Below are 140,843 nucleotides of genomic sequence, written 5' to 3' on the forward strand. Positions count from 1 at the left end.
TTCCCGGAATTTTTGTTATTTCCATTGTCTAAATTGACCGGACTAAAACGAAGAAAAGTGCGGCTTCAGTCAGGTAGAGTATTTCTTACCATTATCTTGCTTTCAATCATAAATTTGAGAGTTGAAACATGCATTTCATTTTTTTTTTTTTGTGGGGGGAGGGGTATTTGAAATGAATTGAGCCGCACTTTTCTTCGTTTGTGATGTCATTTTCTAGCAATATTTGGATACTACAAGAATACTTAAATTGTCCTTTCTGATCCAGAAAAGTTTTTTTGTTCTTTTGAGTGTATTATGAAAATTGCTTAGTATTTTTCTTAAAAAATTCTGTTATTTTAAAGTTTTTCGTTTTCAAACAAAATTTTTTACTTAGCGTTATGTTGTACCTTCAGATTAAACAAATCATTTAGTGAAATTCCAAAGAGCCTAAGTGGTCTAGTTGCTGAGATTTTTGCAAGAGAATGGTTCAAGAATGTGTGGTGTCTCTTTACTTAGCCCCGATATCGATCATTGGCAGCCCCCCCCCCCCCCCCCGAAACCCAAAATTGTTTGTAACGTAAAACAGAAGGTTTTTTTTATTTACTAATATCAGAAAAGGAAAATAACAAGGTTGTTTTGTTCTCATTTTTGTAGCTATTAACAAAACTATTCTTACTATTCTTATTTTTGTAACTATTAAATTTCAAATTTTCAATTTCAAGAAATACAGAAAAAGCTATTCTTGTTCTGAAAGCATACTTGTAATTTAGACACTTATTAGGACTTCCTGCTCTCTTTCCCAATTCAATTCAGGGCCGTACAGGGCCAAGGCCCCTTGTCAGTTTGGTAGACATCCCCCCCCCCCCCGAAACTCATATAATACTTCCACTACTATGCCGATTTCGAGCCGGGGACTCCTCAAGGGCCGGGTCCGTAGTTTTCAATTAGGCTAGTATCTGATTACCAAGGTGTGCCAAATTCAGCTCCTTGGTATATCCAACCTAAAAAATGCAAAAATCATGATTCCGCGTTTTTTGTAGCATATTTTTCAAGATAAATTTTTATGACTCCATTTGTTTCATTTCTTACCATTTATTTAACATCGAATTCAGTATTTTGAAAGTGTTTTTGTTATTTGCTTGTTTTTATCTTACTTCTACTGCATATTGTTGATATCTTAAGCATGAGAAAAAAATATATCACATACTCTACTCTATTTTATTTTTTGCTCTACTTGTTATAGGCAGTTGAAAAATTGTTAGTTTTGAGAAATATTTCGTTTTATTTATTTTTAACTTAAAACAGGCGTGTCTTGCAAAATTATAATTATTTTGTAAGACTGTGCAATCAAAAGGACTTCTGGAAAGTGCCGTTATATATATATATATATATATATATATATATATATATATATATATATATATATATATATATATATATATATATATATATATATATATATATATATATATATGTGTGTGTGTGTGTTTATTTTCAATAATTTTTGCTTGCTTATTCGAAACTTTTTACTGTGTGCAGGGCGGGGGGGGGGGGGGGGGCGAGCCTTCTCATAGTTTCGGAAAATTTTAGTCTTCAGAAAGTTTTACTTGAGTCCACTATCACCCCTGGTTCCCTTTTGAATATCTGCAAGGGGGGGGGGGGCTGTAGTAGTTCTGCCGCCCTAGGCGATATGAAGAAGTGCCCCCCCCCCCTCATTGAATAATAACAATAATAAAAAATAATAATATACTAGTAAAAATATTTAAAAAATAGTAAAATGCTTAGAATTAAAGTCAGTTTCTAGTTAAATTCCAAACTGGGTTATGCATATCCAAGCACTGATTGCACTGATACTACAATTTAAATTGCCTTTTTCACCATTAAAGTAGTGCATCTTTTGGCACTGAAACAGATATTGATATTTTCCAAAAACTTTTAAATCACGCAACTTGCCGCCTTTAAAATTAAGTTAAATTTCTAGTTAAATTCCAAACTGGGTTTTGCATATCCAAGCACTGATTGCATTGATACACACAATTAAAATTGCCTTTTTTACCATTAAAGTAGTGCATCTTTTGGCACTGAAACAGATATTGATATTTTCCAAAAACTTTTAAATCACGCAATTTGCCGCCTCTAAAATTAAGTTAAATTTCTAGTTTAATTCCAAACTAGGCGTTTACTTCTATCTATCCGGAAAGTCTTCCACTATTGGAATTGAAGCTGTCACGTGACGCATGACGTCATCTTTCCGAAGCTTCTTACTGTGATGTTTCCGGAATCTTGCAACTTCATTATTCGCCTCGGGTATAGTGCCTCGGGATCGGGTTAAAAATTACCGGCAGCAAAATATGTTTCTGGAATTCAGTTCCGATGCCGGATAGATTATTATTATTTTTTTTTCCCATTTGCTATCGCGACGAGAGCCACATTTTTTATTTAAATAAATTATAAATTGTTCGGTACTTCCTTTCTGCAACTTTTTGCATTAATTGTTTTATGAGTGTACATTTGGAGGGTTGATATTGCAAAGTTGATCAGATAATAAATTTGAAAATTCTTGAAAAGTTTCTAACCGAAAATTTTTTGGTGAAAAAAGTCTTTTGATATAATTTTCCGAAAGAAAAAAAAAACATGAAACAAATTACAGTGAAACCTCCCTTAACGGACACCTCTAATTAACGGACATTTTTGCAAGTTCCAGTTCCTCAATATAGGCCATTCCATGTAATTCACTCTGAATAACGGACACTCCGAATAACGGACAGTTATTTTACAAAAAAAATTCCGTTGCAATCGTAGCACTTCCGGTTTTTTTTCTTTTCACAGAATATATTAGTAACTGCTTGCTTTACAAAGCTTTTCATCCTCCACAACTGATATTCCACCCCCCCCCCCTACCCCCGTCATTTCCTTATCACTGTTTCTTGGAATTAAAAGGGTGGTAATGGGCAGAGGCAGCGATTGGGGCTTAAAAGTTGGGGGCAGAAAAAAAAGTAAAAAGCATAGTACTTTTTGCGGGCAGCAAAAAATGAAAAAGAAAATAAAAGTCATAATTTTGTAACGGCTAGTTTTAAGAGTATTGAAGCAGATAAGTGAAAACTGATGTCAGTCTAACAATTAATGTACGTTTTTCTTAAGATTTTAATGAATTTTGTACACAATAACTATTCAAAAGTTAAGATAAAAAAGAGGAAACTGGGCGCTTTTTCTAACTGGGGCTCTCGGAAGATGCAATTGAGCAGATCGGCGCCGGTAGTAGTCGGCTTTATGGTGCCGTGGTTTCGTTGGGTTGTTTAATTTTTAGAAATGAAAAAGATTTGCCCATATTCAAGGTCATATTGCCAACTGTCAATCATGCAATAGTGATACTCGAGATAAAATAAATAAATTAACAATAAAAAGTGTGGGGAGGGGGGGGGGTAATCCGCCGAATCGCTGCCGTTGGTAATGCAAAAAAGGGATGTCAAACTGTTTTAATTGATTAATTAATTAAATGCTTTTTAAGACAAGTGTGTGCTGCCAGTATACCTTTATAAGGAAAAAACAGATTATGCTTGACGTAAAATGTAGTAAACCTTTCACAATTGTTTCGATTGTGTTCTACAAAGGGAACAACAGCCCATTTTGAAAAAGGTAAATTAAGTAGTTCCTCCTAATAGCGGACACCTCCCAATAACGGACAAAACTTCTAGTCCCTTGACTGTCCGCTATTCGGTTGTTTCACTGTATTTGCTTTACAGTGTTGTACGCTGTATTACCAACCCCCAATTAAGTTTTCAACCTCTTTTAAGTTGTATCAATGTATGTGAGCGACTCATCTCCATGATAATTCAGTCAAAAAAAAAAAAAAAAAGAAAGAAAGAAAGAAATAAGCTAAACAATTTTAAAACAGAGGGAAACAACAATGTTTTTTTTTTTATCTTGAAATGTATTTTGACTTTTATAAAGCATTAACGAAGTTATTTTTAAAAAACTCGCATAAAAGTTAAATATTAATGCTTCCATTTTCTAATTAAAGTATATTAAATCAGTTTTATTTGTGTGAAATCGAGAACAATGTGAACACATTACATACAAACAAAATTGGTAGTAAAGAGCTCTAAATACTCGGAACTCGATAACCAGGCCGAATCTAGAAAATACGGCCACCATAGAACGCAAAATTCCCCGCCAAAAAACTTGTGGCATATGCATTCTCGATAACCCGGCGTTTTCCTAAACTTGGACTTTTTTCGGTTCATACTAGGCCGAGTTTTCGGGACTTTGCTGTACTAAAATTGAATAAATAAGAATTGAAGGCATGTGTGTTTCGATATTACGAGTAACTACATTTTCTTGTAAACACATTACATTTTAATGAAAATTTAGATTTTGTAAAATCTGAAAACTGAAAACTACTTCACATTATCATGAACAGATTTTCATTAAATCAGAAATTTTTAAGCAAATAAATAAATAAATCACACTTAATCAATACCATGTAAACCATTGTCCACCTGTCTGTGCGTGTGTCTGTATTTCCTTAGGACTATCAATATCTACCTGGCCAATACTGGTTACAATACGGGGAGGGGAGGGATTGCCGGACATCCAGGGGAAGCCATTCCACCCTAATACGCTAAACATAGTAGGAACAAATCTTAAAATTGATAAAAATAGAATTACAGCCATCAATTGTCCGCCGCAGGCGAGAAACGGTATTGGCGAGCGAAGCGAGTAGGGGACAGTGCTCCCAAATTGAATTTAAGTTTTAAGGAACATTACAGTTTAAATTTGAAGTGCCAATTCGTTTGTGGGGCTTCTGTATGTCATCAAATAATCCATGCTGATTTTTTGTAATTTCATACGAAGTGGCGCTTGAAATGTTTTATGCTTTAAAGTTAAGGTTATGAAGCCCTTACCAAAAACATATTAAACCTTCAGCTTGTATTTAAAAAAATACAATTTATTACAATAATAGAGAGCTGAAATAGTTTGTAATTGTTTTTCGAAAGTTTCAGTCTTATTTTTCAGTCAGCTTTTTCTTAGTTGTATAATTAGTTATACCCCCTCCCCTTCCTCCCCCCCCCCCCCGAAAGAAGAGCTTCAGTCAAGTCATAATGTTTACAGAATATTTTTTATTTGAAACTACAGCGTGAAATCCTGAGTTTTGAGTGTTATATTTTCTAAAATAATTTGATACAGGGGTGTCACTTGGGGGGGGGGGGCGAGGGTCACGGCGCAGGCAGCGGAATCGAATTTTTTAGGGGGGTTGTTTTAAGGGTTTTTTTTTTTCTTTTTTGGGACAGGCGGCAGATTTGGAAGGTTCATCGTGTGTTTTTTTTTTTTTGGTGGTGGGGGGGGGGGGTGAGGTGCATTTGCTGTAGGAGGTATAGGCACCTCCGCTAAAACCTAATAAAATATTTCAATTTCAAAATTTATTTCCCACTAAAATTGCTGCCCATGACTGAATGGTACGAATGTATGCAATTTTATGTTTTAAAGCTTTAGTTATGATTTCTGCTAATATTATTTGGCAGCATCCCAAATGCAAAATAACTGAGCAGCAGACACATTGTCTACTGAATCAACTCCATATCGAAGTTGAACGTATCTTTTTGTTTGTTTGTTTTTTTGCCCCTCATCAAACCGATAAGGTCTAGATATCATTCGGGGGGGGGGGGGGGAGAGTGGAGGAATTCAGTGTTTTTGCAGAAATTCATTGCTAAAGATAGAAATAATAATATGAACAATAAAATTCTACATTGGAATTTTTTAACAGAAAAATAAAGGAGTAGAATGTAAATATTGTTCCTTATAGTACAGTAAAATTAGGCCAAAAAATGGCCAAACCCAAACATCCAAAAAAAAAGGGAAACCTGTTGCAAATTACTTCTTACCCTTCCAGCAAGAAGGGGTAAAAAGTCCCAGCACTTTGCGCGTCGGGTTTTGGGGGGAAGGGGGGGGCGAAATAATCCTCTATTTAAATAAAAATAATTTCTATTACTTAAAAAAATACTCAAAAGTCGCAGAAATCACACTCTGTAATAGTAAAATAATAAACTCTCCCGGAAAAAAATTCTAATTTACAGGGGGTGCACAGGCGGGGGGAGGATGGGGGGGCTCATGGATCAGCTTTGCGTCATTGAAATTTTTAAGGCAGTTTTTTCAAGGGGTATTTCTTTCTTTTTTGAGGGTTTTTATTCTGGATGGATACTCCGTCACACTTAAGGGGTGCGCCATCGCTTTTTTTTGGGGGGGGGACCCTGAATTTAAATTCTAAAATGAACTGTTTCAGTGAAGTTCACGAAAAATTTCCCTGATTCAAACTTTTCCGAAGTACAAAATGCCACACAATGATATGGTAATGTCAGAATGATAATTCTAAAAGATCTAAGCGAGCTCAGTAACCAAATTATTTGTGATTGGAGTTATTAAACTGTTTAGAGCGCTGGAAAACAAAATTCCTGTGCAGCTTAAAAAAAGTCTAAATTGACCAAAGTTTCCCTACTTCTTGATTAACTTACTTCAACTTTTCTACAATCTTTTGCCATCACCGTAAGGGGGGACAAACCAAAATGGCCAATAGTGAGACGGGCAATGTTGCAATTCTGCACCTTCTAAGTCGGTGGGGGTTCTCATTGACAAACACCGAACTACCTCTCTTTTACGCAGCTGGTTATGTGAATTATGCTAAATATGCAGACATATACTTGCAACACTATCTCAAACTTTTGAGTACATTATGCGATAAAAAAAAATTGATCACATCAAACATCAGCTAAAACATCAGCTATCCAACGATCTAACGTAGTGACAAATTCAGGTGGTCTAGAACCTGTAGTGATTCAACGATAGAACAAGTCTTGATGAGAGCAATGAGCAATACAACAATAGAATGCTAAATATTTACACCTTTTTGTCTCTCATTTTGGAAATCACAATCCGTTTCAAAAGCCCGCAGAAGTTTCTTCCCTCTCAAGTTGGTAGTGGTATTGCTCGCTGATGATAAGGTGAGTTGCGATGAGACCTTTAACGTACGGGTACAAAGGATATTGAAGGCAAACAATTTTGTGGCATTTCTTTGCAAAGGAGGTAAACAGTTATGTCTTTAGCTTCTGTTGCGAGAGTAGTTACTATCTGTAAAGATGTGTAAGCCCAAACCATCTTTTACACCGAATGATATGAACAGTAAAGACGGAATAACAAATTGTTAAAAACTTCTGGTACGAGTTATGCGCTGATCCTCCATCAGTATTCGATGAATCTGGTTTCAGAAGGAAAGAAATCTTGTATCGTTAAAGTGCTATTATCTGAAGCAAAAGGTTCATCCACCATCACAGAACGAACAGCTGGTGTCATGTATGAGGCAGTGAGAAGCAAAGGGATGTAAGTGGACATTTTCAAGTTTTGAATAAAACTCGTTTAAAGATAACATCCTAGGTAGGCTTTTACTGATTTTCTTTTCTAAATCATGCTGTATAGAAGCAACTACCAGGTCTACTACAGTGGTGGACAAAATTATAGACTCAATTTTTTTTCATTTTGTTTCCATTACAACATGACTCAGTTTAAATTATTTTCATTGAAGTAATGATGAATTGTTGAAGAAATAGTTCTAAAATCAGTACATCTTATCAATTAAATCAAAAAAATTCATAAAGTTAGAAAATTTGCAAATTTAATATTTTATCATTACGTGAAACCTGGACAAAAATATAAACTCAAAGTTAAAAAATCCAGGATTACGAGAAAGTTTCGTTCGAAAATGTTAATTTAACGCCATAGAATGAATAAATGTTGCCATCAGTGATTGCTAAAAGTTTTGTTTTTGGAAATTTATGAGAAACATATAAATGCACCGCTGGAAAAAATTATAAACTCATTTTTTTTTTCGTTTTTTCAATCATAATTTAACTCAGTTAAAAAATTTTTGTTCCAGTAAAGATAAATAACCCTCTCAGCATGGTAAAGCAGGATTGGCATTTCTTAATGGAAGATAGAACGCTGAAGATTAGTACTGGAAGATCATCTCTTACCTTTTGCTCATCTTATTCCTGGAGGAAACTGGTTATTTTAGCCAGATAACGCGAGTGTACAAGCAGCGAAAAGTACAAAAGAATGGTTCAAGGGCTGGGGTATCAAAGTTATCAAATGGCCAGCTCGTAGTCCAGACCTTAATCCGATTGAAAATCTTTGGGGGACCAGGGTTCACAAAGTTTATCATGATCGACACCGGTACCAAACCACAGAGGAATTAAAAAGGGAAATACTTTCAGCATGGAACCATATGCCACTGCAGCTGTTAGAAACTCTTGTGAAATCTACATGCCCAGCCGCATATTCGAGCCAATTCAGAAAACTGGGGGCCCAACTCGTTTTTAAAAGTTTGTAGTTTACACTAATGGCTAGATTTAATGCAGTGTTAATTTTTAAAACATTTCAAATTTTGTTTTTGTTTTTTTTCAATTTATCCATGTTAATAGCAAAATTACATTTTCCTAAATCTATGCTTTTGTTTTACTGAAGTAATTGCAAATATAACTTAATTAAACTCAAAAAAAAAATAAAAAAATGTCAGCTTATAATTGTGTTTATGCAGTATTGTAAGTTTGTAATTTTGAAATTCAGCATTGGTTTATTTTTGGTTGTTAAATGATTAAGTATTTGAATAAAATTCTACAAAACTTCAGAGTTTCTTATTTTTGAGTTGATACTTTTGTCCAGGTTTCATGTATTATAAAGATATTAAAGTTGAGATTTTTTTAATTAAATTATTCATTTTATAAAGTTTATGAGTGACACTGAATTTAGGACTATTTAGTCAGTTATTTATTTCTACTGGAACAAAAAGTTTTTTAACTGAGTTAAATTATGATTGAAAAAATGAAAAAAAAAAAATGAGTTTATAATTTTGTCCAGCGGTGCATTTATATGTTTCTCATAAATTTCCAAAAACAAAACTTTTAGCAATCACTGATGGCAACATTTATTCATTCTATGGCGTTAAATCAACATTTTCGAACGAAACTTTCTCGTAATCCTGTATTTTTTACCTCTGAGTTTATACTTTTGTCCAGGTTTCACGTAATGATAAAATATTAAATTTGCAAATTTTCTAACTTTATGAATTTTTTAATTTAATTGATAAGATGTACTAATTTTAGAACTATTTCTTCAACTATTCATCTTTACTTCATTGAAAATAATTTAAACTGAGTTATGTTGTAATTGAAACAAAAGAAAAAAAAATTGAGTCTATAATTTTGTCCACCACTGTAGTACCATCTCTTGCCTCAAGATAGAGGAGAGGTTCACCAACCATTTGTACTGGTTATCTCCAAATTTTTAATTTTGCCACTTACATCCCTTTGCTTCTCACTGTCTCATATGTAATAAATGGAAGATACCTGCTTGGTCATATTTTTGGTAATGATCTGTAAACTTCAAGGAAATATTCCAGCAATGCAGTGTATAGGTAACTTGTAAGTATGAGAAAGCTTGTGTCATTTTTGATGGGTGCAAAGAAAGCAACACAGAAATATAATCTGCGTCCTGTTACAACAGCCAAGCCTTCTGCTCTAGAAGACTTTCTGCGTCTCAAATCTTGTGCTTGCTCTGAAGGGTTCATTGGATATAGTGAATGTTTGGAAAGTCTGAAAATGGACTGAAGTGCTCAATTATATGCTCAAATTGTGTTAGACATAGCTGCAACAATAACGATTTTGCTGAGGATCTAGATTCCAAAAAACATCTTGACTTTTTGTTACAAGATTAGGAGAAATCATTTGAAAGCAAAAAACAGGTCAGCGTAATTTTTCTGGTTATTTAATCGAATGTGCACCATCAGAGAGGGTGGGGGGGGGGAGGATAATATTTTAGTATATAATTTTGTTTTTGGAGATGAGCTATGTTCTTATGGGGTGGACAGTCCTGATTTAATGCATTTTAGATTTTCATGGAATAATACTTCTACTTGAAATAAAAGGGGGGGGGGGATTTATTTTATTTGACGGAGGGGGGGGGGGTGCTGTAGCTTTGAGGTGCACCATCGATCTTGGAGGATGGACGCACTCGATTTCTAACTTTAACTTAGCATAAAATAATGTTTCCATACAGGGGCGGCATTTCAGCATTTCATTTGGGGGGTCGAGTTTCTTAAATATGTATTACCACATTGCGGTCCCAAACACACATTAGCTAACGGGAAGTGGTCATAAAATTGGTTTAATATGAATAAAAATTAGTGTTTTATTCACATTAAACCTTTTATTGTGTTAGAAAAATGTGTTCAGAAACAATTAAAATTTTGATTCGCTTTCTAATAAGTTATCATACAAAAGATCTCGATACTTAAGTTTTTATACCTTTTGGAAAAGTTTTATTGTATGAATTTTGGAATTCGAAAGTGCAGGGAATTGTGTTACTAATGTATCAGTGCCCAGTGTCGTGCTGTTTTGCCTGTAGAGCTAAATAGAAAAGATGGTGAAAATGCTCATGCCCTTTAGCATGTATGACTTCGTTTGAATTTTTTGCCCATTGTGCTTCAAAAATAATTTTCTACTCTCCTGAGATATAAAAAAATCTTTCTCTACTAATCAAGGGCACCCATATAGGGGGGCAAGTGGGGGCTCACCTCCCCCCTTAGAAATTAGAACTTTCTTGCTTTGCCTTTACTTTTTTCATTTTAAAAATGTAACGACATTTCTTCTCCAGTCATTAATGAATAAGTTATTAAAAATTACAAATTTTAATGATTCTAATCTGTCCTGAAATCGGTCTCCATGGGGAAAATATTCAGCTAAACCATTGGGAAAGTATTTGAGCCCCCCCCCCTATTAATTTTGCATATGGGCGCCCTTGCTACTAGCTGAGCTTATTGGAATAGTTAAAAAATAATTGAAGTAACAAAGTTATGTATGAAAACACTTTTTATATCTTGCTCTTCAAAATCACCCAGGCAACTTCAAAAATTGTGAGGTGCTTAATTTTTCATCATTGAATAATCTAGTCTCATCTGCCTCCAGCTCTGTTATTCACTATTCCAGACTGATGAGTCCATAGCAAGGACGAAACTGCAGTCTCTGGATGTGAGAACCGGCCTTGTCGGTATATTGCTTGTAATTTGCCTTGCCTCATGCTAAAAATTTTACTCATAATTGAAATATTTTATTTTTCTTTTTAAATCCAATCCAAATAATATAGAACCAACCATACAGAAAAATAATTACCATCAAATCTTGTGTTAATTTCATTCGAAACTGAATCTATTACTTCATACAAAATATTAAAAAAATAATGTTTGACTTCACATTATCATGCAGATTTTTGTCACTTTTTTTTTTTTTTTTTTTTGTTTTTCATTTATTTATTTATTTATTTATTTTTATTTTTTTTTTTTTAAATTGGCCCGGAGAAAGAATTTTTTTGAAAAGTTTCATGCTTGATTGAAATATACATCTATGTAAATTTTCAGTTTCAATTGTAGATTGAACTGTGGCTTGAATAGTCCGAAAATTAAGGGTAGTGGGCTGAAGATATTTTGATAGAGTAAAGCATTTTTCAAAAACTTTCCTGAATACAAATTGAATAAAAATTCAAACGAAGTCATACATGCATGCTAAATAATGACATGGAGCTTTTCCACCAATGAAAGAATCGTTTTAAAATAATTCTTCTAGTCGTCAAATCACTGCTTTGAAGTTATCGAGAAATGTTTTTGAGGTTTTAAATCTTGAAGACCATCTTGTGTCACTTCGATATTGCATTATTATAGAGCCCCATAAAAGGTATTTGTTAATATGGTTTTTTTTAATTCAATAATCACATACATTTTTAAGAAGTTTCTATGAAAGCATATAATGCATTGAGCAGCTGAAACGTGTTTCTAGCAGACGAAAAGATGAACACTCATTAAATATACACTTAAAAAATGAGTGTAAGAGTGAATCTAAAATATCAAGGAATTTTCTTGTGAAAACATTTGCAGCCACACCACTTTGCACGAGCCTCTCATATTGGACATACCATCATTATACTCGGCACACAAGTATGAAATGAATTTTTATGAGGAAATGTCTTCTTTTCTTAAAATTAACCATGGTTCTCTATCATGGTATATTTTAAGTCATCAGCCAAGTAACAAAAAACACTTTTTCTAGTTTGGGAATGTGTTGAGAGTTTCATTAAATAGTTACTGAGAATCCGCGAGATTTTTTTTTAATGAACATTGATTTCTAACTTACATAAATTGAATTCACCCATTTTCTATCATTTTATTCAACAAATTTGGGGGTGCGACCGCCCCCTCTTGAACCCCCTATTTGCCGCTCCTGTTTCCATATGAAATGTATGGAGGGGGGTTCGGGGGTACTGCTTCGTTTTACGGGGATAGGGGGGCTCTGTAGCATTGGTGGGTTATGTCATCCCTCTTGGGGGTCAAACACCTTTAATTTCATGCTTTTAAATTTAGTATAACATAATATTCTCACTTTAAATTTACTCTAAAAATTCTGGAAAAATACCCAAAACAACAATTTTTAGATGCCCCCCATTCAAAAACCCGACGCACAATGGGGTGGGACTTTTTACCTGTTCTTATTGGGAGGGTAATAAACAATTTGCACCAGGTTTAGCTTTTTTTTTTGGATGTTTGGGTCCGACCTCTATTTTTACTGTACTATTAGTGTTCAAATATTTTAAAGCTAGTAAAATGACAAACCAAATCACAAAATGATTGGAATGTCCTCTGTTCTTTTGATGTGATTTCCGAAGTGTTTTTTTTTTTTTTTTTTTCATTTCTTTAGCCGTCTTTCATCAGTCAGATGGCATTTCAAAGAAAATAAGTCAAAATGAATCGTTATTGAAACATTTGAGACAAACGAGGTGCACACCCTCATGCTACAATATTTTGTACCAAATTTCATGAAAATCGGCCGAACGGTCTAGCGCTATGCGCGTCAGCGATCCAGACATCCAGACAGAGAGACTGAGCTTTATTACACAGGGCAACAGTGATTTTGGTGCTGTGGTTTTTCAAACTGATTTCGTATGAATTTGGTACCCTGAGTTCAAATATGATATCAGTTTTTTCCTAGAAGTTCAAATCTATAAGGTATAACATTTAAATATACATAAAACAGGTTAAAGTTACATCTATAGATTAAATAAAACACAAAACAGGGATTTTTTATTCCTATTGTATTGTACAAATAATTAGAGATTATTAGCAAACAGTCCAATTAGGCTCTTGGACATGGGTCCCTAATTTTTAAGAGCCTCAAAATGACTAAAATTGTAGTAGTCTTAATTAAGAAACTTTACCTTATTTTTTTTCATTTTCCTAAGTTTTCTCCTCTTTTTATTTACCTTTTTTTACGTGTACTTGTGGGATACTTTGCCTCCCAAGAAATATTTTGAACGAGTGATAAAAAACCTCAATACATGGTGGTTCCCCGTTAATGTTTATGTTTGTAAGGTTAGACTTCAGAGGAACCCACAAAAAATGTATATTTCGGGTCACCCGCTATATTAATCAGGCCCTGAAAAATACTGCATACAAAGATCCAGCTCATCACACATCGCAAGAAGCGAATATATGCAAGACAGATGGACCTTAACTTAATGACGCATTCTTACTAAACTTGTCAAACTTTTATTGCATCTGGTGAACTTTAAATTAAGTTACTAGACTGCAGACTGACAATATTGTAAGTATGCCAGAAGCAATCCTTGTTTAAGAAGCTTACACTTGATTTAGAAGTGCGCAAAATGGAGCAAAAACTGCACATTTCAGGTAAAACAGCAGCATTTTTCTACAAAAGTAGAGTTGCTAGAGAAAAACTAATTTCATATTTCGATTCAGAGCCCCAAGCATATCTAAAATCAGTTCTCAAACTCTGGGCACCAAAGAAAAAAATTTTTTTTGTTGGCCTGTGTTATCAATAAAGATTAGTTAATTTCTGTTTCTTCTAACACATAAACCCAAAAACTACTCTTTAAAGCACTTTTTACGTTTAAAAATTTATTGTAAACAACCGCCTGCGGCGCACAGTGGGGCAAGTGTACGGAGAGCTTGGACATTTCAGTAAAACCAATTTCTACTTAAAAATGTGATAATATTTTGTTACTTAAAATGTAAAGATAATCAAATACTAAGTCATTAGTGCAAAATAAAATATTTAATCAACATTTAAAAACAATTTTTAAAGAAATATGTAACAGTATTTTAGCCAATTTCCATTCCATCATCTTCAAGCAAATTCTTCACTTGTTGTGACATTTCGGGGTGCAAACTGCAAATCTTTGGAGAAAAATTTGAGATAAGAGGATCAGAATTGATTAATAAATTATTAAAAACGTCTCCATTGTAATCTATTCTGGACGTTTTAATTGAATGCAATTCCCTATACGATCGAAAATACTTATGGTTTGTCTCTTGAGCGTCTTCGGAGAGTTGACCGATAGGTACTATAGCATATTTAGCTATTTCGGGTCCATGTATAAGTAATTTATGCACTGTAACGGGCATAAAATACCAACCATATAAATTCACATACATCTGAGCTGTCTCTTTCATATATATTTCAAATTTTTAAAATTTAATCGTGAATCCAGATGAAATAACTTGCAAAATCGTTGAAAATCGTTTTATCATGTCTAGATTCATTCCGGTTATGGAAGCTGATAATTCTGCATTCGCAAAGAACTTTCGTGACGTATTTCCGTCGTTGGATGTTCCATGGCTTTGTTTTACATAATCTACCATCAACTCCAGCTTAGATTTAAAGTCGTTTTGTATTCTTGCCTTTCTTTGTTGTAACAATTCTTTGTGGACAGGTGACTTCGACCTCCACTCCTTGAAGTCAAGCCTATAAGCAATGTGTATGAGGCATTCAAAACAACGTATCCAACAATGCAGAGGTGATAAACCAAAACGAAAATGGTCTTCTTTAATTTCTTTTTTGTTCACCACACTTAAATTATTCATTTCTTTAAATAGCGCGTCGCAAATATAACAACGCATCGAGGAAGTAGTTTCCGTTAAGTGGTTGCAAATTTTGCCATCCACCATAGTTAAATGCAAGTCATCGGAAGCGTCACTGATTACTTTCGGATATTGGATAGCTGAACTCGGGGATTCTGACGATGATACTTCAGAATAAAAGATGAAATTTTTAAATTTCATCTTTTATTCTTGATGATTCCTTCAGAATTTATTTTGGATAAATCTGGTGAAGTATTAAATGGATATTTAAATTAAAAAGTGTTTACTTTTGTTTTTTAGACAACTTGCTGGACTAAAATCAAAAGTAAATAGCTTTTAATGCTCTAAAAAGTAAGTAGCTTGCTGTAAGTTCTCCTAATATAGAATGTAATAAAAGAAATTAGATGTTTATTAAGGACAAACGTTTGCTTTTTGAAGAAAAACACTTTTCTTGATGTACATGTATAATATTTTGATCTTTTCAAAATATGCCTGCTCCTTGTTTTCATTTTTACTCATTTTGTGATGGGTTTGGTATTGTGTACATACAATTTATGAGAAGTATTTTTGGGAGATTATTGTGTCTTTTTCGTCTGCTGTCACTTATAACTCAAAATAGTACAAATTTTTGTAGTCCCCGAAATAAGCAAACGAAACCATGCTTCCAAGCATCTCATATGATTTTGTCCCACAGTCGACAAATGACACAATGAAACTGATTCCTCGAAGTACTTAATTGAAATAATTTGCAATAAAAAGTAAACAAACTGAAAACTGTAAACATGTTTACTTGATTGAAGTGAAAAAACCAACGTAAATAATACGTTTCGTGCAACGTTCATTTCGTATTCGTTTCGTCGTCCTCGTAGTAAAATATTTACTTTTCTTTAATTTTCAATATCTTTTGAATAGGCAGGTTTAGGCAAAAACCGAAACCGGATTATGAAAGCTGAAACTCTCTACAATGCTTGGGATATAACAGTTTTGTTTGCGTTTGTTAGCGATTTTCGTAATTCAAAAATACATTCAAAATACTTTGAAAATTATCTCCAAAATTTTCTTATTTTCTAAGAAACGTTTTTGGGTGTTTTTCTTATTTATTAGGAGTGCATAAAGCCCAACACATCACACTATTAAATTTGAACAGTTCTTAAACAATTTATCTATTGTTTACTAAATTGTCTTCTAACGAAGTAACTAGTTAATTCTTCGAATTCAAGGTATTATCTTCGGGCAATAATGTTAAAAACTAGTAAGATTAGTGGGAATATGTTCTTAGTTTATCAATACAACAGTAAAAATTCAAAACTAAATGGTTTAATTTTCTGCCCAATGTCCAAAATTAACATTAGGCTGCCCCACTGTGCGGCGACCAGCTGCTCCGCCTTTTTACGCCATTCGCCTTTTTGCACCAGAGTCGCCGCCTTCGGCGGCTGCTTAGACAATTTAGCGACGGTATTAATCAATGTTTTTCTCTTTTTTCTCAATATTATCATTCGCCTTTTTACACCGATGTTGCCGCCTTCGGCGGCTGCTTAAACAATTTTCGTGGCGGTATCAATCAATCTATATCTATGTATATCATTAGTAGTTTGAATAAAATATTTTCTAGATCTATCTCCAGTTCCGTCGTTTGGAATATTTTTAAAGGAGGGGGAGACACAAACGACGTACTCTTCATGCAAATTTTGTCGAAAAATAAACAAAAAGCACTTCCACTTTTATGTGAAAGCATTGTTTTTTCAAAGTCATGGTGTGTGGGGGGGGGGGGGGGGGCACTGACACCCCGTTGAAATTCCTTAAATGACGGACATGCCTCTTTCTTGCTGTCCATCTGCTATATCGAACTCGATATTTGTCTATTTATCAATCTATACGATCTGAGCATATCTACCTCCTGACAGTACAATCTTTTTTTATTTATATAAGTATTAATTCGAAAACAAAAACATTTTTTGTCCACTCAACCTCTATCTATCTCTGTATCTACCTAACCTAACCGCCAATTCGTAACAGAAACGAAGATCATGCAAAAAATCGCGGGCTTTATTTATTTAATCAAAATAGCCCTCAAAAATAAAGGCTCTATGTTCCCCGTATTGTTCAAAAAGTAGTGCTTGCAAAAAAAAAAAAGGTGAAGAGAAGGCAAACGATTTCATTTGGATCACGTGATGAGGTAAGCTCGGAACTCAGCCGGCAAGCGAACAGCTCGCGTTGTGTTCTGCCATTAAAAAAATTGTAAAAAAAAAATCTATTGCGCATTTTTCAAAACTTTTTTCTTCTGAAGGGGGCGGAATGTTTTTACTATTACCAACTAAAATTTTAGAATTGAGGGTTCAATACTTGTCGCAGGATGGGTTTCGAAAAAAACTAAACCCAGAAAAAAATGTAAAATAAAGGTTTTTTCAAAAGTTTATAAAAAATACAAAAATTGCTCTTTTTTCAAAATTTTTTCATTCATCATATTTAAAATTAAATTTCCTACACAATAGTACAAAAAATATCCGTCTGGCACGATTGGTTTGGGATCTGTGAAGTCAAAAGGACTAAAAAGTGCTAAAAATAACATAAAACATTAAATAACTTTTTTTCTAATTAAAATATCAAAAATCGAAGCCCGAGGTGCACATTTTCAGCAAAAATTGCACCTGTGTACCAAATTTCATCTTTCTAGGCCTTACCGTTTTCCCAGGATGCGCGCCACAAACACACACACACACACACAAACATCTTGTTTTATTATAGGTATGTAAGAAGATAGATTATCTTCGTTTCTCTTCTATTCTAAGCAATGATTTTTATTTTAGTCCAAGAGCCCATGATAGCCAGACATACATCATAGTATAAAGGCCCAAAATTTTCCTGCGTAAGCGCACTGGAGCAGGTATGAAGGGTTCGCTAGTAGTTAAGCTGACTCGCGCTGGCTTTGGTGGGCAAGAGGTAGCAAAGGCGCGAAAAAATGGTGAACAAAAACATCATAGTATAACGCGTGATTTTTTAATATTTTATTAGGGGTACTATTACGAGTTAAACCTTACAAAGCCAGACACTTAGCGTGCTGGCTTTGCGCAGCCAGACACTTCAAAGCAGGGAAAAAATGGTGCACAAAAACATCATAGTATAAAGCGTGATTTTTTTATATTTTGTAAGGGGTGCTACTAGGAGTTACGCCTTACAATGCCAGACACTTCGCACGCTGACCTTGCGCAGCCAGACACTTCAAAGTTGGGAAAAATCGTGTCCAAAAACATCATAGTATAAAGCGTGATTTTTTTATATTTTGTAAGGGGTGCTACTAGGAGTTACGCCTTACAATGCCAGACACTTCGCACGCTGGCCTTGCGCAGCCAGACACTTCAAAGTTGGGAAAAATCGTGTCCAAAAACATCATAGTATAAAGCGTGATTTTTTTATATTTTGTAAGGGGTGCTACTAGGAGTTATGCATTACAATGCCAGACACTTTGCACGCTGGCCTTGCGCAGCCAGACACTTCAAAGTTAGGAGAAATCGTGTCCAAAAACATCATAGTATAAAGCGTGATTTTTTTATATTTTGTAAGGGGTGCTAATAGGAGTTATGCCTTACAATGCCAGACACTTCGCACGCTGGCCTTGCGCAGCCAGACACTTCAAAGTTGGGAAAAATCGTGTCCAAAAACATCATAATATAAAGCGTGATTTTTTTTATATTTTGTAAGGGATGCTACTGGGAGTTACGCCTTACAATGCCAGACACTTCGCACGCTGGCCTTGCGCAGCCAGACACTTAAAATAAATGGTGTCTAAAAACATCATAATATAAAGCGTGATTTTTTTATATTTTCTAAGGGGTGCTACTGGGAGTTACGCCTTACAATGCCAGACACTTCGCACGCTGGCCTTGCGCAGCCAGACACTTAAAATAAATGGTGTCTAAAAACATCATAATATAAAGCGTGATTTAAAGCGTCATAATATAAAGCGCTGCGCAAGGCCAGCGTGCGAAGTGTCTGGCATTGTAAGGCATAACTCCTAGTAGCACCCCTTACAAAATATAAAAATATCACGCTTTATACTATGATGTTTTTGGACACGATTTTTCCCAACTTTGAAGTGTCTGGCTGCGCAAGGCCAGCGTGCGAAGTGTCTGGCATTGTAAGGCATAACTCCTAGTAGCACCCCTTACAAAATATAAAAATATCACGCTTTATACTATGATGTTTTTGGACACGATTTTTCCCAACTTTGAAGTGTCTGGCTGCGCAAGGCCAGCGTGCGAAGTGTCTGGCATTGTAAGGCATAACTCCTAGTAGCACCCCTTACAAAATATTAAAAAATCACGCTTTATACTATGATGTTTTTGGACGCGATTTTTCCCAACTTTGAAGTGTCTGGCTGCGCAAGGCCAGCGTGCGAAGTGTCTGGCATTGTAAGGCATAACTCCTAGTAGCACCCCTTACAAAATATAAAAAAATCACGCTTTATACTATGATGTTTTTGTGCACCATTTTTTCTCTGCTTTGAAGTGTCTGGCTGCGCAAAGCCAGCGCGCTAAGTGTCTGGCTTTGTAAGGTTTAACTCGTAATTGTACCCTAATAAAATATTAAAAAATCACGCGTTATACTATGATGTTTTTGTTCACCATTTTTTCGCGCCTTTGCTACCTCTTGCCCGCCAAAGCCAGCGCGAGTCAGCTTAATTAATAGCGAACCCTTCATACCTGCTCCAGTGCGCTTACGCAGTAAAATTTTGGACCTTTATACTATGACGTATGTCTGGCACTCATGGGCTCTTACTCTATTTCTTTCTGTTGCCATTTTACATTTCTGTTAATTCACAACTCCAGAACTAGAATACGCTACCTTGAGGTGACTAATAATACTAAGGAAAAACATTCCATTCCACGTGTTTTCTTTGGGGTAAACTACAGGCTTCAGACAGTTTATAGTGTAATGTTATTTCGGAAGAATAGAAAAGAAAGCTTAACACAAACACGATGGAAAAATACTGTCAAAGCAAATACTGTCTAAGCGTCAAAGCAAGTTATATGTTACGGCATGCGTTTGTTTTCCCTTTTTCATCCGCCATTAGACAGTAGCTGCAGGGCCCCCAACAGTTTATTGGAGTCGTGAATTGTAATAGCTTTATCAAATCTGCAATGTTTGAAGTTAACATAGTGCAAGTAATAATATTGAATAGTACATCTATTTATGATGAGTCAGAATTTCAAATAACAGCTTTTTAATTTTTTCGTTTTCGTCGTTCTACACGAAATAATTTATTGAACCCCAGTTTCGTTTTCAATATTTACCACCGTATATTTTAAGTAAAAGTGTCGAAGTTATCAAAATAGTACAAAAATCAAAATTTTAGTAATAAGTTGTTAAGTAAATCAATAAGCACACATATCTTCACGACAACAGAAAATCAATATTCGCTGCACTGACAGATTTTGTGTTCCATAAATATTTATTGAAAATACATTTTATTAAATACGTAAGTAAGTTATTTCAATTATAAGACAAATTAAAGGAACTATAAATTTAAAACTATAATATCGTATGAAATTCACCGCTAACATTTTATACAACTGTTCGGCTAACACCAAATAGATGTATGATTTTGGCATTGATTATCAAAGTATACTCCACAAGATATATTTAAAAAACTTATTTTTTGCTGCTAGCTCCTATGTAACTAATTTTAATATTTTATTATGTTGCTGCAGCACTTTCGATTTGGAAAAAATAACGAATAGATGGAAGTAAACGCCTGCATATCCATCCAAGCACAGGTTACATAATTTATTTATTTATTTTTCGCAGCATTGAAGTAGTGAATCTTATAACACTGAAACAAATATTCATACTTTTTTTAAAAAAATGTTTCAACTTCGACATTTGCCGCCCCTAACATTTGCCACCGCCTTGGTCGCTTACCCCAGGAGCCGGGCCTGGGATTCCGGTGTCCCGGTTGAACATTTCAGACATCTGCAAGCCTATTTAGATGTATTTTTCATTCGCCTGAACTTTTTTAAGAAAGTCTTTTTAAGTTTTAATGATGTAACAAAAATCCTCACAAGCTGATTCGATATTAATTTTACAACTCTACGTTTCGAATGACAGAGTAATTTTCAAAATAACCCTTTACAAGAAATTACTTTTAGGCTTTTTTGGTCATCTAATCAAATTTATCTTTTTCCGGGACACCAGAATTTTGCCTGAAAACCGGGACGTCTGGCAAGCCTAAGAAAATGGCAAAGCTCAATTAAATTGAACAAAGAAAATGTTTTTCCAAACAAAGACAATGCGAACGCCATTTTAACTTCATTTGAAATTTAACTCGATCATAACATAACTTAGTAAGTTTTTAACTGTAAATATGAGTCATTTCAAAACTCTTACCGTTTATAAAGCTTCAGTTCTTTTGGCTAATTTCAATCTCGAGAATCAAAATCAATTAAAACGTTTTTTAAGAAACAGTTTTGGAAATATAACCTAGAAACTTATACAGGACGACGTCATTACCCAACATATTGTCGAAGGACGAATAATCCTCGACAGAGAGATGTTTAGCTTTAGGGTTGCTCTACTGTACGTATTTTGCGTAAGCAGTCAACAGATGCGCAGATGTTTGGCGGTTTTATATTGCAAATATACTTGGCTTCATTCTGAGCTTTATTTCTAATGAAAAATCACATAAAACTGAAAAGAAGTGCACGAGCAGGGGAGCTCCACAGGGGCGGACTGGGTCCCTCAAGAGGGCATCAACCTTGGGGGAAAAAAGGTGCAAAAAAAGAAAAAAAAATGCCAAAAAAAATGACGAGGAAGCAATATTCTCAACAAAAACAAAGTTACACACGCCAAAATTTGACGATCATCCCAATTCCCGATTTATCTCAAAAGCAAAGCAATGAAAGAAAATTAAAAATTATTTTAAAAGCCTTACTTAAAATAATTATGAACATTTATTTGCTAACAAACACAAGATGGCAACAGTTAGAAAGTTTGAATCATCGTGGTTTTTTCTGATCATTTTCCAACAGTTAAAAATCACCCAAAATACGCAGACGACAGTTTATAACGATTAATCTTTCTTATTGTTCAATTATAAAGCTATTTTTTAAAAAATCAGCCCCCCCCCCCCCCCCCCGAAGCGATTGGCGCCAAAATTGAAGCAACGCTTGTTTACATAATGGATTCACATTTATTCCAAATTTCATAAAGAACAGGGGTTTCCAACCTGTGGAGGGGGTCGCGACATCATACCTTTATTAAAAAATATATCATTGCATAATTGAAAAACTTAAATATATAGGTGGAAAATAGCATCATTTAAGAGTAGCATCAACTCTTAAACGCAATAGCGAATCCAGGAAAAGGGTTATGGGGTTCCAGCAACACCCTCCCCCTCTCATGCTAGAGTACCTAAAATCCTAACGTCCTCTAAGTTTATCTTAATCTTTGGTTTATGGACTTCCATCTCTAAAAATTTCCGCGAAAGAATCCCAAATTCATACTCTCTAACATCGTTCAAATCGTCTAAAATTTTGTTTTTGGAACTTCAATTTCGAATAATTTCTGTGGGAGATTCTCTACACCTCAACCCTCCAGAAATATGTCTTGTAGTTGTATTTTTAAGACTTAGTTTTGGAAATATTCCGGGGGAAAAGCCCCGTACCTCATCCCTCTCCCATAACTTCATCACTAATAGCCAAGAAATGGGTTTTTAGGTTTTTAATTTTAAAAACAATTTTAGGGGAATGTCTGCTGTCCCCCTTCATATAATTAAAGATTTAAAAAAAATGTTTTTAGAGTTTAAATTTTAAAAATATTCCGGGTGAGAATCTCCGAATATTTACCCTTGTCATCAAAGATAACCTACTATTTTGTATTTTAGACTTAAATTTCGAAAAACGACATTGGGAGTACCAGACATCCTCTCTCAACTCACATCATTAAAACTAGTCTATTTTTTTTCGCGGGGGGGGGGTGCCTCAATTCCAAAAAAAAAGAAAATCCGTAGAGGGGGAGGCTCCAAACCAAAATCTTTTCCTTAACGTTTGGGGTGAAGTGGCCTATAATTGCGTTTTTTGAACCTCAAATTAAAAAAAATTCCAGATAGAGGTCGCCCGAACTCCTCCTCTTCCCTTAATTTCAACAGAGGTAATATACAATTGAGTTTATTTAGGACATTTCATTTTCCTTTTCGAAAAATTAGAGTGTATTCCCGATCCATCTCCCCTCCCCATCGTTAAAAATTGTCTAAAACTTCAATTTTAGGACTTCATCTTCGTGAAATTTCAAAAACTGTCTCCGAATTTGAACCATTAACAGTCCCTGAAGATCTCCTCCTCCGATCATTAGCAGGGATCGTGTAAACTGCAATTTTAGAACTAGAATTTCGAACAATTTCCGGGGGAGGCTCATCGCGAATGTTATTACACTTACGACTCTAGAGGTGCGACATCGATAGCAAAACATCGATGTTGGAAATTAAAACATCGATGGTATTGATACATCGATTAAAAAACATCGATGTTTTAAAACATATATCTTTTTAATAATGTATAACATACATTTTTGATTATACTAAAATTATTAAGAAGTACAAAAGAATACGTACCCGACGAATATATTGAAAATATTGAACCTCAAATCATGAATATAATTTAATAAGAAAAATTTCGCAACATCTTGGTATTATAGTAGGTCAAAAATTGATAATAAGACAAGCACCACTTAATACAACATTGTAAAAACGATTCAGAAACGTTTCTGGAAAATATTGGGCAGCTGATGTGCCCGATTTCTGCCAGTAACATATCTTGCAAAATCCAGGAATATTTTCCGCTAAAATGCAGTAACCTTCCTGAAGTTATCCTGGAAGTCTACTGAACAATTCAGTAATCTTTCCGTTAAAAGCCAGTGGTGTGTCTGGAAAATTAGAGTAAACTTAGGAGTGTATAACATAATAGCACGGAATCTTCCTGATTTATCAAAGAAGTTCCAAGAGCATTATTGCAAACATGGCCAAAATTAAGCCAGAATTGCAAGTAAATGACGAGAATTTTACCCGCCTGCAATTCTTGCAAAGCAAAATTGTTCACACTTATTCGCTCCCTTTGGGAGCTTAATTAGCATGGACGGGCCGTAATTGAACTGAAGCCGATGCACTTTATAAATACGTTTAGTTAATCTTTAAACTGGGAGCTGAAAATATAGACCAAGAGCTGAGCCCCCAAAACACGATTTATCTCTTTTATGGCTTGTGACCGGTTAAAATAGTAAAAAATGCAATAAAAAAACTTTGGCTCTAATGCCCCCCACTAATTTTGGGTCACACGGCTGCGTGGGTGGATGAAAGGTCAAAAAAAAAAAAAAAAAGAAAATTGTTAAAGTGATGAGTTAAATGGCTAAAAATTATATAATAACATTAAATTAATAAGAAAAAACACGTAGCAAATTTCTCCCCCAGCTATGTTGGGGCAAACGTGGTGCCCCCCAGGGGAAAAGTATCGATTATTAAACTAAAAAAAAATGATCACTTTCGTGGGGGGGGAATTTTACAGGGTATTAGTTTCATTATTTTGATTGCCAAAAAAGAATCCCCCCCCCCCAGTAACTATGGGTCAATTTGTCAAAAAAAATTTTTTTTGTTCCTCTTTATTTGGTCCAAGTCGAGTATTATTCGAACTTACGCATGACTGTTTAAGTTGCAAAAAAACCCCAGTTTGAACGTTTATTCGTTAAAAAAAACTCGCAGCAATTCCCCCCCCCCCCCCACACACACACCTATGGAGGGGGTTGCTACGCGGTGCGCGGTTTTACAACGTGGTGCCCCCCCCAGGGGTGGATTATCGATTGATTAAATTAAAAATAAATGATCACTTTCGTGGAGGGAATTTTACAGAGCATACATTTAATTGTTTTAATTTCAAAAAGAAAAAAAAAAAAATCTCTCCCCCTCCCCCTCCAGTAACTATGGATCAATTTGTCAATTTTTTGAGCAATTACGATTGCTTATTGTTCTCACTTGACCGTCCTTGATGTTCCGGTTCCTTTTTCAGCTTGGACCAGGGCTGCAGCACCACCGTCCACCGGCGGCGGCGCGGCTGGTCGTGAGCACTGTCCTCCGGAATCCACTTTTGCTGAGCGGTGGCGTCCATGTCCCACACACACGAACGCCTACACACACACACACACACACGAACGCCTACACACACACACACGAACGCCTACACACACACACACGAACGCCTACACACACACACACGAACGCCTACACACACACACACGAACGCCTACACACACACGCGAACGCCTACACACACACACACACGAACGCCTATACGCACACACACGAACGCCTACACACACACGAACGCCTACAGAAACACACACACACGAACACCTACACGCACACGCACGTACACAACACTCACTCACACACATGCATACATACACTTACGCACCCACGTACCCACACACATGCGCCTACACAAACACACACTCCGGGCTTCTTTTTTTCTTTCCTTTTTATTAACTCTCCTTGCATTTTTTAAAAATTGACTACCAATTGGTTCGGTTACGTGTGTAAGAAGATACTAATGAGAAAATAACTGCCATTATGGCAATCAGCTAGCTTGGGTGCTTACCGAACTTTCTGTAGCCGTCCCCTAGTTTGCTTGCTTTTTAACTTAACTAATAGCAACTGTCAGCGAACGGTTTTGTTGCCTAACATTTTCAAGTAATCACTTTCATATAAAAATAGAAATATATATTGTTTTGTTCGATCTCAGTTATAAAGTAGTAAAGGAAACGAAACAAATTAGTAAGTCAAAGCCCGTAGCTAAGGTTGAAACTTTTAAGAGTGATCGGCAAATTCAAAGAAGTTCTGGAGCGAAAGCACGAATCCAAAAGATCTGATGAAATAATTTAATGTTTTTTTCTTTATTAAGACTATTTCTATAAGCTTGGTTCTCACTAAAAAGTATGGAACAAAATAAGTGTAAATGATTTCTTGATTGCAACACTCAATAATTGCAGCTAATCTTAAAATCTTAATATTAAGGTTAATTCTAAAGCAGACAATAAAATTTAAATTAAAAATTTAGCGAAGAAGAAATATAGGTATAGTAAAAGCTATTCGTACAAATTTGTATACCGCCGCATTTTGTGTAAAATAAGCTCCTGATGTATACAAGCCCTATTTTCGTTGAAATTTTATTGATAAAATATAATTTAAAATATATTTACGAAAATTTTTAAAATGAAAATATTTATATTTTTTATAAACTCTGAAATTAACTTTGGGTGTCATCTACCAGATGGGTGCCACCCGGGGCAAACCACCCCCTTTCAAGAACTTGGATTTAGAAAAAAAAGCTTTTTTTTCTCTCAAGTTACAGCTTTTAAAAATTGAAAGAACACGATTTGGTTAATATCTATTTGTTAGACATTAAAGGGGGGGGGGGGGGGGCAAATTACAGGCAATCCTTTTCATTTTTTTTAAAAGGGATTTTTATGTCATCTTACTTTTTAACTCGTAACTATTGGAAAATTTGATTTTTAAATTGAATTTCTAACGTTGTATGCGTCTTGGGTTTCATAAAAAGGAATTAATATTTCAATCTCTGTTTAGAGGTTTTCCCCCTTCTCCTGAAGGGAGAGAGGGAGTCGAAAAAATACAATTAAAAAAAATTTAAAAAGTTCGGAGTCGGAGTCGGAGTTGGAGTCGGACGTTTCAAAATCCAGGAGTCGGAGTCGGGGTCGGAGTCGGCCATTTTCCTTCCGACTCCGCAGCCCTGCTACACACGCATGCTCATACACACTCCCCTACGCGCGCACGCCTTTACACACGTACACACGCCTACGTGCACACATGTAAGCCTACACAGACAACTATACACACGTAACCGCCCAGGAGGAGGGACATGCTTGGGGGGGGGGAGCCATTTCCAGAAACAATAACTCTAATCAGTAGGGTCTTGTCGCAACTCGTGATTGCGAAAAACATAATTTGAATTCGAAGTTTCGGAATTCAAATTAGAGTTAATTGGGGGAAGTGGGTCACAGATTTTTTTTTTTTTTTTTTGTTCCTCTTTATTTGGTCCGAGTCGAGTGCTATTTGAACTTTAGCCTGACCGCTCAAATTGCAAAAAACAAAGCTTGGATGTTTATTCGTTAAAAAAAACTCGTAGCAAATTCCACCCATCTATTTGTGGGGGGGGGGGGATTGCTACGCGGTGCGCGGTTTTACAATGTGGTGCCCCCGCCCCCAGGATTGAATTATCGATCGATTAAATAAAAAACAAATAACTGTCGTGAGGGAATTTCAGAGTATACATTTAATTGTTTTAATTGCAAAAAAAAAATAATAATAATCTCCCCCTACCCCAGTAATTATGAGTTTATTTCACAAACAAAAGTGATTTAATGTTAAAATTGCAATAACGATAATTTTTACTTGTAAATTTTAATGCGTTAATCCGATGCGTTAAAAGAATTTTTAAAATAATAATTTGGTAATTCATATAGATTTATTTACCTTCATCATATTGGTTGTGATAGTGTCTATCTAGTTTGATAAAAATGTTCCTACAATCTCGATGATCTGCTTCTGTTAAGAACTCGGAAAAATCTAAATCACGGAATCTCAGTTTTCAGTGTTTTCGAATCTTTGAAACTTTTATTCCTTCAAATAAAGTTTCTGTCAAGACATTCAATCTTTTATCTAATGGCTGGCTACACTTAAAATTACCCTTTAAAACACTCATAATATAAAAACATCAAAATTTATTTTTGAAAAAAGGATTTTTTTACGTTTTCAGTTAAGGATGCGGTACAGCGTACTCCGAAAAGAAAAACCAACAGCTATAACGACTTCACTGTGTTGGCTACAGTTGAACACTGATGTACGGACGATGAATTGCTTCCTTTCATTTTGAAAAATATTTCAAAATTTCTAATTTAAATTTTAAAAAAAATTTTGGGGGAGGGAATTTTTTTTTTTTTTTTGCTACAATCAAATGTAAACTCTGAGAAAATCCCCCCTCTCTACGAAAGTAATCTTTTTTTTTATTTAATCAATCGATACTTCACTCCTGGGGGCAACAAGTTCGCCCCATAGCTGGAGGGGGATTTTCTACCTGTTTTTTTTTTTTTTTTTTTTTACCGAATAAATAATTGCAATTTTCTTTTGCAATTTAAGAGGTCATGGGAAAGTTCGAATAATACTCGACTCGGACCAAATAAGGAGAAACAAAAAATTTCTTTTGACAAATTGACCCATAGTTACTGGGGGGGGGGAGAGATTTTTTGGCAATCAAAATAATGAAACAAATACCCTGTAAAGTTCCCCATCCCCAATCCCACGAAAACGATCTTTTTTTTTTTTTTTAATTTTAACAATCGATATTCACTTCTGGGGGGGGAGGACTCCCACATTCGCCCCAACATAGCTGGAGGGGGGATTTGCTACGTGGTTTTTTTTATATTAATTTAATGTTATTATATAATTTTCAGCCATTTCACTTATGTTAATATTTTTCTTTTATTTTGACCTTTCATCCACCCACGCAGCGTGTGACCCAAAAATAGTGGGCGGGGGGGGGGGGGGGATTAGAGTCAAAATTTTTAATTACATTATTTTATTATTTTAATCGGCCACCCGCCATAAAACAGATAAACCGTGTTTTGGGGGCTCAGCTCTTGGTCTACAGGGACGACGGTTTCGAACTGAAAAATTCATTTTGTGTTGAATAGTCCATTTATTGAGGAAGGCTATAGGCTATATAACATTGCGCTTTGACTAATAGCAGTGGAGCAGCAATAAGAAATGTAATGAAAACGGGAAAATTTATATAATTGTATAAAATGTTTGGAACGCCGAATACACGTACATTTTTGAGGTAGACCGTGCAACGCCGGGCAATGCAGCTAGTAGACTCATAATTGCTGGGGAGGGGAGATTTTGTTTTGCAATTAAAACAATTAAATGTATACTCTGTAAAATTCCTTCCACGAAAGTGATCATTTTTTATTTAATCAATCGATAATTCACCCCTGGGGGGGGGGAGCGGGCACCACGTTGTAAAACCACGCACCGCGTAGCAGCCCCTTCCATAGGTGTGTGTGTGGGGGGGGGGGATTGCTACGAGTTTTTTTTAACGAACAAACGTTCAAACTTTGGGGTTTTTTTTGCAACTTTTAAACATTCGAATAATACTCGACTTGGACCAAATAAAGAGGAACAAAAAAAATTTTTTTTGACAAATTGACCCATAGTTACTGGGGGGGGGGATTTTTTTTTGGCAATCAAAATAATGAAACTAATACCCTGTAAAATTCCCCCCCCCCCACGAAAGTAATAATTTTTTTTAGTTTAATAATCGATACTTTATCCCTGGGGGACACCACGTTCGCCCCAACATAGCTGGGGGATAAATTTGCTACGTGTTTTTCCTTATTAATTTAATGTTATTATATAATTTTTAGCCATTTAACTCATCACTTTAATATTTTCCTTTTTTTTTTTGACCTTTCATCCACCCACGCAGCCGTGTGACCCAAAATTAGTCCGGGGCATTAGAGCCAAAGTTTTTTCATTGCATTTTTTACTATTTTAACCGGCCACAAGCCATAAAAGAGAGAAATCGCGTTTTGGGGGGTAAGCTCTTGGTCTATATGTTTCACAACAGTGAAAAGTCTGCATTCGTGGGAAATGTAGCAATTCAGGAAACTTTTTGACAAGGATACTTGATTTTTCCAGGAAGTGGATAAAAACCATTTAAATCAAAACGTAACACGAAAATACCCAGTAACGTTTTGGAATTTTTTTACAGTGAAACTAGTTATTGTAATAAGGAAATATTTTTAAACTGATTGAAACTAAAAGTAAATTTACATCAAAAAAGAATCTAAGAAAAAAATGTATCATAGCACTTACCGTCAGTTGAATGATGAGAAAAAGTTGTGCTAGTATTTTATTGGTGTTTACAGTTTGGAGAAAAAGAAGCTTCTTTACTTTGCCCCCCAGAAGCGAATTTCTCCTTTCGCAGACTATCCCACCAGTCAGAGAAACATCTCTTTCCGATGGAACAGAAGTTGCCATCACTATCAAATACTTTAAAGCAACTTTTACCAGCTCTGAACTTTTAAAGTTATAATTTTCACCCTAATAACGTACAGGATTTTCCTTTAGTTTAAGAACTGTAGCCTTAAAATCACTGCAAGTTCTGGCACTAGGCTACCAGTGTTAGGTTTTTCCAATAGATTTGACCTCTTCCTCACTCTCTAGTTAATCTTCCACTACCTTGTAGTAATCTTCCCAAAAATCATACTCTACACAGAAAAATTGATCTTATAAAATGGGTACAAAAAATGTTTTTTTTTTTTTTTTTAACTCTATAAGTAAATTTATTTACTTAGCAAGAAAATTGGAGCAAATTTTATGATGATTTTCAATTAAAATGCAAAACATCAACATCGAAACCAAAACATCGATGGTCCAAAAACATCGAAAGTAAAATATCGATGTTTAAAACATCGATGTTTTAACAAAAATATCGATGTTTCCAAAACATCGACATCAACGTTGCACCCCTAATGTATAGAATAATGCTCACATGAGTGTGTTTTTATGTTAAAGATCTAAAGAAAGAAAGAGGTCAAAAAACCTTGCATTAAAAAATATTTATTTTAAAAGTTATTAAGGTTACAGCTATTTACAAAAACATCTTAAGTCAAATCATGGCCTCCCCAGATGGTGCTTACGCTTCTAAGCACAAGATCGAGGAAGGTCATGGTCACATTATTTGTTTTATTAAAACTGTTTAACAAAAAATAACATGAGTTAAACTGAATCCTTCAAGAAATCTATTAAGCAGATCTTTGTTGCAAGCTTCGTATGAGATCAAAGTCTGAGCTTCAAAAAAATGCAGAAGCATACATCTTGGATGGAAAAATATCGTATCACTGAGTCAGCAGATAATTGATGACAAGTAGAGGACAGCAGTACCACTATCACGTCTTCCTTCTAGACTTAATCAATAGAGCAATAAAAGCTAAAGTCCTGAAGAACAGGAACAACGCGACAATGACAGCAATGTCTCGTAGAAAATGATCCTGCAATGAAAAACAAGTAATGAATGATAGTAAAACCTCCATTCTGAAAGAATTAAGCAACTAAAATTGTTTCAAAAGTGAAAATTTATAATTAAGAAAGTTGTTCAAACACTGATTTAAAAAAATATTTTTTATGAACTCTTTTTTTTTTCTTCTCAAAGGAACGCAATTATTGCTCTACTAACAAATGCTACAAAAGTGAAGAATTCACAACAATTAAACAGAGTTAAATTATTTTGAACAGCATATTACATATGCATCATGTTCCATAAGGATCTCTAACTGTTGACTTATCTTGATATTGAACGATTTAAGCTTATAACAAAAAGGTACATATCGTTGAATTTTCTAGTAGGGAATAGTGAAATAGTTAAGATAACTTCAGTTTAAAAACAGATCGTTTTTAAAAGGGAACGTACATGAAGAAAGAACAATGTATTTTAGAATAAAAAGTTGTACTGAAACACTTTTTTTTTTAATTTTTAGCAGTAAATTTATGCCTTTAAAAAAAGTGGAAAATTTTTCCCATTTATTTTTTATGGGATGAAAAGACAGAAAATATTTTTCTGATGAAATATTTTCAACATGTTGTTGAAAAGTTGTTGTTGTCTTTAGTTGTACTGTTTTGCCAGTACAACTAAATAGAAAATGTTTTTTTTTTTTTTTTTTTTTTTTTTTGCCCATTGTGTTTCGAAAATAATTCTCTAACCTCCTGAGACAAAAAAAAAAATCTTTCTCTACTAGCTAAGCTGATTGGAATAGTTTAAAAATGATTGAAGTAGCAAAGTTATGTATAAAAACACTTTTTATATCTTGCTCTTCAAAATCACCCAGGCAACTTCAAAAATTGTGAGGGGCTTAAATTTTCATCATTGAATAATCCGCCCTCTCCAACCCTCCCTCACTTTTGGCCCCCGAATATTTGGTTCACCAGCCGCGAATGATCGGAACCAAACTATAATGGGCGTTTAAAGCCTTTAGATAATCTTTGTTGCAAAAACTATTTAATCGCAAACAACACTGTAAAAAAAACTGCAGTACTGCAAGAAATGTCTAAGAAACTGGGGTTCCATAAAGGTTTCTAGTAATTACACAGCTTTTTTAAAAGTAAAGTTAATAAATTTACCTAAGAAGAAACTATCGTAATTAGAAACCTTTATTGAAGCCCCATTTCCAAGAGATTTTCTAGTAGTAGGGCAGACCGGGGATAGTAGTGACATTTTTGTGATTTTTGATATTACCGTAAGATTTTAAATGATGTGAAACATTTGATGCATCATATCATTAGAGTAAACCATGAGTAATATATTTATAAAACAACTAGCTGTACCCGACGCGCGTTGCTACGCCAACAAAAAAATACATCATTATACTGATTTTCATGACAATCGGTTGAACGGGGCAGAAGTTGCTACTCTGCAGTGCCTCCTGGTGGCGAGTGGCTTCAATGAGCATATTATGCACCTTTTCCGTGGAAAAATACATATATATATATATATAGCAATTTTCATAATAATCGGTCCAGGTATCAAGTGAAGCCGTGATTATACTCAAATTTTGTACTCACGCAGTTTGCAAGATCAATCAATCACTTAAAATATCAAATAGAAAAAGTTTTAAATCCCCCCGTTGCATGAAAAGCCTTAAAACAATAAAGAAAGAATTTATTTGTTCAAACTCAAGAAAAATGGCAACAGCTAACTTCTTATAAATGAGATCTTTCACGCGAATTAATTTCTGCAGCCGATAATTTTATTCGTATTTATCCAATGGATTGTGACTTAAATTGGAATAAAAAAGGAACTATCGATCGGATTTTTTTCGAACTGGTCTATAAACATTCCCAGTACCAAAAATAACAAACGGTGAAAGTTTCAGCCAAATCTGCCGGGTAGTTTTTGAGTTCATGGATGACATACAGACAAACATTCATTTTTATATATATAGATTATCAACATTTTAGACGTTTTTCACGACATAAAATGGAATTTGCGTAGCCCCTAAATTTGTTTCAACTTGCCTTGTAGCGAGGCTAGTAGTGACATGCGTGAGGCACATTGTGACACCCAAAGAATGCGTACAAATACGTTGTAACATGCACAAATTATGTAATAAATGCAATTAAATGGGATATTTTAAGTTAAAAAGGAAATAATATATTATTCATTTACAATGTTTTGAACACAAAAAAGAACACCTGCATGTTTTCAATAACACTTTAAACGAAATGAAAATAAAATAGTTAAATTATTAACGCTTGTGAACTCTTTTTAGAGACACATTAAAAAAACTATCTTAATAAGGCAAGATAAAACGTAGATCAACACTAATTTTTGGTCATATTAATATTTGACGAGGTAAAATGTGTAGGTCCATATCCTACAGGCCTACCTATTTTTATAATCACTCATTATCAGGGCTGCGGAGTCGGAAGGAAAATGGCCGACTCCGACCCCGACTCCGACTCCTGGATTTTGAAACGCCCGACTCCAACTCCAACTCCGACTCCGGATGTTTTTGATTTTTTTAATTGTATTTTTTCAACTCCCTCTCTCCCTTCAGGGGAAGGGGGAAAACCTCTAAACAGAGATTGAAATATTGATTCCTTTTCATGAAAATTTCGCATTTTGTTTTTTATTGTAAACCCAAGACGCATACAACGTTAGAAATTCAATTTAAAAATCAAATTTTCCAACAGTTACGAGTTAAGAAGTGAGATGACTTAAAAATCCTTTTTAAAAAATTTGAAAAGGATTATCTGCAATTTGCCCCCCTTTAATGTTTAACAAATAGATATTGATCAAATCGTGTGCTTTCAATTTTTGAAAGCTGTAACTTGAGAGAAAAAAAAGCTTTTTTTTTCTTCTCAAATCCAAGTTCTTTAGAGGGGGGTGGTTTTCCCTGGGTGACACCCATCAGGTAGCTGACACCCAAAGTTAATTTCAGAGTTTATAAATACTTTAATTCTGAAAATTTTCGCGAATATATTTTAAATTATATTTCATCAATCAAATTTCAACGAAAATAGGGCACATATACATCAGGAGCTAATTTTACACAAAATGCGGCCGGTATACAAATTTGTACGAATAGCTTTTACTATACCTATATTTCTTCTTCGCTAAATTTTTAATTTAAATTTTATTGTCTGCTTTAGAATTAACCTTAATATTAAGATTTTAAGATTAGCTGCAATTATTGAGTGTTGCAATCAAGAAATCATTTACACTTATTTTGTTCCATACTTTTTAGTGAGAACCAAGCTTATAGAAATAGTCTTAATAAAGAAAAAAACATTAGATTATTTTTCATCGGATCTTTCGGATTCGTGCTTTCGCGCCAGAACGTTTTGAATTTGTCGATCACCCTTAAACGTTTTAACCTTAGCTACGGGCCTCGACTTATTAATTTGTTACGTTTCTTTCGCTATTTTATAACTAAGATCGAACAAAACACTATATTTCTATTTTTATTTGAAAGTGATTACTTGAAAATGTTAGGCAACAAAACCGTTTGCTGACAGTCGCTATTAGTTAAGTTAAAAAGCAAGCAAACTAGAGGACGGCTACAGTAAGTTAGGTAAGCATTCAGGCTACCTGATTGCCATAATGGCAGTTATTTTCTCATTAGTATCTTTTTATACATGTAATTGAACCAATTGGTAGTCAGTTTTTAAAAAATGCAAGGAGAGTCAGTGAAAAGGAAAGAAAAAAAGAAACCCGGAGTCGGAGTCGGCAAGTTTTCTAACAACTCCGACTCCGACTCCTTTACCCCAAAATCAGTCCGACTCCGACTCCGACTCCACAGCCCTGCTCATTATCATCGCTTGTTTCAACATCCGATGTGCTGTTAATGCATATAAAATAAGGGTTTTTTTGGGGGGGGGGGATATTTGGCACGAGACCAGTGTTTAAGTGTCATGCATTGTACCCAGTCTTCTACTGGTCTAGAAACTTTGTATAGCTCCAACCTAAACAATTTTTATCATCTTTAGAGCTATCCGTAACTTTTTCTTCAACTTTTTTTTAATAACGTTGGTGTAATTTTTTGTGCACTTTTTTTTTTATTTCCGTACAGTTTAAATTTTGTTTTTTCTTCTTCAATTTGTTTCTTGCGTTCTCTTGCTTTTTGTTTTGCTCAAATATTCTGTTTAGAAGGGATTGCTGGAATAACAGGTTTTAAAACATTTTTGATCGGAGTGCTTGCAGCTTTAGGTGGTCGTCTTTTTTTTTTTTTTTTTTCTCTATAAAACGTACCGCTGCACAGTGGAGTATTTGACTGAAAATCTTGGCCAAAACTAGTTCGAAATTTTCACTCTCAAAGGCGACACCCTTCTGTGTGTTTGTGAGCTGTATGGCGAAACTATCCCACTTATAGACACGAAACTTGATATACAGGTTGTCTGAAAGGTCTGATGTTACAATTTGAAACTCGATTTTTTAAATTTGAATTAGAAAATAAAATATTTAATATTTTATCCACGGTTTCGACTTTTGCATGTTTAAGAACCGTAAAAACGATCCTAGTAAACGTAGTATAAAAAAAAAATAAAAAAAAAAACAATGCATCAGTAGATAGGAAAAATAATTTTCTTCGAGAATATGGTTTGTTTGAAGTTCTAACTTAATTAACCAAATTTCTAGGAGTTTACAAAAGGGAGGTCACTTTTTCGACTTTTTTCAATTATTTAGTCAATGTAAACTAAAATTCCTGCATCCAATATTATAATAATGTTATGGTTCTGAAACTTCTTAAGGAAATAATATAAACACCTTACCTTCATTTACAGCGAAAACTGTGAAGTTATGTTGTTTCACTGATTTATAATGAATTTTTTTTCAATGAGTTGAAATGAAAATTTTCAATAATTTTCACTCAATCCGAAATGGATGCTACAGTTGGCACCTTGCCAATAATGCTTAGACAAGTGATAAGTAAACATGTTTGATGCGAATGGCTGTTTACCTTTGAAGATATGTAATTAAGTGCACTGTTCGAGGGAAAAAAAGCGGTTAAAAAATCCTAGTATTCTGTGTACAAAACACTAATTTTACACCAAAAAAAAAATCAATTTTATTCTTTTCGTTTGTTTGCAATCATTAAAACCCTGAGTTAATCATGCACAAAAAAAATTAAAGACAAGGGTTTCGGGGTTACAAAGAACCTTTTTTTCTATTGTAAAAATATAACCAAAATATTGTAATAACCAAATTTATTGCTAAAAGTGCGGGTTTTGATAACAGCTTCATATTTATTATTTCCACTATTTCCACATTTTAGCTACTCTCTATTCTATGATGGATAACGAACTAGGGCAAGTACGCTGTCACAACGTGCCTCCTTAACTTTGTCACAGCCTCGTGTTACACCATTTTGAACTTTACTGAATAGTTTCCGAATTAGTATCATAATCAACAAATAAAATGCATAGAATAACAACTGGAAACATAGATATTTAAATAATGTTTGGAAAGTTTTCACACCTCAGTGTTCTTAGTGGCAATGACAGTTCCAACGCAGGTCACAAAATTTATTTTTGCTGCAGAAAACACAATAAATATTTTTATCTAGAAAACAATCCAACGCTAGACTTTCAAATTTACACAAGACACTGAGACCATCAACCTGCTCACTCACGTGACGCGACAGGTGTTGAAACCTATTGGCTCAGTCAGGAGGCTCGATGGCACAAGTTGCCCCCCGGCACAACTAACCCCGGTCTACCCTACTGTAGTTTTTCTCACAGGGTAAGGGTACAAATTGAAATAAAGTAACGCAAAATCCTTCTTTCAAGAATCAAAAACAAAGCACAACTTTTTTTTTCTTTCTTTCTAATGGGCCTGCGTTAAACGATGGAGCCTTTTGCACACCTAGTGCGTTCCCAGATTTGGTATGCAGTCTTTCATGTATCCCATTAAGTCGCAGGTGTCAATGTCGATGTGAAACTGCACTAGGGATTTAATTTTTCCGAGGGTATTCAAAGTCAAACAAATATCCATGGGATTTTTTTTACAGGGAGGAGGGGGGGGGGGGTAGAAGAAAGGACACCTGTTGACTAGGGCCCGAGTATGAAAGGGGCCCGAGATTTTTCAAATGAGAGGTGAAATATATGTAGGGACGTAGAGGACGACAACATGGAGGAAGGCCTGTAAAATCATTTGTGAAGGGACCCAAAATTTCTGTACGATTTTCTACAGATCGAAAGTCCACCGATTGACCACTGAGGCACGGGTCAGTACGCAACATAAAGCAAAGAATACCGCGAGAAAATTCCGCTGCTTAAAGTGCGAAAAACCAGTTTGTTTCCAATGCAATTTATAAAGTATATCTGCACACAGGCGTGCCCATTAGGGGGGATTTTGGCGCAAGTTGCGCCATCAAAATTTTTGGCGGGGAATTAAAAAAATTTTTTAAATTTATTTATTTAAATTCATTTATTGATTTATTTTTTAATTGAATTACTTATTTTACTTTATTTTATTCGTTCGTATTTTATTTCATTTATTTAATAGTTGCTGTGTGTGTGCATGTTATTGTAGTAGTGCAGAACTTTCTAATAAAATAATAATAATTAAAAATAAATAAATAAATAAATTTAAAAATAAATAAATAAATTTGAAAATAAATAAATAAAAATTTAAAAATAAATAACAAAAATAGAAAAATTTTAAAAATAAATTAATAAAAATATTTTTAAAAATAAATTAAATAAAAATGAAAGTTAAAATAAAAATAATAAAAAAGAGAAAGAGGGTTGAGAAGAAAAAAAAATTCTTTGGGGGGGGGGATTTGCGCCATTGAACATAGGGGGATGGGCAGCCCTGTCTGCACAGGACTTTCATGTGAAAGAATATAACCTTCTGCTACAAAATAACTTCTAATTATGGCAAAGTTTTTCCCTTTTAGGTTTTTTTTAGACCTCTCAAAGCTTTTGGGAAGGATCTTCAGGTTTTCATTGGATATTTTGATGTTTTATGAAATGTAAGCTATGAAACAGATAGAAAAGATGTACTCACTTTTTTAAAATTTAAAGTATCAAGCACAGTATCGCCATCTCGTATGCAAGGAGCCATAGGATTATCTGAACATGCTAAAAAAAATAATGCACGTAATGAAAATAGCTTACTCAAAATCAGTTATGTGAAAAAAAAATCACATTTGAACGACCTAGGGTCAGGTGGGGTAAAATGGGTATAAAATAGCCTACTTTTGGATTTTCACTCAAGTATTTTTGTCAAAATATTTCGTTTCTAATTTTTTTTTTTTTGTTTTATATATACATTACACATGTTGAGACTAAAATTAAATGATTTTCACACATAATTTGATACAAATTTATTTTTGAGAGGAGGGTTTATGACTATATGTTTTGTATACCCATTTTACCCCACGCAGGTGAAAATGGGTAGCCTATGGGGTAAAATGGGTATTAAAGTCTAAGAAGTGATAAAAAAGCATACTATTTGTTCAATGAAGTGTGATAGTAAAGGCATAAGAGTCAGTTATCAAAATTTAACTATTTAATTTAAAAAAAATAGTGCAAAGAGTAAATTTGACAAAATATCAATAGGGTTTCTTTGAACACATGATATCCATACTTGTCTTTCTTTTAAAAAAGTAATGGCCTATTGTTACTTTGTGGCGCATTAAAATTTTTTATTTAATAAATCATGCAGGTAGTTGTCAAATCTGAAGCACTTGTTAAAATTGCTGACAATATTGCAGTTTTCAAATCTTTATAAGGTGAGGAAATTGTGCTTTGTGACGCATACTTTTCGGATTGAAACGAGGATGTGTTCCGAGAAATTAAAGGTACATTAGAGTACATCAGAGAAATTGATAGAATCTGATTGCAATCAAATAAAAATGTGACGAGCAGCAGGCTGGGCCAGCATATTCTGAGGAAATTGTTATTTTATGCGCAAGTGCACACAAACACTAGAATAAGTTTACCTGTGGCTTATTTTTATTTATTATGATGGAGTAAAGTTTATTTTATAAAATCATGGCACTGTGCATATGTTTCAATCATTTTGAATCAACCGCAAATGAATTAATATTCATTTAAAGGAAAATATGCTGTACCTTTTAAAACAACTTGCTGGAATGATAAGCCTAACCATATATACCCATTTTACCCCATTTTCAAAATATGAGATTGAAAATAGAAAAATTATTTTTTTTCTTCCCTGTAAGTTGAAGCAGCAATAAAAATGTCTAACTAAAGATATTATGACACAGTAATAAAAATTCCTCAAAAATCAGGAGCTGGAGATAGAAGTTTAAGCAGACAACATGCGGCTTGAATTTATCGACTTCAATTTAAAGTGTTGCCACTCACTAAAAAATAATCTATTGAAAAAATATATTTTGTGATATAGAATTCAGAACAGCTAAGTATAATAACCAACTCAAAAAAATGCAAATTTAATTTAAAAAAACTGACTTTTTAAACCATATATTTTGACTACCCATTTTACCCCACTACCCATTTTACCCCACCTGACCCTATTAATCGAAACATCCCAATAGTTTCTGGAAAGCAACAGCTTGTAACTCATTCACTGTGAAAGCTGAAACAAATAATATATTTTGCTGTTTTGTTTATGTGTATATGCAGGGGCACCTCGATGAGCGGTTACGGGAGGTCACTGCGACCTTCAAAAATTTCTTTACTTGGTCTGACGATTTAGAAAATTTGGAAACATAATTGGAATATTGCAATTTTTAAATGCAATGCTGAGCTGAATGTCCCTTTTCATTAAATGTACTTTTCTGTGCATATTTATATTTTATCCATAGAGAAGAGATAAAATAGAGGGAATGAAGACTGTGAAGCCAATACCCAAAGTCACGTGATAGATTTTAAAACAAAGCGTTGGAAGAAATCAGGTTTCTTTCGCTTGTTTCACGTAAAATGTGCCGACCATTCGTCGTTGTTTAGTCGCGTGACTTAGGATGTCCCTTTCACCTTTCACTTTTCTGTAAACTTGTAATTACTTCTAAAAATTCGCTGAAATGGGTTGTAGTGTACACACAAAATGCTTTTGAAAACGTCGACAGAGGCGCACTTTGTTGCTGAAATCTTGAAATACAATTACTGGGCATATTACATGGCGGGCGTGATACCCCGACTAACTCTATAAAAACCGTTTAACTCCTTGTCGGTATTATTATTTTCAGGAAAACAAACATAAAAGTGCTTTTTTTAAAATTCAAGAACATTATATAAATAAAGGTTAATGTACAATATATATAAATTTGTTTTTGAATTTAGGATTTTTTTTTTCTTTTGCTTGAACTTTCTACGCTTGATGCCGAAAATATCATAGGCACGAGAAATAGGAGACGAAAGTACACTCCGGGATTTTGACGGGAGCAAGCGGAAAACGGTTAAAATGAATTGCTTACCTCTTTCCATAAAAGTTTTCCTCTTTCTTTTTGAATCAAAAATATACGTTTTCTAAATTTTTAATAACTCATCATTTTTATTGCACAGCATCACAAAAATTCTATTTTTTTTTTTTTAAATTCATAACAACTTATATTTCAATGTAAAGAGATTTCTACAGCTTCGAATTGGCATTCAAGAGTAGCTTACAAACAGTTACTGCCGAATTAGCGAATGATAAAATCTTATTTTGTTAAATAGAAATTGAAAGCTTAGAGTATAACCTAGCGAGAGGAGTGTAGCATTGGGTTTTCTACAGTTTCATGACTTTACTCCTTCCTTATACCGGTAGTTTTATTTTATTTTTTTGGACAGTAATGGTCGTCCCGTTGGTGGGACTGTGCTCTTTCTACTGAACAAGACCATTATTTATTATTTTTCATGGTAGCAGGGTCTCGCCAAGAGACCCCGTTACCGTAACCCAACCTCATTCATATTTACCTTATGCAAGAGTTTTAAACGCCTCATCCACACTCTTGCACGAGACGCCGAGACAGTGCGAGACCGAGAAAGTGGAGGAAGCTCTTTGCTTGCCTCGTCTCGCCTCGTGGCGTCTCCCTTTTCTGGCCGTAAACTCAACACGAGTCAAAGGATTACGAGAGCTACTGCCGCGCCATGATGGCGCCGCCATCTGCCCGCGCGTGGAATTCGTTTTGTTTTCGTTTTTAGCAAGCATAGCTCATTTCTTCGCTTTAGCTGCTCGTTATGGCTGGTAATATATTTATAATTGTATGCACAAGTTGCTTATTATTTTCGGCTTTTTATTTAATTTTATAATTAGCTGTGAAATGCTAGTGTTATAAGTTTTATTTTAGTACATTTATATGAAATACTCAAGGTTGCAAAACTCCAAAAATATCAAGAATTCTTAATCAAGCTTTATAGTTATTTGTAAAACTTAATTCTCAGGTTTTAGCTTAATTTTCCCTGTACTTTTAATAATTCACCTGTACTTAAAACTGCGTATTATAATGAGTTAATTCAGTTCAACTGCTTGAAAAAAAATGTTTTTATCAGTACTTATTAAATTCACAAGATTTTTAGCTGATTTACATGTTGCTATGTACTATTTCGTTGCAAAATTTCTCGTTTTCCTTGGTTTCCCCTCCCTGGAAGCATTGAGTCTTACCTGATAACAGTCACCATTATGTTCTGTTGTTGCTTCAAAAACTTTTTTTGCAGCTGTGAGTGGTGTGAAATATTTTTTCGTTTATTTTTGCGCTAGGACCACCAAAATAACTAATTTAAGAGCGATTTTGTTTTGCGCACTGGTTTCAGGGAACAGTTTTAGTGTTCGTTTTCATGTTTTTTCCCTTCAAACATCGATTTTGGTTAATTTTGTGAAATGAGAAAGCTGCCTGACCTCTCACCACGCAATAAAACATTGATTATGTCTATGTCCGACCAAAATACCTTTTCAGTGAGAAATTGCAAAAAAAAAAAAAAAAAAAAAAAAAAAACTATTTCCCGAAAAAAAACTGTCATTAGAATCAATGTTTCTTTCAAAGAAAACATACCAGATGTCCCAAAGCGGTTGGGGACATGTGGCATTAACACAAAAGGTCTCCAAAGATGGAAATGAAACTAATTTGGATGGTCAAGGCCAACAGAAGAGCAACTAGTAAAGACCTTGCTAACAGTCTGAAGCATATGATGTGGAGGTGGACCACCACTGGCCCAGCGAAGACTCATAGCCAATGGGATACCTTCTCAAAAGCTGTGCAGGAAGGCCAAAATCTCCCCAGTTATGGCAAAGAAAAGGAATCACTGGGCCAAATATGTTCAAAAAATGTTTTATAGACTACTAAATCCTTTTCTTTGTCATAACTGGGATGATTTTGGCCTTCCTGCGTGGCTTTCGGGGAGGCATCCCATTTGCGATGAGTCCCCCTCCACAACATAATGCTTCAGACCGTTAGCAAGGTCTTTAATAGTTGCTCTTCTGTTGGCCTTGACCATCCAAATAAGTTTTCTTTCCCTTTTTGGAGACCTTTTGCGTTTTATGACACTTTTCCCCAGCCTCTTTTGGACATCTAGTACGTTTTTTCGACAGAAACATTGATCCTGCTGACAGTTTTTTGGGAAAATAGTAAGTTTTTTCGCAATTTTCTCTCTGTGAAAAGGTATTTTTGTCTAACATACACTTAACTAATGCTTTCTTTCGTGGTGAGAGATCAGGCAGCTTTTCCATTTCACAAAATTCGCCAAAATCGATGTTTGAAGGAAAAAACATGAAAACGAACACTAAAATTGTTCATTGAAACCAGTGTGCAAAACAAAATCACTCATAAACTTGTTATTTTGGTGGTCCTAGTGCAAAAATACACGAAAAAATACTTCACACCATTCACAGCTGCAGAAAACGTTTTTGAAGCAACAACGGCTGTTATCAAATAAGACTCGATGCTGCCAGGGAAGGGAAATTCAATGAAAACGGAAAATTGTGCTGCGAAATAATGTATGTAGAACTTCGACTATTCTCGAAAACATAATTAGGCTTTTGGAAAGGATTTTGAGGCTATTTTTAAACTGGATTATTCCATTTTCCTGTTTTTCGCTTCTTGAGTCTAATAAATTTCGCACCTCTGTAATATGCAATGAGAAACTTGTCTTCGTTGGAGCTTTAACTTGATACATAGGTCTTATTTCCTCCACCATCGAATGTTTAGTTTGCTCTAACTCAATATCGCCAAATCGAGAAAAATAATGCCGAGGGAACATACTCCTCTGTTTAGTTGAGGTACAATTTTTGAAATGGTAAACTACCTGTATGACAAATGATATCCTATACTAAAACGTACTTGATCGAGATTTAGAACATGTATTCCCACTTCATTCGCACTTACTTATATTAGTGATTGACGACCACTGGTTGATACACAAAACTTCATTTCCATAATAGAACCACGAGAGATACTTTATCACCAAAAAGTAGGATGGAACGGACCTAGAAAAGTAGCATTCAATGAAACAAAACTAAAAAAATAATAAATTCAACCTTAACCAGTATGTTGTGACTATCACGAAACTTTCTTCTACATCTTCTTTATAAATTCTTGGATTCAAACTTATTGTTGCAAATTTTGTAACTAGTAAACATTTTTCTGTTTTTTGCTTAATGTGCTGTAATCGGGCTAAATTTGGCGTTTACTCCATTAATGTTTGCTAAAAATTACCATAGTTCTAGAAACTTTACCTGTATGCTGACTTTGCTTGCTATGCACCATTTAACATTATGGTATGGGATTGGCTAGAAATTTCAGAGATATCGCCAAGTTGGCATTATTTTTGGCGTCAAGCTTGGTGAATTTTCCGGTGTTGAAATAAAGGGCAAGGTATATGAACAGGGTGTTTATGAAATCTTGCACTAATGCAGTTCATTGCAAAAAAAAAAAAAGTTTAAAGATTTAAGCATAAAGTAGTTCCTTTTTTTTCATTTTGATTCTCTTTTATCACGTTTTTCTCCTTTCGTACAGTAATAGCTAAAGGCATTCAAGTTGCGCTAACCCGAAAACTTAAAATAACATCTCGAAACGAAAAAAAAAAAAAAACTCACAGGAGTGCCACGCAGTGGTTTTAAAGAGTCCTCTCCCCCCCCCCCCTCCCTCTGGTTTTAACACATAATGCTGATTCAAATATGATAGGCTGCATCCACTTAAGAACTGTTCTCACTAAACTCTTCACCCCCATAAGGTAACGGACTGCGCTGGTACTTGACCTTAAGCTGAAAATTGTCTAAATCTTCTCAGAGCTACAAAAGTTCCACACATAAAAGTGTTACAGTGCTGAGAAAAAATTGACTTCAGAATCAAAATGAAAAGCAAAAGAGTTCTGTTTAAATCTGAAGTATAGTTTTTGTAGTGAACTTTCTTTATAAGAGTAATACTTCAAAAACACCCTGTAGAACATGGTAAAAAGAACTCCTTACGCATTATTCAGAAAGAACCCTCCAAACAGAAGCAAGGGAGTCATAAGCGGCGTGCTGATGCTCATGGCGACATTCACCGAGTCCGTCAGGCATGAAATCATATACCCTGCAAATAGGAAATTCCATTATTTTCTGCGTCTCTAAAGCACATTTTGATCTATATTCATAATTGTGATTAATTAACTCTTAGTGTACTTCGTAAAGGCTCCTTGTAAACTTTCCATAGAATTGTCAATGGACATGACTACAAAAAACACAAACAAGCAATCTTGTTCAGTAACCATACAGATCAGACCTAACAACTTTTCCATCCTATAACGACTCGAAACAAAAAAATTTGGTTTCTTCGCACCATCCTAAACGTCATGTGCTGTGGAGGAATATATTAACCCGCTACCAGAGCCTAATTAAAGTATCGCGGTTGCCCTAGGCCAAACAGTTTTTCCGGAGGCCTCTGCAGCCAAACGATACAATTTTGGTCAGTGTCTAAATAATTTTTAGCCATTTGAGGGCCCCTAAAAAAGTGGGGTCCCTAGACCACAGGCTAGTTAGCTTATTCAGTAATCAGGCCCTGCCCGTTACAGGGGAGGTACAGTCTCACACACAGACCACTCAAAAGTTCATCCCATCACCCCTATTTTATTTTCTGTCTGTTTGAATGGTTTTTCCTAATAGCTTTTTGTTTTGTAACCTTTAACACCACCTTGCTTATCATTATCTTTTGGCGAATGCATTTGGTTTGAAATTCATGGCATTCTTTACATGCGGTCTGTGAGACTGCACCTCCCCTTCAATATTACAATTTTTGGCAGTAGTAGACGTATTACTTTTAACATTAGAACCGCGGAAATAGGTTCATTTACATATCCGGCGTTATGCGGAAGAGATGCGAAATGTTCTACTTAAGGATGAGAGTTGTTTGAAACGTTCATAAAAGATACGCAATGATGTTTTAGGAATAATGAGGGCTGAGTTATTCCTTAAAATACCACTCAAAATACTAATAGTTAAAGGACTAATAGTCAAAGTTTTCTCGTAAAGTTATATAATCAATTTCCTGGTATTAAAATGTTCTGTATATATAACACAATTAAAATAAAATCATTAATTGATAATAGATACATTTTTATTACGAGTAGTAAATTATTTACTAATGCAGCATATAATATCTCTCGAAAAATCCTAAGACTCTAGTTAAATGTCCTCGGAAAAGGTATATTTCAACTCAAAATTCAAAATTCAAAAAAAAAAAAAAAAAAATCCCGTGCTAATTAAAGTGCAAAGAACATTTAAGGGAAATTACAGAAATGTGTCTTAATTACACAAATGTTAAAAAATATTAAAGTAGAGCGGTCTCTGAGACCTTATGTCCCCTGTTATGTCCTACTTTTTCAACTCCCCTGTTATGGGTAATGGTGATTTTTTGACTAATCCTCGGCAAGAACTTCGCAATCGGATCTAACTTGGCCGACCTGATCCTGATCTTCTAGAAATGTTATTCACGTTGTGAAGATCTTTGTCCAGGATTTTTCTTGCATTCTCATAAGAAAATCGTTGATCCGCTGAATGTTTACGTGATAAACAGTTTGGACATTCCTGGGCTCTCACGAGTGCCACATTTTCCAGCGTTGAAACGATCTGAAGTCAGTTAAACTTTTTTTGTCCTTCTGTGCGGTGCCTGTGGCTCTAAGTTTGAGCCCAAAGATAATTTTTTTTCTCTCTGGAACAGGATCGTATCTGCCAAATTGGAGGCGACCATGAAATTTTTGTTGAGTAATAATTGAGAAACCGCCAGTTAGAATATCCCAGCTAAAAATAATCTTCAGAAAATCTGCAGAAATAAATTTTTTTTTGAAGTATTTTTCAAGATTTCTGCAGATTTTTAGAAGACAAGCAAAATCTGCATTTTTTCTTCAAAATAATCTGCAGAAAATCCACACAAAAAAGTTTTCTTTTTAGTTTTCTCTCAATATTCTGCAGATTTTTTGAAGGTAAAAAAATCTGCAAATTTTCTTCAATTATATCTACAGAAAATCTATACAAAAAATTCTCTTACAGTTTTCTCTAAATAGTTCGTACGTTTGTAGATATTTTATGGTCATCAAAAAGAAATCTGTATTTCAATTTAAATTATTTTTCAAAGTTTTATTACAGCATAAAAGTTTTTCACACTTTAAATTTTTTTTATATTTTTTCAGTTTTTAGAAAATTAAACACATTTTTTTGTGTTTCTAATTAAAATCAGTAATAAATAACTTAAACTTTTCCCCCAAGAACTTTGATTTATATTTTGTTAACTTAAATTAAAATTCAAAAGCATTTTAACACGTTTGAAACATTTACCAAATAAAAAATGTCTGTTTATTGTATTATACAAATAATATGACATGAAAATCAATTTTAATATAAGTGCATGATTCAAATCAAATAAAAGTGAAATTACAATACATCATTTTTTTTGTTTACTTATTTATTTGATTATTTATTTATTTTTTTGAAAACAAAACGATATTGAATAACGCAAGTTATTACATGGTTTGAAAGGACTTTCAAAAATGTCAATTTCAAGAAGAATACGGATTAGAACAGAGTCAAATTTGTCTCACTTGGAGAAAAATCAGGAAATTGAAAATAAATAAGAACAAATATGACTTGAAATAATGTTCTCGAACGGCGCGCCGTTCGAGTACAAACGCACCGAACGCCAAGCCTTTTACCGTCCACGGAGGCCTCGGTGCGTCCCGCAATATTCGGGTGCCACAAGGCTACGAGAGTAGATGACCCCTCGACCAGGTGTCTCGTATTGTTTTTTTGCTCCGTCACGGAAACAAATAATTAGGGAAATTTCAAGTTTCATCATTGGAAACCCATGAAAAAATCTTGGATTCATGCCTCGGTTCACAAAAAGGTAAGACATTTTAAAATTCAACAATTATTATTTGATTAAATTAACTTTTATTTAATAAGTGTATTAGTATATTAGAGTTAGTTTGAAACGCTATGCCTAATCGGAGGTTTTTAATTTTTGAAATTTTTATTTTTTCACCGATTGACTTAAAATTTCGAGCGAACATTTACGTTGTCAATATCTATTAATAAAAAAAATTGTGTTACGATGTCTCAGTAATAACCAGCCTAATTAACTTAATTACTTTCCACCACGTGGTCGATTTGGAGGAATTTTTCGAAATTTTTAATTTTTACAAATAGTTCTATTTATTATTTCGTCTTGAAACTTAATACTAATTTTACAATCATAGCGATGTATTTTTGTGACAAATGTGGTTTAATTATTTCAATTTGCATAAGCTCCAATTTAATAAAATTTAAATTTTCATTTTGGAGGAGTAGTTCAAGTTTTAATTATATGTTTATTAAACAAACATGAAACACCACTCTGTAGTGAATTTACTCATTTTTATTAAAGAAATGTCGAAACTTAAAATTAAAAATGTTTTCGGATTTTTATTGCATTAATTTCATTTGTTATTAATTGTTATCTACTATTTTTAATTTACTGGGTACATTTTTTGCAGTTTATCTACAGATTTTCTGCAGAATATTTAAGTATGTTTGAAACATGCTTTCTTCACAAAATCTGCAGAAAATTTGAGCATATTTGGAACACGCTTTCTGCAAAAAATCTACAGATAAAATCTGCAGATTTTCTATAGAAAGCATGTTCCAAATATGCTTAAATTTTCTGCAGATATTTTTTAAAGATTTTCTGCAGATTTTTTTTAGCTGGGATGCTTCCCTACAACCACAACCCATGACGATGCTTACCCACCATGTCATTGCTACTACTGCAAATGGCATATTTACTGCTATCTGTCGATACCACTTCCATCACCGTATTCCCACCACAACAAACACAATGCCTTTTCCAAATACGGAGGTTAATGTGCCGAACCCAGTATTAGCTTTACAAGCTGTTACAGTTGATTCAATATAAAGTCGTTTAAAATAATTTCTACTTATTCTTCGAAAAAAAAAATCTAAGTTCATAACTGATTTATTTGACATTTCTAAAAAATTGAGGTACTGTGAAGTCATCAACATCTTCCAAAGCTGTCAACATTAGGCTAAAAAAAGCAGTTATTTTTATTAAAAATTAACTGAATACTAATTGTGCATTGGCAAATAAATATAAATACGCAAAGCGTCCCCCACCCCTCCCAAGCAATTGTAAAAAGGAATGAAGGGATGAAATAATTTAATGTGTTCCTATTGAAATCGTCTTTGAATTCTAATGACTTTTATGATTGTTTAAATTTTCAATTTTACTAAACCTAACACTTACCGAATGAAGCAGCTGTGTTTGCTATCAGAACAGTAACTGCTACACATGTTAAAAATGCTTTGTAATCCGAATTCAAACCTGGAAATGAATTGAAATACATTACTTTGAAAAGCAAAAATTGCAATTTAACGTTGTTTTTGTTTTCTGGTAAAGCACTTATTAATTTTAACGTTACTTTTAGAAACAGAAATTAGGGAAAAGTGGCCCAAAGCGGGTAGGCCTTCGTATGCCCCCCCCCCCCCCCATGGTGTAAGCGGCGATGCATACGTCTGTCGTGTTTACATGAACGCCCCCGAGTTTTAATCAGTGCCAGCGAAGCAGCAGGCATGCCGCAACCAGGATTAAAATTTAAAAAATGATACATTCCTAAAAAAAAAAGAATGAAGTTTTGTAACTTGTGATTAGTCAAAGACCAACCTATTTTTTTGATTCTCAATAATATTACGTTATTCTGAAACCATCCACCTATTAACTACGATAATGATTTCGTTTGTTTCTTTTTTAAATTTAAAGTTATAATTATTGAAATAAAAAACGTGCTTTCGGGCAAAGCGGGTATAGGATTTCCTCATATATTATTTATAACTTCTTGACTCGTGTGCTGACTTAGATTTCCTATTTCAATAGGATAAGTATAACTTTAAAAAGTTATTTTTGAGGCTGGCAATTAATTAGTCTATTCATTTAATCAGTTACTTCTTTATAATTTATAAATAAATGTGCTGACTTTAAACTGGATAAGTACAACTGTTTTATATTTTTTTTTATAATGGCAGGTAGCTAGTCAACTATTTTAATCATTCATAACTTCATATTTGATTGGCAAATGTTCCAAATCACAGTTAGTTAAGCTTATCCCCTTTGGGCTCGCTGGTAAGGCAAAGCGGGTTTTGCAAATGTTTGTGATGGTTAATAATAAATAAATATTGGTATTTGAAATAATACAAAAATCTTTTTTTATTTTGAAGTTCAAAAACCCTGCAAGGACATAAAACCGAAATTGTTGCGAGTAAAGTTCAAAAACTACAATTTTCGAGCGTTCTTCGAAAACCTACCCGCTTTGGGCCACCCTTCCCTATATCTGAATTAAAGAAAATTTTAGGATCCTTAAGAAAGTCAATTTTTATGAAGCTACATGAAAAAAATTTAAATTTTGATGTTCATTTTAAAAAGTTCTGGTTATTTTTGCTTCCCGTTTCTTTGGAATGTGCATAACGTGTTTTCTAAATATTCAGTCTCCTTCTCTACTGCATTCAATTTCGAGTCTTCAAATTAAGGAAACAAGATGTAAGACTGCTATAAAAATAAAAAAAAATTGTTACTCTTTTTTTTAAATAGAGAAAGCATTTACAGAACTGTCTTTGAGTTGGTTCGATCATTTTACATGTAGGGCTAACAATGTGTGGAAAATATTCGTTCAAATGGAAAAAAAAGTGTTAAATCCTTTACCTTTAATGAGGCCGCTTACAAAATTTTTAAAGTATTTTTTTCTGAAAGAGCATGCTTAAAAACATAGGATCTGACCATTTTTAAAAAAATATTTTTGGGCAGTTCTCAAAAGGTGGGAACAAAAAAGTTAACTTTGAGCAATTTCAAAAATTTTCAAATTTGACATCAATTTTGCTTTCATTCTATAGTATGCATACCTAGAACACAATATATGAACATGAAAAGACAGCAGGTATTTGTAAAAATTGTTAATTAACAAATTAAATCAGCAGTCTGTAGGTATCAGATTTTGGACATTGTTGTTTGTAGGTAACGGATTTTGGACATCATCATAATGTAAGTTTCAACATTTTTGACAATTGTTGATCTGATTTTTAATATTTCCAATGAAAATTTTATTTACTACTTTTTGAATTTTGCAATTTAATAATAAAGAGGATATTAATGACGTACTTGAATAGCTATACATACTGCTCTTCACATATAATAAAGTTTTGGAATGATTTTGAAGAAGTTGATGGAAAGTAAAAAAATGCTTCAAATTAAAAATAATACAAATATAAAAAGTGACATCATCAGTTTTAAAAATAAATATTTTTTCTAATGTCATAAGAATTAAAACGATGTCTAAAAAAAATTATTGAAAAAAGAAATTCGTATTTCTATTTGGAGATCGTTAAATTATGTTTCCAAAATAAAGAGAAAAAAAATTCTAAAATAGTAAAAGCGGGGGGGGGGGGGGGGGGAATGCTAGCGCAGGTGATAACGTCGCCAAAACTGGTGCAGCTGACGATAAACTACTTTTGTCAAACTGGAATTCCCCTCTGGTAACCTTTAGCTTATCGTATAATGTGTTGTCGCCAACGGAGGTTTGCTTGGCGATTTTAGCGCAAAATGGCTTCCGTTGCGATCATAACCAGCCATGTTTCCACTGTAATTTATGTATTGCTCAATGTGTAACGTATTAATTATGCAAAATACCGATGGATTAAAGAAGATAACATTATAATAACCTTTTTTATTGAGGTTAGAAGACAGTGGATCATCTAAAAATTATGAATAAACTGACAGAATTATCGGCATCAAGATCGTAACACCCATTTGGACAACTCGCATGTATGTTTAAAAAAAAATTACTTTTCTTCTAAGATACTGCATAAAAGCTTACGAAAACACTTTTAAACGATTAAAAATTGATTCTGAGGATCGATAAATACCTTTAAAACGAAAACATCATATACTTAGTTCTCAAAAAATAGCATTGTAAAGATCGTAACTTTTGGACATGCATCAAATTTCAAATTTACTTTTTTCTAAAATCATTTACAAAGTAAATAATCTGTCTTTATTCAGTAAATTACCGCCCATTAGCCAGGGCTAAAGCAGAAATACGTGAAATACACCGCCAGCTCAGTCATTTCCAGCCGAGGACTGCAGTTTCGTGCTTATTAGCACTCATCAGCCCGGCATAGGAAAGTGACTGAGCTGGAGATGGAAAACCTCTTAAGGAAGCCAAGAGTGCGAAACAAACTGGTAGCTAATATAGAATTAGCAGACCAGACGAGTGACCGAAGCAATGGTTCGGTTCAACTCGAAGATTGAACGCGAGGCAGGTATATTCAGTAAATTACCGCCCATTAGCCAGGGCTAAAGCAGAAATACGTGAAATACACCGCCAGCTCAGTCATTTCCAGCCGAGGACTGCAGTTTCGTGCTTATTAGCACTCATCAGCCCGGCATAGGAAAGTGACTGAGCTGGAGATGGAAAACCTCTTAAGGAAGCCAAGAGTGCGAAACAAACTGGTAGCTAATATAGAATTAGCAGACCAGACGAGTGACCGAAGCAATGGTTCGGTTCAACTCGAAGATTGAACGCGAGGCAGGTATATTCAGTAAATTACCGCCCATTAGCCAGGGCTAAAGCAGAAATACGTGAAATACACCGCCAGCTCAGTCATTTCCAGCCGAGGACTGCAGTTTCGTGCTTATTAGCACTCATCAGCCCGGCATAGGAAAGTGACTGAGCTGGAGATGGAAAACCTCTTAAGGAAGCCAAGAGTGCGAAACAAACTGGTAGCTAATATAGAATTAGCAGACCAGACGAGTGACCGAAGCAATGGTTCGGTTCAACTCGAAGATTGAACGCGAGGCAGGTATATTCAGTAAATTACCGCCCATTAGCCAGGGCTAAAGCAGAAATACGTGAAATACACCGCCAGCTCAGTCATTTCCAGCCGAGGACTGCAGTTTCGTGCTTATTAGCACTCATCAGCCCGGCATAGGAAAGTGACTGAGCTGGAGATGGAAAACCTCTTAAGGAAGCCAAGAGTGCGAAACAAAAACTGGTAGCTAATATAGAATTAGCAGACCAGACGAGTGACCGAAGCAATGGTTCGGTTCAACTCGAAGATTGAACGCGAGGCAGGTATATTCAGTAAATTACCGCCCATTAGCCAGGGCTAAAGCAGAAATACGTGAAATACACCGCCAGCTCAGTCATTTCCAGCCGAGGACTGCAGTTTCGTGCTTATTAGCACTCATCAGCCCGGCATAGGAAAGTGACTGAGCTGGAGATGGAAAACCTCTTAAGGAAGCCAAGAGTGCGAAACAAACTGGTAGCTAATATAGAATTAGCAGACCAGACGAGTGACCGAAGCAATGGTTCGGTTCAACTCGAAGATTGAACGCGAGGCAGGTATATTCAGTAAATTACCGCCCATTAGCCAGGGCTAAAGCAGAAATACGTGAAATACACCGCCAGCTCAGTCATTTCCAGCCGAGGACTGCAGTTTCGTGCTTATTAGCACTCATCAGCCCGGCATAGGAAAGTGACTGAGCTGGAGATGGAAAACCTCTTAAGGAAGCCAAGAGTGCGAAACAAACTGGTAGCTAATATAGAATTAGCAGACCAGACGAGTGACCGAAGCAATGGTTCGGTTCAACTCGAAGATTGAACGCGAGGCAGGTATATTCAGTAAATTACCGCCCATTAGCCAGGGCTAAAGCAGAAATACGTGAAATACACCGCCAGCTCAGTCATTTCCAGCCGAGGACTGCAGTTTCGTGCTTATTAGCACTCATCAGCCCGGCATAGGAAAGTGACTGAGCTGGAGATGGAAAACCTCTTAAGGAAGCCAAGAGTGCGAAACAAACTGGTAGCTAATATAGAATTAGCAGACCAGACGAGTGACCGAAGCAATGGTTCGGTTCAACTCGAAGATTGAACGCGAGGCAGGTATATTCAGTAAATTACCGCCCATTAGCCAGGGCTAAAGCAGAAATACGTGAAATACACCGCCAGCTCAGTCATTTCCAGCCGAGGACTGCAGTTTCGTGCTTATTAGCACTCATCAGCCCGGCATAGGAAAGTGACTGAGCTGGAGATGGAAAACCTCTTAAGGAAGCCAAGAGTGCGAAACAAACTGGTAGCTAATATAGAATTAGCAGACCAGACGAGTGACCGAAGCAATGGTTCGGTTCAACTCGAAGATTGAACGCGAGGCAGGTATATTCAGTAAATTACCGCCCATTAGCCAGGGCTAAAGCAGAAATACGTGAAATACACCGCCAGCTCAGTCATTTCCAGCCGAGGACTGCAGTTTCGTGCTTATTAGCACTCATCAGCCCGGCATAGGAAAGTGACTGAGCTGGAGATGGAAAACCTCTTAAGGAAGCCAAGAGTGCGAAACAAAAACTGGTAGCTAATATAGAATTAGCAGACCAGACGAGTGACCGAAGCAATGGTTCGGTTCAACTCGAAGATTGAACGCGAGGCAGGTATATTCAGTAAATTACCGCCCATTAGCCAGGGCTAAAGCAGAAATACGTGAAATACACCGCCAGCTCAGTCATTTCCAGCCGAGGACTGCAGTTTCGTGCTTATTAGCACTCATCAGCCCGGCATAGGAAAGTGACTGAGCTGGAGATGGAAAACCTCTTAAGGAAGCCAAGAGTGCGAAACAAACTGGTAGCTAATATAGAATTAGCAGACCAGACGAGTGACCGAAGCAATGGTTCGGTTCAACTCGAAGATTGAACGCGAGGCAGGTATATTCAGTAAATTACCGCCCATTAGCCAGGGCTAAAGCAGAAATACGTGAAATACACCGCCAGCTCAGTCATTTCCAGCCGAGGACTGCAGTTTCGTGCTTATTAGCACTCATCAGCCCGGCATAGGAAAGTGACTGAGCTGGAGATGGAAAACCTCTTAAGGAAGCCAAGAGTGCGAAACAAACTGGTAGCTAATATAGAATTAGCAGACCAGACGAGTGACCGAAGCAATGGTTCGGTTCAACTCGAAGATTGAACGCGAGGCAGGTATATTCAGTAAATTACCGCCCATTAGCCAGGGCTAAAGCAGAAATACGTGAAATACACCGCCAGCTCAGTCATTTCCAGCCGAGGACTGCAGTTTCGTGCTTATTAGCACTCATCAGCCCGGCATAGGAAAGTGACTGAGCTGGAGATGGAAAACCTCTTAAGGAAGCCAAGAGTGCGAAACAAAAACTGGTAGCTAATATAGAATTAGCAGAGCAGACGAGTGACCGAAGCAATGGTTCGGTTCAACTCGAAGATTGAACGCGAGGCAGGTATATTCAGTAAATTACCGCCCATTAGCCAGGGCTAAAGCAGAAATACGTGAAATACACCGCCAGCTCAGTCATTTCCAGCCGAGGACTGCAGTTTCGTGCTTATTAGCACTCATCAGCCCGGCATAGGAAAGTGACTGAGCTGGAGATGGAAAACCTCTTAAGGAAGCCAAGAGTGCGAAACAAACTGGTAGCTAATATAGAATTAGCAGACCAGACGAGTGACCGAAGCAATGGTTCGGTTCAACTCGAAGATTGAACGCGAGGCAGGTATATTCAGTAAATTACCGCCCATTAGCCAGGGCTAAAGCAGAAATACGTGAAATACACCGCCAGCTCAGTCATTTCCAGCCGAGGATTGCAGTTTCGTGCTTATTAGCACTCATCAGCCCGGCATAGGAAAGTGACTGAGCTGGAGATGGAAAACCTCTTAAGGAAGCCAAGAGTGCGAAACAAACTGGTAGCTAATATAGAATTAGCAGACCAGACGAGTGACCGAAGCAATGGTTCGGTTCAACTCGAAGATTGAACGCGAGGCAGGTATATTCAGTAAATTACCGCCCATTAGCCAGAGCTAAAGCAGAAATACGTAATACACCGCCAGCTCAGTCATTTCCAGCCGAGGACTGCAGTTTCGTGCTTATTAGCACTCATCAACCCGGCATAGGAAAGTGACTGAGCTGGAGATGGAAAACCTCTTAAGGAAGCCAAGAGTGCGAAACAAACTGGTAGCTAATATAGAATTAGCAGACCAGACGAGTGACCGAAGCAATGGTTCGGTTCAACTCGAAGATTGAACGCGAGGCAGGTATATTCAGTAAATTACCGCCCATTAGCCACGGCTAAAGCAGAAATACGTGAAATACACCGCCAGCTCAGTCATTTCCAGCCGAGGACTGCAGTTTCGTGCTTATTAGCACTCATCAGCCCGGCATAGGAAAGTGACTGAGCTGGAGGTGGAAAACCTCTTAAGGAAGCCAAGAGTGCGAAACAAAAACTGGTAGCTAATATAGAATTAGCAGACCAGACGAGTGACCGAAGCAATGGTTCGGTTCAACTCGAAGATTGAACGCGAGGCAGGTATATTCAGTAAATTACCGCCCATTAGCCAGGGCTAAAGCAGAAATACGTGAAATACACCGCCAGCTCAGTCATTTCCAGCCGAGGACTGCAGTTTCGTGCTTATTAGCACTCATCAGCCCGGCATAGGAAAGTGACTGAGCTGGAGATGGAAAACCTCTTAAGGAAGCCAAGAGTGCGAAACAAACTGGTAGCTAATATAGAATTAGCAGACCAGACGAGTGACCGAAGCAATGGTTCGGTTCAACTCGAAGATTGAACGCGAGGCAGGTATATTCAGTAAATTACCGCCCATTAGCCAGGGCTAAAGCAGAAATACGTGAAATACACCGCCAGCTCAGTCATTTCCAGCCGAGGATTGCAGTTTCGTGCTTATTAGCACTCATCAGCCCGGCATAGGAAAGTGACTGAGCTGGAGATGGAAAACCTCTTAAGGAAGCCAAGAGTGCGAAACAAACTGGTAGCTAATATAGAATTAGCAGACCAGACGAGTGACCAAAGCAATGGTTCGGTTCAACTCGAAGATTGAGCGCGAGGCAGGTATATTCAGTAAATTACCGCCCATTAGCCAGGGCTAAAGCAGAAAAACGTGAAATACACCGCCAGCTCAGTCATTTCCAGCCGAGGACTGCAGTTTCGTGCTTATTAGCACTCATCAGCCCGGCATAGGAAAGTGACTGAGCTGGAGATGGAAAACCTCTTAAGGAAGCCAAGAGTGCGAAACAAAAACTGGTAGCTAATATAGAATTAGCAGACCAGACGAGTGACCGAAGCAATGGTTCGGTTCAACTCGAAGATTGAACGCGAGGCAGGTATATTCAGTAAATTACCGCCCATTAGCCAGGGCTAAAGCAGAAATACGTGAAATACACCGCCAGCTCAGTCATTTCCAGCCGAGGACTGCAGTTTCGTGCTTATTAGCACTCATCAGCCCGGCATAGGAAAGTGACTGAGCTGGAGATGGAAAACCTCTTAAGGAAGCCAAGAGTGCGAAACAAACTGGTAGCTAATATAGAATTAGCAGACCAGACGAGTGACCGAAGCAATGGTTCGGTTCAACTCGAAGATTGAGCGCGAGGCAGGTATATTCAGTAAATTACCGCCCATTAGCCAGGGCTAAAGCAGAAAAACGTGAAATACACCGCCAGCTCAGTCATTTCCAGCCGAGGACTGCAGTTTCGTGCTTATTAGCACTCATCAGCCCGGCATAGGAAAGTGACTGAGCTGGAGATGGAAAACCTCTTAAGGAAGCCAAGAGTGCGAAACAAAAACTGGTAGCTAATATAGAATTAGCAGACCAGACGAGTGACCGAAGCAATGGTTCGGTTCAACTCGAAGATTGAACGCGAGGCAGGTATATTCAGTAAATTACCGCCCATTAGCCAGAGCTAAAGCAGAAATACGTAATACACCGCCAGCTCAGTCATTTCCAGCCGAGGACTGCAGTTTCGTGCTTATTAGCACTCATCAGCCCGGCATAGGAAAGTGACTGAGCTGGAGATGGAAAACCTCTTAAGGAAGCCAAGAGAGCGAAACAAACTGGTAGCTAATATAGAATTAGCAGACCAGACGAGTGACCGAAGCAATGGTTCGGTTCAACTCGAAGATTGAACGCGAGGCAGGTATATTCAGTAAATTACCGCCCATTAGCCAGGGTTAAAGCACAAATACGTGAAATACACCGCCAGCTCAGTCATTTCCAGCCGAGGACTGCAGTTTCGTGCTTATTAGCACTCATCAGCCCGGCATAGGAAAGTGACTGAGCTGGAGATGGAAAACCTCTTAAGGAAGCCAAGAGTGCGAAACAAACTGGTAGCTAATATAGAATTAGCAGACCAGACGAGTGACCGAAGCAATGGTTCGGTTCAAGTCGAAGATTGAAAGCGAGGCAGGTATATTCAGTAAATTACCGCCCATTAGCCAGGGCTAAAGCAGAAATACGTGAAATACACCGCCAGCGCAGTCATTTCCAGCCGAGGACTGCAGTTTCGTGCTTATTAGCACTCATCAGCCCGGCATAGGAAAGTGACTGAGCTGGAGATGGAAAACCTCTTAAGGAAGCCAAGAGTGCGAAACAAACTGGTAGCTAATATAGAATTAGCAGACCAGACGAGTGACCGAAGCAATGGTTCGGTTCAACTCGAAGATTGAACGCGAGGCAGGTATATTCAGTAAATTACCGCCCATTAGCCAGGGCTAAAGCACAAATACGTGAAATACACCGCCAGCTCAGTCATTTCCAGCCGAGGACTGCAGTTTCGCGCTTATTAGCACTCATCAGCCCGGCATAGGAAAGTGACTGAGCTGGAGATGGAAAACCTCTTAAGGAAGCCAAGAGTGCGAAACAAACTGGTAGCTAATATAGGCTACCCTGGCTACCCTGGCTAGCCGGGCTGATGAGTGCTAATAAGCACGAAACTGCAGTCCTCGGCTGGAAATGACTGAGCTGGCGGTGTATTTCACGTATTTCTGCTTTAGCCCTGGCTAATGGGCGGTAATTTACTGAATATACCTGCCTCGTGTTCAATCTTCGAGTTGAACCGAACCATTGCTTCGGTCACTCGTCTGGTCTGCTAATTCTATATTAGCTACCAGTTTGTTTCGCACTCTTGGCTTCCTTAAGAGGTTTTCCATCTCCAGCTCAGTCACTTTCCTATGCCGGGCTGATGAGTGCTAATAAGCACGAAACTGCAGTCCTCGGCTGGAAATGACTGAGCTGGCGGTGTATTTCACGTATTTCTGCTTTAGCCCTGGCTAATGGGCGGTAATTTACTGAATATACCTGCCTCGCGTTCAATCTTCGAGTTGAACCGAACCATTGCTTCGGTCACTCGTCTGGTCTGCTAATTCTATATTAGCTACCAGTTTGTTTCGCATTCTTGGCTTCCTTAAGAGGTTTTCCATCTCCAGCTCAGTCACTTTCCTATGCCGGGCTGATGAGTGCTAATAAGCACGAAACTGCAGTCCTCGGCTGGAAATGACTGAGCTGGCGGTGTATTTCACGTAAATCTGTCTTTACTTTTGTTATTTGTGTAAAATATTAACAAAAAATTGTTCAGTGTAAGATTCATGCCTTTAATTTTTTTTGAAACTTATGGAAATAATTTTAAAAAAAAATTTTTTTAATGGTACATTTGCTCAGTTAACGTTTTGGTATGTCCAAAATTGTGCCTTTTAGCAAAGAAAATATTTTTTTAAGGGCATTTGAAGAGCATTTTTTCAAAAATTTATGGCAATTCTTGTCTCTATACAGTATTATAATTTAACTCAAAAATTTTTGAGTTAATTAAAATGAAAGTTATTTGGTGTTGAAGTTTCAAAGTTGAGGTCTGTGTTTGTTCCCACCTTTTGAGAACTGCCCTTTTAAGTTTAATATTTTTAAAAAATTACTTAAATCGTTGCGCTTTCATTGTTTACACTTCTGTCGTGTGACATCACAAATGAAAAAATGCCATTCAATATTGCCATTCACAGAACAAAATATTTAATTCGCATCTTTACTCACGTGTATTGGCAAAGATATGGTTGATAGCAAGCGTAGAGCGCAATTTTAGTTTGCTGCTTGATTATCATAACGTGGAAACATAGTAGAAAGATGCGCGAAATTGCATCATTTGTGACGTCATAAAGACCACGCCTTGTTTAAAAAATCGAACATTTTAAAAAATTAATTAAAAAAAACTGTTGGGAAAATGAAAGTATTTTCTGGGTTCAAGTTTTTTTTTTTTTTTTTTTTTGCTCATTGCTGAAGGAAACCTCCCCATTGTACATTGAAACAGTATGGTAACACTGTATCTGATCTGAGGTTTTGATGCTATACGCAACGATCTTTCATATGAATGCAAAAAAAATCATTATATAGTCGAACTCGCTTATAACGAAAGCAAAGGGACCACGATATATGCTCGTTATAACCGAGTGATCGTAAAAAGCGAGTGTGAGAAAAAATCAAAAAAATTCATCATAGTTCCTTTTCTTCGTCTTCATTTTAATCACTTTCAGTACCAAATAAGTTGGTTACTAATCTTTGAACTGTCTGAATGTCTCTTCTTTATATCATTGCTCTTGAGGAATACGTAGACAAACATATATGAGGCAGTGAGAAGCAAAGTGATGTAAGTGGACTTTTTATAATTTCGAGTAAAATGCGTTTAAAGTTCAGATCTTAGGTAGGCTTTCATTGAAAAATTTCTCTAAATTATACTGTATAGCAGCACCAGTAGTGTAACTATGGGGTCTAGCGCCCCTGGCGAACTGAAGAAATTGCGCCCCCTACATGGAAAGTCACCGAAAGTCACTGTGACCTCCAAAAAAAATCTTTTTAGAACATTTTGATTAGTTGATTCGACAAATAGGAGGCAGCATTGTATTTTTTTTTTCTTATTTTCTTTTTTAGAATTCCTTTCAGTGAAGCCCAATGTTCCTTCTCAGTAGATGTTATGTATGTGTCTCTTGCTCTTTTTAGTTGCGATTTTTTTTTGAAGCATTTTTCAAATTTTATAATAAAAAAAAAGAAAAATCTTTTTTTTTTTTTTTAATCAGTTGAAATGCCACCCTTCTGGCTGCTGTGCCCCTGGCGAGAGCCACTCCTGCCAACTCCTAGTTACGCTACTGAGCAGCACCCACGAGAGCTACAAGTACTCTTTCCCTAAAAGGTTCTCCTACCATTTGTACTGTTTATCTCAAAATTCTTAATTTTGGCACTTAAATCCCTTTGCTTCTCACAGTCTCATATATACTATAATTTTTTAATTTTTAATTTTTTCTTTACTCCACAAATTAAAAAAGGTCTGTCATCGCTTGTTCTCAAGATTGATGAATTATCACTATCTTTGGTCGATTTTGGAATGTTTACGAAAAATTTACCAAAAAAAAGAATAAGCTGAGCTGGAAAACAAAAGAAATTTTACGAATCACAAAAAATATTGCTCGTTTTAAACGGGGTTTTCTCGTAAAAAGCGAGTTACGCTCCCACAGACTTAGCATTGCATCAAGCACTATTTCTAATTTCTTCGCTAAATTCATGATTCAAAATTTCAATTTATACCTCTTTGGATTTCTTTAAAATTCCAATAATCCAGTCATTGTTATTAAGGCGTAAACAGCCCGTTTCATGGAATGCATGGGGAGTCTCCCTCCATAGGGGGCCAAAAAAGCCCTATGTGAATTCCTGGGCATCAAAAGATCTCTGTGCCAAATTAGGCAAAGATTCGACAAAAACTGGATTTGCCTAAGGAAAACCCCTGTTATGGACTCATCAGTCTGGCATAGTCAATTATCAAGTTGGAGAGAGATGTTCTCTCATTGAATATGAGATTACCTTCAAACTGATAGACAAAGTTAATTTACCAAACCGACTAGCTTGGTTAATTAACTTTATCTAATCTTTGGTTTGATTAGTTCAGCGGATAGGCCGCATAACTTCATATACAGAAAATTTTTTTGGAGGGGAGAAGGCAATCTGTGTATTTATGTCCAATTTGGTATTGTTCGTATTTTCAAGTTGAACAGAGTCCAAACATACAGTCAAAAAAATGTTGCAGTAAAAAAAATTAAAAATCTTACCAATAAGCCAGTACAAAATGCTCACAAACATAGCTGTCATCAATATGATGAATGGAGCCTAAAAAAAAGTTTCATTAGTTTCATACTATATTTTGTTTTTGTTCTAAAGTGTACATAATTCCTTTATAAAGCTCTTTTAGGAGCTTTTTCAGGAGTACCTGGAATCTAAGGGGCATTATGTCTATTTTTTAACATCAGGATCTAGCAACTTGTTATGCTACAATCAGCACTAAGTCCAATTAGCAAGATAAAAAATTTAAAACAGCACTTGCATATAATACATATCTAAATGCATATACCGACAAACCGGTTACGACATCCAGAGATCGCAGTTTCGTCCTTGTTATGAAATCATCAAACTGAAATAGTCAATAACCCGAACTGGAAGCAAATATTCTTTCTTTGAAGCTAAAATTACCTTCAAACTGGTAGCTAAAATTAGTTTAACACACCAGCGAGAGTCTGCAAGCAATGGTGCAGCTTAGCTCGTAAAATGAAGGGATAAGCTTTGAGTAACACGCTGTAAGTTACCACCCTTAAGGCTGCTCTTCAGTGGGGAAGAAAAACGATCTCGCTTGAAAATGGGCTTTTTCTTTAAACGAAAGCAATGTTCATCAGTGAAGTGATTGACACTTCAACAACCAATAGAACGAGCGGTGGCCGATGAAAGTGTGGATCATGTGACCTGTCACATTTTGCAGGGGGACAGACCGGACGCTCCCCTGCTGTGCAGAGTAGTCGAAGGAGGTAATAGCTGACGGCGAAATGAAACCGCAGCTTTTTACAGACCCTTCCAAGGAAATTCTAGTTCTTTCCCTCTTGAGTCTTGACTACATAGGTAAAAGAAAAATTACTCAGTGTAAAAGGCGCGGCATTTTGCAATCCCGCTTGTGATATTAATTTATTTGCATTCGCACTAAAATTAATTTTTGAAACGAAGATTTTTTTCCCCATTAATACGGTTCCTGATCTCATCTAGGAAAAATTAACGAATGAATGAATATTTGCAATAAATAAATTTATAAATTCGTTTTATTTTTAGAAAAATGTTCGTTATTGAAAATTGATAATATCAAAAAAGGAAGGAAAAAAAAAGATAGCCTACATGACCACACTGAATTTTAACGAAATGAACTCCAAATTCTAACAAAAAAATATTCTTTAAAAATGGATGATCCTACTTAATAAATCTGAAAAATCGAGTGCCGAATAAAATTGGGGACTAACTAGTTATCGGTTGGCGAAATTCTTTCACTTCCTCTGCCTGTTTGCCACTCTCCCCAACCCCATCCGAGTTAGCAGAAAACATTCTTAAAAATGAAACTAGATCCTCTTTGCATAGTTAATACTTGATTGTACAATAAACATTAATGCCACTAATTACTTACATTAACCTTTATTTGAACTGATAATATTTATATTTTAGTGCTAAATTAAATACTACTTTGTTGGTTAGTTACCTGTTTTACAAATGTAGTGGCGACTAGAAAAAAATGTGGCTACTATAAATGCCTTTTCTCACCACTGGTGACCAGAAAATTCCCCTAATCTTTATCTTTGAATCCTTTTCTTTTTGAAAAAATATTTATTTATTTATCTAAGTACTATATGCAGATGAGAAGGCTACGATAGCATTTCTCAAGGGGTTGTTATGGTGAAAGTTCTTTCAAATTGAGCATAACAACGGCAAAGTCGCGGACGGCTACGGATAAGGATTTCCTGAATTTGAAAAATTAAAGATTTTTCTCTGATCTTTGTATGCAAGGGTGCTCACCCTGCTCCAAGCTCAAAGGCAAAAATCACTCCTTCCCCCACTCTCAATGTTTGTAAACTATCTTGCGTTGAAATTTTGCAATAAAACTAAACCTAGCACTTTTAGAGTCTCAGATTCCCAGTTACTAAATTCGGCAAAATACATGAGGTATTACATGCATTATATGACCAAAAGTATTGGGACACTTTCAAAAATTCACAATTTTACGGATTTCTCAAAAAATAAAAGACCAATTGCTCTCTGCTCTGTAATTTTTTTCTCAGGAAAAGTATACTCCAGACGTCAAATCCAATAACAATTAAGTCTGATATTCATTTAGGGGACCAGCAACAAATAATCTGTTCTTATCGTGAATCACTCTATAACGATGGCAGGAAAGTGTTGCCAGTTTGCTAACAATTCCTTACCATTCGTCGCCTATCCTAGAATTATAGAAATTCGGCTCATTAGATTGCTGATAACTTTTTAAAATTTAAAGAAATTGCGGTGGAATTTTTTTCATGGATTGTAGGATGTATCTGAGCTTTGAATTATGAACGTTATAAATTGCTATCTTTCGTGTCTGCGCAGTGAAAAATTAATAGCTTTAACTGTTCATATTTCAACAAATTTTCAATATTTTAACTTCAAATTTTATTATTATGTTTCTCTAAAATGCTGTCAAATATTTTAAAAGTTTAGTAACGTTTGACGAAATACTCTGCGTAATATAAGGCGAAAACCTTCAAAAAAATTTTGCATTTTTGAAAGAAATGCTTATATTTCCATGGGTATAAGAGATACTTTCACAAAAATATAAAAATAAGTTTTTGATAGATTTTTAACTCATTTCTGAAAATTATAGCTTATTCCCAGCAATTTGCAATGAAAAATTATACAAAAAACTTTTTTACTCAATTTGTTGTCGGTCCCCTAAATGAATAGCAGACTTAATTTTTATTGGAAAATGACAACTAGAGTATACATTTTATGCAAAACAAATTATAGAGCAATTGGTCTATTATTTCTCGAGAAATCCCTAAACATGTGAATTTTTGAAAGTGTCCCGATGCTTTTGGTCATATAGTGTATATAGTGCTTCTACTTCAACACATTGAGTTTTTATTAAAATTTTCTAATGAGTCTTGTTGGTGTCTGATCCTCGTTAGTTGTCATAATAAATATTAAGGGTTGTCCTTTTTCTCAGAAGGCACGAAAATATTACCTACATGTATATCTGCCTGAAAAAAAAAAAAAAAAAAATCTCGAAATACTTAGATGAAAAAAATCTCAACGCCTCGCTCTGCCAGATTTTAAAGTTTTTATCGCTCTGCCTCGTTTTCATGCATCTTGCATTTAATGAATCAATAATAAAAAATAAAAAAAAGGGCAAGAAACAGATTTGCAGGAAATACATAAAGTTGAAACAAAAATGAAAATGAACAGCTTACATTTAGGAAAGCAATTATAGGTACAAGTAAGGGTTCACAATTAAAAAAAAAAACAAACAAGACAAACTTTTTCTTTTAAGTTCTGTGTTACGCACTTCTGTGCCGAAAAATTATCGTATCCTGTCTTCAGTCACAGAATAAAATGAATGTTCTAATCCAATGATTATCAAGTAATTTTCATTCGTATAGAACAAAAATCTTTTTTGAGATCCCACATTTTCTATTCTATTGACTCCTAGTAATATGTAAATACAGCGAGAGAAAGGATTTAGCTTCTTGTTTAGGAGAGGGAACCATTTCTATATTTAATTAACATGATCTTTATCGTAAGCATACTATTTACTCAGAAATACTCCCTATTTTCCCAAGCACTCTGTTTGGGGGCTATGCCTTTTAATTTTCTCGAAAATAAAAATTTTCAAAATGCACTTTTAGACGATCTCTGGTAGTATTTGGAAGTAAGTAAGAGGTCCTGTGATCTTCCACCAGCAAATTTTTGAACTTGAAACGCCAAAAACACAATTTCAGGTTCTTCAATTCTGTTAGGAAACGGGGAGTTCGGAAGCTTTCCCCGGAATTTTTCGAAATAGTGTAAAAACGCAGTCTTAGTGTGATGTTGGGGGGGAGGCAAAATTTTTAAAGTGTTATAAACATGATTGTAGGCCATCTTCATTAACGTTGGGGACATGCAGGTTTTTGAAATCCAAAAATGCAATTTTAGACGACTTTTTTTTTTTTTTTTTTTTTTATGGTCAAAGAAGGACTTTTCACAAACTCCCTTCCCGAAATTTTTTGAAATTAAAGCCATAAAAACGAAATTTAAGACGATCTTTAATGATGTTTTTTTAAGGGGGGGTGCTTATGTGACCTGAAAACCTTTATGCCTGTAATTAATTTTTCTACATTGTATTAAAATGTTGATCTAGCTTCTGAGAATGAAAATAGAAAACAGTGAAAATTTGTAACCCCCATTCTATATTGTTCACATTTTAGTTAGCTTTGTCGGCAACATAAGGCTGAAAACGTCATTAAAACTAATACATACAATGCTTAGTAATTCTACCACGGTGTGTTTTTTACATTAACTGAATCATATTAAATTGCTAATATATTTTTCATGATTTTCTATGTATTTAATGAGTATGTTGGTGTACGGAATGTTTTCCGCTATTGAATTTTCCACCTCCCTAACCTTCTAAAGAAATTTGACGGGTCTGGCTCTTAAAGACACAAATAATTTTCAAAAATGTTTGTTGAGCTGTGGAAAGCACTTTATGTGTGTACCATTTGTAGTAACATAAAACACATGTAAAACGATGCAAAATACCCAGTATCTGGAATACGATTTAATCTATATATAAAAATATTTTTCTACTGGAAGGGAAAAATGTCAACTTTTCGCATTCGACAGCATTGTAACAATGTTCATTATATTGTAAATAAACAATTTGACTCAGAAATATTCCTTTCAAATCTATTTCTTTTCAAACCACAAATTTGAAAAAAAGCAGATGTTGCGAATTTAACAGCTAATAGCACGCATCTACATGGATTCACTTTCAAAAGCACTTGATTCTTCACGAAAGCCTTAGGAAAAGAGGAAAGAAGAAAGGACGTCCAGCGGAGGTCATTGAGGGGAACTAATGAGAGGGTAATAAATCTTACACCCCATTAGCTTTTACCCCTCAAAAGGGGAGGTAACTATTCTAGGGCGGGGCAAATGCAAAAAGTGAACGTATTTTGAAATTTTTTTCAATAGTTAGAACATGATATTTGTTTAAAAAATGGTCGCATTATTTCAAACAAGATCTCAAAAGAGAGCTGGAAATATTTTGCGTGTCAGGGCGTTCTTAAAATTTCGATAGCACGAGTTGCAGATGTTTTACAGAGCGAAATGTCCAACAGTACCTCATTTTCGAAGAAATTCATTTTTTCTCGAATTTTAAAAAATCGGAGAATGGACACATCAAAAAAGTAAAAACTAAAAGAAACAGACATGGTCTTGAAAAATACTCAGAAAAAAAAACGGATCCGAAAACTTTACAGGAATTTGTAAAACAAGCTCCAACTTTCCCCCGTAGGTTAACATTAGATCCGAATCTTTCAGACTCTCAGTGAAGAGCACCCTTAAGCCCTATGGCAGAACTGTATGCATGTAACGAATGCCCGGTTATGATATCCAGAGACTTCAGTTTTGTCCTTGAAGCTATTGTCTTTATTCTACGAATTTAGCTGCACCATTGCTTGAGGACGATTTTTTTTTTAATTTTAATACGCCATCTCTTTGTACATATTCAACAATGTTAACTTTAACAAATTATGGGATGACGTATGTGAAAATTTGCAAACATCCGCATGGGAAACATTCAATTTTGATATAATACAGAAAAAAAATATTTTGTTCGAAAAATATATATATATATATATATATATATATATATATATATATATATATATAATTCTGTAAATATATATATATATATATATATTTACAGAAAAAAAAAGATCAATAAAAAATAAAACGAAAACATAACAAAAGAAAAAAGATTAAAAATATCAATTTCTGTCTCTTTTGATTGCTTTCAAAATGATTAATGCCAAAATAAACTAGTATGTTGTGGCCATCACGAAACTTTCTTCTATATTTTTCCTTTTTCTGATCCCTCCTCATGCTTGACGAGGAAGCAATATTCCTAACAAAAACAAAATTACACATGCAAAAACTTGACGACCATCCCAATGTCTGAATTTTTGTAATAACAAAACAAAGAGCAAAAATTGAAAGTTACTTTAAAAGCCTTACTTCAATTATTTACAAATATTTTATTTATTAACAAACATAAGATGGAAACAGTTAAAAATTTTAAATCATTGAGATAATATTTCCGATCATTTCCATACAATTAAAATCACGAGAAATACGCAGACGACAATCTATTACGATTTATCTTTCTTATTGTTGCATTAATAAAACTAATTTTATTCAAAAAAAAAAAAAAAAAAAATCAACACCTCTTGGAGCGATTGGAGTCAAAATTGAACCAAAGCCTGTTTACGTATGGATTCACATATATTCCAAATTTCAACCAGAACGTAGCATTACTTCTTGAGATAGGGCACTCACAATGGAAAAAAGGAACGAGCGATTGCGCTACCCCCCTTTTAGCTGTTGACACCAAAATAAAATCAGCTCTTATATCCACTAAGGGCTACTTGTCAAAAAAATTTTGTTTGATTCCGTTCGTTATTTCTTGAGATACAGCACTCACAATTGACGATAAAAAACGTTCTATAACTCAACCCCCGTTTGAGCTATTGACACCAAAATTGAATCAGCACCTGCTCCTGTTAGGGGCAACATATGGACCAAATTTTGTTTGATTCCGCCAGTTACTTCCTGAGGAATAGCAAGCACGCGTAGCTCAAAAAACGTCCCATTGCTCCACCCCCCTTGGAGGAATTCGCGCCAAAAACTAATGGGCACAAGTTCACATAGGGGCACATATGTGTACCAAATTTCGGTCAATTTCATGCGGTAGTTTTTGCTGTAGAGCGGCCACAAAAAACTGGTCACACACAGACGTGACACACACACATACACACATACATACACACACACATACATACACACACACATACATACACACACACAGACAGACAGACATTTTCCAAAAATAGTCGAAATGGACTCAGCACACCTCAAAACGTTCGAATCCGTCAAAATTCGAAATTCGAAAATTTGCACGAATCCAATACTTTCTTCTATATATTAGATATAGAAGAAAGTAAAAATGATAGTAATAATAATAATAACAATAATAAAAAATAATTTTTAAAAAGTGCAGTTAATAGTACTGAAATTTAAAAACTTATTCAAAAAGAAAATGTTCGTGGTCAATTAAAAAAGAAATAGGTTTGGTAATTTTCTTTTTTGCTGCAGGAAACAAGTTATAGTTTTTACTTTCTTCTATATCTAATACATAGAAGAAAGTATTGGATTCGTGCAAATTTTCGAATTTCGAATTTTGACGGATTCGAACGTTTTGAGGTGTGCTGAGTCCATTTCGACTATTTTTGGAAAATGTCTGTCTGTCTGTGTGTGTGTATGTATGTGTGTGTGTATGTATGTGTGTATGTGTGTGTGTCACGTCTGTGTGTGACCAGTTTTTTGTGGCCGCTCTACAACAAAAACTACTGCATGAAATCGAACGAAATTTGGTACACATATGTGCCCCTATGTGAACTTGTGCCCATTGGTTTTTGGCGCGAATTCCTCCAAGGGGGGTGGAGCAATGGGACGTTTTTTGAGTTACGCGTGCTTGCTATTCCTCAGGAAGTAACTGGCGGAATCAGACAAAATTTGGTCCATATGTTGCCATTAACAGGAACAGGTGCTGATTCAATTTTGGTGTCAATATCTCAAACAGGGGTTGAGCTATAGAACGTTTTTTTGTCGTCAATTGTGACTGCTGTATCTCAAGAAATAATGAACAGAATGAAAGAAAAATTTATCGGCAAGTAGTCCTTAGTGGGTATAAGAGCTGATTTTATTTTGGTGTCAACAGCTAAAAAGGGGGTAGCGCAATCGCCCGTTCTTTTTTTCCATTGTGAGTGCCCTATCTCAAGAAGTAATGCTACGTTCTGGTTGAAATTTGGAATATATGTGAATCCATATGTAAACAGGCTTTGGTTCAATTTTGACGCCAATCGCTCCAAGAGGTGTTGATTTTTTTTTTGGATAAAAATAGCTTTATTAATGCAACAATAAGAAAGATAAATCGTAATAGATTGTCGTCTGCGTATTTCTCGTGATTTTAATTGAATGGAAATGATCGGAAATATTATCTCAATGATTTAAAATTTTTAACTGTTGCCATCTTATGTTTGTTAACAAATAAAATATTTGTAATTAATTCAAGCAAGGCTTTTAAAATAACTTTCAATTTTCGCTCTTTGCTTTGCTTTTGCAATAATTCAGACATTGGGATGGTAGTCAAGTTTTTGCATGTGTAATTTTGTTTTTGTTGGGAATATTGCTTCCTCGTCAAGCATGGGGAGGGATCAGAAAAAAAAAGAAAAATATAGAAGAAAGTTTCGTGATGGCCACAACATACTAGTTTAAGTCTTGAGTCCAATTGCCTGAAGAACGAAGATGGAATGAGGAAGTGTGAATACAATGTTGAATGTCATTCTGAGGATTTCAGGTTGTTTTGCATCTGCAGAGATCAGTATTTATAATATGGAATCTTTTTAAGAAAGAAGGGAAAGGGCCATGGCTAGGAAAGAAAAATACTTCATGTCTATTCAAATTCAAAGGAGTAAATTTAACTTTATAACGGATTTTGTAGATTTCTCTTCCTGTTAAAGTTTTGATCCCAACGTACTTGTCAAGCAGTCAGTAGATCTTGTAAAAATTTCTGTTTTGCCAAACGTCTTGGATGTGGTAAATATTGTTGTTTTGTTGGTATTAAGAATCCATTTGCTGTTTGATTTGCCAGAAAATCTGCTCTGTTGTTTCTAGCAGATTTTGAATGACCTTTAATCAAAGAAGTTTTTGTAGAACCGTGATTTATTAGTTGGATTTCAGCTATTAATGAGTTTGATGGGTTTACAGGGTGCCCACAAATAACTGACGGTTTAAAAAAAATGTATTACTGTAATACAAGTTTTTCTATAATGATAAAATAAATGTTAAATAAAAGTAACATCATTGTTGATCAATGTTTAAGCAATTGTTTCTATTATCGCTCCTTTAACTGTAATCACAGATCACAATCTTTTTGGAAAGGCCTTCGTGCGACATGCACTTCAGAGAACGGAATTTCATTCCCTATCTTTAGTAGTGAATTTTTAAATTTAATTGTGGACATAGGTTTTAGGTTTTTCAATTGATTCCCCATATATCTCCATATGCAATAGTCCAGTGGATTGAGATCAGGACTGGATGCAGGCCATTCTTCTGTGGAAATAAAGGATGGACATGGACAATTCTGTTTGCACCATTGTTGAACAATCTTTGCTTTGTGGGCGGGTGCCGAATCTTGCTGAAATGTGAATGAATCCTTTTTAAATGATTTTTGGGCTTCTTTAATCATGTGAGATTTTAATACTTTTTGTAAATAATAATATTTGTCAATTTTCACACCATTTTCAATAAAAAGAAGGGGCAGTTTTCCTCTCTTGCTTATAGCACCCCAAATCATTACTGAAAATGGTTTCTGGAACCTCTGAACAATTTTAGTTGAACTGATATTCTGTATTGGTGTTGCATAAATCCTGTTATTTTGCCTATTATGAGATGCTTGTTGCAAAAATAACTTCTCATCCGAAAAAATTCCCATTAGAAGCGTGTCTTTTCAGCAGATAATTACATTTTCTGAGTCTTTCAACTTTATTTTTCTCTGTTAATCCATGGACTGTTATTTTCTTGTAAGCTTTTAATTTTAAATCCTGTTTTATGATGATTCCAGCCATATTTTTTGATAAATTTAGGTATCGTGAAATTTTTCGGGCAGATTGTGCAGGATTTCTTCGAATTCTTTCGCGGATATATTTTATTAATTTTTTTGATCGAGCACTGCGTTTTCTTCCACCACTATGCCTTACTTCTACACTACCTGTTTCTTTAAACCGTTTTAAAGTTCTTTCAATTATTCTCTTTGACACATTTAAATACTTCAATTTTTAAAAAAAATCACAATTCCACTTACCTTTTAAATGCAATTTGAGAATCAAACGTCGTTTAGCATCCATCTTGATAATGCAAAGAATAAAACGGATTTTAATTCAAAAAATTGTCTGCGCTATTGCTCATAGAATTAATTAAACTAAAACTATTAAGTGTTGCCAAAACTAAAGAACATCTTGAATGCAAATTACGCACAAATGAATTTTGCCGTCAGTTATTTGTGGGAACTCTGTAGATTGCTAACTGACTTAATGACTGATTGGCTATCACTGTATATAATTGACTATTTCAGACTGATGAGTTCATAACAAGGATGAAACTGCAGTCTCTGTATTTCATAACTGGCTGTCGGTATATGACTATAGTTCTGCCTTAGCTCTCGCTTAAGGTTGGTTACTAGCAGCTTATTACGTAATACATATTGTTAGACTTTTTATTCATGTATGATTTTATTTACGTTTGAGAGATTTTTAGAACAAGCTCTCTTACCTCTGCAATGGTCTTGCATAAAAAGTAAACATCGGCTCTGTACATTCCATTCCAATGTTCTCGCAAGAAAATGGGTTTTTCTAAGCAAAATGTCTGCAAATAAGATTTTTACTAATTAATTAATGTCAAAATGAGAGGAACTACGGCACTATAACTAAAGTTGGCACCCTTGATGTACTCGGTTCTTGACGAGCATTTGATTTGTTTGAGTTTAATGATCATATGAAACAAATGTTAATAATTTTGTTCTTTGCTCAAACGTCATCACGAAAACAGCCAAGAAAAAATTTGAAATATTTATGTTTGTGCAGGGTAATTAAGCATAAAGTCAGAGTTATATCAAAACGGTACACAGCATTACTACAAAATTTGACAAATTTTACTGCAATATTAATCAAATTAAAAGAGCACTGGGTGATTTTCAAAACGATTAACAGTTTGGTGACCGGACTTTTTCCGTTAAATTTTATGTTGATAAAAATTTTTTTTTTGACATTGCATAATCCCGTAGTGAGGTATTGTTTAACATTAACTTCATTACATTAAGTGCCTATTTTCATGGTTGTAAATTAATAAGCCTTTTTTTACTACTTTAGTTAGTTAGTAATGGAAATTTCCTTGTCCTGATTAGAAAGTTCGCATAAACTTTCTTTTTTGTACGTTTTCAATCAGCCTTTTTATTTTTTGTGCATTGAAGAAAGAAGTATCATTTGTGACTTAGACACAGCTGAAATTGATTTTACTGGACTGCCAATCTATCATTTTAAAATTTCAATGCAGTTTGTGTCCTTAAGTGCAACGCATGAGTGTTACCGCGGGGAATTAAATATTTTTTTTATGTGCAAAATATTTCTTTATCGTAGTTAGCAACAGTGTTAGGGGAGCCATATTTGTTTCTTCTTAGAATGTGTAAATCTAAAAGTAGATATATTTATTCCTTATATGTTGTAGATTGAAATGCACAATTCAGTATGGAGAGTATTTTATTCATCTCTCACGGGTGTTACCCATTTATTTTGTAATATTTTTTTAAGTATAGAAATATACAATTAGGCAGCGATGTATTTTTTGTTAAGGAACCGAAAGACCTAACTAAATTTTCAAACACACCGATAGAATTAATTCCAGCGACGAATTCTTCTATGTTACCAGCGATATAATGAGCCGAATTCGAATATATCTTGGATAGGCGACGACTCGTTAGGAGACGTTCGTAAGTTTGCAACATTTGCTTGCAATCGCTTAGTGTCATTCTTGATAAAACAGATAATTTGCGAACGATCCCTCACGATTTGTAGTATGCCCAAGAGCTATTCAAGTTCAACGTATTAGAACGCTGATAACTTTTGAATTTTTAAGATATTGAACTAAAATTTTAATATAAGTTGGAATTGCTATCTTTTGCGCATGAACAGAGAAAAATTAATTGCTTTAAACGTTCATATTTCATTAAATTTTCAACTTTTAAATTTTAGTTTTATACTTCTCTTGTATGCACTGTAAAAAAATTCCAAAACGTTACTGGTTATTTCCTTGGAACGTTTCGGGATTTCAGAGGTTTTCACCTATTTCCCCGCAAAATCAAGTATCTTCGCAAAAAAGTTTCCTGAATTGCTAAAAGATGCACGAATGCAGACTGGTGCGAAAAATGTTTTTTTGCTACCAGTTTAAAAGTTGACTGAGAGTGTTTATTAAGTGTAACGGCTTTAGCTTAATTACTGCCCGTCTGGATTGACTAAGCTCCTAATGGAAGCAAATAAGTCACTAGATAGATGCAGGCGTTACGAGGTAGGCAAGGAATATGTTTGTTTCTTGCTTGCAATTAATCGCTTAGCTTTGGCCATGTTTGCGCTAATGCTTCTGGAGTTTTCCTGGTAAACCAGAAAGGTTTTAATCAAATGCATTAAACCTATTCAATTGTTCTAAAAGGTTCACGACTGGCTTTAACAGGGGAGATTTCCCAGGTTTCAGGAAGGTTACTGACTTTTATCGGGAAAACGTTCCTGGTTCTTGTAAGATATGTTACTGGTTGAAATTGGGCACATCAGCTGCCTATTATTTTCCAGGAACGTTTCTGAATCGTTTTTACAGTGTGCTGTGAAGTTTTCTGAAAGTTTAGCAACTTTTGATTCAAAACTTTGCGTGTTTTGAGCCAAAAAGCTTTAATTAAAATTCGTAGTTATGAAAGAAATGCTTATATTTTCATGAATATCATTGATATTTTCTCAAAAGTACTTAAAATAAATGTACATAGTAAGGTGACGATGATTAAAAAACATTTTTGTTTTCCAAAATTTGTTGCTGGTCCACTAAATGCATTCGTGATATAGCTTTCAATGGAAAATGTCAGTTAGAACATACCTTTTATGTGACAAAAGTTACAAAGCAATTGGTTATTTATTTCTCGAGAAATCCTTTCAAAATGGGAATTTTTGAAAGTGCCCCAATACTTTTGGTCATATATATATATATATATATATATATATATATATATATATATATATATATATATATATATATATATATATATATATATATATAAAATTCACATTTGTTAAAAATTGAAGAATTAACATTGACACAAAGTTAATGTTTGTGAAAATGAAATTGGTGCGCGTTGTTTAGGAACAACTCTAATTCTTAAGATATGGTACTCACATAGCTATATATTTTAGAGGAATTGCAGCCAAAACCCTACGAGTACAATAAAAAATTTAACGAGTTCATATCCCATGAGTGTTACTGTGACAATCCTGTTCGTCACACCCGCCTCCAAACGCGGTTCGACCTCCACGTGAAACGCACCTCCAGTCACCAGCCTCGCATTTTCGCTCCTACGGTTGCACGCCGCCAATAACTGCAACCACTCAGTTAACTGAATCACATCATGCTGTTTTTTTTTTCCCATGTGGCGGCAGTTTGGATCAGATCGAATGAAAATGTAGTTCGAAAAAAAAGTTGTTCGTGTGGCGACTCCCGGACTTGATTGGTGTTCGGGGGTTTCGCTGGATGTTTTTTTTTTTTTTTTTTTTTTTTTTTTGAGCTGAGGCTGATGCCTACTAGAACACCAGATTTTTGTTTGTGAGACGATCGTGAATCGGCATCCAACTTAATCCGTTGAAACCTCCTGTCTAATACATTGAAGATGACGACATCTAAGTAAATAATATATAATGAAATCGTGTGCGGGGCGATTTCAAAATTTTCTATAAAAAATCGAGTGCTTCGCCATCTCCGAACTTTTGCAAATTGGTATTTAAAAAAAAGATGGCAAACATGCCATCATTCTTCACGTATTACATCGGACAGGTCGTATAATCCAATTTTTTGACTCTACAACTTTTTTTGCAATTTCACTGATCAACAAATTGTAATATGTAATTTTTTTGACTCCATTGATCATTGTTTTATAAAATATGAGTTTATTTGAATAGTAATTGTCTTAAACAATGTTTTACTCTTGTGTACCATACATGTGCTGATCAGCATCTTTTAATATCACATTTTCAAAATGGCCATTTCTTAATCTTTAACATTTTAAACTATACGATCATGATTTGCAATGTACTCTTATATACTCTCAATGAATAAACTAGCTGTAATGTTTTTTTTAAATTATTATCTGGCATTATTTAAGAAATGTGGATAAATCCTTTATCATTAGTATTCTTTAGCATTGCTACAATTCTATATCATTGGCAAATTCCATATAATTGGTACAATTCTTTATCATTAGTATTCCATATCAGTTACTATAGCTAAAATGCAGCATTTCTATTAATAAACGTTTTCTTTAATCTTTAAAAATTGGTTTCAATATTGAAATTTTTTAGCTATTCATGGTAATTGCAATGGAAACATTTGTATGTTTTATCGCGAATTTTGCCCATTATTTAGGAAACAAAGGACACTCATGAGAAAAATAGTTATACAAATACTTAAAATTTCTTAAATTAATAGATATTTATACCATTTTCACTTATTGCTGAGTATTAAGGATAGTATTAACAATATTTGTTCGATTATTTATTTTCAGAAAGGAAATTACAGAATGTTTTATTAAATTAACACTCATGAGAAAAACGGTGACTTGCCAAGACGTTTTGTGGAATTTCTAAAATCTAAGTAAATTAACTCACAAATAATCATCTGGTTAGAAAGCTGTAAATTGTAAGTAACTTATTCCCGGGAAAGTTTTAATGTTTATAACAACAAAATATTTCAAATTGTGTCAAACCTAATGTGTCAATATATTCAGGGGCGTAAAGGGACACCTGTTGACCCGAGCCCGAAGGAGGCCCAATATTTTTAAAACTAGGCATGAAATATAGGGGTAAACAATATGGAGGAGGTCCGGAAAAGTCATTTGTGACGGGCCCCAAAATTTCTGTGCACACCCCTGAATGTATTTGAAAATTAACCCACTGAAACATGCTTGGAAGTGTTTGTGATTAACTATCGTTGATGTTATCATTTAGAGAAGAGTTTGTTTTCGGGGTTTCAAAAGACCAGAAAAAGGAAAAGATGAAAAAAAAAGCACGTGATAAATTTTGCTCTGTTTCTACAATTTCCAGCAAAATCAGAAAACTGTAATGTTTTCATATCCTCCCCCCTCCCCCCAATAATAAAACTTAACATTTTCAAAATAACAGAGAAACTGAATTTTTACAATGTGAATACAGCATAATTTTTTTGTTGTTCTGAATGTCTAAGCAATGAATGCTTTTTTTTTTGTTTACTCAGGAGTTTCTAATATAAATAGCTTAGATTTTTTCCTCACCAAGTTAAAACAATTACAGTGCTGGCCAAATCATTAGACTAAAGAGTTTTTTTTTTTTTTTTTGCTTTTTGTACACTATTTGTACTAAAATACTATTTATTTTACTGTTAAAGTACAGTACATACTGTACACTGATTTTACGTTATTTTAGCATAATTTAATGTTGGCAGGTGGCAGCACTATCTGCTTTGTTTATGTTCTTTATTTATCTACCTACCAGGAACATAACCTCAATCAGCTTAAACAGTTCCCTAGTTCTTTTTAGTAGTGCGTTCTGTTATATTTAAAATTAGTTTTACGTAATTAGTAAATATGTGTATGTGAGTATATATAATAGTGAGCATAAACAATTCTTTACCTCCTTTTTTAAAAAGTTAAGAAATGGTGTAAACCTTGTGAAAAGTATGCCAAAAAGACTTAAAATGCTCATCAAGAACAAGGGAATGCATACTAAATATTAGATAATTATTTCAATGTTCGTTAATGCGTCTATAGGTATGTAATAAATGAAGAGTTTGCTTTAAAAACAGCCTTAGTCTAATAATTTGGCCAGCACTGTAAGTCCCTACGCATTCCACAATAGACAATGCAAATACTTTCTTTTCTATCTCAGGGAAACACAGACATTTTTATTGTCACATTCCAAGTATTAGCACTAAAATGTGAAACACAAAAATTTAAAAATGCAATTTCACACACTTGCTTCAGGGAAGCAAAAAATCCAATCGTCGTTGGGAAAAGTCTGTACTAAAGGTATTCGTGTGAAGCTACACTCGCTCGAGAAGGGATGGTATGTCACTTGATTTCAGATTTTCAGTAAAATACGTAGGAGCCTCCGTGGCTCTATGGTAGAAGCGTCGCATCATATGTCGGAGGTTGCGGGTTCGATTCCCGCCGGTGCCATGGGTGTTATTTCCTTTACATGTGCTGTAAATCTTTCTTGCGCTGTCGTATCTGTTAGAAGTCCAACTTTTCGAGGCAATCGCACCAATCTCTCCGTAGTAGTTTATTACAGACACGCCAACAACAACAAAAGTAGAATACGTAACGTCTTGATGATAAGAAAGCTTTATAAGTGGTTTCATCGTTGAGGTGAAGCCTAAATAGTTAACATAATTTGTATTGTGCTCTTCAGCATTGTTGGAGCTCGGTTGAAGATTTGAGAGCATTGAATTCGTAAGAAATGAAGAGGGTAGTAACCGAAACTAGCAAATTAAGTCTCCCACAATACGCACCTTATCGGCTACTTTGGAACTAACTTTCAGCTGAAATTTATTATTTATTGCAAACAAACAACGATGCTTCACGAAAAGAAAAATGTGAATGCAATCCAGGTGTTTCTTGTTTTCATCCAGTTTTGAAGTCATCCAAGGACGATCACCAACAATCCTAAAGTGCACCACGACCAAATGCGTTGGCCTGATTTGGATTGTATTTCAAAACTAAAAGATAATTTATAAATATTCCGTACCCATATGAAATTTCCACCCCCCTATGAAATGGTTTAATCTTCGACAAAACATAAAAGATGCATTTGCAAATTTTTTAAACGATAATTTTAAAATTTCATTTACATCTTTTTCTATCCATAATGCCAATGTTATTTTCGACACAAAATTTGGTAGCAAGTAAGTTGACTTACGTTGATTACAGAAAACAGGTTATGAAAGGTGATGTTAGTCAGAGCAAGGAAAAGAGCACCGTTTAAGTTCATGATACCATTCTGGTCATACGCCTGGTTTAAATAGATCAGCCCCAGCAGCAATGAAACCACCTGCATTTAAAAAAAAAAAAATGAGTTTGCAGTACAATTTCAGAAAAACATTTTTTTCAGTGTATTGTAAGGAAAACTAATTAATCAGACATAATAATTAATGAATAAAATACAGGATGAGATGGATCAGACATCAAAACATAATCTTTGAAACTATTGAACATATTATACATATATTACAATACGAGTAATTGATACATGAATTCGAAAATAAATACACTTTTTCCCCCCTCAGTAAAGCTTTATTGCACAAATGTGCAACGTGTTAGCAAACCGTGCAAAATATTCAATTACAAGGAATGTTCAAATGAAAAGGTATCAAACGGTACTGTGGGTCTAAATGAAGACCGATTCAAAGCATGTACCATAGGCCTAATCACAACTATAACACTGATGAACTAGAAGAAGGATGAAATTAGATAAAAGAAGGATTCTTTGTTCCCAGCATTTCTGTGGCTGTCACGAATCCCAGTCCTTTTCGGTGTCCTCAAGTTCGTCGTCCGAGTTGAACCGGTTCTCTTTCAGATGCTTTTTCAATGGACGAAACACATGGAAACCGCAGGGCAGCATGTCCAGGCTGTAAGGCTGTTGGATAAAGTTGCTCCAACTTGACCAAGGAGACGTGTGGCCACGCGTTATCATGGAACAAAACCACGCCCTTCGGAAAAAGCCCTGGCACTTTGTTCTTGGTGAATCTGCGTAGGTTTTGGAGTGCAAATTTTTCAAACGAGAATTTTAAATTTCCTTTATATCTTCTTCTATCCATAACGTGAACGTTATTTTCAAAACAAAATTTGGTAGCAAGTAATTTGACTTACGTTGATTACAGAAAACAAGTTATAGAGTATATATCAAGTTATATATTATATACAAGTAAACAATTGTCAGAGTTAATGTTTCTCCTGCTATCTGAACGCCATCCTGCCCTCACATGCACTGCCGCATTAATTGGGCGGTGCTCTTTGTAAAATACTCTGGATCTCTCCTGCGCATGCGAGCGTGCTCCACGCTGGAACTTCAATCGCACCCCAGTTGTCTCGCTAGCGAACAGATTCTCTTATAGAGGCAAACGCAAAATGTATTAGCAGTTGCATTGTTGTGACGTTTGACACCTTTTCATTTGAACACCCCTTTAACAAATGCTCAATGTTGGAGCTTTTTGTTACACGACAACATCTAACCAGTAATCCTGTTGTTTCCACATATTTAGGAGTATCATCATACTGAGAATGGTTCGTTTAATGCGGCAAAAATATGTTCTTGAAGTTTCTGCAGTATTCTTGGCTTCCTGAGTTGACAAACAGAATTTTTGACATAATTCCACGAAAAAAAAACTTATGGCGGGTAGAGAGAACTGGATTACAGATTAGACGTTTGTCGTGTACCCATTTAGAAGAAGTCACTTAAAGAAACTTTGTATATGTCTTTGTGCATTTCTGTATCACTTCTTGTTATATGTGCAATACTTTCAAAAATAGGATTTTTTGAATTTGTGCCCATCATTTTTAATCACCTTGCATTTTGCGTAACAATCCTTCCGATGCTTGCAGTACAATAAACAAATGAACATATTTAACTTTGGCTATTACTTACGAGGGTCTGCACGAATCGGACTTTGGCGAGCATAGGTTCTCGAATCATACTGATCCAACATCTCCAAAGTAGCGCGTAGAACTGACTGCACCACGACGCTTTGTACCTAAATGCATTAAAACGCATGAAAAACTTGGCGAAAAATAATCACTTTTTGTGAAAAGACGTCGTTATGGTAATATTCTCGCCAAAAAAAGTTTTATTTTCCACGCAAAGTATGAAATTTGAAATAAAATATTGATCAAAAATCCATAACATTGCTGTGGGACATTTTTCACCATCAAAGACATAATAGTGTTGATAGACAACACTTAAGTAATAACATAGTTCTGTGAGAAAGTAGTGTCCAAAGTTACATACACCCTTGGTAAAATTAATGAAATCAAGCCATTTTTTTTAAACAAAATTACCTTTATTTTTTATTATAAAATCAAAGTCACCACTTAGTATGCTTCCCCCCCCCCCTTTTTGTCGAGCATCATTTTCACTCTACTGGGCATATAGTCAACTAGAGTTTTGCACTTTTCTTTGAATTCTTGGTCTCTAAACCATGTTTTTAGCAAAGCACAAATTATTTTTTCTTTTGTTGTGCAATCAGATTTTCACTCAATGTCAGAATGGCCTGCCTCTTCAGTGGAGAAATATCCATGGCTAACAAAAAGATAAAAAGTGACCGGATTGAGAAAAAGCAGCAAAAATATGTAGAAATGTATAATACTTTTACAAAACACAATATAAACGTGGGGTTGTAGCGTCTAATCAGCTGGTAGGCTAAACAGCTGTTATTAAACAAAGATTGAACAACCCACAAAATTCGAAAATTAAAAATTCCCAACTTGATTCCATTAATTCGCACAAGGGTGTATTACTCCACGTGACACATTTTAATAAAAACTTTTTATTGAACCCCCTTTTTTTTTTTTTTTTTGCCTTCATTACCAACCATAACTACCTCGATCAGACTTTCAATTTCAAGGATTTTTTTTTTTTTTTTAACGTTTCTGGGATTTTGTCTGTTCGTTACTGTTGAGAGATAGCAATGAAAAAGTTAAATTTTTTTTATACAATCAAAGTAAAAAATTACTTCCACTAACATTGATTCTATTATAACATGAAAACTGGCTAACCCTATGAGAACTCGATGTCTAGAAGTTTATTCGAGTTTCTCGAAGAACTTTTACGTGCCATAGAAGTCAATTTTTGAATACTTTTAAAAAATTGCATTATTTTCCACTTTGTTACTTAAAATAAGTACAAAAAACTTAAATTTTCAGATCTGTGGTAGAGTTTTGCTTCGTGGCACCGGAGCTTGTTCATCAACATTAGCGCGTTGCATATATAAACGATGTATTATGCCGCCCAACCACGATTGAATGAAATTGGCATAGGTCCAGTTAGTAAATCTATCTGAATGAAGGGGAAAAGTAAAAACTTGATGCGCGTGTTCCGCTCATTTGAATGAGACTCTGCTTAGTTAAAGGCTAACATATATCTGCAAATGCTGACATCCCTAAAAGCTAATGGATGCGTCCATTTCCGCCTGTAAACCGGATGTTTGTTAAATGTGCAGATTAACGGGGTGCCGAAAAACACTACTTTACTTTGTCATAAACTAATTCATATGAACAAAATAACCATTTAGTTTTATAAATGTAAGTATTTCTTTGAAATCTACAATTTAGTTGCAAAATTAATAGTTGTCTAAATTTGTAAGCTTTAAGGAAGAGAAAACGAAATTATTCATTCACATTATTTAAATTTAAGGCTATACGATTAATGTAATCAAAGAAGTTATGAAATGCGAAATAAATAAATGAATAAAAATGTTTGCTGGGAACATTGTTTATTGTTTTCCTTTCGAACTTTTCACTTATTGCTACGTTTTGTTTCACAGATTTTTTTAGCAATAACCACACAGATATTAAGCTACAATATCGAACTTTAATAGAAAAAAACATTACTTACTTCGATTTGTAAGTAATTTCACCAGGCTGTAAAAATAAAAATGAATTTAAGAAATGTATTAGATACGGCACAAGCGCATTCACTATTAGAACGATCTATAAACTCATTCAAAAAACTATTACATAAACTACATTTATTCTTTCAAGTTGATACTTTTAATTAAATTTTAAAATAATTATGTCTCACTTATTTAAGCACATAATTATTAAGAAAGTATTCCTTGTTGCACTAAGCATAAATATTGGTTAATCTCCGAGTGAAAAAACACAATCTTTCTTAAAGAAAATTAGCAACGCAAACTGCATACACGTTTTTTGCAGTTATTAGGACCGATGTACAGAAATATATTAAAATTATTAGCAAAGATTGATTGAAATTATTGTAGTAAAAGTTACCTAACAAGTTGGGTAGCGGAGTAGCAAATGAGAATTGCCAATGTAGAGGAGAGGGACGAAATATGTAATACCAATTTGTTTTTTGCACATAATTTGCCCAAACGTTACAAATAAAAAAACATTTTGTAGTCATTAATAATAATCATATATTTACGCTTTATTTTGTAATAAGTTTTGGTTACATTCACTAATTTTAAATCAAATTTAAAAAAAACTAAATAATGATAAAGGTATCTAAATTTGGAATAGGTACTCCATATATGGAATACTATAAACACTATCAAAATTTAACCTTAACTTAAATGAGATTCTTTGGAAACGTTGGTATAACAAGAAAGAAACACAAATTATTTGCAAAAATCACAAATCCAGGCATCAGATTCTGGTTCTGCGCAATCATTATGTGCTCAAAGCTCACACATGAGGCATTTGACCCATGTTTCCTAAAGGGTATCATTTGAAAACAGCATGCCACAGAAAATAGGGTCTGGTGGGGGAAAGTGTTCAATAGGGTAAAGTGGTCATAATTCAAATAAATGGCTATAGCTTGGAAATTAATGTTCGAATGAATGTGAAAATTTTATTTTAGGGTAATGTATTTAGAATTTTGAATACAAAATTTTACAACTGGCAAAATTTTATTCGGTAAAAAAAAATATTTTGGTAAATATGAGAATTCGTAAAATCTAAACACCTTTTTTTAACTTCCTTGGGAAATTTTGTTTGTTAGAATTACGAACAGATTGACTGCACAGGAAGCTTCCTACTTGTCTCAAGAACTCTTACTCATTAGCAGTTAGCTGAATCTATTTTGAATAATTTGTTAGAACAATTTAAGTAAGATGGGGTAAAGTGGTCATAATATTAGGCTTAAAATGAATATTGTTCTTCTAAAGTCACTTAATCTTTAAGTATAAGGCAGAAGATATAAATTAAATACTAATTTCACTTAATATGTATTGTTTTTACAATAAACAAGGTTAAATATGCGAGTATATGCGTATGCTTAGGGGAAGGTGGGGCAAGATGGAATATCGGGGTAAGATGAAATACTGAAGCTACTAGCAAGGTGGGTGCTATTATCTAGCGGAAAAGTAGTCAAGTAGTTGCGTTGGGAGAAGTAGAAACCACGTTGGTCGAATCAACCAGGTTGTGCACTGCATTTGCAATTTATAAAGTTTTTCTCTCAATTTTCGCGCGTTACGCCGTGCTCTAATTTTGTTGGACAACCTTTCTAATTGTAGTTTGGCGAGTACGATTTTACTAATCGTTTGTACTCTCCTACAATCATAATCCGCAACTCTAAATTATAAATTTACAGTGATTTAATGTAATTTTATTGATAACCTGAACTTCAGTCGACAGTGAACACGCCAAATGGCGTCAGTGGGGCAAGACGAGATATTGTACGAGGGGCGTGATGGAATACTATCTCTCATCTTACCACACATGTATTGCGATTTGTTTTTTTATTCTTTTGAGAATTCTTAACATAGTGAAAAGAAAGACGAACATGGGAATTTGGTAACTAGAATCGATGCAACATGCTATTGAATGCATAGTGAGTGGAAAAATGGGATTTCAGAAAGCATCCCGAAATTATAATAACCACGGGCTACACTTCATAGAAAAGTGAAAGAAGCTAAATAACAGCAATTGGACAGAGGTGTTTTTACGGTTTCGACAACTGGAAAAATTTATTCTAAGAATGAAACCACAAGTTTAGATCTAGTTAAGCCGTTGGGCCCCATGAAAACTAATTTTTCTTTGAAGAACGAAACATCTTGCGGACTAAAAGAAAGGAACTTTTTGTGGTAAAAGCTCATAAGGAACGGAAGAAAATAAAAAAAAATCTAAGCAAAGAGAAGAGAAGAAAATGGAAAAATTTAAGCAGGAAGAGGAGAAAATCGAGGAAAAAAAGAAGATACAAAACGTGAAAAAGGGATTTGGATGACATTTTTTCATTTACCCCATCAACTCGTACAGCAATGAAAGTTGGCCAGTCAAAAGATAAAAACAAAAGAATACAAACTGGAAAATTAAAAACAAAAACTGTACTTAAAGGGAAACCACCCGAGTCTTCATCATCGTCTGAGCCTTCTGATGTCGAATGCCTTTACTGTGGACATTTATATTCCCAATCGAAAGAAGAATTTATTAGGTGCCGCGAATGCAAGAAATAGGCCGATTGATCGTGTGCAGGAGAGGAGGATGAGGACGATGAAGCTGCTCATCTTTGTGACTTATGGCAAACATTGAATCTCATCTTAAGATGGGGTTTTGACTCACCTAATTTAAACATGCGTCAAAATTTTTCTGTTGGAAATAGGACATTGAGTCAAATTTTATACTTTTATAATATTTGAGAGATAATGACGACATAGTTTTCTAATTGATTTATGAGTTTAATTTGCCCCCACAACTGTTTTTTGGTTAAGTATATCATCTTGCCCCCCCCCCCCCTACGCATATACTCGTGTAGGCACGTATGTATACGTGTACTGCCCAAAAGCATTTGTACTGCCCAAAAGCGTAGTGGCAACAGTTGGAAATGACGCAATGGATATAAGGCAGTACGAAAGAGCTAAAGTTTCCTTTTTTACGCATATCATCTCGCCTTGCGTGCGTGGCTGAAACAGCCTCTCGAGTTTCGTTAAAATGGTGAATATGGGGATGGCCCTTTGCAAGGTTAAGTGCAGATAAATGTTCCTCGCTAAGATGTGAAGTCTCGGCATCACATAAGTGAACCAAGAATCTATCAGTCTTCTGCCAGACTAAATTCATCGCTGTGTCGGAAGTGGAGGCCCCATGGACCAGACCTGGGAGCTAATGAACGCATCGGATGGTTGGAAATTATAAGTCTTGTGGCCCGTGAAAATGAATAGCAGAAATTGAAGTTCGGAGATACCGGCAGCGGGCGAATCCTCAAATCGTTCAGCCTACGCTAGATCTTTGAAGCAAGGTCGAATTGGTGCTTTTTGTACAGCGTGTGAGATTTTTAGTGTTTGATGCCTCGTCGTAGAATTCAAGCCCTGTGAAGTAATGTTTTAATGTATTACATGAGAATTTTTTAATTTGTGCAAATTGTGGTATTATGTTGTTATAGGCTAATGTTATTTTAATGTGTGTAAAAATGCAAATTTCATATTAGTTAATTTTAAGCAGAGAGTTATTTGGGCTTGGTGCTTTTGTAAATATGTATCTGCGGAAACTCGATATTCGACGACTGAAAGAGAGGCCTTAGCCATTGTGTATTTTGCCAATTATTTTAAACAATATCTGCTGGGAAAACTATTTTGTTTGTACACGGATCATGCGCCTCTGACTAGCTGCTTTAAGCTTAAGGATTCATTCTGCAGAATAGCCCGGTGGGTTTTATCGCTTTCCCAGTTCGAATTTGAAATAAAATATTTGCCAGGGAAAATTAACACGGTGGCGGATTTTTTGTCCAGAAATGTTTCTGAATATGAGACACAAAATAGGGAGGTTCAATTCAATGAATTGAGTGAGATGGGTCCGGTTAAGGCTGAAATTTCGGTTGAAAAATTGCGGGAGGAACAGGAAAAAGATAGAGCATGTATTAGGATAAAGAACAACCTGTTAAAAAAGAGCCGGATATATCCGGATAAACTGAAATTTTTCTTGAAGGATAAAATTTTGGTATGCAGAAACAGAAATTCCAAGGGGAAAAAGATATTAGGTACGTTGTGCCACAGTCGTTGGTGCGAAAAATATGTGAGATTTATCATGATAGTCCGCAAGCGTGTCATCCCGGGATTAAGAAAACTTTTAACAAAATCAAAAGTATGTTTTATTGGCCGAGAATGGGGGCTCAAATCGTAAACTGGGTGAAGTCGTGTCAGAGTTGTATGGAACGAAGGGCGCATCTGCCAGGGTGTTTGGCTCCATTGCAGAGAGCTCCTATTCCGGCAGGTCCATTCGAAAAAGTCGCTTTCGACATAGTAGGTCCCTTGCCTGTCACTGAAAAGGGTAATAGATATATCATTACCTTTACTGACTATTTTACAAGGTGGGTGGATGCTTTCCCTGTGTCTACGATAGGCAGTGATGTCATCGCGGATGTGTACTGTACGTTTCGACAGTACATACGTATTCACATAAATGCAACAATAAACACGTATTTGCGTATCTGCAAGTATTTTTTATCTACACAGATATACATTCGACTATACACGTATATTCCCGCTTATGCTCGTATATATATGAACAATTATATACTCAGGGAGACACGTATATACGCTTACGTACTCGAGTAGACACTTGCATACAAGCATATGATATACAAGTAAACAGGGTGAGTCTAAACTCTTGGGTAAATTATTAAAAGGTGTTAGACGGGAGAATAAGAAGCAAGAATCATAAGAAACATGTGGAATGAAACTCAAGGCTGACGCGCTACATGCACGCAAAGCCAGAAACTGATAGATGCAAAACAGGTCACAAATTTATTACACAAAGATAATTTTACATAACATTTTAGGTTTTAAGAAAGTTTTAAAGTTATTGATGAAATTTGCGGCCAGCAGCTGTAATACATGCACCGTAATCACTCTGTTGCAATTACGAGACTTTTGAAAAACTTTCATCAGTCGCTGCGCCTTTGTTGCGATGCATGTATTACAGCTACTACAGGCCGTAACTTTCAACAACTGCTCTAAATATTTCTTAAGAACTAAAATGTCGGGTAAAATCATCTTTGTGTAACAAATTTGTGACCTGTTTTGCTAACATCAGTTTCTGACCTTTTGTGCATGTAGCGCGTCAGCGACCATAAGTTCCTTATGATTCTTTGCTTCTTATCCTCCCCTGTCACACCACTTAGATTTTGCAAAAGATCTTGGATTCATTCTGTAAGCATACATGTATATTAGCGGATGTACTCGTGGATATATATGTGGATACATGTACTGGTGTATACACGTAAATGCACGTATATACGTCAAACAGGTATATAATCGTGTTTACACGTAAACATACGTATATACTCGTGCTTCCATATATATTTACGTGAGTAGACAAGTACCAAACACGCACTGGATATATCCACGAATTAACTCGTGTATACCCGTATAAGTATGTATGTATGCTTATATATACGTATATACTCAGGTATTCACGCATATACTCGAGATACAAGTGCAAAACACGCATATGATGTTTGTTTATACGCGTATATACTCGCATATACACGTGACACGTATATATTTGTGTACCTTCCGTTCTCGAAAGCTACCTCTCAAGACAGATTCCATTTCAAAAAGGGGTGATAGGTTGAGGATGAGCACTTACCGCTCGCACTTGCTGTCTTTGAACACGTTATTTTGCACCTTTTACTTCCGGGTTCCCCTCCCTATTTTGATAAAATCACAGCAGACCTGAAGCATGCGCAAACTGGCGCTAAGTCTCGGCTTAGGAAAACGAACAGTAGACACGTATACACTCCTGTAGGTAATCACGTATACATGCTTATATACTCGTGTACACACGTATATACTTAAGTAGGCATGTGCATGCATCTGATGACATGACTTACATGAGTAAACATGTTCATGTATCTATTCATATATGAACATGTTTACTCATGTCTACACGACACGTATAGTATACTCGTGTATACCCGTATACACTCGTATATATACTTGTAACTATAAAAATAACCGAAATATACAAAACTTAGGGTTATTTGTAACGGTTTTGCAGTTTTTTTTTAAACTATGACCACTTTATCCCATGCTATGACCCCTTCCCCCATCCCATGGGGTAAAGTGGTCATAAATGCAAAGGGAAATGAAAGTGTTATGAAATACCTTAAACAAATATTTTTTCCTGAAATGCAACGTACCGTGTTCTTTAATAATGCAATGTAAAATAACAACAAAAAAAGTTGAAGTATTTAAAGAATTTATTGTATTTATTATTCACCTAAGTTGAAAATCTACGATTTTATGACCACTTTGCCCCACCAGACCATACACTCTGAATCTTCCGAGTCTGGAGCTGTATTTCCCATCAAGGCATCGGGCTCATTGTTGATATCAAACAGCATCATCTCCTCATCCTCATCTGAATCTGACTTAGGCTTAATCTTTTCTCTTAGCTTTTTTCCTTATTCCATAATTGGATGCTATGATTCGTCCATATTTTTATTTTCCAACGGATTGGATTTAGTACAAGCAGACGATATGTGTAATGTTTCTTTCTATCTAACCTTTTTATGATATTAATTTAAATCAATTGCTCCTAATTATTTCCACTGCTCTAGACCACCATTTTAATCTCATTTGATTCATCAAATTTGTGATATGAACTCATCACTTACAATGAAAGAACAAACAGGTGAGGGTGGCAAAAACAGACGGAGACACCTTTCCTTTTCAAACTGAGAGCAAATAGACTAAAGAAAAGAAGAAATAGAAGAAACCATTAACAAATATAAATCAACTGTTATTAATATAAATTTAAAAAAAAAATGATTAAAAATTACTTTATTTATAACCAAATCAATCAAGATAATTTTTAATCTTGTTTACTTTTAAAAAGCAAAATTCTGCAGATCCTCGTATTTCATAAACTCAAAGTCATAAATAAACTTTTTTTTATATTACAGAAATATTAATTTATTGGAAAGTTATAAAATAACTTAAGCGTACGTAATTTACATATTTACAGTATAACCCCGATTTAACGATTGTCAAGGGACTGGGAAAAAGTTATCGTTTAATCGAGGATATCGTTAAATCGAGAAGCACATACATTCAATGCAGCCAAATCCAGACCAGTGAAATGTATCATTAAATTGAGGAATTCGGTTAATCGGGTATTGTTAAATCGAAGTTATACTGTATTTTATACGATTTTTCAACATTTTTATTACTTCCTTTTCAAGAAAGGAAGTACTGTATTCTCGAAAAAATTTTCACTCAGAAATCGGCTTTAATTTCCATTTTGCTCAACCCCGAATAAATGCTGAGTTTTTTTTTTTCAACCCGACCACACCTGGATATATGCCTAGGAATAACGTACAGACACCCGAAATATCCATTTTGACGATACCCGAGTTAATTTCAACGAGTTTTCTCGTGACGTCTGTTAAGTACGTATGTGTGTATGCATGTCGCACAACTCAAGAACGGAATGTCCTAGAAAGTTGAAATTTGTTACGTAGACTCCTAGTGGGGACTAGTTGTGCACCTCTCTTTTTGGTTGCATTCTGATGCTCCAGAATCTTTTACCCCTTTTTGGGGGAAACCATTGTTAATTTCGATGTAAACTCAAGTGGTGTTATAATTTGGCTGACATTTGGCGATATACGTCAGTCTTTTGGTCGCCAAGTTTTGTCGCCAACTTGGCGATTTTTTTTTTAATTTTTTATTTATTTATTTTTTTTTAAATCTGGTTTCAATTTGGCCACTGTTGGTGATATCTAGAGAGTAAACTATTGAATCACATTAAAGCTCCCAATAATGAGAAAATGACATTAAATTGGAGTTAAAGGAGGTCATGTGATGCACACATCAGCTCGTTTTTTTTATATTTCTCTATTTCATGATCACTTTACTATACATTACTTAATGACTATTCTACACTGTTAAAAAAATTCCTGAAATTTTACGGAAAAAGTTACTAGCATCCATGTTGGCAGTAACTTTTACCATAAAATCCTATGTAACTGTAAAATTTTGCGGTAGAATAAACGAGAGTTAGAAAACGCAAAATTCAAACTGCAGGCTCGATCTCGAGACTTTCGGGTCGTCTTTGCTACCCACCAAACGAGTTAGGATACATGAGTTAGGAGAAATACGATGTTGTCCGCTTTGCACTGAAAGTCAAGTGGTGTGGCGCTGCAATCATTTATTTTTTTCGGTACAATAACTGTAATTTTTTCTGTACTGTAAACGCTCCGTTTAACAGTAATATTTACCATAAAAGTTTCCTGAATTTTTAACAGTGTATGCTCTGTTGTATTTTGTAAGGAATGGGTAGCTCCTGAAAAACTCACCTCAACTTTACTTTTGCATTCCTCCTCTTTGCCCGGTACGATGGCTAAATTATGAATGAAGAAATCAGACGGATTGTAGTTGACCGGACAGCAAAGGCCAGCCCTAAACGCGGAGAAAGATAAAAAGAAATGATGACATAGTGTCGTAATATTGAATTAAATGTTGGTTGCTCACGGAAAACAGAAGGTTCTCAAGAAAATTTTACGAAACACATTTGTTTATTTGAATTTTGAAATAATTAATAGTATTAAATACATTTCAACATTTACGGTACCAACTTTAAGAATTTTTTTAGAAAGTGGACACCACATTAGCATAAACTCAATAAACTGCATTATTGCAAATCCTCTAATTTCTCATTTTTCTTAAACCAAATAAAACTACATTATAAATTAACAATTTAAACACATCATCCATTTATGCACATTTGTTTATCAAGTTATTAACAAATAAATATATTTTGATGTTGTTTATAATCAAGGAAAAAAGACGAAACTGAGCTCCCATACTGGACATAAGTCGGCCGTTTCGGAAAAAGTCGAAATGATTTCTCCTTCGCAAACCAATGTCACTATTGAAAAGTCAAGAAACACTTTCAAGAATTAGTTAAATTATTCGTTTGAAAACGTGTGTTTAAAACTTGCTGAATGAAATTACAAATTATAGATCATTTCATTGACATCACCTAGCTGTTCATTGCTACATTAGAGAATACCTTCACAAAGTATTTTTTGCTTGGAAAATGTTAAGGTTTACGGGATCAAAGAAATTCCACTGCTTAGAATTGTTTTTTGAAACGTTTAGGAAAAAGATAATTTGAATAGAAGCTTTGCTATTCATAAAGTTTTTGAGTGACGGGGCAAGTTTACGCGCATGAAGTCATCACAAGAGAACTTGCGATAATTAACTTAGGAGGTTTTCAAAATGGATATTTCGGTCATCTACATGTTCTCAGGTGCATATGCACGTACAGATGTGCCGGAAAAACTTCTGAACTTTAAATTGGGTGATAGTAAAACAGAAATTTAGGTCGAATGATTTTTTTTTTTGGTACTACAATTCCCTATTTGTAGAAAGATAGTAAAGTGAAATAAATGATCGTCCAAATCCCTGACAATCTTATCAATTTACTTCTGTTTCATTTTTTTTTTTTTTTGCCATCGGTCATCGGCATCGACCATCAGCCATCTTTGAACAATCGGCCAACAATCGGCATCGGCCCATCGGCCAAAAAAATGCCATCGGTCGAGTCCTATTCATTAGAATTAGGTTTTCACTCGAAAGTAAACTGGTTTACTGGCTGTAGAGTTCTTCGAAAAAGGGGCATATGACTTAAAAGAATGTAAACTATGGAAGTTTGAAATTAATTTGGTACTGATTTAAGGAGGGAATAATGCTTGGTAAGTAAATGTTGTTAATTGATAGCATAGCTCCTGAATATCTTTGAGAGGGAAAAGCCGTAAAATCATCAGTATTAATAATCAGTACAAAATTATACAAATGTAGCAACTAATTTGCGACGGTCCCTCTGTCCCAAATTAGTATTAACTAGTTTGTGTTTTATTTTGAGGAATACAGGACAGAACAAACGAAATCACCGATTTGACTTGATTTTCTTATTAACTTCCTTTCGAAACCTTTCCCTTTATTTTCCTGTTCCATGCCATGCTTCTGAATCACTTTGTTACAATCACCTTTTTTTTTTTTTTTTTTGTCCAATGTCAGCGGTGTCCAACCTACGATCCCCAGGCAGTATGTGGTTCGTTGTTATGTTCAATGCTACAAAAAAAAAAAAAAAAAAAAAAAAAAAAAAAAAAAAAAAAAAAAATTAGGTATATTCTGAATCCCGGGTTCGAATCCCAGTTCTGCCATGGATGTACTTTCTCTATCCTGTCCTTGTCCTTTCTTTGTGTGAATGTGTTGTTATGCTCTGAAAGGCTGCCTACCCTATAAAAACGGGTTCTTATGGCACGTGTGTACTGTGGAAGTCGGACGTCACTCCAAATTACGGAACAGTTGGAAAAGTGAAGCAGCACACCCCAAATTGCCAGCCTAGCTGGCACAAGACAACAAAAACAACCTTCGTTTCACGGAAATAAGCATGTAAAAGTGTTTTAAACAATTCTTGGGTTGTGTTTTTTCTTTCTTTTTATGCGTTTTTCTAAGTCATCTCAAAATACCTTAATATATAAAAATCTTTTGTGCGGACGTTTGTCACCATAAGGCTTTTAAACGGCAGGACCGATTTTGATCAAATTTTTTGTGTGTAATTAAGTTGTGGCGAGCATGGTTTAAAAGCACGATGGATCGAATTTGAAACGTTTTTGCTAATTAATTAATTTAAACATTGGATGGTTATATCTCCCAAATGGTTAATATTTATTTTAACCTATTGTTGAGCGAGAACTGAAATAAATATTTAACCCGTTGCCAAAGGACAATAAGAAAGGCAGCTCTGCTTTTTGTAATGACATTTCCTACTGTGACATTTCAATTGAGCTTAAATAGATAAAACATAGAGAGAGAGAGAGAGAGTGAAGCCGTCATTTATTTTGAAAGCAAGGATTTTAGGTCCCGTGATATACTATTTTAAAGTTAAGTACAGGAAGAAATCGGGTTTCTTTTACTAACCAAATGATCAGAAAGTACCATACCTAGCAACATTTGTTTCTCGGCTCAAATCCATCTGAGTTTTGGCACCAATGACAAGGATTATCAAACAAATCAGTATATTATTAAAGCAAAACACGGTAGAATTTAAAGACGAAACAAATTTTATTTTAGTCCGGATAAATTAGAACGAAAGATCAGTGCAGTGGAAGATTTTTATCCTTGGCGGAAAGACCAAATTAGGCAATATATGAAGGTCATTCAAGTACGCAAGGAGAGATAGTAAGTGAGACAAATGCTCAGCGAGAGCGCTGGATTTAAAAGTTTTCGTTCAAAAGATCGGACCGCTGATCGGTCGGAGTTCGCTTCGCTCACTGATTGGCTGGAATACAGTAACGTGGTGGCTAGGTGACTTTGGCCATAAACAATAGAGTTGCGTGATTATTTGCTTGCATTTTAAAGCTACTGTTTTGAAGAATGTCCATTTTACATCGGGAAGAGGGGGGGTGAGTGGTTTTCGCCTATTCAGGGAACTGTTTTTACATTTATCATTTTTTGAAACGATATCCTTTCAATTGCTTTATTCTTTTTCATGTGGGGCACGTTGCAGCGGGATTTGGCGTTTATTTTAGATGGGTAGTTGTTTACACTTAATATCTGAGGACGATTTTTAGCCTTTGAGTATGGCTGAAGGAACAAATCATGCAATCTATGATGAAAATCTCTTTCAAGTACGCGAGAAAAATACTTAATAAAACAACTGCTCAGCGGGCATTAGATAAATCAAGTTGTAATAAATATACTCATTCTGACACCAAGCAATTTAAAACATTTCCTTTTTTATTTATTTTTTTCAAGAAGAGATTCAAACATTTGATAGTTTGTTGAAATTTTTCAACTTTTCTATTTACAAAGTTTGAACAAAACAATGTCTGTCGGGTCCTCTAGGATGTGAATAAATTTTAATTTTATAAACGTGTTTTGGCCTTAGAACACTAATTAGTAAATGGAGGAAGCAAGTCCAATCATTGGCTTCAGCTGGGGCAAAAACCTTAAGTGACTAAACAACGACGAATGGTGACACGTTTTGAGTGAAATTAATGACAGGAACTTTATTTCTTCCAATGCTTTTCTTTAAAACCTGTCACATGACTTGTCGCCTCTGCTTCACGGATGAAAGTCTTCCCTTCCTCCATTTTATCTCTTCTCAATGGTTCTGGCCCGAGAGATTTCTTTTAGTATGAGGGGTGGACAAAAGGGAAAAAATGTTGAGCATCACTGTAGTATGTGAATCTATTTCCACAAAAACCAAATGACTCGATTTGAAAACAAGGAAATGTTCTCTTGAATATCCTCTATATAAGTTGTTTTGATACATTTTTTTCTTCACATTAAAAAAAGATTCAATCAAGAGCGACTGGCAAAACTTTGTGGCATTTCACAGAGCATTTAATTTCAGCAATAAAATTCAGTGTTTCATAAATCTATGTATTTTCAAAACTATTATTAAAAATAAACCCGACTCTTAACTACGTCATGAGAGATCCATATGTAGTTAAAGTCGCAAGTGCAGGTATTAAAACAGTCATGTTGATGTAAAACATACCAGAGGCTGTGAAATGTACCCTTGCAACAAAATCCATTGTTGATGTCGTCATGAGTGTTAATTCTGACTTTATTCGAACGTTGTCCAAAAGTCTTGCTATGTCAATACAGGAACAGCATTTGCATTTATTACTGCCACTTAAGTCTAAGCACTGTGTGTCGTCAAAAGTATTGCAGCAAACACTTCGAACAATACCTTTGCCAAGTTGTTCTTGACTACTTCTATCGCATGCGTGTTCTAGCAAATCTCGTTGGGGTTCCGAACGATTACAATCGGTTACAAATCTAGAAGTGTGATAACTAGTGTCACTCTCGTAGTTGTTTTGTGAAACTGTTTCAATAAGTACATTTCGTTTCGATTGACATAAATTATGATATGCGGCTATGACATCAGAAATGCTTTGAGAAATAGCCATGGCTGAATGTTCCACCTCTGTTCCTGCACAGCAGAGACTAAACAGGCCCACTGCACTGGGCAAGGTAAACAAACTCTCAAGAACAATTTGCAAGGGAGTGTCATAGGGAGTGTCATTATTTTTCGCTAACATTATTATTAAGAAAAACAGATTGCTATAAGCGTAACAGAAAACAAACGTAGCCAAAGTGGATATAGACGTTTCGATACTCAAAACTACACTTTTCACGACTTGTAACAAACTCGCATAATACAGACGCACAGTTTCTAGTTGGTCATTTTTGAATCTTATAGCAATTACTTGGTTCACGTCTGCTGTTTTCTTGTACATAATGAATAATAAAGCGAATATCAAATAGGGGAGGCATGAGTTGAAATAAGCTTTGACTATCCAAAATAAATACTTCGAAATACTCCAAAAAGAAAGAGAATCGATACCTTCTGTCTTTATCATGGTTATAAAATCTAGGATATACCTTAGAGTGAAGGTAGTGGGTATCATAAAAGTGATGATGATCAAGATTATTGATAGCTTTCTCCTAAAAGGCATGGAATCATTTGCAACTCTTGAGCACAGTTGAGTCAATTGATTTATTGTAGAACCTATTTTCTTTTTCCGCAATAGAAGAATAATGCGCAATAAAAGTAAAACAACCGCATCAGATCGTTTAACGGTGTCAACCCAATGCATATCCTTCGTAATAAGCATGTACATGTGGGAAACAAAAATGCCGAATGCAATTAAATTCGTTAAAATTTGGTGAAAATTAAGCAAAACATTTCGTCTTTTACTAATTGGAGAGGTAAGTTTTGATTCAACAGGTATATGGACTCCAAACAACATACAACATTTCAAAATATAACTCATCTCTGCCATAATTGAAGATTTTATGCGTTTGCTTTCTATCACGCAGGCCCGGCTCTTGGGGTAGGCGACCTAGGCAGCCGCCTAGGGCGGCAGATTTCAGGGGTGGCAAATTTTGAAGTTGATTTTTTTTTTTAAATATGAATATCTCTTTCAGCGCTATAAGATTCTCTGCTTCGATGCTGAAAACAAATATAATAATTTAGGCTTATAGAGTGTGTACCAGTGCTTGTACATGCAAAGCACAGTTTGGAATTCTAGAAATTCAATTGAATTTTAGAGGCGGCAAAGGGCGTGAATTAAGTCTTTTTCAAATATTAATATATGTTTCAGTGCCATAAGATGCACTACTTTAATGTTGAAAAAGATAATTTAAAGTGTGTACTAGTTGCTTGGATATGAAAAATCCAGTTGGGAATTTAACTACAAACTCACAAAATTTTAAGCACTTTACTAGTATTTCTATTTGATTAATATATTATTATTTTATGTTACTATTTTTATTATTATTATTCAATGGGGGGGGGGGGAGGCAGCACTTATCAATATTGCCTAGAGCGGCAGAACTACAAAAACCGGCCCTGCTATCCGGCTTTATTTTTTTCAATGACTCTGCTATCCATTGAAGCTGAATGCAGCAAAATTGCAGCTGAATTGAATTCTGAGATAAGTAAGTGCTGGTCATTCGATCAATTACATAATGGCCTATTATGAAGAAAATATTTGGATGAGAAAATAAAAGTGTTCCGTCCGACATAAATCTAAAAGCAATTCGTTTTATTGGAAAAAAAAATCATCAACCTCGCTCTTTTAAAATTTCTGTTGCCATGTCGATATTGGGTGTAAACTTTCAGATTGTTAATTCTAAATTCGTATAGCTAAAACGAATACTAGATAAAAAGGTGCATAAAATTACAATGTGAGAGACACGAAAACAGATCTTTGTTATTTGTAGTCAACAACAAACTGGAGTTATCAGAGGTAAAAACTTGCAAGATCATTTTTTTTTTTTTTTTTTGGAACAAAATTTTATTGATGCAAAAATTAACAAACTCGTATGAAATAGTTCGATAAAAAATCCCACACAAAACTTCTAAGAAGTTAAATTAAAAGCCAAAACTAGCGTTTTTAAGCATCATAATGTGCTTCAATTTATCTAACTGTTCGTAGTTTTCTAAAACTATAGATTTAATGAGGTATAGGCAGTTTTATTGATGTTTCTTTTTCTTTTTGAAGGCGGATTTATTTCAATCAAATTTTGTTGGAAATAGCTCTTGACGACAAACTCCCGACTTCGACTCAGAGAATTTTGGGGCACCTGACTCCGATTCCCCCGACTTCGACTCTAACTTCGTAGTTTTGGCAAAAATTTATACTCGAAGGAAAAATGACTGACTCCGATTCTTGGATATTCAACTCCATATCCGACTCCTTTATCCCAAAATAAGTCCAACTCCGCAAACATTGGCAGAGTTGCGTACTCTAAGAGAAAGACCGATTCCAACTCCGAGTCTTTGTATTAATTACCTTCGACTCCCGAATCTGACTCTTTTATCCCAAAATGAGATTGACTCCAACTCCACAGCCATGGTTTTAACTGTGAAATAATTATTGTTAATATGATTTGTTTTTATTTTCACTCTAAAGTTTTAATTTATGTATTTAGTTTTCGGCGGATAAACTCGAAATCCTTTATGTTTCTACATTAAGATATGCACGCAGATTTTTTTTTTTTTTTTTTTTGACATTGAAAACTATGTTTTTCAGTTGACATTTTATTGCTTTTATTTGTTCTGAAAAGTACATTAATGCATTTAAAAATTATTTTTTGGCAACAGGGAAAGAACAAAGTTTTTTTTTTCCTGATATGATGTATTTATTTTAATGAGCTTATTAATTTTATTATTTGTTTTCTTTTTGAAAGCGGTTAAAGATTTTTTTTAATGGAAAAAAGTGTATAGCTGCTTTGTTTAAAATGTGCTGCTATTTTCCTTGTTCGTTTATTTATTTATTTTTTGTTTACGCATCTAACTCTTTAGACGAGTGAGGCATATTTTATTCCTAGCAATTGGCTTAAAATATTATGTTTGGAACAATTTGCGGTTTTAGCTATTTTTGAGAATATTGATCAGATACTAGAAAGTAAATATGGATATACGAAAAAGTAGACTCGTTTAGTTTAGACGGAAGTTCTTGTTCTTTTTTTTTTTTTTTTTTTGTCTTCTGTACAGCGCATGAAAACAAAGCGTCAGCAATAATTCTAATTTTCAATACAGCACCGCTTTTTATAATCTTTAAATTATATTCATATTTCCATCTTCCAAATAAATAGTCCAATCACTTAATGTTCTGCCTTAAATTAGTACTTATCACTTCATCTAAACAAATAAATGCAACTAAAGTGCATTTAAAAAAAGCTAAAATACGTGAAAGAATATTAAATGTACTGCAAAAATATCGTTAGAAACAAAAAAAATATTTTTTCTTGTTTTTGAAACAAAATATTAGCTATATAATTAAATTTGCGTAAATTTAACTATGAAATTTGCCCAAATAAATCATATAACATTAAAAACTTAAAAATTATTAAGTAGTACATAAAATACATCGCCAGTTCAGAGGAAGCCGGAGGCGAAAAACCTCTCAAGGGGGCCAAGAGAATCAAACTGGTAGCTAATGTAGAATTAGCACACCAGACGAGTGACCGCAGCAATGGTGTGGTTCAACTGAAAGATTGATGGCAAAGCATGGTATTTTACAGTAAGATGCTGCCCTAAGCCAGGGCTGAGGCAGAAATACATAAAATACACCGCCAGCTCAGTTATTTCATCCGAGGACTGCAGTTTCGTGCTTTTTAGCACTCATCAATCCGGAATAGGAAGCAACTGAGCTGGAGTCGAAAAGCCTCTTAAGGGAGCCAAAAGAGCCAAACAAACTGGTAGCTCTTGGCTCCCTTAAGAGGTTTTCGCCTCCAGCTCAGTTGATTCTTATTCCGGGCTGATGAGTGCTAAAAAGCACGAAACTCCAGTCCTCGGATGAAATAACTGAGCTGGCGGTGTATTTTATGTATTTCTGCCTCAGCCCTGGCTTAGGTCAGTAACTTACTGTGAAATTATTAAGTAGTAATTTGAGAAAGGGAATTGTCTACGATCGTCGATGTATGAAAACATCGAACTCTTTATCGATGCATTACTATGCTATTCAAACAAAGATGCTTTAAATAACGTAAGTTATTTGCACGTAAGTTATTATTGCTCATGTTTTAATAAAAACTAGCATTAAATAAATGATTACATGAACTACAAATATCGTACATTTGAATGTTGAAAATACGATTAACAATCGTTACTAAATTGTAAGATTAAAACTCCGTATGTCAGGAAACAGCCCAAGGATCTTATTATAAGATTCCGTCTGATGTCTATCATTTTAAAAACAGTAAGATACAAAACTTCTACGTTTAAGAGGGCCTTAAATGTCCCCAGTACACGTTTCTGAGAACAGCAGCAGCAACAGCAGTCGTAGTTTGTAACGTAAGTTTGGTAAGTTAGCCGATACTTTGACACTACTTGATTTACACTGGACGGTACTTTTGCAGCAAAAGTTATGATACCCAATATAGAAGCTCCAGACACTGCAAAAATAAGAGTACTTTCTTGGATAATAATAACTTGTGGTACTTTAGCATGCTGTAGTAGTAAAGTAATAGCCATGAAGATGTTGATGAAGAAATTCAACAGCATCAAGAAAATAGGAAAAGAATAGCAGTTGTCTAATTCATGTGAACAGACTGTGGCTACTTGATGCATCTGGACTCTTAAAGCTAGTTCTTTTTCTTTGAAAGTCATAGAGTGGTAGTTAAATCTAATGCATTTCACTAGAAGATGACAGAAAAACATGTAAATTGCTGCAAAGATGCACGGTGTCACATAAACGCTATAGTATACCGTAGAACAAATAAGCAAAAGAAAATCTTCCAAGGACTGATCAATATGTGGTAAATGACCATGGAACCAGAATTTCATATATGAACTAGGTCGCTCTATTAGCAATGCAATCATCATAGTTACAGCAAAAAGGATGGGAATAGCAGCAATTACAAATAAACTTATTTTAAGCATCCCACATTCTTTAGAGATGTTTATGTTTGAGAATCTCAGTAGCTTGTCAAAGTTATTGAGTAACTCCAGTAAATCTTGTTCTTTGAGATGCATTACATACAGAAGCAACAAGGAGAAGAAATGACACATAAAATCAGCTAAGCTTGCTTTTGAAGCAAAATCTCTACATATTATAACTACGCTATAAACAAATGTTGCTTGTAGATAGATACAGATTGGTTTTAGTCGCTTTTTCACGTGAGCATAGAGAGTAGTTGGCTTTTCGAAAGTAATCCCTAAGATGGATAAAGTTTTTCCCAGTTGGGATTGTCTTAGAAGCATTCTTCTTTTCAAACGGATTGGTCTCTGGGTGTAATGGGGCGACAATATGAATATGCTGCGAATTCCAAAGATGACTAGCTGAAGTACGTTTCTTTTTTAGTGATTATAATTACTTTTAACATAACTTTTTAAATAAACTTTAAAGATGCTTTTTGAACCGATGGACACTGTCGAAAAGAACCGAGTTCTAAACAAAGTTAAGACCCCTGTAATAAAGAGCAGAAAATCTTATTCAATTTACCAAGATTTTTTAAACATATATTTATTTATACACGAAAATACCCTTAAAACATTCCTGGTAGTACGGGTAACAAGTAAAAATGTAAAATAAACGTTTATGTTTAGGATTTTAGTAAACAGTTAATTATAATATTACACGAAATCGAAGAAATAGAATTTTCTTATTGGTTTTTTGATCAATTAAAAAGCAAAAACCTTTGACAAATGGTTAAGGGTAAACAATATTAAGTAAACCAAGTTTTAAAATGTATTTTTTGGCATTTTGAAATCAAGCAAAGAGTTGCGATTATTTACATTATATCTGTGTTTTTCGAACATTAGAAATTATGAAAACCTTTTCCAGCCTTAAATTTCACCATTATTCAGCCATCATATTATCGACATTATTCATAAAAATCAAATTTTCAAGAAATATCGCAGTAGTGCACCACAATCACTTTCATTATTTTCATTTTAGCGGGGGCGTGGTAGCTTTGACTTCAATCCACCTTACTTTTGTTCGAAAGCATAAAAAAAGGAAAATACTTTCTGCTCATCTATTCGAGTGCTCAAAAGTTATTTTTATTCATAGCTTTATTATAAAGGTATTAACAAATTGCACATGTGAAATTATTGATTTTAATTCACTTTCGATATTGTTTGTCGCATCATTCCTTCTAGATTAATTCATCGTCAACACACTGATCCTTCGAAAAATACAAAACAGTTTAAAGTCAACAAATTTACATTAAGTAATCGATCATCACTCGTACTTTGCTCTGAAAAATGCTTTGTAATGCTTTGCAGCACAATACTTACGAATGTTTTTTACCCGTAACAAATATATTCATGGGATTTTGTATCTTTTTAAAAGGAGGGAAGATAATTTTAGCAATGAAATTTAATCTTTCCGATTATTGTAAACTCGAAAGTATTTTTCATGCAGGATATAGCAGTAACACAATGGTTTTCAGAACTGAACACGGGTTCTTAAACAGTCAAAATAACCTACTTTGTTGCATAGAGAGGCTCAAAAAAGTAGGCGTATCCCCTTTTATTTTCAACATTATGTTAGTTAAGGTTAGATGATGTACCTGTTGCATGACGTACCTGTCATTTAATCTACTGGTATGAAATGAAGCTGAAATTTATGCCCTGCAAGTGCTAAAAATATAGCATTAATAGGGTAAAGCACATTAGCTGAAAATCAGTTCAAAACATACAAATGTTACAGAAGATGCTGTATCTACAATATTAACAGAGTTGAATACAACATGAGATAATCAATTTTGAAAGAAAACAAAAAGGCGTGTTTATTTAGGCTCCCGTCATTTGCGCTACAAAACGGAGACTGCTATAACAAACTTTGAACAAAATTATAAAACAAAGCAACTAGAAAAACGATTTTTCTTACAGCATACCTGTTGAAGAACTCCACCGCCTTGGACGCTTTCCCCAAATAGGCCACCTTGCCTTCGGCAAGGAGGAGGAGCTGATCGAACATTTCGAACACTTCTGAAGATGGCTGGTGGATGGTGCAGACGATGGTTCTTCCTCCGCCTGCCATGTTCCTGAGCACGGAGATGATACTTTGAGACATAAAGGAATCCAAGCCTGATGTGGGTTCGTCGCAGAACATAAGAGCTGGGTTGGTGAGTACCTGCGCATTAAATTAGCAATTTGCAGTGCATCCGCAAAGATCCATTGTCACCCAAATCATTTCTCAATGGCAATAGCTGTACTCATAAAAGTAGAGTCTAGATATATTTAAGTTGACCTACGCAATGAAGTTACTCACAGCACCGATTGGCGGAAAAATTAGGAATTAGCTTTCTTATCTCAGAAACGGTACGACATACGAGAAAAAAGTCAAGTACAAAGTTATTCAACATCATAAAATTGAGAAAGAAGCGACATCTTTCGCACAGCAATGTTGAAAATAGTAGTCGCACAATGTATTCCAGTAGCAACTCATTGGGAATGGTGATTGCGCAGAGTGGCCTCCACGTTCCCCTGACCTAAACTCATGGATTCTTTTTGGTAAGGACACATCAAACAGCAATTGTATGCACCCCTCCACCACAATGCGGGGATTTTGAAGCCGTATTATGTATGATTGTGCCAGTGCGTATCATGGCATTATGTGTTCAACACGGCATTATGCATGCAGTGCCATATTGAACAAGATGCAGTGGGAAGTTCAGTACCGCGTGCAAATATCTATTTGCACTAAAATTCACCATTTGCAGCATTACAGAGAGAGAGATGAGCTTTATTTCCGGTTAGTGCAGTTTTGTTCACTGCGATCAATCAAATGTTCATTTTGTGCTTTTCATTAATATCATTTTTTTTACATAAAATATTTTTTGTAATAAATCGAAGAAACTGAACAGCTTTGTAGTTTTCTTATTTTCCTTACCTCAAACCCTTTTCCTATTAGAGATAAGACGGCTCACTCTGAACTTTACTGCCAGGTGGTGCTGTTGGTGGTTTCATTGCGCAGTATGTAGCAACTTAACTATACCTAGACCCAACTTTTATGACTATAGATCTCGCTGTTTGAAATTTACTAGGGTGACAATAAATTATAGTGGGCACACTATATTGTACATGCAAGTTGATTCATAAGATAAACATTGATAAAGGAATAAACATCATCACGAAACTTGAGTAAACAGAGAAATTCGCGGGGGGGGGGGGATTTTTATAGCACATGTCACTGCAAAGTTACATTGACATTATTTCTAATCACAATGGTCATCCCAATAATTAAAGAGTATTGTCATTAAGTTTTGTTTTATATTTAAGATTGAAAAATAAGTTTTAATATTAATTTTTGTATTTGAATAACAGTAGCATTTTTAGTTCATAATTTTTATTTTACAATTCTACTGTGGAATGAATTTTTGATATTTATTTAATTTGGTTTCAAATTTTAACTACCCTAAAAATTAAACCTACAAGTTTTGATTAAAAATACCATTTTTATAAACTAGTTTGCAGAAAATAAATATTAGAAGTTAAAGATACCTCTGCAGCAAAGGCTAATCTTTTGGCTTCTCCTCCAGATATCCCTTTCTTGGTACCTGCTACTCCAATCGTAGTGTCCACACATTTGGTCAGACCTAACTGAAAGAAAGATATTTGAACATTTCTTAAACTCGTCAGTCAATTTCTTGTTGGCATAGTTCACAAAACCTCTGCCCAAATGTTTGCAAAGCGTAAATGTTAGAAAGCAACTAATACGAATAATTCCAATAATAGGGAAGATATGTTTGAATTAAATATGATCATTATCATATTTAATACAAGTGAGTCAATTTATTGGGGAAAATGTGCCGAAGTATTGGCTTTTACACAGCATGAAAAGTCTGTACAAAGCCTTTGAAAAAATTGGGTTTAAAGTCCAATGAACATGTCTCTGTTCTATACCCATAAACAATATCAGTTATTTTCATTAAGATTTAAGATTACTTAAACAGTTCACGGCGAACGTCTTTGGGCCATTTCATGCCAAACAGTCATTTTGTCCCACATGTAAAGCCTCATATATTTCATTAAAAATAATACTTAAAAATATTAATGAACACATTTTTTTCTGCTTAACAAATTACAAACTTATGTGTGATTTCTTCAGCAAAAAAAATTTGTCATTACCCTTTAAAATTATTTTTTTTTAAATGAAATATATGAACCGTCACGTGCGGGACAAAGGGTTAACTTTTTCGTGGAATGGCTCCTTTTAGCTTTTTAGGTCTAGTCTAGGAAATTATAGTTAGTGCTTGTAAAGATTTTAGAAATAATATAGATTAGACTCTGGAGTTTATAGGAAATGTATACAACTGTGTAAGATTCATATGAAATCAATTGTCATTATCACATATGCAACCAAAATATGTTTATTATTTAATTGACAATGGGGTCGTTTCCAAATTTTAAAAGTATTTTTTTCTGAAAGAGCATGCTTAAAAACATAGGATCTAATCATTTTTTAAATAACTTAAGTTTAATATTTCTAAAAAATTACTTAAATCGGCGCACTTTCAATGTTTATGCTTCTGCCCGATGACATCACAAATGATGAAATGCCATTTTGTATTGCCATTCACAGAACAAAATATTTAATTCGCATCTTTACTCACGTTTATTGGCAACGATATGGTTGATAGCAAGCGTAGAGCGCAATTTTAATTCGCTTCTTCCGGTGATGGTGCTGCCATCTATCGGTATATAAAAACAATGGAGGCAAGGCACTTAGTATGCAGTCCTCAACATAAATGCAGTTGAAGTCAGTTGTGACTCTTGAATAGAATAGAATAGAATAATTCGCTTCTTGATTATCATAACGTAGAATCGCGGTAGAAAGATGTGACAAAGTGCATCATTTGTGACGTCATCAAGACCACGCCTTGTTTCAAAAATCAGACAGTTTAAAAAATTAATTAAAAAATAACTGTTGGTAAAATGAAAGTATTTTCTGGCTCCACGTTATTCTTTTATTTATTTATTATTATTATTATTATTATTTTTTTTTTTTTTGCTTATTCTATAGATTTTAGTGACAAAAAGTACTACTTTTGACTGAAGGAAACAACCCCATTGAATTTTACTTGAAGTTTAATTCTGCCCTGAGCATGTAAAGGGTAGAAATTGCAAATTTATTTATTTATTTATTTATTTTACATTTTTGTCATCTACATAAACTCCCGATTATCCGCGAAGCGAATTTTCCGCTAGTCAATTAATCATCAGGAACATGTATTTTTGCAGTTAGAAGCAAATACTGTGCTTTTTCTTTTCTTTTTCTTTTTTCTTTTTTTTTTTTTTTTTTTTTGAGCAATCACGATTGCTTATTGCTTTTATTTGACTGTTTTGATGTGTTATCATTTTATTTTCCCGCCAGCACCCTCTGCAGCACCACCGTCGACCGGTTCCTCACGATGCTGCTCCTCTAGCGAAAACCGTCTTGAGGTAGCGTCCATATCCTACACTTACACGCATGCATACACGCACGTACACACACAAACACATACACACATACATACACCTACACACACAAACACATACACACACATACAACTACACACACAAACACATACACACATACACCTACACACACAAACACATACACACATACAGACACCTACACATACACACACATACAGACACCTACACATACACACACAACCACCCACACACTCATGCCTGCACACAGACACAAACACACATGCCTACACGCACATACACATACCCCCCTACACACAAACACACATATCCCCCCACACACACACTCGTGATTGCGAAAAACATTAATTTGAATTCAAGATGACAAAATTCAAATTAATTTTTATTTTTATTTATTTATTTATTTATTTATTTATTTATTTTTATTTGTTTATTTATTTTTTTTGCGCAATCACGATTGCTTATTGCTTTTATTTGATTGTTTTGATGTGCTATCATTTTACTTTCCCGCCAGCATTCTCTGCAGCATCACCGTCGACCGGCTCCTTACGATGCTGCTCCTCTAGCGAAAGCCATCTCCAGGTTGCGTCAATATCCTACACTTACCCGCATACATACACGCACGTACACACACACACACACACACACACACAAACACACACACATACGTCCACACACATACACAAACACACACACACACACATACACACACAACTACCCACACACTTATGCCATCACACAGACACAAACACACATGCCTACACACACATACGCATATCCCCCCACACACACATTCATACACACAACTACCCACACACTTATGCCAGCACATAGACACAAACACACACGTCTACATACACACACTCCTGATTGCGAAAAACATAATTTGAATTCCAGATGTCAAAATTCAAATAATTTTTATTTATTTATTTATTTTTTTGCCGAAAAGTTGCAAATTTAAATACTTATTTAATTTTTGTGTTTTCTTCATCAAACATATACTTGTTCATTATTGATGTTAAGTTTTGCTGTGTTAAAATACAAAACATTTTTACTGTACTGTATTAATTTTTTACTGTTTGAAGAAAATATTATGCATTAATACAGTTCAGTTTTAAGGAAGGACAATTTTTACCTTATTTGTCCCTCATTTTAGCCTTTTTGCGGTTTATCCGCGATTTTTATTATCCGCAGTACTTGTGCCACCCAATTTAGCGGATAGTTTAGAGTTTACTGAATTGTACGTTAGCTTCATTGTACAAGGTTGCTTGTTTGGTTTCCGCTGAAAAAAAGCACGAAAAACGTATAATTCCAACATTTCCCTGTTGTTACTATTGAATCCAAAACTCCTTTCCTTCAAATCTCTCGAAAACTTATTTCTGCAGATACTGCTGTTTACCTATCCACTGCTGAATCGTTACAGATCTCGGTATCATAATTAGAATCATATTCAATTTCACATGCGCAATCATCTGCATGTTATCTGTAACAATCATGTAAGCTCCTAAAATAGGTACATGTATGAGTGGTGTAATTTTGGTTTATACCCCTCGTTTCGCCGTCATTTAAAATACCATTTTTATAAACTATTTTGCAGAAAATAAATATCAGAAGCCCCTTCCCTTTCAAGATATATCAAAAGGTGAGATTGAAACTGGAAAACAGTTGGGGAGGGGGAGGGAGATTTCGTGTCTGCGAAAAGCATGGGACACTGTAACTTTCTAGTGTAAAGATGCAACGATAGCGCAACATAACTTTCAAGATACCTTGTTAAAGTACTACTGTCCCACTCTGTACAACAGGCTAACATGGTATGATTGGTGCAATTTTTCAATTCTCCAGAAGTATAATTTAATGGTATAAGCTGAAACACAGACGTTTATTCTACAAGTTTAAAACATCAATGTACAACATATCAGTTGGGAAACAAGTGTAAAACGTACCAATCACCCAATTTGTCATTGTAAAACACATCAATAACATAATTTAATACTACATAAATTTATCAGTAAGAAATGAAGGTGTATGTTTATACTAAATTAATATGTATTGTATATATATGCACTATGTTAGTGTAGTACAATGTATCAGTATGTAGTGTGCAGTTGCGTAATTCGAGAATAAAATAGTGCAATATGTACTATCAAGAATATGTGAAGTTGTACACCATGAACTATTGCAAAATTCGCATACATATTTTAAGTACGAGAAACCTGTAATACGTATTACGAACTACACAACTGATTAAATGCTGCAGATCACTCAATACCTTTTTTCCCTTGAAAAGAACCAAGTACGTAATTTAGTTACATCTTAAAAAATATTTTTTTAGAAAATCTTAACAACTGTATTACACTTTTTATTTACTCTATTTGTTTATCTGCCTTAATACTATAGTTTGTTTTTACGAGACAGTAATAAATACACAACATATTGACATTCATTTGATTTTAAAAGCACTTACTTCCAAAATGGCTTCACCTACTCGTTTCATTCTCTCGTGGTAGTTCAGGTGTTGATCCATTCTTAGAAGAGCCTGAATAGCAATAAAAATAAAACATGGATCATATTTTTATGCAGATTCATTAAAGTTGTAAGAAATGCAAATGGTTTGGTGAAACTTGAGACTGGAGGAGACTAAAATTACAACGAAATTCGAGGACGGGAAAACTAATGATGAAAAATAGCTATTCTGTCGCTTACAGCATTCGGTAAATATTCGAGTGACAAATTGTCAAGACCATTGCTTTAGTATGAAAATAAAAGCACATAACTAAGTGAATGCAACATTTCTCAGGTATGAGGGAAAAAGTAGAGTATCTTGCATACGCAAAAATTAAAGCCTAACTGCAACGTTCGGAAAATATCCCGAAACTGCGCCTTCCGAAACACTAACATCGAAATTAATGCTCAGGCGGTTAGTTAAACCAACGTTTCGAAGAAGTTGCCTTTCAACTAGTTGACTGACGTTTTCGTTGTGTTCACGCGAAGCAATTCAGCTGAATCAATTCTACTAATAAGCCGAATTAATTCGATCAGTTGCTCTAAAACGTTGTTAAAACTGAACCGAGTTGACTCATCTAGATTACTCTAGTGTAGAGAGAACGCTTGGTACTGTCCCGATGAGTTGAATCAACTAAAAAGTTGATTCAACTCATCGGAGAAGGATGCCGGGAGATTCCTTTTTTTTCTACCTGCAGGTAGACCATGGTTACACATCCTGATAACCGCTCGTTCGAAAGCTGATTCAAAAGTTGATTCAACTAAGTTACCTCGTGTGAAGGAGGCCTAATTAGGAGTGCACCATTATTTCTTCAAATATCTATTCGGCATCTCATTATGCCTCATTAAATTGAACTGAAGCCACAACGTAACGTTCTTAGTATGATTTTTCATGACGTCTTCCCTTGATGCTGCACATCAGACGACCTCATTAAGGACTTACTGTACAAAGCACCGTAATCGGTTATTTTTAAATGAAACACTGAATCACTCACCTGGAAAACCAGATGTTCTCGAACGGTTAGTGTTCCGATGAAAAGATCATCCTGCTGGACATAAGCGGAGAGTCTGGCCATATGCTGTCCAACATTTTCACCATTGATGAGGACTTCACCATTTACTTCCAACCTCCTCAAATTCCGGCCCGTCAAGGTGTTGAGGAGGGTGGTCTTCCCGGCTCCACTGGCACCCATGATGGCCAGTAAGTGTCCGGGTCGGACTTCGCCACTAACTAGGAGATAAAATAGGGGAATAGTCAATGCGCAGGAACAAATATTTACAACGTACTTCAGCAGAGAGCTCATCATCAGAGCATCACTTAGCAGTGGAGAGAATTGGATCTTGCATTTTTCGGATCACTAAAATATTTTCCTCTGTCATACCTCGGTAATGTTTTTGCATCACATCCAAGTAAAACATCTATGTTTTTTTTTTTTTTAGATCCTTAACATTGTTTACTGCTATGTTTTTATAAGTTAAAATGCAAAAAATTGTAAATATGCATTAAAACTCTAGATTCTTCAAGTTGTTGCTGATCCTCTGAATGCATGGATACTTTAACTTTTATTGAAACATGTCAGCTGAAATCTAGCTTTTACGTGACAACAGTTACAGAACTATTAAGACAGTGACAAGCAAAGGAGGTGTAAGTGGCAAAATTAAAAATTTGGAGATAACCAGTATTAATGGTAGGTGAATTTCTCCTTTGTCTTGGGGCAAGAGATTAGCCCTAGTGGGTTCTGTTATACAGCATGATTTAGAGAAACTTCTCAATGAAAGTCTACCTAAGATATTATCTTTAAACGCGTTTTATTCAAAACTTGAAACTGTCCACCTCCATCCCTTTGCTTCTCATTGCCTCAATTATTCTCTTATTTCCACGAGATATTCTTTAAAAGGTAAATTTTTGATGGTGTTGCCGTTTTTTTTTTTTTTTTTTTTTTTTGTTGAGCAATCACGATTGCTTATTGTTCTCACTTGACTGTTTTGATGTGCTATCATTTTATTTTCTCGCCAGCACCCTCTGCCAGCACCACCGTCGACCGGCCTCACGATGCTGCTCCTCTAGCGAAGACCGTCTCCACGTTGCGTCAATATCCTACACTTACATGCATGCATACACGCACGTACACACACCCCTATTTGTTCTTAGGAATATATGCACATGTGGTCGGGTAGAAAAAAAACTGAACATTCATTGAGGGGTGAGCAAAATGGAAAGTAAGATCGATTTTTGAGTGAAATTTTTTTCGCAAATAGGTCGTACATTTTGCACCGTGATGCCTACCATAGAGATTTCGTCCAACGCATTTCATCAACAGCACTAACTTACCATCTCGGAGAATCTGCTTGTGTTCATTGATGTAGTACTTGTTCCTAAAACTCCACAATTTCTTCTTTTTTGGTTTTACAAATGCATTAATGTTATGCCATGAAAGTATCACACGATTGGCTGGATCAAAAGACGGAACTCGCTGCAAAGCGGCATCCTTTTCCTGAAAAAGTGAGATACATTATCCAAAAAGCAAAGCAATATTTTCCAAAACGCAAAGCAAAATTATACATTTTATATTTCCCGCAACAAATTATTACAATAAGACACAATCAGTAAAAAAAATTTCTGTTATTGCGCAACATACGCGCGACCTGGAAAAATGTACGTAATCTGCCCACGCATTCAAATCCATGGCCCTCGTAGACTCGCCAACAGCAGTGGAATATCTACTTGTAACTGAATGATTTTGTGAAAGAAGATTTACATTTTTTTAAAATGGGAATTTTTTTTAAGAAATGAAGACTTTGTATAAATGAATATACTTCTAGCTCTTTTAAAAGCATAAAATGACTCTCTCAGCCAAACAAAGTCTCCCCCCCCTCTCCTGTTTTTTTTTCTCAATTGGACGAAGCGATTCTCCGTTGACAAAAATTAACTAGAAAGAAATACCAACTACAATCACTAACACTGAAAATCGTTTTAGTCCTTAAAAATAAAATCCTTTTATTCTTTAATCACCATACCAAAAGAAAAAAAAGGAAGAAAAATGATTAATATTAAAACCAATAAGCTTCTTTTGCATTGAAAAAGGAGTTCCTCGTAACGCCGAAACACGTGTCTGCAGTAATCTGCAATTTGTACTTTTTGATGTTGTTAATTTCTTACTTTACAAGTCTTATCTCTCAAAAAGCCTTCATATAAGACGGGAACTCCCAAACTGGGTGTCGCAGGGAGAGGTGAGGGGTGCCACGAAGTGTCCATGGTAACAATATTATGTAATTGAACTAGACTAGGGTGCCGTGAGAATATTCTAATTCCTCAAAGGGTGCCCCGAATCGGAAAAGTTTGGGAACCTCTCATATAAGACATTCGTTGAAGCTTTTTCTTTCTTGTAAAAAATGAAACACTTTAAACTTATTGAGTGGAAACCTATATTTCTCAGATCAGTGTCCAGGGGTTCCCAAACTTTTCGAATTCACTGCACCCTTTGAAGAGTTTTAATTTTCTCTTCGAAATTGAATAAAAAATAGTTCAAGTCAAAAATATACATGTTTCACCAAGAAGTGTCTTGTCGATGATGTTTCGAACCAAAAATGTTTTTTTTTTCCTTATCTGGTTTCTCAAGAATTACTGCGAAGGGGGGGGGGGGATAGACCAACTGGCACCCAGTACCTAATAATCCAAGTCTTTCATTTTCAAGTATTTATTAGATTAACAACTTTTAAAAATATATTTTTTTGTTTTATTTCTATTTGTAGATACTTTAAGGAGATAATAAATAATCTTTTGTCACTCATTCTTTTGTAATTTCTTTTCCTTTGTTACATTTACGGCAAATATAATGAAAAATGAAAAAATCTGACTAGCAGAGGAAAATTACGGGTAAATGCTAGGGCTTCCAATCCCGCGCCAATCTCAGTTCCGCGGGATTTCGGGATTGACTGTATTCTTCTAAAACTTTAGTTGTCAAATAGGGAAAGTTGTGACTTTTAGGAAGGACTGCTTTTGTTACATGAAATAGTCGTTATCTCGAATTCCGTACACCAATTGTAGAGACCGACAAAGTCGCATTAATTGGCTTGATGGAAACGCCTGTTGTGGCTTCACGGCAATTGGTTTTACTGAGACTAAATAATTGTGCACATTTAGTAACAAAGCCAACAAAATGCTTGGGTTCATCAATAGATCTATTTCAAACAAATCTAAGAAAGTTCTTCTGCCTTTATATAGGAGTTTAGTAAGACCTCATTTGGAGTATGCTGTTCAGTTTTGGTCGCCTTATCTGAAGAAAGATATTTTTGTATTGGAAAGGGTTCAAAGAAGGGTAACTAAATTAGTAAGGGGACTCTCAGATTTAGATTATGATACCAGACTTAATAGGCTTAACATGTATAGCCTGGAGCAAAGGAGAGTCAGAGGGGACATGATTCAGTTATTTAAATTTATCAAAATGAAAGATGTAAATGGATTAAATTTTTGCGGGGAAAGCAGGACAAGGGATCATTGTTTTAAGCTATTTAAATCTCAGGCTAACTTGGAAATCAGGAAAAACTACTACTTTAGCAGGGTCGTGGGCACTTGGAATAGCTTACCGGAAGAGGCGGTAATGAGCAAGGGAGTGGATAGCTTTAAGAGGGCCATTGATCTTCATTGGGGACTAATTAATTGACTAGGACCAGCCTAGCTGGGCCCAGAGCCTGTTGCTGGTCGTCACATTTGTATTTGTATTTGTATTTAGAAAAAAGATCCACATAAACTTCACCACCTTCTAAAATAGATTTTTGTTCTTTTGGGGGTGTCATGTTAGGGGTCTTTGCGAATGAACTTCAAATTTTCTGACAAAAATGATGACTGTTTGATTCGTGTATTACTCTATTCAATTTAACTTGCCTTGTTGCTTCATTAACGTTGGTCATTGCATTTGTGCATTTGAATCGTTACAGCAGGGGGTGAACACTTGAACAGCTTAACGAGCTGCACTGTCATGCGAGTCATCTAGTGTTTCATCCTAGTTTCTTGTCACCTCTTCTAGAGTCGTTCCGAATACTGAATATTGCTCAGCTAATTAATCCAACTACTTTTTAAGATACCATCCACATCTTTATATATTAATAGGCAAGCAGTTTTCTTTCGGTACCGATTCCTCCTCTGTTTGTGAACCGATTTCCTTCATTCTTTTTTTATTCAGGAACTATTGCAGAGTTTTAGTGTCATCAATAAAAATTTTTGAAATCGAACGCTAATTAACGGAGATATTAATAAAAAAAAACGCATTTCAGTCCTAAATGGCTCTTTCTACGCGAACGGATGGTCCAATTTTTTCGAATTTGATATGGTTTGAAAGGTCTTAAAAAAATACTCCTAACGAAGAAATTGTCAGAGCGCCCAAGGTCCAATAACCTAAATCCACTAGAAAAAAAGTTATAAGCGTTTTTTAGTTAGCGAAACTCAAAAATTTTATCTCTTTTCCATTGTTGAAACAGATTGTTGGAAGCGTGAAATATTAAGTTTTAATTCATTTTTTAAACCGCTTTTTCTACACGAAAAATGCATTTTAGTGCTTCAAGTTTGGTATGGTTGGAAAGATCGTAAAAAATACTTTTGAAAACGTCTACCCCCCGTTTACGGCTCAAAAATTGAAATTCGCTACGATGACTAGAAAAATAACTAGAAGCAATTATAAGTTAGCAAAAATTCATTTTTATTTGATTTTTCACGCGACTTAGTTAGCGTGAAGAAATTGCTGGATAATATTATGTGTTGCTATTTCTCGCTTGAACTTAAAGAAATTAAATTATTGCATTTGTTTTTATTATTGAGGCTTTTTGAGTAACTACGAAAAATTAAAATATTTTCATTTTGATTATGTTTTTGCGATTTTAATTTTAAAGTAAATCATTTTCCGGAGCGAGAGTAGACTTTCAGTTTCAATAAAATCACCTTCATAAAAAAAAATATTAATTTGAATTTTTGGCATCTTGAATTCAAATTATGTTTTTCGCAATCACGAGCGTGTGTGTTTGTGTAGGCGCATGTGTGTGGGTGCGTGTGTATGTGTGTATGTATGCATGTGTGTGCGTGTTGTGTATGCAGTGCTGTGTGTGTACGCGCGCGTGTGTGTAGGCGTTCGTGTGTGTGTGTGTGTATGTAGGCATATGTGTTTGTGTCTGTGTGTAGGCATGAGTGTGTGTATGTGTGTGTGTGTGTGTGTAGGAGTGCATGTTTGTGTCTGTGCGCAGGCATGAGTGTGTGTATGTGTGAGCAGGCATGTGTGTGTATGCATGTGTATGTAGGATATGGACGCAACCTAGAGACAGTTTTCGCAAGAGGAGCAGCATCGTGAGGCCGGTCGACGCGACGGTGGTGCTGGCAGAGGGTGCTGGTGGGAAAATAAAATGATAGGAATTCAAAACAGTCAAATGAGCACAATAAGCAATCGTGATTGCTCAAAAAAAAAAAAAAAACACAGCTCCCAATAATACTTGCATTTGTTATCACCACAAACAGATGTCAAGGTGAAACTTTCGATAAAATTGGCGTATTATTACGGCGTCCAGTGCTTTCGCATGGACAGTTATATTTTGCAGCGAGTAGACTTCTTTCATTTGACTGTTGGAAATTTTGTATTTCTAACAGCAAAGGTCATGACTACTTTCACAAAGAATTTTTTTGTGCAGAAGTTTTACGTATTAAATGAGTTTTGCGAGATCATTTCATTCAGGAAGACTTCCATAATCGTGAAATTGGCGAACTTTATCCATGGGTGTCAAATTTTTTGGCACCAATGCCAGCGCGAGAAATATTTTTCTTTTGCATTCGTGAAAAAAGAGGAGAGAAATGTCTATTTGCAAGGAGCTGACTGCGGATGAAGTCCCTCTTTAAGGTGGGGTTTATTAAATTTTAACCATTCGTAACAAGAGAAGGAAATAAATGACAAAGAGGGACATACAATATGGAGAATGTGACATCAAGCCTTTTTTGATAAGAACTTTTTTGAAAAACAGTGTGACATGTGGCAAAGGGAAGAGGGGGTATGGTGAAGTGTGATACTTTGTGACAAAGAGCAGAGAGATCAAAAATTTTGAAAAGTGCATTAGCCAGCTATCTCCTAAACAGTAAACAAATCACAAAGTTATTTTATTATTTTGTTTTTAATAAAATTTCATTGTTATAGCGACGTCCAGTGTTTTTGAATGGACAATTTTTAGTGTAGCAAGTAGGATTCGTTCATTTGACTGTTTGAAATTTTATAATTCTAATGGCAGAGGTGAAATGTGACTTACTCAATAATATTAAACTTTTTAAAAGAAATGTGTTCATGCAGAAATTTTACGTATAATCTGAGTTTTGCAGCATCATTTCATTCGGGAAGATTTCGATAATTGGAAAATTGGCGCTCTTCATCTATTGGCGTCAAATGTTTGGCACCAATTGCAGCAAGAGAAATATTTTTTCTTTGCATACATGAACAAAGAGTAGGAAAATATATATTGCATACGGTTAACATAAAAAAGTGGCTCTCCACGAATGAAACCCCTCTTAAAGATGGGGTTCACGAAATAGTAACAGTTTGTGACAAGGGAGAGCAAAGCAATGACAAGAAGGATATACAATGGGGAGAATGTGACAATAATCCTTTTTCAATAGGAACGTTTATGAAAAACAGCTTGACAACGGGAAGAGGGAGTATGGTGAAGTGCGAAACTTTGTGACAAAGTGGGAGAGGGTCGAAAATGTTAAAAAGTGTGACATCAGTTAGTCTTCGCCCTTAACCATAAACAAATAACAAAGACGACCTTTTTAAAAAATTGTGGCGTTATTGCGACGTCCAGTGTTTTCGAATGGACAGTTATATGTTGCCACGAATAGAGTTCGTTCACTTGTTACTTGGAAATTTATATTTCTAATGACAAAGAAGCAACTTACTCAATAATAGTAGACTTTTTATAAGTAATATTGTTCACACAGAACTTTTACGTATAAACTGAGTTTTGATGCTTCATTTCATAAGGGAAGATTTCGAAAATTGGATAATTGGTGATTTTTATCTATTGTCGTCAAATTTTTTGTTTCCAATGTCAGTGCGTAAAATGTTTTTCCTTTGCCTACGTAAACAAAGAGTAGGGAAATATCTATTTGCATAGGGTTAACACAAAGCAAGCAACATGGTATCGAAAATAAAATTATTCAAGCCAAGAATTTGACGACCCCACCAATTTTTCAATAGGGTTATTTCCTTCAGTCAAAAGTACTACTTTTAGTCACTGAAATTGATGGAATAAGCAAAAAATAAATAAATAAAGTGGAGACAGAAAAAACTTTTGTTTTCCCAACAGTTAAATTTTATTAAATTTGTTAAATGTCCGATTTTGGAAATAAGGGGTGGTCTTTATGACGTTACAAGTGATGTACTTTGGCGCGCCACTCGTTTGCCGCGCTAAATGCTTACGCTTTGCTGTCAACCGCGTTTCCAAGTTATGATAATTTGCGATGTGCGCTAATGGCATAAGTGAATGGCATTTCATCACTTTTGGTGCCAGGCGCAGAAGCATAAAAAATGAATTTCAATCTGCGCACCAATAAAAATAAGTGTTAAAAAATATTAATATTTATCAAATTATTTAAAAAGTGGTTAAAACCCATGTTTTAACCATGCTCTTTCAGAAAAAAATACTTTTAAAATTTTGGAAACGACCCCATTACCGAAATATCCCCTTTCAGCCATTTATTTTGAGATTAACAGACAAAAAGCAAAATTAGAATAAATTATTACTGTTTGGTATTACGTGTACATATAAAAATTGTATATTCCCAGATGTGCAGTAAACATGAGTAAGAGTAGAAAAAAAATGTTGCAAATAGTTAAATTCATACAAGTTTTCTCAAATATTCATTTATGAATATGGTCGAATTTCGACCACTGAGCGAACAAACACTATAGTTTATATTATTCGGTGACAAAGACATCGACAGGCACTTTCCACAGGTTGGAGAGCATAAATTAAAAATAATGTCAGGTTTCTCATTGCTTTCTTCTTTGGAAAACAATATTGTGCATTTTTAGTCATTTAAAGATTCCGTGGGCATTTCTTGGGTTTACAGAAGCGTTCCAACATAGCATTCAGGCTACTCCAGCGGATTTTGCACTCTATAATACTAGGACTCGACCGATGCATCGGCCAGGCCGATGCATCGGTCGTTCAACAAACGACCATCGTTTCAAAAATTTAGCCAACGGCATCGGCATCGGCGGCCGATGCTAACTTGCAGGAAACATCGGCCCATCGGCCTTAAAAAACATCGAAAAGCCGATGGAATTGGCCGATGTTTTTGAAAAAAAAAGGACCTTTGTTGTTTTACTTTTTAATACAAAGTAAAGGAAGTTATTGTTTTCATATAAAATTGCTTACTTAAATTTCAGTATGAATTTCTATTTTAGTCACCCCTGAAAGAGTTTTTAATATTGCATTCAGGTATCAAACAAGTTACTTATTGCGTTGTTTCTTGCGGCTGGATGTACGTATGTATCTCTCATAAGTCATAACTCAAAAATGGTAAGCTGTAGAAGGCTAAAATTTCGCATGTGGGGTGTGCGTACGTTTTAGTTGTGCACTTCCCTTTTTGTTTTCGATCGGGTGTTCTAAAAAGCCTATTAACTAATTTTTTGTGGCTATTAATTATTTATTTCAATGCAAAACTAATATAGCGTCTCAGACTGACGGTCATTTGGTAATATATTGCCGAATTGGAGACTATAGAAACAAATACGAGATGGCGAAACCGGTTTTGTTTCATTTTGTAAGATTCCCGTTGAACCGACGGTAATTTTTAATTTTTCGATATTTGTAATATGAATCACAGTAATGCAGTTTTTTCTGTATCGCTTCGGCGGAGCCACAAGTTTGGGGCCCGTCGAAATACATTTTGGGGCCCTATTTCCCTATCACAGAAGTTGTAAAACATTTATCACAAGCATTTTTCTAACTCCTACGGTGCCACTATGCTTATGGGGCTTCTCGCGCAATTGCAACATTTGCTATATTTTAAAACCGCCACTGCACGTCAAAACAAACTCTGGTGCAAGTTTTAAAAGGGCTTTTATACTCAATGTTTATGATGATTTTGAACTCTATTTTTTACGACTATTTTTTGTATTTCCGAGAACACTTGCACGCCCCTCCTCCCACACCCTCAATTTTTGAAATTAAACTCTAGTTGTATTCTGAGTTGTTTAAAACTAACACCATTCATAAAATTAGAGATTTTTTTTTCAAGTTTTATCTATTGTTTAGGAAGAATTTAGAGCATTAATGTAAGAAATTGATTAAATACTTTTTGAATGGTGACATAATTCGGAAATAAAAGGGACTTTTGAATTTTTTCTTCGGAAGTACTGAAGTAGGTTCAGAAACTCTTCCAAGGCGTTTGTGGTAGCGGTTCTGTACTAAAAAAATGAGGCCGAAGTTGGGGCCGAAGTTTAATGTTGGGAGTACTCCAAAATCAGAGGGTGACCCCCCTAGTCTACCTTCGTCGTTTGAAGCATTTCTTAAATATTTAGCGATTATTCATTTTTGTCAAGAAATGTCATTTTGCGTATTTCTTATACTTGTTTCATCTATATTTCGTAATGTGCCATCTTTTTTGCATCATTAATAGCGATCGATTTTTTTTCTGTTGTAAATAACTATTTTTATGTATTTATATAAAATCAATGAATAAGTTATTTTCGTTTTCATCATATTTTTGGTAATATGTTATAGAAAATTTTCAAGGATTTTCTATTATGCAATTTTTTAAATTTCAGAAAAATTGTTAAATTGAAAAATTTAATTTGAATTTGTTTGTAGTGCTTCATAAACGATTAAACAATCAAATTGTTCAATATTACGTGTGCAAACATCAGATTAAGTAGTATATGTATTCAGTTATTAACTTGGTGTAAATATTGAGTTTGTTTATTGTAGCTGCGTTTTAAGAACCTCGCTCTTTTCATGGCTATTTCTTTTTTCCGCAAAATTTATGTCACTGTTATAGCTTTTATGAAAAATTCAAACTTTTCTATTCATAAATTTTAAATAAGTATAAAAATATTCCTATACTATTTTAATTTATCTGTTACCTTTTTTGTTTAATTTGATGACTAAAAAATGTCTACGTGCAATGTTTCCATTTTAATTGCGTAATTTGTTGACGGTTTCATAGTTTTATTCTTATTGTTATTATTATTTTTTTGAATGATTAAACAACACAATTTAATGTTTTTTAACTATGTTTAATGTACCTAAATCCATACATTATTTCAATATTACTGAAATCTTAGTTATATGTTCAATTAATAAAAAATCAATTTTTTATTAAACAGTCTCTTTGTTTTTCTTCCTTTTTCTTTCTTTCTTTTTTTCTTTTTTTTTTTTTTGGCTGTTGTTCTTTGTCTTCCATCATACAGCAATCAAAAAAGGAGAAGCATAACTACACCCTATACAGATTGTACGTAGTAGGGGCATTCCACGGCATTTTTGACATTATGTAGAGTCCGTAACGTGACCTTTTTTTGCCATAACTTTTTAATTTACCGTTTGATTTGCAAATTATTTTAATTTGAGCTGGTGTGTTGGTAGGAAAAGATCAAAATAAAATAATATGCTAATCAAACAGTAAATTAAAAAGTTAGGGCAAAAAAGATCACGTTACGGACTCTACATAAATGTCAAAAATACCGCGGAATGCCCCAGTACCATCCAAAAGTTCGGAGGACAAGCTGTATAAAACCTTACCCAGAATAGTTAACATCACCGAAGCACACCCACCTTCAAAAGGTCACCTTGAGGGACTATGTACTTCTGCCAGTATTCATATAACTTTTGGAAACACTCTTGGAAGCCATTTTTCGCTACCTTCTGTGATGCAGCTTTATCTTCCCCTGACGCAAGAAAACGGAGTCCATGCAAATGCTTTTTTGCAGGGAATAGGTAAGTCACACGGAGCTAAGTCCGACGAAACGTTATGTTATTTGTTTGTCATATCAGAGTATTGACCAATCGAACAGTGTGTCCTCAACATGAAAGTCGCCTTCTTCCCCACGATGAAGTTAAAGCAGCAGCGCAAGAGGCCTTACAGGAGGTTGCAATAAATGTCTTCCAGGAGTCCTTCTAAAAGCTATACGAACGTTGGCAGAAGTGCCAGGGGCAGATCCAGACAGGATTCTCGGAGGGAGCCATTTGAAAAAATACGATGCTTTGAAAAATTTTTGAATTTTACAAATATCAATATAACCCACCTTTAAGTAGAGCATTTTTTAAGGAATTTTCACTAGGCGACGCAAGTTTAACATAAAGGCTGTAACCTTCCCAATATTTTTCCTCTTTTCTATGTGCATATCGTCGCCTCAAAGTAGTATTCTTGTAATCACTACTGTGCTCTAAGGCGACTGTATAAGACTTCTGATTTAAGAGGAAGCCGATATGAACCAACCGCAAATATAACTTTAACTCCGAAGTTAAGGGGGGCCCCGGGGGTTTCTCCCCCGGGAGATTTTCGAATTTGTAGTCTAAAAGACGCATTTTAGACGGTTTTTGGTAATGTTAGGGGAGAAGAGGTTCGGTGGCACTCCCCTATTTTTGAAATAGCAACTCTAAGAATGCAGTTTTAAACGATCTTTGATGATGTTAATTTTAACTGTATTTCGTAATATTAAAGGCTCGGGTACGAACCCCCTCCCCCCCTGTCATTTTTCGAAAATGAAACCTTAAAAACGCAAACATTATCTCCAATAATGTTAAGAAGAGGAAGGTTCGGGGTTTCTCCGGTGGATTTTTTTTTTTTTTTTTTTTTTTTTTTTTTTTGCCAATGCAGAGCCAAAAACGCAATTTAATACGATCTTTTCTTGATGATTTTGTGGAGGAGAAATTCGGGGGCCCACACCAAGAAATTTTCTAATTTGCAGTCTGAAAGATGCATTTTAATTATCTTTGGTAATGGTAGGGGAAAAGAGGTTTGGAGCGCTTCCCCCAAAATTGTAGCTCTAAAAAGGCTGTTTTAGACTATTTTTGGTGATGTTAAGGGAAAGAGAGAAAAAAAAGGCTCATTCCAGGAAATTTTACTAATTTAAAGATTTAAAAACGCATTTTAGACTGTCTCTGGTCAGGTTAGGAGTTGAAGAGATTCTGAGGTCCACTCCCAAATTTTTTTTCAAAATTGAACTCTTTAAATTGCAAATGTAGGCAATCCATGATTCATGAATAAATTTTAGAGGACCAGTAATATTTCGAAATTGAAACTCCAGAAATGCAATTCTTGAAGACTTTCAATGATGTTAGGGAGGGAGGAGTTCTCCCCTGAAAACATTTTGAAACGCAAGCGCTTAAAAGAAAATTTAGGCCAATCTTGAACGATGTTGGCAAAAATGAGAGGGGGGGGGGACTTTGACAAGGTAATTTTTTCGAACGTGGTTTGTAGACGATATTTGGAAATATTAACAAGAAGAAGAGGAGTGGTTTGGAAAGTCCCATATCAAAAAGGAATGAAGAATAATTACATTGCTTTGCATAAAGCCATGTTAAAACTTAAATCTAACTTTAACTTGATGTGCAAACATTAAATGCATAAATTTTTATCGGACACTTGTTAACACATATCCCTTTTCTTTCCCCCATGAGGGAAGTAAACACGTTTAACAAGACGAGCCCATTATGCTAAATGAACGCAAATGTTTGGTATACACTTGATATTTTTGGAATTTTCGTGGGGTGGCCGTGGCCTTCTCTCTGGCATTGTTTCTATTCTTGTTAGACTTCACATGAATTACAGTGAAGTTTTTTTTTTTTTTTTTTCAATTTAAGCTAGGAAATAGAGTTTAAAAAACTATACTTGAAACTTCCTCAGTGCGGTTTTATGGCTCCCCGGCTTTGTTTTTATATACTTGTTACCTTATTAGACTTCGAGGAATAATAAAGATTTTTTTTTATACTTAGCTCTAAAAAAAGGTTTAAAACTACTCAGGGTGGCCATGGCCCCCTTATCATTGTTTTCCTTATTGTTAGACTTTGTATCTATTAGGAGGAATTTTTTTTGCATTTTTGCTCAAAAAAGGGGAGTTTAATTATTCTTCAAATTTTCTCGGAGGGGGCCATGGCCCGCTCCCTGGATCCGCCCATGAGAAGTGCATAGTCGTTCAAGGCGACTATTTTGTAGATAGATGTACTTCGGTAATGTGAAATATTCAGGGTAAGGTTTTATACAACTTGTCCTCGAACTTTTAGATCATTTAACGTACGTATGAGTTAACAACTTACTATTTCATAACGTTTTTGAGTGACGCAAGTTTACTCGCATGAAGACATCACAAGAGAATTAGCGATAATTAACTAAGGAGGTGTTCAAAATGGAAATTTCGGTCATCTATATGTTCTTAGGTACATATGCATGCGCAGATGTGCCGAAAAAATTTTGTGAAGTTTAAATTGGGTGATCGTAAAATAGAAATTTCGGTCGAAATCTGTTTTTTTTTTTTTTTTTTTTTTTTTTTTTTGTGATTACAATTCCTTATTTGTAGAAAGGAAGTAAAGTGAAATGAATCAATGATCCTTTAAATCCCTGACAATCTTATGAATTTATTTCTGTTAGATTTTTTTTTTTTTTTTTGCCATTGGCCAACGGCATCGGCCATCGGCAATCGGCCATTTGGAGGAAAACCAATCGGCCATCTGCCATCGGCCATCTTTGAACAATCGGCCAACAATCGGCATCGGCCCATCGGCCAAAAAATGCCATCGGTCAAGCCCTATGTAATACACTTTCTCAATTTCTTTGAAGTCTAATTTTTAGTGATGGTTTCCGAAAAAGCATATAATTTTTACGCATTTTCACAAATGCTGAACGTATGAACACAAAAAATTGGAATGAGAATACCGATTCATTCTCAGAAAAATATGCTCTTTTTTACTTCCTTTTACAAAAACGGAAGTATTGTATTCGCGAAAAAAATTTCACCCAAAAATCATTCATAATTTCCTTTTTACTCACTCCCAAATGAATGTTGAGTTTTTATTTCAACCCGACCACCTGTGGATATGTACCTAGGAACGTACATACACCCGAAACATCCATTCTGACGATCCCCGAGTTAATTACAACGAGTTTTCTCGTGACGTCTGTATGTACGTATGTATGTGCGTATGTGTGTATGTATGTCGCATAACTCAAGAACGGAATGTCCTAGAAAAGTTGAAATTTGGTACGTAGACTTCTAGTGGGGTCTAGTTGTGCACCTTCCTTTTTGGTTGTATTTGTATGCTCCAAAGAGGGTCTTTTGCTCCTTTTTTGGGGGGGGGAATCATTGTTAATTCGATGTAAACTCACGTGGTGTTATAATTTGGTGGACACTTGGCGATGCATCGCCAGTCTTTTGGTGGGCAAGTTTTGTCGCCAACTTGGCGACAAATTTGGCGATTTTTTTAAAATCTGGTTTCAATTTGGCCACTGTTGGTGATATTTAGAGAGTAAACTATTGCATCATATTAAAACTGGTAATAATGAGAAAATGACATTAAATTAGAGTAAAAGGAAGTCATGTGATGCACACATCAGCTCGTTTTAAATTGTTTTCTTGATGGTAAATTTATCGTTCACCATTTGAGACATGAATTTTTTCTTGCTCTTCTTGTAGATATACAGGAAGGTTGTTAAAACTTCAGGCGATACTTGTAAAAAAATTCGTTTATTGGACGGCAAATTTTGGGAAACGTGTGCATGGAAAATCCTTGCGGGATTGGAAATCCCGCGGGATTTCGCTCTCAATCCTGCGTGATTAATCCCATTAAATATCGTGCGAGATCCCGTGGGACTCGGGATCGGGATTACGGGATTGGAAACAGTAGTAAATGCACATTTTCTGGCCAGTTATCCTGTTATCTCTTCTTTTCATTTCAAAAATAAAGAATTAGAAGACCTCGAATTTTTCTTTGTTGATAAATACTGCTTTATGATATTTTTTTACATTCATATATCAAATATCAGAATCAATCATCAGAATATGCTCCGTTTTTTCCTGCGAAAACAGTACCGATGTTCTCCAAAGTTCAATATTGCTAAAACATTTTGTATTTTTTCGGTTTTCTGCGGTTCTATATACCGATGGTTTTCAAAACTGACGATCACATATAACTATTAACTATTATTATTTATAATAATTATTTTAATTATTATATTTTACATTTTTTGAAGATAAAAATTTACTACCAAAAATAAAATATAATGTTTTAATGCAAATTTTATTGCAATATTTATACATTGTTCTTTCTTTGTGTTCTGAAATTTTCTAAACACATTTCTAGTTTTTTCATTTTGAAAAAGGTAATTATCTGAATGATTTACTATTTACCACTAATTCATACGCATATACATAAGGACGTCATGAGAAAACTTGTTGTTTTTAACTCGGGGATCGCCAAAATGGATACTTCGGGTGTCTATACGTTCTTGATCCACGTGTAATCGGGTTGGAAAAAAACCTCAACACTCATTCGGGAGCAAGCAAAATGAAAATTAAGGCCGATTTTTGAGTGAAATTTTTTTCGCGAATACAATACTTCCTTTTTTGTAAAAGGAAGTAAAAAAGAGAGGAGTTATTTTTCAATACGGAGCAATACAGCTCATATGAAAAATTCTCCAACGAAAAGCAAAATATTTAAAGTCGGTAACTAAAATATTTCAATGATGAAGTTATTAACTTTGAGCCACCTCAGTAGTAATGTTGCACACTGAAAGATTTGTATATGTGTAAAACTTGATATAAAACAGCCTTAAGTTGATTTCTATTTTGATTCATGCATGGAAGGTATCATACATACGTAGCTAAGAGGTATTTTCGCAAAGCGAAAAGAATGTTAAGTTGTATATTATAATAAAAATATAAGAAATACAATGTACAAAGCCGGGAAATAACCCAATGCATTAGCATTTTTCTTCTCTCTCCAAGCCCTAAAATTGTCTCTTTTTTAAAAACATTATTAGTTTTTTTTTTAAATAATTAAGGATTTTTTGTTTTCTACTGAAATATACTGTAATGGGCACTTTTCAATTGATAGTTTTCTGATTAAAGTTTTAAGATTACGCTATGTTCGATCTCAAGAACACACACCACTTTGACATGCCATATGTCTGATCTAGGCAAACTGCGTAAAAGCTTAGGTTCTTGAACAGTTTTTTATGTATATTATTTATCGTTTTTTCTATCTCTTTTTGACACAGAAGAAAGTGAAATTGTCCTGCAGATAATTTCGGGAAGTGTTTTACCTAACCTAACATTTGAAGGCTTTGTAAGGGCTCAAGTCTTAAGCTAGGCGACAGGATTCTTTTTGAACTGTTACTGCTGTTGATAGATAACTACTTAATTTTGAAAGTTTCAATTCTACACTCATGAAACTATTTCACATATTCATCTATTTTTATAGCAATCACCTCATGCTAGCAAAATCTTTAATTTATCAACAACATTTTTTGCCAATCCTAGATAAGTTTGGTGCGATGAACAACGGAATTAAAATGAAACTAACGGCAACAAGAATATTTAACTTTCAAAAAAGAGTAAGTGTCAAAAATATATATTTATCTAAATAGGAGTGATAACATCTAAGTTTGGGCGATAATGGCTTGAAGGAAAATAAAATAGAGTGATGACCTCAAAAATAAGTTTGAAAAGTGAAAGACAGGTGAAAAAAATATGGGTGTGTAGCCTTCTTTAGTTCACGCGAACTGAGACAATGTTTTATTACAGAAACAGAAAGATCCGGGATCTGATAAAAAATGGATGTTTCGTTATTCTAAGAAAATATTTTAAGCTTACACTTATGTAAAAAAAAAACTATGATAATGTGATAGACATAAAAAAGGACTTAGCTGATGGGGAAGATAAAAGGAGATTTTGATGGATTAACATTGACATATTTCATGAAAAAAAGTAAAAGAGATGCATAAACTTTTAATTGAACTACATTCATTTTGTTCTTTTGTTCAAAAAAATGCATTTCATACAATGTTGAATGTAGCTGAATATGTATAGTAAAATACATCAGCAGAGATAGAAATAAATTTACCTGCAAAGTGATTTTAATTAACAAAAATGGTTTATCTCGATCAATTTTCTTAAGCGTTAAATTTTTAAGAGGCAATACGACAATTTTTTTTTATTCGCTAAAACTTCTATAGTTTGTAGAGAGACAAGCTGCAATTTGTTTATTTATTTAAAAAGTAGGTAGTTGTGATTAATAAACGGTACTGACTAATATTATGAAATTCGGATAAATTTGTGCTTGTGCTAAACGCAGCTTTTTTCCTATGTCTGCTATGGTGAAGTAGAGTGTTTTGCTTCTTGATTGTTGTGCTTCTTGGTTGTAGATTGACATGGAGTTAATAAGAAATGATAATTAAGAAGCAAATCAAGCTACTTCCCCATAGCACGCATAGAAAGCTAATATGTTGTGGCCATCATAAAATTTTCTTCCATACATCTGTATATGTGTTATGAATTCTTGCATCTAGCGTATTTTTACATTTTTTGTAAATAGTAATTTTTAAAAATATTTATAAATGCTTAATTTGTTGTTATCTGGCTCAATTTGGCACTTATTCCATTAATTTTCGCATAAAACCCCCGCTATTCTTGAAATTCTATCTATATTTTGGCTTTGCCAGATATGTGTCATACTAGATTATGCTCATGGGATTGGCGAGAAATTTAAGAACTGTTGCCATGTGGCCATCATTTTTGTCAACTTATTTTGGGCTCTAAATTTGGCGTTAAATCGCCAAATATCGCCAAGCTTGGTGACATTTCGAACATTATCAAGTAAAGAGTAATTCAATGCTAACAATGAATGAATAAACTTTGTACCTCAGGGCCGCAAATAGAAAATAATTTCGGGGAAGGTAAAAAACTTTCATGCGGAGCTTTGCGGACTCACTAAAATTAGTATTAATGAACAATATCTACATAGTACAAATTTCTGTGCAAAATGAGTATGAGAAGCATACAAGTTCATACATTTTAATGACATTTCTCTTCTCAAAATATTCATACTGAATATTAAAAATAAACCTAGTTAAATATATATTACATGCTTCATATAAATAATATCAACGTATATGAATTTTTCTTCTTGTTTTAATTTATGTGTTAACTAGCAAAAATACCCGGCGTTGCCTGGGTCAGAAATAAATGTAAGAAACAATCGCTACTTCCTTTCGTTTTCTGTTTTAACTGAAAGAACTCAAAACATATCACTTTGACGTGATTTAAAATCGAGCTTCTTCCTTACCCATTCAAGTAAAATAGCAATAAGTACAAAGAACGAACGAATATTCATTTAGAAACGAAAGCACAAATTTAAGCATATAAAAATTTGAAGAATTTCCAAAATATGAAATAACAAAAACAAAGATCACTGAAAAAACCGTGCAATTTATTTAATTAAATAGTACACACTCAAAAGAAAAAAAAGCTCTCTACTATGTTTCTTTAAGGATGCAAAAAGTAGAGTTTCCAAATGTTTAAACGACTTTAAACTCATGTCTGCTCCGGAGAAGCCTTAATTCAAAAATTTCATTATGATTACTTTTATTATTGCTGTTGTTAGGCAACGAATTTTTGTAACAATGGGTTTCATATTCGCAACTTCAAAGCTCGAATACGCTACCTTGCGGTGATTACCAATACTAAAGAAAAGGGTAAAACATTCCATTCCACGAGTTTTCTTTAGGGTAAATTTCCTGCTTCAAGCAGTTTGTGGTGTAATGTAATTTCAGAAGAATAAAAAAGAAAGCTTTGCACAAATATGATAAAAAAGTACTGTCATTCACTAAACGTCAAAGCAAGTTATAAGTTATCGCATTTGTTTGTTTCACCTTTTTTCATCCGCCATTAGACAGTGACTGCTGCGTCCCCTATAATTTATTGGAGATGCGATTTTAATTATTTAATGGGGAAATGATATGAAATTTACTGTTTTCCACCATAACTTTTTACAACTAAGGTTTTAAGGAATAAATTACAGCCTAAGTTGCTCCCTCATAATGTATCTATCTATGGTGAAAAAATGGTTAAAATCCGTCCAGTAGTTTTGAAGTTTACCCCGGACATCCGGACAGAGATTAGCCCTTTACGTATAAAGATAAATAAATCAAGTTTAAGCCTGCCTTAGTTTGTTAAAAAAGGTTCGAATAGAAAGTAGCCGCTTCATTTTGATATTTCATACCACAAGAATATTTAAATTAAATTAAGCTAACTCAAGTTTTAGAGAGAAATAGTACTGTAAATATCCCTGTTAGAGACCCTGTTTAAGACTGATTGCACCTCAAACTTGGGAACAAGAAAAACACATCTACTAGAAAAAAAAATTGTTTGCCTAAACTGCAGTCCTCGGATGGAATGACTGATTTGGCGGTATTTCTGCCTTATAGGGCGGTAACATATTGAATATGCCTTGCCTTCAATATTCGAGTTGAACCGAACCATTGTTTCGGTCACTCGTCTGGTAAGTGCTAATTCTGTATTAGTTACCAATTTGTTTGGCACTCTAGGCTTCCTTAAGAGGTTTTTTTCACCTCTAGCTCAGTCACTTCTATGCCGGGCTGATGAGTGCTAATAAGCACGGAACTGCAGTCCTCGGCTGGAATTGACTGAGCTGGCGATGTATTTCATGTATTACTGCCTTAGCCCTGGCTATAGGGCGGTAACTTACTGAAAATACATTTATTTGTTTTTGTTTTCAGTGCTTTAGAAGCAATTTAGGCACAAGAACACTTCAAAAATGCTTCAATTATTTTCCGCTACCTAGATTGAGACTCTGATACGAGGGTAGTCTGTATCAGAAATGCGAATGCCGGACATTTGACCAACAATCCATCATTATATATTCATGGCTCCATCGTAATATTGTCGCCAGTTATCTGCAGTCGGTGCTGACTTCGCTTTTCACTAGTTTATTTTGAATGGCTTCATATTGAACTGACTTTCGATAAATTGCATGAACTATAAAGAAATTTGTGCGGATGTTCGAGTCGTCGGGTTATCTATTATGAAAGCATTTTATACAATTAATATACATATGAAAGACATATGAGTGTTGGAACAATATTTTTTGGAAGTTTTTAAATATAAGAAGAATATTTAAATGTCAAGCCAAAGTTTTCGAGGGGGGGGGGTAACCCTAAGACCCCCCCCTTGCATACGGCCCTGCTGTACCTGTAGAAAATGTATTTAAATGAGATCAACCCTCACACCTCTTAAAACAAGTAAGCAATATTCTCAATACAAAATTACGCACGCAAATACTTGACGCCCGTCACAATTTCCGAATTTTCGAAATGTCCTTGCAAAAGCAAAGCAAAGAGCGAATTTCTTATTATTCCATTAACTAAACTATTTTTATTTGCACAAAAAATGGTAAAAATCAGCCCTCCTTGAAGCGGTTAGGGCCAAAATTAAATCTGCGCCTTTTTTTCGTGTAGGTTCACATTTATTCAAAATTTCATCTGAAACGTGGCATTACTTCTTGAAATACAGCACTCGCAATGAACAAGAAAGAACACTCGATTGTACCACCTTCTTTTGAGCTATTGACGCCAAACTATAATCAGCCTTTGGACCTTCAAAGGGATACCTGTCGATACACTTTTGCTTGATTCCGTTCATTATTATTATTATTATTATTATTATATTTTTATTTTATTTATTTATTTATTAATTTTTGAGATATAGAACTCACAAGTAACGGCAAAAAACATTCGATTACTCAAGCCCCGTTTGAGCTATTCACACCAAAATCAAATCATCTCTTGTGTCCGTTAGCGTCAACATACGAACCAAATTTTGTTTGATTCTGCCAGTTACTTTTTGAGAAATAACTGGCTCGCATAGTTGAAGAAACGTTCAAAGGCTCCACCCCTCCCCCTTCTAAGAATTGTGGTCAACATCTAATGGGCACATGTCGCTCACTCCTTTCGAAAAGGTCATATGCCAAAAATTAGCGATTTTGAGTTTTGCCTTTTTACTTTCTTCTATATCTAATATATAGAAAAAAGTATTGGTTTCGGGTAAATTTTTGAATTTCGAATTTTGACGAATTCGAACGTTTTGAGGTGTGCTGAGTCCATTTCGGCCATTTTTGAAAATGTGTGTGTGTGTGTGTGTGACCGACTTTTTGTTGCCGCTCTACAGCGAAAACTACCACATGAAATCGAACGAAATTTTGTACACACATGTGCCCCTAAGTGATCTTGTGCCCATTGGTTTTTGGCGCGAATTCCTCCAAGGGGGGTGGAGAAATTGAGCTTTTTTTTGAGTTATGCGTACCTGCTATTCCCCAAGAGGTAACTGGCGGAATCAAACAAAATTTGGTGCATATGTTGCCCCTAACATACACAGGTGCTGATTCAATTTTGGTGTCAATAACTCAAACGGAGTCTGAGCTATAGAACTTTTTTTTGTCGTCAATTGTGACTGCCATATCTCAAGAAATAATGAACGAAATAAAATAGAATTTTTTCGACAAGTAGCCCTTAGAAGGTACAAGAGCTGATTCTTTTTTTGACGTCAATATCTGAAAAGGGGGGTGGTGCAATCGAACGTTCTTTCTTTTTCATTGCGAGTGCTATATTTCAAGAAGCAATGCTATGTTCTTGATGAAATTCGGAATAAATATGAACAGATATGTAAACAGGCGTTGGTTCAATTTTGGCGCCAATCGTTCCAAGAGGGGCTGATTTTTTTTCTGCGAATAAAAAGAGTTTTATTAATACAACAATAAGAAAGATAAATCGTAATAGACTGTCGTCTGCGTATTTCGTATTTCACGTGATTTTAATTCGCAACTCTAGTGCTCGAGTACGCTACCTTGCGGTGATTAACAATACTGCCGAAAAAGGTAAATCATTCCGTTCCACGTATTTTCTTTCTGGTAAATTACAGGCTTCAGACAGTTTATGGTGTAATGTAATTTCAGAGGAATAGAAAAAAAAAGCTTCCCACAAACACGATGAAAAATTACTGTCATTCACTAAGCTTCAAAGCAAGTTTATAAGTTCCGGCATTTGTTTGTTTTACCTTTTTCATCCGCCATTAGACTAGTTTCGCTCTTTGCTTTGCTTTTGCGATAATTCGGAAATTGGTCATACATAAAGCGCAACTTTTTAAAACAAACGCTTTTGAACCCCCGCCACACAAAGGAAGGGGGTTATAAGTTTGACGTGTCCGTGTATCTGTCTGTCTGTGGCACTCTAGCGCCTAAACGGATGGACCGATTTTGAAAAAAAAAAAAAAAGTTGTTCGAAAGGAGAGTTGATCGAGTAGTTCTTAGCTAGGTTGCATTTTTGGATGACATTAATTAACGAAGATATTAATTAAAAACCTCTAAAAGGTTTTTCGCGATTTTTACAGCGGAAACTTAGTTAAAACTTTCAAAATTCAATACCAAAATAAAGAGAATTTTTTTCCGCGTCTGATAGAATGTGTTTGGAAATTCTATGTTTCATAGAATTCGAATTTTAACTTTTTTTTTTTTTTTTTTTTGAAGTACATTTTCATAACAGCTAAGCCTTTATTCACGTGGTTGATAACTGAATTCATTGTTGGCCGACAAGGAAATAAAACGCAATGATTTAAAACTTTTATCTGTTGCCAGTTTCTATTTAATAGCAAATAAAATACTTGACATTGATTTTCAATAATATAAGGCTTTTAAAAGGATTTTCAATTTTACCTCTTGATTCTACAGTTGCGACTCAGTCTGGGTTTTTAAAATTTTTGATTTTATCGTTGCTTGTTACATTTTTTTTTTTTTTTTTTTAATGAACCAGAGAAGAAACACCAGATTTTTTTTTAAAGACCAAAAGAGTAAGAACAAGTTCAGTTAGCGGCTTGAAATATAGTTTTACTATGTGATATCTTACTTTTAAAATTTAAACTCACTCTCTTGATTGAGACAAGACATGACGTTGTGGAAAGGAGCGAGCGATGTCTACCAAATTTTATTCGATTTCATGCAGTAGTGGCCACAAAAAACTGGTCACACCCATACAGACGGATAAACGTTTTCCAAAAATGATCGAAATGGACTCAGCACATCTCAAATCACTCGATTCCGTCAAAATTCGGAGTTCGAAAATTTGCATGAAACCAATACGTTCTTCTATAAATTAGATATAGTCTAGTGGAGTAAAGTAGTCAAAAAATCCAGGTTTTTCAACATATGTAAATAATAAATTCAAGAATTTCTTTTAAACTTCAAATTGTTTTGCCGTTATTTTTCATTACGTAAACAATGAACAAGCTGCACTGAATTTTTGGAAGAAAAAAATTAATCAAATAGTTAAATGCCACTTTCGTTTAGATATATGTTAATGACCTGGGGTGGGGTAAAGTGGTCATAGTCTTAAAAAAATGATCTAAAACCATCATAAATAACCATAATTTTTTAATGCTCAACACACCAAGCTCTTTTGAAGAAATTAACATTTTTTAAATAATTACAAATTTTTGATGGTTAAATATGGTAAAAAGTTGGTTTACCAGGAATTTAATCGTATTTCCCGCCCGGGTTTTATCAATATCATCAGGGAAGGTGTAATAATTTCCAATGTGTTACTCTTTAGGAATATAATAAAGAAAGCGCTTGCGATTTCTAAATTACAGAATAAGAAAATATTGCACCCAAATGGAGTTAAAAAATGTTAGGTAATTAATTAACAAAAGGGGAAAGTGATCAAGCTTTACCTATTTACTCAATGTATGCAAAATGCTTCTTATCCTAAGCTTCTACTTTTTACCGATATTTAACAGCTTGTTTTTTGGAGGGAAGAGGGGGTGGTATAACTTATTCTACTAGAATAAAATGAAAGCTGTGGTCGCAGAAAAAATGCTATAATTTGTATTAAACATTATAGGATTACAATCTTGCTTTAATTAAATCGATATGCTTTACGCTCAGTTGCATTTCATCCATTTTATCTTACAAACAGTACATGTTTAGTAAACTAAATATTTAACTAATAAGTGAAAGATTGAATGATTTTAAATGAAATATATATCTTATGCCTAACCTTTGACCACTTTACTCCATTTTACTTAACCCCTTTAGTAGGAATTATGATATACCGAAAATATTTACGTTTGGTACAGTGTACTATGGTAAAGTATGTTATAGACAAAATTTCAAGAGTTATGATACGTCCAATATTCCGGACTTAAATTTTTGATATTAACATTTCAGATAAATAAAAAGATAAAATATTTAACAAATTTCATTATAAAATGTTCCCCAAACAATAATAAAATATAATATAAGCATTTGAAATTATTAAAAAATTATTATATATTTTTTAAAAAATCAGAAAAAAAAATTTCGCTTTAGCGACGAGAATTCATGGTTGAAAAAATTAGACACTCTCTATCTCCCAATCCCTATATATTAGTGTTGCCAATGACAAAACGAAAAATCCTTTCACAGATAATAATAAGCGGAATGTATAGAATCAGCTACAAAAAAAAAAAAAAAAAAAAAATATGAAGTAATTTAATCAATTATTAAATGATTAGCAGCTATTTAAGTTCATGTCCAGTATACCGGGGGGGGGGGGGGAAATGAAGGGGTTTCAAGTTGTTCTAAAATATTATATGAAATAAATCCAGCTTAGCTGTTTATGCAAACGTGTTCTTGAGGCATCCGGGAAAATGCCTGCACAACCAATCGGCTAAAAATTTTAAAGAACAAAATTTTACAAAGAAGTTAAAAGAGGTGTTCAGATTTTAAAATATGACATAAGTAAACAAAAATAACTTTTTCATGAAATAAAGTATTGCCAGCATTAAAGTTTGTAGTTAAAAACTTAATTCTTAATCATTTAAAAAATCTCTCATTCTTTCATTTATTTTTATTTCATAGCTTTTTATTTGATTTATGACCACTTAACCCCCACCAGATCCTATAGAAGAAAGTAAAAACTGTTTGCGAAATGTTTTTACTAACTTTTACCCGTCCACTGCCCCGAACAGATTGAAAAGTACTGGTTTAGAGAATACTTTTCATATGAAACAAATCCTTTTAGTACATCCTTTTGTCCAAAACTTCGGTTGAATTATTTTTACACCGCAATGCAAAACTACTTTAGGATCAATGTATGTCCAAAACTTACCACTGTGTATACTTGCAGGTGTTTAGAACCGTTTTGCACTGGGCCATTTGTGTCAGCCATCTCGGTACATTAGTACACACCTTTCGTCACTTGCACTAGCACTCGCGCGAGTTATATCAACACAAATGTCTAAAGCGATATCTTCTTTAGATAAAACATAATGAACAAATGTTTCTAAAATGCTCGCAGTCAAAGAGATATGCGTACGTAATCATTGAGCGACACCCTGTTGTTATTAACACCCGATATGTAATGTTAATGTTTCATGGCAAAAAATGACCATTTCCTTTTAAGTGGTAGTATTTTGAAGAGAGCAAATGTGTTTCATTTTCGTTTTCTTTGTTCCTTGTTTTGGAATGGTATCTACCATGCCTTATTTAAAGTAAAAATAGCAGTAGTAATTAATTTTTCTCGAAGCACTATTTAAAGAAGAAAAATTAAGGGAGAAAGGCTCGAGGGAAAGAGATTTGGATAAATTACAAAACGCTTGAGCCTGTTCGCTATCAACAAATTACCAAAACCAATGTAATCGATGCACAAGTTGAAAAGTTAAAACACACACTGGAAAAATATTTGAGACAAGTTTGAGGGTTCAAAATAACCTCCTTTTCAATACTTACAATTGTGATGTGTAATCTGTCGAGAAATTTATTTCTCTTGAACAGAGCAGGAATTTTCGAACGTCAAGTGTTTTTATTTCAATCCGTAATGGATAATAGTTGTGTTCTTTTGTGGTCGTACTAGCTGAGATCCAATAACCCTGTAGTTAATCGGAAACGTAATTAGTTATATCAGAAAGTTGTGGGTGCCGCAGGCTGAACATTTTCATAAGAATATACCTGCGAAATTCGCGTTCATTAAATTCGACAATGAAAATTAATTTCAACCAGTTCGAGTAGTACTGTCAAATTTGTTTTTAAAAAAAACGTTCATTGCATGTGAAGCTGATGAGTTTTTTGTTGCTAGAACATGAGACTAGTCAGCTAACCATTGAGAGCTTGTTTGGAACAGGATAGAAGCGAATTAAGCGAAAATTTAAAAAGATAGCGGATAAATGATGGGAAACTGAAACAACAGAAAACAAATGGCTGTGAATGATTCTTTTTAATTTTTTACAATGCTGAATCAATTCAAGTTGGAACTTATGTGGCACAACTTCAAGACATTTATAATTACATAAGAAATGACAAGAGAAATTTCAAGTGGTTACCACGACCTATGGTGGGAAAAATAGTTTTAGTTTGTAGCATAACTCAGTATTTATTTTAAAAAAATACAACTACAATAACCATTGTGATTAAAGTAGTCATGCTATGGAACAAGTAGTTAAAAGGGGAACTTCCATCCTCGCATGAAATTTATAAAAAATAGTTGGCATTATACAAGCGATTATAGTATGTGCGAAGCTGTTTACTCGTGATATTTTTATTGAACACATCGTATTGAGAATGAAATACGTTAAAATGGACGTAACGTCAGCCAGGAAGAACCAAATTACGTAAGTAATAAATTTACGAGAATTTGCATTCGCAGTACGTTTTAAAATATATATCATAATTTCCCAAAAATAGGTTTAATCATGGCCCCACTGAATGCGCTGGCGCTTACCAGGCCTTGACAATTTTTGACTTTCTTGTGTTAAACCGGGGGCAACTATTCCTGCACTTGAACATGGCCACACTAGATGGACAAAACTTCAAAACTTCATATTTGCCCATTCTGACCGCAAGGAGACGCCACAAGCCACGGTTGCATCCACCAATCAACGACAAGTATCAAAGCTTGTTTATTTTAATTAATAAATGGAACATGTAACAAACATCAATATTTCGCAAGATGCTCAGAAATATACCGTAAAAACCAATTCGAATCGAATTAGTAAAGTTACTTAACTGATTATTTAATGCGTAAATGGTGGATCTAAAGTTGATTAGGCAATTTCTTTTAATTTAATTTTACATGTTCATTTATAGCTTGTGTATCATTTGATGGATTATTTTACGCTTAATGGAGAAACATAATTATTCAGAGGATTATTTTTTATTTTAATGGACTTTTAGATCTTGTTTCTAGGGCTTATCGCTTCGCTTACAAGTCTTTGAAAAAGACAAAATAGTTTATGGTATCGCCAAATAAATACTTCATATGTAACTTGAAATAGTCCCCGACAATAAATAAAATTGAAACTAATCGCCAGATTAAAAAATGCTCCGCTACGTACCTATCACGGAAAATTACCTCCCCCCCCCCACACACACTTTTTTTTATTTTAAGAAATGCTAGATATTTAGAGCTGCTCCTAATGCTATACTATTAGAACAAGATTACAAAAATTTGTAAGCAGATCTTAGATTCCTGCGGATACTTGACGGTCTACCGTGTGTGTGCATTTTATTTTTCCAACAGAAAATTTATATCCCAATTTTCGCCAAACTTTGCGATCAAATTTCCTGCAAAGTTTCTAGTTCAAAGCTCCTTTCTCATTCATGCTTAAAGTGTAGAAAATAGTTTTTTATGACGAATTCAATGTTTACCGGATTTTACATCGCTAAATATTTTAATTTTCTTAAAAGTACAGTAAATTTGCGATACTTCGAAGTCCGATAAATCGAATATTACTATAACTCGAAATTTTTATCAAGTCTTAACAACTTAGTCTTTAATTCCATTCTAATTATTCTGAATAACTCGAAGTTAACTTCTTTCAACTGGAAGTTTTTTCCAAGGTTACTCGAAATTATTTCGAAAGAACGAAAAAAAGAAAAAGAAAAAAAAAGAAGTGACTATGGGAGAATAATTATTTTACCTTCACTTGCAATCCGAATTTGAAACGAATGAAGATGTGCACATTTCCTGAAGTAGAATCAGCTCTATTCAAGCGGTTCCAGCATGCTTTTGATTTTTTTCTATCAATACATTTGATTAAACTGTGCATATTGTGCTAAAAAACTTAAGTTCTGTAATTTTGTCTGTTATATGTACATATTAATTAAAGTATTCGATGGTTTTTAATATTAAAATATCAAAAACCAAAACTATCGTTAAGTCAAACTTTCGATAAGTCGAAGTTTTCCGTCGGTCTTTTTACATTCGAGCTATCGTAAATCGAATGTATGTTTAAAAATATCATAGAAATAACAAGTAAAAAAAATCATATCATTGTTTTGCTTTTGCAAGGACAAAATAAATTTTGTACGGAACTCTCCCCTGCTAGGATTTTACAAAATATCAACAGTGTTGATATTTTGTAAAATAATCTGTTCCCCATTTTTTTTTTAAATAGTTTCACAAATTCATGTGTAGATATTTGAGGAGTTTCTTTCCCTATTGCATGTATTTGTTAAATGTTAAAAATAAATTCTAAAAAATAATAATAATTTGAATTTTGGCTGCTTGATGAGTTTGAATTAAGTTATTCACGATCATGAATTGCGATAGGATCCTACTCGTTGGGTTTCTTGTTTCTACAAATGGAATGAAATGGAAATGACCAAGAAATTTACACCCGTCATAATATGACTGTTGATTTTTTAGAATAGGTAATACGAGGCCGTAAGAAAGATAAATATTTTATGGCCGAATCTGACCTTTATCATAAAAATTATTTATTGCGTGAACACTTTATAACAATTGAAAAATATATTGAAGTAATAGCACCTGGGATGCTATAGGTAAGGTGGGAGCCTGGGGGTGGGGATAGAACCTGAGCTAAAGTGAACGCTCTCCGGTCTGTGCGGTTCCGATGTGTGTGTGTACACCCAAACCTGTTTTTGTGCGGACTTTTTTTTGTGTAGTTAATAAATATTATTTATAAAACGAGCGAAAATTATTTATCAAACGACTGCTTAGTAGTATCATCAAGGGTCGACAGGGGCATCCGATGGGAAGTCCCTGTGACTTTCCAAAAATTTCTTAATTCGGGAAATTTTTCGGGAGTCGGCAAAATTATCATCGCTTGGTTTATTTTGATTTCGTTTAAATATAATATTTTGGGTATTTTCTACGTGAGACTTTTTTTATGCAATCCCTATCCACCGCATAAAAAATATTTTTTAACTCAGTTGCGAAAACTTTTTAAAGCTACTGGTGAAGTTTCAAGCATTTTTTTTACACGATTTTTTTATGCGGTCCCTATTCACCGCATAAAAAGAGGATTGGGTGTACATATATACATTTTTTAATGCTCAAAGCGTGTGAAGCAACAGGGTCGTTTCCGAAATTTTAAGGGTTTTTTTTTTTTTTTTTTTTTGAAAGAACATTTTTAAAATCATAGGATCTGATCATTTTTTTACAATAACTTGACTAAGTTTAATATTTAAAAAAAATGCATTAATCGGTGCGCTTTCATTGTTTACGCTTCTGCCGATGACATCACAAATGATGAAATGCCATTCACTGATGCCACTCACAGAGCACAATATTCAATTAGTTTCTTTACTCACAAGTGTTGGCAACTATATGATTGATAGTAAGCGTAGAGTGCAATGTGTAATTCGCTTCTTGATCATCATAACGTAGAAACGCGGTAGACAGATGCGCCAAAGTACATCATTTGTGACGTCATAAAGACCACGCCTTATTTTCAAAATCGGACATTTAAAAAAATTAATTAAAAACTAAGCTTCGGGAAAATGAAAATTTTTTCTAGCTCCATGTTATTTTTATTTATTTTTTGATTATGCTATGAATTTCCTTTTGAAAGAAAAAAAATCTGCACTTTTTCGAAATAGCTCTTGTGCACTATGCGTTTGTGCATCTCTATGCGTATTGTGCACTAATATACTACTAAAATCTACACTAAAGTTATTATAACATGAGATGTGCTAAAAATGGAAGGGGAAATAGATAAATGACATTACTTTGGTGTCCGTACAATATTGGTGCGAGAACCACGGACCCGTCGTAGAACCATGTATTAGTCACACTCTGATTTTAAATGTTTTTTAAATTATGTTAATGGTTCATTTTCTTAAATTGCCATCATATTTTTAACTTTTCTATTGTTCTTCTTCATTTGAAAAAGAATATTCCTAACCAGGCCTGTCAAGTGGGGATATCACGGTGGGGAGGAGGCAATTATGACACCCCTAAATTTTACAAACATACTAAAATTAGGCATTTTGCTTGTATTTTGCTGTTTTTCCCCTACACAAAGCCTTTGCCCCCCCCCCCCCCGCGAATTTTTAAATGTCGGGCCTGTTCGTACGTTTTTAATTAGATTCTATTCGTTGTAAAATATACACTACATTACGAGTGAAAAGAATGGCAATTGTTAACGTAAATTCCTATACCCTCCCCCCTCTAATCCCCATCAGGGTCAAAAGGGGCAATGAATGACCCTCTCAAGTTTTGAAAAATGAATGTATTTACAGATTGCGGAGGCGTGTTTTTTTTTTTTTTTTTTTTTCGATGTAATTTATTGAGCAGAAAAAATTCGCATGTAAAATGAGCATGTAAAATTAGAAATGAGGGCTGCCTGCCATATATCATCAATCTTAGAACTGTTGTATCCAAAAAGGAAACCCCAGGGGATTTTCAATAAAAAATTTGAAAATTATTTGAAAAGCTTTCAAAAAAAAAAGTTTGAAAAATACATTAAGAATTACGCATTAGTATTAAAAAAAAATCATATGTTATCTGTGTTTAGTTAAAATTTTTTATTACACGTAATTTTTGATATGATATTAAAATAACAATAAGAAATGCTCTTCACCTTTGTAATACAATGTTTATTCAGCACTTTTTCTCTTCATTCCTTCTTTTGAAATTAAAATTTTCTTCAAATGACGTACGCCCGATAATAAGTCGAGAAATCACGTATTCACAGATGCCAAAGTGCCAACGCTCACAATCACGCCAAGTGGAAACAAAAACAGGGGTAGCCAGTGGCGCCCTCTTTGTTGCCATGAGTTTCAGCGATTGCCACGGCCGTTAAGTATTCAGTGGGGCCATGGTTTAATTTATAAATTATCCTGGAATGGTATTTCAAGTCTGCTTTAATTCAATGGGGAAAAAATAAATGAATAAATCCTCATATTTATAATAGCGAATACACTGATCGAGTAACGCTCCTGACGTCACAAATAATGAAACTCGCTTCACGTCATGATAATTTGATAATAATTTTTGGCAATGTTTGACATGTAGGAAAATGTTTTATTTTGACAAGGCTGAACTGGATCCGGCAACTTAACGGTTTCACTGGTAAAACGGTAATTTTAGGAGAATGAAGAAACGAAAAAGTGGTCAAAAATGAACTGATGTCTACTGGAGTTTAGGGTCAATCCACTGGCGTTAGGGTTACAATTTCAACTATTAAAATATCACCAAACAGGCAATTGCTTTGTTCAAATGTAGAAGTAATTTTCACCCACCATACCTTGACGGGCGATTTTCTAGTAAATAAATAATTGTTAAAACAAATAAGACAAAAATTAGCTTTGAATTATATTACATAAGTAATATTTTATTAAAACATTACGACGCATTTTTTAAAAGTAAAATCAATGTTTCGCTGAGTACGCAACAATACTTAATTGTTTTATTATCTAAAGTAATCCTGCAGATAAACGCTGAAGCATGATAAGAGAATCGGCCTTAATTTCAGCAAGAAAAATGTTCTGACGCTTTTTTGATATATTTGTATTTCTAGCGATAGAAAAATAATTCCACAAAATGAATGAAATCTACTTTCTCACATTCAAGAATATTGC

At 34.8% G+C, this 140,843-nt stretch overlaps 1 protein-coding gene across 1 annotated transcript; it reads right to left on the bottom strand.

Moving 5' to 3' along the window:
• Positions 1–30,805: 30,805 nt before the first annotated feature.
• LOC129234496 (protein white-like) lies at positions 30,806–110,413 on the bottom strand. The gene is made up of 17 exons (XM_054868495.1): positions 110,284–110,413; positions 108,947–109,182; positions 107,914–107,985; positions 103,515–103,613; positions 101,906–102,144; positions 90,328–90,430; positions 88,648–88,722; positions 81,913–81,938; positions 79,948–80,053; positions 78,223–78,354; positions 71,801–71,893; positions 61,420–61,477; positions 48,737–48,814; positions 44,434–44,539; positions 43,352–43,452; positions 38,071–38,144; positions 30,806–31,054 (listed from the first exon to the last, which is right to left on the bottom strand). The coding sequence occupies exons 2-17, from the start codon at positions 109,142–109,144 to the stop codon at positions 30,953–30,955; spliced, it is 1,662 nt and encodes a 553-aa protein (XP_054724470.1). The 5' UTR covers positions 109,145–109,182; positions 110,284–110,413; the 3' UTR covers positions 30,806–30,952.
• Between the last annotated feature and the right edge of the window lie 30,430 nt (positions 110,414–140,843).

Source organism: Uloborus diversus, chromosome 1, assembly GCF_026930045.1.
Source record: "Uloborus diversus isolate 005 chromosome 1, Udiv.v.3.1, whole genome shotgun sequence".
Taxonomy (NCBI): Eukaryota; Metazoa; Arthropoda; class Arachnida; order Araneae; family Uloboridae; genus Uloborus; species Uloborus diversus.

What these genes read in the sequence shown, in the direction of transcription:
- LOC129234496 (XM_054868495.1), bottom strand. Translation starts at nt 109,144, where the DNA reads ATGGGTGCCAGTGGAGCCGGGAAGACCACCCTCCTCAACACCTTGACG. An exon ending in GAGAACATCTGGTTTTCCAG is followed by an intron (nt 107,986 to 108,946) that starts GTGAGTGATTCA and finishes ATTGCTATTCAG; the next exon opens with GCTCTTCTAAGAATGGATCA. An exon ending in AATGCAAAAGTAAAGTTGAG is followed by an intron (nt 88,723 to 90,327) that starts GTGAGTTTTTCA and finishes TCTTTTCTTTAG; the next exon opens with TCTATTTGCTCTCAGTTTGA.